General features: G+C 37.6%; 8 protein-coding genes across 10 annotated transcripts; 5 read left to right on the top strand and 3 right to left on the bottom strand.

Moving 5' to 3' along the window:
• Nucleotides 1–12,085: 12,085 nt before the first annotated feature.
• On the bottom strand, nt 12,086–18,726 carry adcyap1a (adenylate cyclase activating polypeptide 1a). Of its 3 annotated transcripts, none has more exons than XM_079599407.1 (8): nt 18,585–18,726; nt 18,196–18,291; nt 17,085–17,216; nt 16,744–16,848; nt 14,422–14,556; nt 13,855–13,966; nt 13,467–13,540; nt 12,126–12,532 (listed from the first exon to the last, which is right to left on the bottom strand). In XM_079599407.1, the coding sequence occupies exons 2-7, from the start codon at nt 18,288–18,290 to the stop codon at nt 13,502–13,504; spliced, it is 618 nt and encodes a 205-aa protein (XP_079455533.1). In that variant the 5' UTR covers nt 18,291; nt 18,585–18,726; the 3' UTR covers nt 12,126–12,532; nt 13,467–13,501. The 3 variants fall into 3 exon arrangements, with proteins under 3 accessions (XP_079455535.1, XP_079455533.1, XP_079455534.1); XM_079599408.1 differs by having other exon boundaries at nt 13,471–13,540; XM_079599409.1 differs by lacking the exon at nt 13,467–13,540 and having other exon boundaries at nt 12,086–12,532; nt 18,585–18,724.
• Nucleotides 18,727–25,414: 6,688 nt separating this feature from the next.
• On the bottom strand, nt 25,415–41,374 carry tyms (thymidylate synthetase). Its single transcript, XM_079595760.1, has 7 exons — nt 40,772–41,374; nt 37,671–37,744; nt 37,378–37,552; nt 31,876–31,977; nt 30,872–31,047; nt 28,472–28,543; nt 25,415–26,544 (listed from the first exon to the last, which is right to left on the bottom strand). Exons 1-7 carry the CDS (start codon nt 40,980–40,982, stop codon nt 26,407–26,409), a joined length of 948 nt encoding a protein of 315 aa, XP_079451886.1. The 5' UTR covers nt 40,983–41,374; the 3' UTR covers nt 25,415–26,406.
• A 1,126-nt stretch (nt 41,375–42,500) lies between these two features.
• Nucleotides 42,501–57,260, top strand: acer2 (alkaline ceramidase 2). The gene is made up of 6 exons (XM_079595735.1): nt 42,501–42,919; nt 43,082–43,196; nt 45,808–45,949; nt 46,079–46,216; nt 52,589–52,726; nt 53,749–57,260. Exons 1-6 carry the CDS (start codon nt 42,815–42,817, stop codon nt 53,933–53,935), a joined length of 825 nt encoding a protein of 274 aa, XP_079451861.1. The 5' UTR covers nt 42,501–42,814; the 3' UTR covers nt 53,936–57,260.
• A 1,429-nt stretch (nt 57,261–58,689) lies between these two features.
• ppp1r15a (protein phosphatase 1, regulatory subunit 15A) lies at nt 58,690–62,294 on the bottom strand. The gene is made up of 3 exons (XM_079595723.1): nt 62,008–62,294; nt 60,839–61,658; nt 58,690–59,873 (listed from the first exon to the last, which is right to left on the bottom strand). Exons 2-3 carry the CDS (start codon nt 61,637–61,639, stop codon nt 59,658–59,660), a joined length of 1,017 nt encoding a protein of 338 aa, XP_079451849.1. The 5' UTR covers nt 61,640–61,658; nt 62,008–62,294; the 3' UTR covers nt 58,690–59,657.
• Nucleotides 62,295–63,335: 1,041 nt separating this feature from the next.
• LOC306989768 (leucine-rich melanocyte differentiation-associated protein) lies at nt 63,336–77,775 on the top strand. The gene is made up of 5 exons (XM_079595748.1): nt 63,336–63,402; nt 69,425–69,672; nt 74,604–74,789; nt 74,902–74,979; nt 77,141–77,775. Exons 2-5 carry the CDS (start codon nt 69,458–69,460, stop codon nt 77,283–77,285), a joined length of 624 nt encoding a protein of 207 aa, XP_079451874.1. The 5' UTR covers nt 63,336–63,402; nt 69,425–69,457; the 3' UTR covers nt 77,286–77,775.
• Nucleotides 77,776–79,016: 1,241 nt separating this feature from the next.
• On the top strand, nt 79,017–104,210 carry aco1 (aconitase 1, soluble). The gene is made up of 21 exons (XM_079594661.1): nt 79,017–79,103; nt 87,878–88,012; nt 88,360–88,528; nt 89,444–89,581; nt 91,363–91,432; nt 91,522–91,705; nt 92,798–92,937; nt 93,091–93,262; nt 94,345–94,445; nt 94,558–94,674; nt 95,822–95,981; nt 96,462–96,597; nt 96,706–96,790; nt 96,869–97,025; nt 97,133–97,257; nt 97,364–97,468; nt 98,117–98,259; nt 98,425–98,572; nt 99,553–99,675; nt 100,062–100,247; nt 101,285–104,210. The coding sequence occupies exons 2-21, from the start codon at nt 87,916–87,918 to the stop codon at nt 101,399–101,401; spliced, it is 2,673 nt and encodes an 890-aa protein (XP_079450787.1). The 5' UTR covers nt 79,017–79,103; nt 87,878–87,915; the 3' UTR covers nt 101,402–104,210.
• Nucleotides 104,211–105,100: 890 nt separating this feature from the next.
• sepsecs (Sep (O-phosphoserine) tRNA:Sec (selenocysteine) tRNA synthase) lies at nt 105,101–125,171 on the top strand. Its single transcript, XM_079594651.1, has 11 exons — nt 105,101–105,523; nt 106,762–106,916; nt 108,493–108,611; nt 108,744–108,902; nt 109,741–109,894; nt 110,099–110,201; nt 110,286–110,415; nt 113,252–113,343; nt 118,135–118,228; nt 121,795–121,885; nt 124,399–125,171. Exons 1-11 carry the CDS (start codon nt 105,410–105,412, stop codon nt 124,631–124,633), a joined length of 1,446 nt encoding a protein of 481 aa, XP_079450777.1. The 5' UTR covers nt 105,101–105,409; the 3' UTR covers nt 124,634–125,171.
• A 7,024-nt stretch (nt 125,172–132,195) lies between these two features.
• On the top strand, nt 132,196–140,240 carry lgi2a (leucine-rich repeat LGI family, member 2a). The gene is made up of 8 exons (XM_079605318.1): nt 132,196–132,536; nt 132,722–132,793; nt 133,662–133,733; nt 134,122–134,193; nt 134,279–134,350; nt 134,721–134,890; nt 137,364–137,528; nt 137,610–140,240. The coding sequence occupies exons 1-8, from the start codon at nt 132,316–132,318 to the stop codon at nt 138,425–138,427; spliced, it is 1,662 nt and encodes a 553-aa protein (XP_079461444.1). The 5' UTR covers nt 132,196–132,315; the 3' UTR covers nt 138,428–140,240.
• Nucleotides 140,241–144,179: the final 3,939 nt, after the last annotated feature.

The raw sequence follows: 144,179 nt of genomic DNA, 5'->3' as shown, positions 1-144,179 counted from the left end.
CGCATGAATAAGAAAGGACAGGCATCTTATAAAGTTGAACTACATGTATTTTACTTCCACATACTTCCATGTGAAAAGCTCTTCCTTTTACAGCACGTCCTCCATGCAAGCCATCACAATTCACAACACCTCCAGGATCCTGTAAAAGAGGAAGTGTCTTTGTTTTAGTGCCAACCATGCCTTTTGAGTAAATTATGAATATGTTCTAGTTCTTCCTACAAGACGACCAGGAAAAGCATCAGCACACTAGATAACAAAACGATGTGACCTATGAGAGATTTTACCGTAACAGGATTTTCCATTGGCTTTTGGATTATTGCAGAAAACAAGCTATGTGATGAACAAAAAGTTTATGATTCTTACATGTTTTATTATGAAAATCTTCACATATGAAGCATATGTGCCTAAATACAAAGGCAGAGGTAAAAAGCTAACTGTAGGCTATAAACGAACTACACGGTCACATGATTTCAACGTCACCAACTCTATCAGTCTTTAAAAACATTTTCCCTGAAAGTATAAATCATAATAGTTTGCAAGAGCGTGATTATAAACACAACGAGACTGTAAAAGTTGATGAGTGAGATGAGTTTGAAGAGAACGCTGTGATGACGTTTAATCAACCTCTGACGTCCCATTTAGCCACTTGTTATTCAAATCAAGAAAAAGCTTTAAAAAATCACAAGGGGGTATTACTGATGTATTTTTTATGTTGTAGAATAAAACATGAACATATATTGAGCTTGTGGTCACCACAAACCTAATTTCAAGCATTTCAAATAAAAAATCCATTGACTTCAGGACGATGGAAGTGAAGTGCTAAAATGCTAACTCGTTTCTGGCTAATGGCTTACAGAAATGCATCATCCCTGCAGCACTAGTGGTAACTGCAGCAGTCATTCTGCAGAAAGTCTTTCTTATTTATACTTTATTCAAAATTTATAATAATAATGTTTTATAAAACATTTATATAGGCTACAGTAAGAACATCTCTCAAAAAATGAAAGTTACAAATAAACTATTGCCTGGTTAACTGGTATGCCATGGAGATGTCTTTCTTTGTTGATTGGTGGTAGTCTGGAGTGTAAATCAGACCGATGAGTGTTACTCCCAGCATGCAGCTGCTGATCCTATTTTTGTGTTTCAGTATCCCACAGTGAAATCATCTGCTCATTCTGAACAGTGTGTTAAATGCCATTAGCCAATTAGCCTCCTATAGGCTGAACTGTCACACAAACACAGTATGAGGGTTTAAAGGGTAACTAAACCCTAAAACAACATTTTTTTTAGTTAATTATCTGTAAGACTGGGGCTTTATTAATGCTGTTCATTGACTCAAGTAAATTTGTTGACATTTGGGTATAAAGTGTTTTAATTCTACAATATATGGTGTAAAAACGTCTGAGTGCTGCCCTCTTCAGGTTGAACGGTGGCTACTGCAGTTGAATTTTTCTATTGGATGTTGTGGTTCTGCGTGATGTAAGCAGGTACCAGCTGACCACGCCCTTTTGATTGAAACATTTTTTTTTTCTTTTTTTTTTACTTCATCAGAATGGTACGAAACTTAGTAAAGGTTTTGCCACTTGATATGTAAAGACGTACACAATTAAGAATGGACATGGTTAAATGGTCATGAAAAAAAAGTCACACCTGTGCTCCTCACGGTCAAAAATGACCGCATTGGAAATTAATGGGAGACGAATTTCATCTAGTGAAAACTTTTGGTACTGCAGCCAAACAAAATCTTACTGAAAGCTCATTTTTTGAGATATCAAGCTCAAATTTGGAACACAACTAGTTTAGAACAGCTTTGATTTTCTTGCCGTTTTAGAGTAAAACATGTTTTTGAAAATATATATTTAATATAAAAATGTAAAATAGCTTTTTTTTTAGCAATAAACGTAAAATTCTGCCACTTTTTTTAAATTCTCTTTTTTAAAACTTTTTTCAATAATTTGCCAAGTGTCGTCTTTGAAAAAGGATCTAACTTAAGTCTCTAGATTTAGCATTCAAGATTTACGACAGTTTAAGTTCCTATGCTCAAAAAGTGATTCAATGGATTATAACTATACTGCGTAAATATAATTTAATACCATGAAATCTAAAAAAAATACAAAATATTAAATAAAAAAAATTATCGAAGTAAAATATAGTACATTCATTTTTTTGAAATAATAATAAATAAATAAAAACTTTTTATTTATTTATAATTTTTGACCAACACGTTAAGAGCACCAGAGGGTTAATTAATGTCCCAATTTAATAAATGGTGCAATTGATAGACTAAGCTTTGATGTGGTTCTAAGAAACCTCTTATTTTCCTCATAAACTTTACCTCATAAAGTTTAATTTTATTATTCCATAAAAGAAAATAGTCGTTCTCAACACGGCTTTAACATTGGACATCAAGTGGCCAGCCCGTAACAGTTTTGAACGCTTTTCAAATACATCATGTAGTAAAATGGTTTGTAATTGCCATTTCATTTCATGTCAAAGACACTGACACTAGGAGATGAATAAATCAAAAAGAAATACCCTGAGATGTGACCGTATGTTAAAACAAAACCTCAGTGAGAAAGAGTAAATCATGGTGAAAAATGTGAAGGAAAGAAAGAAGTTAAGGGGCTGACAATTAGAGGGGGTGAAAGTGTAGCAGAAGAAAGAGTACTTCTCTTTGGGATAAGGTCTCGGTCATTAGGGCTTCTTTCTTTCCTGCAAATGTTATACCATTGACATTTCCAGCAAGATGAGTCTTTTATTCCTCTATAATGACCTCCTAAAGGTTAATTATCCTGTTTAATCTCAAACCCTCGCCCTTTACTGTCCTGAGTCAGCTATCTTTTATAACAAAGCTTTGTTGACAACTCTCTGCAAACCTTTTATTATATTTAAGTCTAAACGCAAGTTACTGTCTGATAAATTAAATCAATTGAGACGCATATTGCTTCTCATATCACCATGTAAACACTGATTCTGAAAACTACTAAACTTCTTAAAGAAGTATTTTTCTCTTCGTCTGCACACTGATATACGTTTGTTTGCTTTTCATTGGGAGTCGTTTTATTGCATCACTGCAGGGATTTTATTGAAGTGGACTTTCTGTGGCCATAAAAATATTGTCTCCTACCATAACAGGATATTACATTTAGAATATTCAAAAAAAGTTTTGTAGTTGTGTGTACACTAGATTTAATGTGACTTTGCTGAGTAAATATATATAGCCAATCACAGATGTTATAAAGTGCTTATTGTTGCAGTATTGTAATATTGTGTTGTAAATGTAAATACCAAACAAAGCTCTTTCAGTCCTTAACCACCAATTGATGTTTTATTGTTGAATGCTGTACATGTTAATCATAATAACCTTTGGTAAAGTAAAATTAAAATTTTGTGTCATTCACAACTTTCCAATAATAGAATTCTCTACGCATGAAGGTTCGCATGTACACCCACACACTGTATTTTTACACACACACGATCTGACTCAACTGATGTGGCGCAGAACTATGGCAGTTGATTAAAATGCTCTATTACTTTCAATTTGAGGAGATTCACTATAGTAGGGCACGTTAAAAGCACCTAACTGTTTTTAATATCTAAAATAAGGCACAGATTTTGTATAAGAGAAGTGGGTATGTAAGAGTACTTTTGATGAAATATAGACAAAGTGCAGCAGCTGTTTGTAAATATGCAGGGCTTAAATTCTGCCAATGGCCGGTGCCAAAATATATTCAAAAAATAAATATTTTATACCAGCCATGACACAAAAACAGGCAGTTATGACACCAAAATTCTAGATACCAGTGAAAATTTACATTCCTCTATTCCAATTTGACACCACAGCTAAACCTACTTAAATATAAATTTAACAGCCTTTACATAAGACAAGTAAACAGTCCGTAATAAAATAAGAACAAACAATCAAATTAAAAGCAAAAGCACAAATACATACAATACAATACATACAAATGAAGTGCTCTTCAGCCAGTTCTAATAGTTTTCAGGTACCCATATTTATAGGCTAATTAAAAAAATAACACTGCATAGTATTCATATCCTTTTTAAAGTTCAAGAGCAAAGAGTGATTTTTTTCTTAGTCCTTCTCTTGTTTGGTTAACATTTAAAACACAGACAGTAGCAGGATTATTAGGAAGCTGTCCCTTTAAGACCGATTTTGTTGTTGCCATTAGCCAATTAGCCTCCTATAGGCTGAACTGTCACACAAACACAGTATGAGGGTTTAAAGGGTAACTAAACCCTAAAACAACTTTTTTTTAGTTAATTATCTGTAAGACTGGGGCTTTATTAATGCTGTTCATTGACTCAAGTAAATTTGTTGGCATTTGGGTATAAAGTGTTTTAATTCTACAATATATGGTGTAAAAACATCTGAGTGCTGCCCTCTTCAGGTTGAACGGTGGCTACTGCAGTTTAATTTTCCTATTGGATGTTGTGGTACTGCGTGATGTAAGCAGGTACCAGCTCACCACGCCCTTGCCTACAGAGAGACGTGTCTCAGTTGATTGAAAAAAAGGTATGTTTTATTTTTATTTTTTATATATCATAAACAGATCCCACAAGGCAGCTGGGATCGCCAAGCAAAAAAACAGAACTCTGTGGAGAAATCTAATTTGGAGGAAGTCGTCATCGGACACGATAGACAGCAATTGATCTAGCCAATGAGAATCATTCAACCTGAAGCAAGGATTTGATTCACAAATAAGGAATATAGCGAGCGAGTCATCATGAAAAGGCAAACAATGCAAGAAGTTTTCAAAATACAAAGACAGAACATTGCTTAGAGTAGCATAAGCCAGACAAGGGAGGCAATCAAGGAAAATGATATAATTAAAAACATTTTTTAATGAGGTTAAGTGCTCGCGGAAGAGATGGGTTTTCAGTTGTCTTTTGAATGTTGTCAGGGATTCTGCCTTCCGGATATTGGAGGGGAGATCATTCCACCAGCAAGGAACCGTGAATGTAGGGATGTAGACTCGTAAGAGTGAGTGGAAGTAGGAGGGAGCTGAACCTGTGGTTGATCTGAAAGCAAGTGTCAATGCCTTGCACTTGATGCGAGCAGCGAGTGGTAGCCAGTGCAGAGATGAACAGAGGAGTGACGCGGGCCCTTTTGGGCTCGTTGAAGACTAGACGTGCTGCAGCGTTCTGGATCATTTGTAGAGGTTTAATTGCACATGATGGAAGGCCAGCCAGAAGAGCATTGCAGTAATCAAGCCTAAATGACCAGGGCCTGGACGAGAAGTTGTGTTGCATGCTCAGTTAGGAAAGGCCTGATCTTCTTGATGTTGTGTAGTGCACACCTGGATGATCGAGCAGTCTTTGCATTGCAGTCATTGCAATGGTAAAAGTGTATTGAGGTTGTAACATAGTATTATTGTGCGAGCTGTGAAAAGAAGAGTGTGGTGAGCTGAGTGAGGATGAGTGCCGTGAGGCCGGTGGCGTAATCGATGAGCATCACCTGTGTGCCACACCGGTCTCATATCTCATCTGCCCCTGTAATCAAATGTGTGTTTATTGCCACTATGTTCATTTCAGCTGGAAATAACTATAGCTAATTGGTCCTGCTGGACAAGCTCAGTGGAAAGTGAGATCACACTAGCATTGAAGAGCCACAGCTCTAAAGCTCAAGAGGTATTAAATGAGATTGTGCTCTCTGCACGATGAGTGCAGAGAGGATGCCGTCATATGAATATTTCATAAGGATGTGCCAACTCTTGTAAATAAAAATGGAAGAGTTTGACAGTGACACCTTATGCATTTACCTCATTGATCAATATTATAGCATAGAGCCCAACACAAATCCACCCACTTAGCAGCATTTGCACAGACCACAAACACACACTGGCCGTGGAAATAAATAATTAAAATACTCATTAAGCTGGTGATTAAAACGAGTAGATAATGGAAAACGAGAGCGGGAAAAGAAGAAGTGGAGGATAAGAAAGAGACGGAGGCAATTTATCATGTGCAAATAAATATTTCTCTTCTGGTAGGTGTGATATAGGCCTAGTGGATTTTATGTTGATTCATTTTTTCAAATGCATTATAGAATTGGTAAATGTTATTTTTCTAATATTGTTGATATTGTTTAAATGCTTATTTGTGATTTATGTTTGAAAAGAAGAGTGTTATGTGCATTTATTAAATTATTTATTTTCGCTTGCCATACCAGTGTGATGACGTAATCGCACGGTAGCCCGCGCGCCCGTGATGTGCTTCATCATCATTCAAGAGTGAAAACGGCGACAAGGAGGCCATCACTGAAGCGCTCGTTTTATTTTTCATCTGTTTATACTTCTTTTCAGGTAACTAAAAACACTTCGGTTTTGAGTATAAACATTGTTTAATGCAATACTGAATATGATGGTGTGTGTGTTCAAAGCAGTTTGTTTTACTATATTAACAGTGTGTCATGAGTTTAGCCTGAGCACATGGTTAGCATGGGTGTTTCGCGATTAGGTTGATATCCCACCATTCACTATAAATGGTCATTATGTCGACGTTATTTGAGTGTATAAGTTCATGATGATGTTTCTGCTTATGAGTTCTTATCTAGCTTGCACATTTGGGTAATGTATGTCTGTTAACTGAGTTATGCATTTCTTTAGTAATCAATCTGGTATGTGACTTTATGTTAGGAAATACATCAGACACGATGGAGTGAACATTGTTTAGACATGAGCATATGATTAATACCTCAGCTGCATTGTTATGTCATCAATTTAAAGGGGGGGGTAAAATACTTAGTTTCAGTCAATCTCATGTTAATCTTGAGTACCTATAGAGTAATAGTGCGTCCTTCATATCTCCAAAAAGTCTTTAGTTTCATCATATTTTTAAAATAAAAATACAACTTTCCGATTCTATCCGGAAAAAGCCGAGGTCCTTGATTCTGGGCGTGGGCGGAGCTATAGAGTCAAGCGGGGATTTCCAGCACAATAAATAAATCTGATACCGTTGTACTTACATGAATGGGGTGTTTTATCACTGTGACCGCGCCAGATTTTAATTGCAACCGGTTTGCAAATCCAGCGACGACCTTGGCCTTCTTAATAAAACATTCGTCGTCACTGAAATGACCAGAACACAAAACCGCACTTGCCACACTCCTTTGCTGTGTCGGAAATACAAACTGCATCCACTGTTCCAGTAACACTGGGTTCTTTGGGAAGCTGAACAAGGTAAACTTTCCCTCACATCCCAAAACACACTTTTTTGGAGACATTCTTGACATCAACCATTCCTATTTAGCGCTGCTGATGATGATTTCCGGTAGTAGCGTGTCGATGAGCGCGGCCTTTCTCTCCTCTGGTCGACGTGTGCGTGAACGCGCTTTTCCGAGAGCAATGCTCATATAAGGAGTTCCACTCTGGTCTACGTCATTAGATCTACGATAGAAAAAAAACAGCCGAAACGTGTTGCAACCCGGAAGTATGATTTTCAGCACAGAAATTCTCTGTTATTCGTTCAAAATAACTTTTCAAACTTTGGCCATTATTAGCATGCGAATCCATCTCTTTAACACTGTAAACAACTCTGAATACATGAAACACCATTGTACCCCCCCTTTAAATGCCACAGGTCTCTAGTGTGATGAGAAATGCATAATGTAATGTACTGAGCATTTGCTATGCCTTTTATTATATTCATTCAAGAATAAAAACGACGACAAGGAAGCCATCACTGAAGCGATCGTTTTATTTATTCTTTCATCTTTTTATACTTCTTTTCAGGGGTATTACATAGGCTGGTTTATTTACTTGAACAGCCAGTGTTTGAAGAGGGGGAGAAGGAAGGTAGAAAGAGGAGAAAGGAAGTAGAAAGAGCTTGTTTTCCCTTAAGGCACTTAAAGTCAATCACATGCACTTTCATTTTCAGAAAGACACACATTTTTGTGGCAACATCTTTATTTATTATTTAAGATTTGGAATGGGTGCCACTATTTATTTGCTGTTGTTGTTACCCCTGTAGTACTGTTAGCTTCATTTTATAAGCAACCACTTTTCAGGAAAGTAACATAATTCTAGAACAGTCTATGTGGCTACATTTTTGCAAAACTCAAAAAACCTATACACATATCACTGCAGTTTTCGGACATGGACACTAGTAGCAGTAAAATACCTAATTTTATTCTTTTTTACTCAAACTATGGCATTTTATTGATTAATAAAGACTTATTTTTGCACGGTTCCCTGTCACGGTGTGGTGCAGGCAGAAGAAGAGGGAGAATCAAAAGCTCCAATGCAAACTTTTACTATCAATATAATTCAAACAGGTACAGACAGGCAGAAGGTTCACACACTCTTAGTAGGACGGAGATCGGACAAGGACTGATTGAACAGAATGGAACTAAATAGAAACACAGATGAACACTGATAAATGGAACACGTGATACAAATGACAATAATGACTAAAAAGGTGGCAAAACTGAACTGATAACGAGAGTAACCGTAGATGCAAATGAGTGGCGGGAAAACAGAACAAAGGAAGACATGTGACTAAGCAAAACATGACTCAAACAGAACACAACAGTGACATAAGTTAACGCCTCGCGCCGTAACTAGACCAACTGCGGAGGGAGGGGGCACAGGAGGAGAACAAAGAGCAGGTGAAGGGCAGACAGAAGGCATGAGGGACCAGGGTGGAGCAGACTGTGCAGGCGACCAGGGCGGAGCAGGTGGCCAGGGTGGCACAGGCAGCCAAGGCGGAGCAGGAGCCGGGGGGACAAGGCGTAGCCAGAGGAGTGCAGTCCAGAAGTGAGGGTAGGTCGACGAGCGACCAAGGTGGATCCGGGGGGACGAGGGAGCCTGGCGAAACGGTGAACTGATGGGCACGGTGTAGCTGAGGGAGGAAGGAGCCAAGGTTGAGCTGATGGATTGACGGGCCGAGGTAGAGTCCTGGTCGCAGAGGTTGGAGGCGGAGACCGGGGATCCACCGACCTGGCTGGAGCTGCAGGCTGGCAGACCCATGGCGACTCCACCTCCCCGAAGGTGGTATGAGGAACTGACAGGCAGTGGCAGAAGAAGGGTTGAGAGGTGGTTAGATGGGAGAGGGAGGCTGGCTGGGAGTTCAGGAACCGGCTCAGGCTCGGGGACAGAAGATCCAGTCTCAGCGGGACGAGACTCTGGATGGGCGGTCTCGGCGGGGCGAGACTCTGGACGGGCGGTCTCGGCACGGCGAAACTCTGGACGGGCGGTCTCGACGGGGCGAGACTCTGGACGCGCGGTCTCGGTGGGGCAAGACTCTGGAACGGGGACAGGAACAGGTCTGGGAATTTGGATAGTCCTTGGGACAGGAACAGGTCTGGGAACATGGACAGTCCTTGGGGCAGGAACAGGTCTAGGAACAGAACGTGGAACAGGGACAGGCTTTTGGCTTGCTTAGTTGGGGACATTTGTTATTCAACAATATTAATGATCTGCCTTACTTCAGGTGAACGATGACACAATTTTCTTCTCGAAACAAACTTTGTTGTATTATTTTCATGTTATCACTGTTAAGCTGCTTTGATACAATCAGTGTTGTAAAAAGCGCTATATAAATAAAGGTGACTTGACTTGAGAGAGTCTAGTAGTTAATACAATGTATCCATTAGTTCTAATAGGGGCACATTGTTGTAACGCAGTGTTACAACATTCCCAACCTACACAACTGGGATTTAAACCCTGCTAGTGTCTTCTGCTGGTTAGTGAAGCATAAACCCTTTGATGCACAAGCTATGCAAACCCCTTCTAATGCACAACATGGGTCTAAAAATACCCTGTAACGCAGTTAGATGTTGTAGGAAGAAGGAGGCGGGAACCGGCGAACATTCAAATACTTTAATAAAAAATATAAACAAACAAATACTAAATGAAAGTAAAAGACAGCAGCCCCTCACGGACTAGCGGTCACAAAAAACAACATAAGTCCAGGCCTGGTCCTCTCTCGATCTTCACTGTCGTCGCTCCTCCTTTTATGCTTCCGCTCCTCCGTGAGAGATACGAGACCGGTGCGTCGCGCAGGTGTCGCACATTAGTAATCACGGCACCGGCCTCGCGCTCAGGAGCAAAGGGGATGCTCAGGAGCACCCTTCTGAAACCTAAAATGACAAATGGGACACCCGCAAGTGCACATGAAGTGCGCCATTGGGGACATGGCCTATGTTTGTTTTGGATGAAACTGAACTTACTTTTAGCGCCATCCAACAGACATTTCGCTTGGAAAGTGCAAGAAGCAATGCAAAATCATTTTGCAAAAATGTTGCCATAGTCTTGTGTTTCTAATGACCCTGGGTTGATGTAAACAATGAAGGCTTATAGGAGCACCACATTTTAGGTACTTATGTATATGCACTAAGAGAGAGAGAGAGAGAGAATGCATGAGAATTAATTTTAATCAAGTCACGTATTGAGCGTTCATCAGAGCCACACCCAGTTTGTGATATCACACTCTTCTCTTGGGCTCATTGGAAAAACAGCTATTGATTTTGGCCCATTTGTCTTCATGGCAAACCTTTGGTTTTCTTCGAAAGCTGACACTAAACTGAAGAACTGTCTGTTCTACTTTTTTATAAATTCCATTGGCCAGCCACTCAAACAACTGCTCAGTGATTATGAAATATGAACTTTTAAATAAAATGAATACTAATCATCCTGTTTAACCCAGATTACAAAATTCTGACATTGTGTACAATGCATGTTTTTTACATGCGATCAGTCAACTAGCTAAACGGACATGTAATAGAGATTGTAAAGGTCAGTGTTTTTGCCTGCTGTGCTACAACTTTGTAGGGGTCCTATGTGAGATTATTAGCTCTGATCTGTTCTGACGGGAACTAAAAGGTTCTCCTTATCCTGGTGTCTCTGTATAACACCAGTCACAGCCTGAGAATACACACAAATACATACACATTCGTAGACGTCTACTTTCTCTTTCGCCTTTCTTTGTCAGCCATACTTTTGGCTCCCACTATTAGAAAGGTTTCTATAATACAATATATATATATGTGTGTGTGTGTTTACTATAATTAAAGGGTTAGTTCACCTAAAACATCTGTCATTAATTATTCACCCTCATAATAATAATAATAAGTTTAATTTATAGGCTATAGCGCCTTTCCCAAGCTCAAGGACGCTTCACAATAACCGTAAATAACAAGCAGTTTACACATAAACGACTCATGTCGTTCCAAACTCATAAGACTTTTGTTCATCTTTGGAACAAAAATTATCTTTTGAAATCTGAGTGCTTTCTTGTCCGTCCATTTACAGTCTACACAACTACCACTTTCAAGCCCCGGAAAGGTACAGTAGTAAAGACATCATAAAAGTAATCCATATGAATCCAGTGGTCTAACCTCAATTTTATGAAGCGACTCAAGTGCTTTGTTTGCGCAAAAAAAAGCATAATTTACCACTTTATTAACAAAATATTAAACTCCAACACAGGTTAAACCATTGGAGTCACATGGATTACTTTAATGATCTTTTGACTACCTTTCTGGGGCTTGAAAATGGTAGTTACTTAGGCTGTCAATGGAGAGAGCTCTCAGATTTCATTATGATCTTTATTTGTGTCCCGAAGATGAATGAAGGTCTTACATGTTTGGAATGGAATGAAGGTGAGTAATTAATGAAATAATTTTCATTTTTGGGGGAACTAATACTTGATTAAAACTAAATCCATAATGATAAATGATAATGAAAAATGACACCATAAAACAAGGTTCTTTAGAGTTTCTTCTTAGTGTGGTAAACAATTAAATATGTCTTTGTATTATACAGAATTAGTATGAAACTCATTTTCATCACAAAATAAAGGGCGGCACTGTCACCACTTTATTTTTGCTAATCTAATATTTCTTGCTTATTTCTTTTTTTATTATCTGATGCATCATATAGTTTCTGGAATTTTTGTTGATGGCATGTTACATTTTGATTGTGAAGATATGGGATCTTGCATATTTACTGTACATGTATTTATGATCCACTCCCATGTTTGAAGGGTGTTTACTTGTGTTATTGAGTACATGTCATTCCCCATAACTTAGGAAGAGTTTCAAAGATTAGACGAAATTGTATTGTTTACAAAAATTTATTCATACAAATCTTACAACACAGTTTTTTTGTTTTTTGTTTTGTTTCTTACATATATAATGGTGACCTTGTGTGGCTCCCATGTGTTATATTGTACTAATGATCAACACAAGACAGAGATTTATCTTAACATTTAAGTAAGGCTTTGGGCACTATCAGTCTCTGCACACAAAATGCGTTTCAAGGTTGAAAATGTTTAATGAATGCTGTACAGATAGCTACAACACACTATATGCATAAAGAAGTTCAATCGGAAAAAAACGGAAAGGCAGGGCCAGGTGGCATTTTAACAAATTATGTTGTGTGAGAAATAGGAGGTGTGTGAGCAGGTGATTGCAGCATTTGGAGGGCCACTATATGCCATCTGAAATTGGTGGCCATTATAAAGATGAAGCAAAGGCACCCAAGCCGCTTAGCTGTCTCCTGTGTCACAACGCCTGCAGGAGAATGCAGAATTAAACACAGATTGGTTTCACATGTTTGCACATACTAACATGCATATGCAAACAAACATGTACATATCACTGACAAGCTTAAGCATAACGTTGTCCAAAACTTGCAGATTCTGAATAAGTTGGTTTTAACTCAAAACGTTGCACCTTTCATTTGACCTTTGGGAAAAAATTTTGTCTTGCATGCATAGAGGGATCATTACAGAATACCTCTATATGTCATACCCAACAAGCTCATACAGCTGTGAAATTACTGATATTTATAACCACATACAGTAGATGTGACAGAAAATGGTAACTCTGAACTTCAAGATGCAGAGACGCATATCTCCAACAGTTTTATGGACAAAAAACAGACATTTGACACTGATATGAGAAGAGTGCAATATGAGAAAGATAGAAAACTGAGAAAACAGAACAAAGAAAAGAGTGAAATTCTATGAAATATTTAAATACCATATATACACTACCTTTCAAAAGTTTGGGGTCAGTTTTTTTTTTTTTTTTTTATACAGCAAAAGTGATAGTAAAGGCATTTATAATGTCAAAAGGTTTATATTTCAAATAAATGCTATCTATCAAAGAATCCTGGGAAAAGGATTCCTCAAAAATATGAAGCAACACAACTGGTTTCAATATTGATAATAATAAATGTTTCTTGAGCAACAAATCGTTAAATTAGAATGATTTCTGAAGGATCATGTGACACTAAAGAATGGAGTAAGGATGCTGAAAATTCAGCTTTGCATCACAGGAATAAATTATATGTTAAAATATATTCAAATAGGAAAAAAGTTATATTAATTTGTAATAATATTTCACAATATTACTGTTTATTTTCTGTATTTTTCATCACATAAATGCAGCCTTTGTGAGCATAGACATTATGACTTCTTTCGAAAACATAAACAAATCTTACCGACCCAAGACTTTTGAAGGTCTGAACCACTGGAATCAATTCTTATGCACATTCATAGACGGGGACTTCAATTCCTTTTGTGAGATTTTCAAAAGGGAACAAACGCATGCTCAGTGAAAAGCAGGAAGGACTGGACAGTGTTTAAAAAAGAGTGTTTGAAGATGCAGATTTAATTTAAGTTTATAAGCACAGGAAAGAGCTCATTTTTTTCAGATACATATATAGAATTGAAGGTATTAATAATATTTGAAAGGTGTGTGCAAGAAAGGAAACCGTGTTGAACGGCTTGTGAGATTTTTAGCCATAGATGACAGTGGGAAGAACTTGACGTGAGTAAAAGAGCGTGGAAGGGACGAGAGGCATTCCTCACCGAGCCGTAGAAACTCACCGGGAATTCAGGAGGAAACTTTCTCAGCCAATCCAACAAAAATGCCTCAATCTCATCCCCATCCGGGAGCACATCAAAGTCTATGTCTTGTAGCAAATCTAAGTCGTCAGGGCTGTTGTAAATAAAAAAACTTCTTTCTTAATTTCAGGAGTGAAAGGAAGGAAGGTATCATTCAATGTAATGATTGTCTTTGAGACTATTTATTTACTCATATTCAGACTGATGTATTTAATAGACAAAGAATCGAAGCAAGCATGAATTAATAAACAAACAAATTGTTATTTTGCTCAAACTAAACGACTGGTCCACAAGGCATATCGTTGCATTATCAGGTGCTTCAGTACAAAAGAAAAACAATATTATTATCAAAATATTCGTTTTAATGTCTTTACTTCATACATAAATACATGTTTATAAAGGACACAGGTGCGATCAAATGATCATCATAGTAGTCTTAGTGATGACTAACTTGCTACAAGAGCTGTACATGTACATGATAGAGACGAATTTGAAAAAGGCTACAAATAGGCGAGCCGCCGTCCTTTGCTTCTATATCTCTGTCTATACCTTTTGCCCAGGACCGTGGCCAGATACTTCTTTACGGCCATTTGCTTCCGGTAGCGACTGTAGCTGTCCGTGAAAACCCCATCCGAGTGACGCTTTGAGAGCGGCTCATTGTCGTCATCTAATGTGGTCCTTCCTCTAAATTAGAGAAAAAGAACAAAGCTTTCTAGAACCCAGGATATTACAGAAACACTTGACACTGACTTAGGGAAACAAAGTCACATTTGTTTGGATTTAAAGGGATAGTTCACCCAAAACTGAAAATTCTGTTATCATTTACTCACCCTTATGTTGTTTCAAACCTGTATGAACTTCTTTCTTCTGCTGAACACAAAGGAAGGTATTTTGAAGAGTGACGTTAAGTAAACAGTTTGACTTCCATAGTATTTGTTCCATACTAAATGGTGCCCCACAAATGGTTTAGTTAAAAACATTCTTCAAAATATCTTCTTTTGTGTTCAGCATAAGAAAGAAATGTATACAGGTTTGGAACAACTTTAGGGTGAGTAAATGATGACACAATTTTCAGTTTTGGGTGAACTATCCCTTTAAGTGTGCAAATTTAAAAAAATAAAAAAATAAAAAAATCATAATCTATTTGTTGCAAAAAAATAATAATTTAGTAAATAAGTTGTATTGTATGCTTTTCTATATACAAACGTTTTATAATATATATATATATATATATATATATTTATATATATATATATATATATATATATATATATATATATATAAGAATAATAAAAAAAAATTTTTAAAAAGTGACAATTTTGGCCTGTTTACACAGGGTTCTCATCCTAGCTAACACAAAATATGTTCTAAGAACTTATTTTTCTGTGGAATCATTTAAGGAAACATTCCATTTTATCATTCTACAAACATTTTGGGACCGTAAGCTATAGGCCTACTTCTGAATGTTCTCTGAACATTCTGAAACATTAGTAGCCTAACATTTAAAAAAAAATGTTACACGAGGATCCAACTAAAATGTTTAATGGGAAAAAAGTTATATAAACAGTGTATAATTTTAGTTCTAATGTTTTGAGAACATTATTTAAGTCCATAAAACTTTAAGCAAACGTTCCATTAACATTACTAAAACCTTTTCCATAACGTTAGTTCCACGTTTAAAAACGCATCGCGAGAGTGCAGTCCGTTGCGTTTCATCGAGCGGATTTAACGTAAGAACGGAACGCGTCCTGTGTGAACGCCCTCTTACTGCACCCACACACCGGACGCGAATAGTGCGCCAGGCGCGAGTGATTTCAATGTTAAGTCAATGCAAAGACGCGTTACACGCGTTTTACGCGCGTAACGCGTCTTTGTATTGACTTAACATTAGGCTTGTTTGAGATGCGCCTTGCCTCGCCTGAAGTGTAGTCGAGAGTAGGCGGCTGCAGTGAGGGGAGGAGTGAAAAAAGTGCAGGCAAGACGGACAGTTCTCTCTTCTCACAGTGGATCTGACACCTGTGAGATCAAAGATGGATATCGCGGGATTCACGGGATTCACGCTCGTGCACAGTGTTGCTAATAAACTGGATGTAATTTAAGTTCTGTTGCTTAAATATGAAAATAAATATAATGAACAAGACACCCAAATCACTTGTTAGGCTATATAATCCCATTCCAAATACGTGTTTATCAATCTTTTTTTTTCTTTAATACATGTGTTTATATATATATATATATATATATATATATATATATATATATATATATTTTAATTACATAATCACATATTCCATATAGAGATCGCACTGTCAGAGAGTTTGGGAATATTCACAGATCATTTATACACATAAAACATGATATCAGAGTTTTAATATCAAACATTTTAAAAGAGAACATTACATCATGGTTGTTTAAACCAATGAGCATTAAGCTGTGTCGTCAGCAAGTCGTTTCCCATCATGCTTTTGATCCGCGCAGTCGGTGGAGAGCAACTGCGCGCAACTGCAGAATCCGACAGGTGTGCCTTGCGCTCGCGAGAGATTTTTGACATACGTCTGCATGACATCAGAGCCAGGCGGAACGCAGTCGGACACATTTCTAACCGGCATGCATCTCGCGGTGATCACCGGTGCTCGGTTCTGCGCAGATTTTGCTCATCTCAAACAAGCCTATTGAAATGACTCGCGCCTGACGCGCTATTCGCGTCCGGTGTGAACGCACCATTATTCTTCCACAGATCTAATGAATGATAGCTGGATACATAGCTAATAACTATAAATTAGGCATAGCAACTAACCCAAAACCAAATTAGCGATATTTATTTTTAGAGAGAGCATGATAGGTGGAGAGAATTAAAGGAACTGTTCTTACCCCACGCGTTTTTCCATCAGTGTATGCAGGTATTTCCGCGCTGATAAGTGACCAAGCGCTTTCCTGTAGGCTTTATTAAACATCCCGTCAGCATGCCTTTCCAATCTGCGTGACAAAATGCAATATTCCCAAATAATACAGGCCGGTCGTTCAAAAACACTTTCTATTGGGCTATTCTATTTCGCAATTCAACTCGACACAACTCAAACAAGCAAACGCCTCGAATGACTTTGTAACTACTAGAACAATCACAGTAATAAACAAACATAACTTATCCAATTTTTGGGAATGCCTAGAAAAAAGAATGGGAGTCCAGGTTAGGGAAAACTATAGTTCATCACCTTTTAGAGGGACTATAAAACGTGTATGCGTCTTCAGTGACTGAAGGAGAGCTTCGAATAGTGATCTGGTCACTGTCAAAGGTTAGATCCGTTAATTCCTTGCCCTCCTCGTCAAATCCTCCAGTCTCCATTCTGTAAGACATGAAGTCATTTCATTCTCAAGTAATTATTGTGAAGTATAAGGCCACTCTGCACTTTCAAGACTTATTCTTACAAGTGCTCTAAATAAGTAGGCTACCCTAGCTATTTAAATGCATACTAGCCTACACTGTAAAAAATGTGGCTGCGATTAGTTAAAATTTGTTGAGATAACTTAAATATCCAACTTAACCAAACTAAACTTAAGTTAACTAAACTTAATATTTTAAGTCAAGCTTGAACACATACTTTTTAAAGTTGAAACAATGTTGGATTTTAAGTTGTGCTAAATAATCGAGCAATTTTTTTTACAGTTAATAACAAAATATAGGAGATATTTAAAAAATTACTTAAGCTTAATAGGCTATATGCTATTTTTCTTGCTTTATTATGAAATCCGTCATAAGTAGGAATTTATCATAAGATTATAGTCGTGTCTTTTATAATTATTTATAATAATATACAGTAAAATAAAAAAATGAGTAGGCTATAGCCTATTCTATACATTCTAAGCACGTCACACTTTTTTTTAAACCGTCAGATTCTACGCGAAAAAAGAATGCACATGCAAGATAAAACTCGTTTAAAATGGTTCATAATAATTTCTTATTAGGTACACTCTTAAAAATAAAGGTTCTAAATCATGCCTGTTCCCCATGCAAAGAGCCTTTCATTTATTTTTGTGTAGAACATTTTAATAATTATATACTAGGCTAAAGGAACTGTTGTGCATTTAAAGGATTATGGACGTTAAAGGTTCTTCATGGAACACTGTCAATAAAGAACCTTTATTTTTAAGAGTAGGCTATCAAAACAAGATCTGTTGAAAATGTGTCCAACACTCAGGCTATCTACGTTTATTTTTTTATCCAACAGCCTAAATCCTGTTTCGCCGTCCAACACTACCCGAAATCCATAAGATCATCGGGATGATCTCCGCGCGTTCGCTGAGACAGATGTGCATGTTCCGTACCTGATGTTCGGATGGTTCAGAGGCGAGCACACGTTGCATTGTACGAGGAGCCCGTAGATAAGGAAGGCAAGAGTCGTTTTGCTGCTCGTCATCATTCTGTAGAATAAAGACATACATTATAGACTTAATCGTGTCTAACTGCACACAGACAGGTCTTTAAAACTTTCAGTCTTTGAAGCTCCAAACTGTTCTCTCTCCATTCTCTCCTTCTGGTACAGTATCAGGTGTCTCTGATAGCTTTTTTTTTTTTTTTTTTTAAATGATGCTTCAAATGTTCCAACAGATGCACGCTCAAAACAACCCACTTTTATCTAAAACTGAATTATTTCACACAGAATAGCCAATAGAATCCCACAAATTCACGTTCCTTTCAGAAGTGGTTCACATACCTACGGCTGCTGTCCAGTGGAGGCTGCAACCAAGAATGAGATGAAAATCTCAAGCTCGCTCTAAGACTCTCTCCTAGGCTGCTCTTTAAACTTTTCTACGCGTCACTCTGTTATCCTTATGAGCACAGCGTAGATCCCCCCCCCTCCCATCTCCGTATAATGTCAGTCGAACGGATCTGAAACGAGCTATAATTTGTCTTCATCTCTCATTATATTATCGCGAGTTTTATTCTCCCTGCCCTTTCTTCTGGACCCCTTTCACTCCCCACTTTAAAGAGCTTGTCGACGTCATCCTCCCTTACTTTGGAGAGATGGAAAGATCACTGTACTTTTCCTTTCTCCATATGGATGAGGGGAAAGTACAGTGATCTTCATTTATGGCCCATTTTATGAAATTATAATGAAAATATTTACACAAGTATTTGCTGCATGATTTCAGTTAGTAAATATTTTTGGTAGCCTAGTAGTTTTATCTTTCTTAATTAGCATATTCAATACGCCATACTGTAGGCTATGTAGTGCATAAAAATAATTTCTTCAAACAAAATAGCAATAATTGAATAATAATCAAACATTTATTGCTTCGTTCCATTTAATTTTGAATTCCATTTAGTTTAATTTCAATTAAATTTTTAATTTCAGTGCACATTAAACGCATGATTCAAAAGGTGTTAAAAATCAAATAGGCTTAAATATGATTTAAAGTCACCATGAAGTCAAAATGGACAATTATTGTTGTTGTTTTTATGGAAAACTGCTGTCATTTTTAAATGATTTATCCATCATTATTATTGTTTTTTAATACATGTGTCCTCATAGTCTTTAATTAAAATAAAACCTTAAAATAACCTCTTGCAGTGACATCTCTTCTCTCTACTGGCGTGAGGGCGGGGCAACCTGTCACTCACATGATATCGGCCAATAGCAAACCACAACCACCCAATCAATTCCCCATAGACAAAATCAAATCCCGTCCTACATTTGTTGTTGTTTGTGCAGCCGTTTTTTGATATACGTCACAATAGGGAAGAATGACAATAGGGAAGATTTCATGATGACTACAGGCTGTTTTGCAAAATAATCTTAACTTAAAGGGATAGTTCACCTGAAAATGAAAATTAGCCCATGATTTACTCACCCTGAAGCCATCCTAGGTGTATATGACATTCTTCTTTCAGACGAATACAATCGGAGTTATATAAAAAAAATGTCCTGGCTCTTTCAAGCCTGATAATGGAGTGAATGGCTGTTTGACTTTAGTCCATTAAAGCGCATCTATTCATTATAAAAGTGCTCGAAACGGCTCTGGGGGGGTTAATAAATGCTTTTGGGAAATGCGGTCTTGGGCAGTTGCGGGTTGTTATATTTTGGTTAGGTTTATTTCAAATAGCCTACAAAGCATTCGGATATAGTATGAACAAAATTATAAATGCAACGGTTTTCTTTTTGCCCCCAAACTCAAAGATTTAAGACTTATTCTATGTACACAAAAGGCATATTTCTCTCAAATATTGTTCACAAATCTGTCTAAATCAGCACTTCTCCTTTGCCGAGATAATCCATCCACCTCACAGGTGTGGCATATCAAGATGCTGATTAGACAGCATGATTATTGCACAGGTGTGCCTTAGGCTGGCCACAATAAAGGGCCACTCAATGTGCAGTTTTATCACACAGCTCAATGCCACAGATGACGCAAGTTTTGAGGGAGCGTGCAATTGGCATGCTGACTACAGCTGTTGCTCATGAAATTAATGTTCATTTCGCTACCATAAGCCATCTCCAAAAGCGTTTAAGAGAATTTGGCAGTACATTCAACCGGCCTCACAACCGCTAACCACGTGTAACCACACCAGCCCAGGACCTCCACATCCAGCATATTCACCTCCAAGATCGCCTGAGACCAGCCACCCGGACAGCTGCTGCAACAATCGGTTTGCATAAGCAAAGAATTTCTGCACAAACGGTCAGAAACCGTCTCAGGGAAGCTCATCTGCATGCGCGTCGTGCCCTGACTGCAGTTCGTCGTAACCGAATTGAGTGGGCAAATGCTCACATTCGATGGCGTCTGGCACTTTGGAGAGGTGTTCTCTTCACTGATGAATCCCGGTTTTCACTGTACAGGGCAGATGGTAGACAGCGTGTATGGCATTGTGTGGGTGAGCGGTTTGCTGATGTCAACGTTGTGGATCGAGTGGCCCATGGTGGAGGTGGGGTTATGGTATGGGCAGGTGTATGTTATGGACAACGAACACGGGTGCATTTTAAATGCACAGAGATACCGTGACAAGATCCTGAGGCCCATTGTTGTGCCATTCATCCACGAACATCACCTCATGTTGCAGCGTGATAATGCACGGCCCCAGGTTGCAAGGATCTGTACACAATTCCTGGAAGCTGAAAACATCCCAGTTCTTGCATGGCCAGCATACTCACCGAACATGTCACCCATTGAGCATGTTTGGGATGCTCTGGATCGGCGTATACGACAGCGTGTTCCAGATCCTGCCAATATCCTGCCAATATCCAGCAACTTCGCACAGCTATTGAAGAGGAGTGGACCAACATTCCACAGGCCACAATCAACAACCTGGTCAACACTATGCGAAGGAGATGTGTTGCACTGCTTGAGGCAAATGGTGGTGTCACCAGATACTGACTGGTTTTCGGACCCCCCCCCCCCCCCCCCCCCCCAATACAGTAAAACTGTACATTTTAGAGTGGCCTTTTATTGTGGCCAGCCTAAGGCACACCTGTGCAATAATCATGCTGTCTAATCAGCACCTTGATATGCCACACCTGTGAGGTGGATGGAATGTACCGAACACACAAATGATGCTCTACTGATGAAAATAGGCCGGGCCAAAGACGCAATGATGTAGAGCGGGGATCTGATTCTGCAAAGGCGGTCTTTGGTCACACTATCATGTCATAATGTCACAAAAAAACGAAATGCATTTTCAGAGCATGGTTTCAATAAAAAGCTGGTTTTGGACTAACAAGGAAGGTTTGAGTTCTGAAACTTGAAGGATATTTTAATAGTACAATGGCATTTCAAATGTCAAAAGATCAAATAAAAAAAAGATTTAAAAGTAATTTGAATTAAAACTTGGACATTTTAACGCAATTGGAAATATTGTCAGATGGTCCCCTCTTACGAATCATGCACTGTGATATCGTGTCAAAGCATTGTTGGCTATAAATATGCAGCTATAATAAGCATTGTCGGTTGTGAGTGAATGTTTCATGTTGATATGCAATTGTTACATATTGTTAAAACTAATTGTGGTTTTTATATTTGTAAGACTGTCGAGTCTATAGAAAAGGGGCGAGGGAAATCGAATGTCTGACGATGGTAAATTCTGGAAACTGCAGAGAAATCCCATAAAGGAATTATGCTTATGCACACACACTAATATATATTTAATTAGAGTTGATTGGTATATTGCGTCAAGTAGTGTCAGTCATAACCTATCCAGGTTTGTCCTGTGCAATAACCTGTTTGCTTTTATGGCTCATTTGAACATATGTCTCTGTTTGCCTTAATTAGTAAAATATGCTTGTGTCTGTTCTTTATGAGGTAAATATGACATTTATTTTATCCATGAGGAAGTGTGCATAACATACTCAACCTGAGTGCAACTTAACCAAATAGTGGGGTAATATCATTGTTCAAATTAAAAGGATATTTGGATTCTTCATGCTCGTTAGACCATTAATCTCTTTATTATATATATATATATATATATATATACTGTATGTTGTGACTAATTTACCAAAGAATCCACAATGAAATGTACCGAACAAACAAATAATTCTACTGGGACAATCACAGATGAAAATAAATAACCACTTTCCTAGCATTAGGATTCTCATCTCATCCTTCATTCTCGCTAAAATGAGACTTCAGATGACTCTGAAAGAATCACGAGACATAGTGCTGAGTAACAATGCACCAGTCTTGGAAGCAGGCCGTAAATGGAGGCCAGCCAGTGCAGTGGAGGAGGCGATAGCAGCAATACAACATGTGGACATTGTGGGGCATGTTCAGCAAGGGCGAGGGGGCCTTGGATCAACAACGCGACGTCCAGAGTGGAACAAAGCCATAGCACCAGAGCTGAGGAAGATGGTGGTAGAGGAAACACGTAGACAGGAGAAAGCAGCAAGGTGTGCTAAGGCAGTCTCCCGTGGTAAACAGAGACAGTGGACAGGGTGGGATAGGGTGGAGAAAACATCATTCCAACACCAACTAATCTCCATCAGTGGTTGGGTGAAGATGCAGGGTGTGCTCTCTGCTCCAGCCCAGCTTCCCTCAAGCACATACTGACAGGGTGTTAAGTCAGCCTCACCCGGGGCTGTTACACGTGACGTCATGACCAAGTCCTTAAACCAGATGGAACTGGATAATATTCCGATTGTTCCAATTCAATCTGACTTATAATGCTGCTTAAATCATAATCATACACTGTTTGTTCATTGGTCAGAGGAGAACTGGTGTTTAATAAAATATTGTAAAATATTTTAACAATAAAAATATTGTTTAATATTCAACAATATTATTGATATGCCTGCATTGACACCATTATATGAGCACTGAACTGAGCTGGACGATGACATCTCCAGAGCGGCTATATATATATATATATATATATATATATATACAAATATATATATATATATATATATATATATAAATAAACTAAATTAATAACTTTTTTACAACAAAAATGAAACCTCATTGAACTTACTGGACTGTGATGCTATTTTCTTCTGGAAACAAACTTTTTTGCATTATTTTCCTGTTATCTCTGTAAAGCTGCTTTGAAACAATCTGTATTGTAAAAAGCGCTATATAAATATATGTGACTTGACTTGACAGATGCCAATGTGTAAATTTGACCAGGATGCCAGGGTTAAACCCCTACTCTTTTTCTGAAGGACATTGGGATTTTTAATGACCAAAGTGAGTCAGGACCTTGGTTTAACGTCTCATCCGAAGGACGGTGCTTTTTAGGGTCCCCATAACTATACTGCGGTGTTAGGACCCACACAGATCACAGGGTGAGCACAGACCTGCTAGCCTCACTAACACCTCCACCAGCAGTAACCTAGGAGGTCTCCCATCCAGGTACTGACCAGGCTCAACTCTGCTTAGCTTCAGTGGGCAACCAGTCTTAGGCTACACGGTTATATGGCTGCTGGCTATATAAGAGCCTTGCCCCCACCCTTGAGGAAAAACGCATCACCATCAATTCTTTACCACCAGCGAGTGACTCCTGGTTGGTTCCTGGGACACCAGTTATCACTGTTGAGCCCTCTGGAGATGAGGTGTGCTCATCAACGAAACATCAGTGAAAGAGGGTGCCCACCTGATGACGTACCTATACCCTCCCATATTTGATGACATCCCTGTCTCCCATAATTCCAATCCTATCCTGCAACATCAAAGTACCTGCAAATGTCATTTAATGCAAGGATTTAATTGGTACGTGCTCGCACATGAAGGATGTTTACATCTCATCCTGTTTAAAAAACTGTGATTATTTGAGTGTGCTGTATGCAGATGAAACTGAATATACTAGTTGTGAATTGGGTTATTAATTTGTATATGCAGTAATATAGAGGATTATGAAATCTGTAAGGTTTTGTACAATTTATAACTTGGTGTAGCCAGATGACTACTTGGTGATGTGTATCACTACCGTTGTAAAATGATGCATATAAACAACAGGATTTCAGATTTTGGTCACTCACCTGTTTAACTAAAAAGTTCATTGAAAGTCATGCATGGCATGATGCTTAGTACATACTACAATATATATCTATTGTCCATATACTCTTAAATGTTAATTGGGGAATGTTACCTCTTTTTCGGGGGCAATCTATCAGCAAGTTAATCTAAATCCAATGTACATGAAGTCTTAAAAAAGTACTGAAGTACCAGTACTCGGTGTTGTAGATGAGCTTATAAAAGTGTTGAATGTTTAGCATTATGTTTATTTTTGTGTATACATCAGTTATGAAAGCTATTGCATTCAAATAATGCAGAACTCCATTTCTCTTTTAAATATATCGTTAAAAGCCAAAAGGGGGCAGCAAAGTAGAAGTAAATGATAATTTGCTAAGCATGTTTTGTCATGTGTAACTCTGCTCTGAAGCGCTTGCCCAAGGATGAACTAGATTTAAATGAAGGTTGAGGCAGATTTGCAAAATGTCATTCGTAGATGCAACAACTTGGTGCTTCCGAGTCAAATGGTGTTGACTAATAAGTCAAATGTAAATAAATGTAGACATTTCAACCACATATCACTTCAATTAAAACATTAATTTGGTCCTAAGAATATGGCTGCATTTGACAGAGGGTTTACAAGACCTCTGATCTGTTCAATGATTGATGCCAAGTGCCACCCAACAACGGGATGATAATGAAGCAAGCTGGCAGAGTTTCACCCACATCTCTGTCATGCTTTCATCTCTAAGGTAAGCTGGCTTATCATGTTCATCATTAGTCTCTTAGTGAGGTTTTTTGCTATTCATGTTTATCTTTTTTAGTTCTTTGTGTGTAAAGGTCATTGCAGGTGATTGGAGTTGCCAATAGAGAGCAGTTGAGTGTGATTTTCCCCCTCAATTGAATTATTGAACTCAATTGAACTAGAAATAGTTGAGCCATTTGAAATAGTTCACCCATAAATTAAAATTCTGACTTAATTTACCCTCATGTTGTTACAAAATCAGTATATATTTCTTTATTCTGCGAGGGACAAACCTACGTATTTCCAAAATTAACTAGTTGGTGGTTTGTCTGAACAACTAATCCACTAAATTTGACACTAATGTTTGGTCAAGAAAACTTGGGAAGGTTTGACATACATTTATTTATAGTTTCAGGATTCAAAACAGGAAAACCATTATGATTTCATTTGTAGGGAGAAAAGTTCTGCAACTTTCCCTAAAGAGACAACTACTGTAGGTAGGTAATTCCTATATAATTTGGCTGGCTTTGGGTTCACCTCATCCCAATCAAATTTTATGGGTTATTCTTCAATTGAAATTTGACAGAATAATCGGATTAGAGCAGGGCGATAATAGTTAACATTTTGCAATGATACAAGCAATATTTTTGTCCAAAATGCTATATTCAGTAAAATGTACGCTTCAGGACATTTTTATTTGAAATAATTTTAGGGAAATAGGCTTACTAATAAAGTGCTGCATGCACATGAAATGGTTAGAAATTTAGCAAAATGTATGAAAATTAATAAGAATGAATTAACTCAGCATGCGCCCCACAGATCAACCAATGTAATGACCTTTGCACACAGAAAATAGTCCAAATTGACATACATTGTTGTAACACCACAGCCACAGAAAAACATTTTGGGGGACAAAAAATTCTTAAAATATAGGCCTAATAAAGATGTATTTTTAAATGTAAAAATTAAAGCTATAATTACAATATAACCACTTTGTGTTCTCTCTGATGGGACATTATGTAAAAATGCCTATCTCTGCGAGTATTCAGGTAAACGCAAAAAAAGAAAATGCTGGTTTTGTAAAAGTATTGGATCCGTGCATAAGCTCTTAAAGTGACAGCTTTATTCCATACTTTTCCAAACTGCGTAGGAACCCAATGACCCTTCTCATGCATCAACTAGATCTGTAACACCTCCGGGTCTGCTATTTACATCAGATGTCAGCATAAATATAGAATGAAGACACATCTATGTAAATGTTGGTCAAAAACATGTTAAAACATTTCAAACCAGGAAAAAAAAGTAACACATTTTATTTCACAATTTTTTTAAAAAGATGATTATAAGTTCTAAACAGCCATTTGCATTTTGATTGAAGGATGGGGGTCGTAGTCATAGATCTCAAAATCCTCAGCAGAGAAGTCATTAATTTGTTCAACTTTGCGTTTGATCTTGAGTTTGGGGAACGGACGTGGCTCTCGCTGAATCTGTGGGTACAGGACATGTTAGAAACACACTTTTTACACTGTAGATAAGTACACACACCATTATGTCACGATTTCTTGTGTGTTCTAGGACTTTTATTTTAAGTCTATTTTAGGTTTTCAATGTTCCCTTTGTTCACTTCCTGTTGTTTGTTCCTGTTTGCCTTTGTTTCTATAGTTACCCTTGTTTGTTTCCATGGCAATTTATTACCCACACCTGATCCTTGTTAGGCTTTTGTTACCCGGTGTATATACCCCTGTGTTTCAGTTGTCTTTTGTTGGTCGTTGTCTTTACATGCATGTTTATAAAGCTGTTATGTTTTCGTTCCGTTATTATCATCATCTTCCCGGTTTGGATTCATGTTTCATTGTTAGGATTATTGTCATCGTCATGACTGTTTGGATTAACTGGCATATCTTTGTTTAATAAACTATTGTTGCAAACAGATCCTCACCTCTCCTCTTCCCTACACAACCATAACAAATATTTTCATAATGTATAGGAATATTGATATTGGAATTTTATTTTTACAGTTAAGGGCCGTACACACCGGGACGAATATCGGCGCGCATTATTCGTCAGCGTTTTTCAACGCGTTTTTTGTGTTCACACCCAAGCGATTTTCGCTGACGATGAGCCGAGTGAACATGCAAATTCATTCCCTGACATTAGATGGCGCTTAAAGGTAGGGTAGGTCAGAATTGTCTAAAAAAAACTTTTATTAAAATTTGTTTAAACTGTCTTTATATACCAATGCATAATTAAAATGCAAGTACTCTGAAATAGAGAGTAAAAAAAACGAGTGACTCTAGTGTATTTAATCTTCAATAAACACAGCTCATTAATTCCATTCACTCCCACCTAAAAACGGGTGCGCGACTGCGCGCACGTGGGCAGAGCCAGTAATAACGGCGGTAGTCATGGCGATGGAGAGTGACAGTCGCGCAAGCCAATCCTGTGATTCGTCCCGAATGGAAATAATGAGCTGTGTTTAATGAAGATTAAACGGTCTAGAGTCACTCGATTTTTATACTCTTTTTATCAGAGTACTTACATTTTAATTATGCATTGATCTATATAGAAAGTTTAATCAAATTTGGTAAAAAGTTTTTATATAAATCCTACCTACCCTACCTTTAATGTAAAACAGAAATACCCCGCGTAGTCGCTGGCACGTTTGTCATAATAGTTCTTTATGTTCCGACACCAGCAAGACCAACAGCTCAACATTCATCTTGTCTTGCATCTTCCTCGTCTTATTTCTTCCCGGCAGTGTAGACGCATATACTTGGCGTATATCTTCTTCGCGTTACGCTCGGCAAGACCGTTTTGTGTTTGAGCGCCCCCAAGTTGTGTTTTACTTTAACTTCAGAAGCTCCAGACACGTGAGCAAAAGCGGCAATCTCATCAGTCGGATAGTTTTTGACGCGGCGCGTCAAACCAAAAAAAAAAAACGAACCCGAGGCGTTTTTTTTTTTTAAATGACGCTTTTACGCGTGGCGCTTTACGCGTCGGTGTGCACACTCACATTGGCGCCCTTTGTTTAGTCACGAGGCGTTAAACGTCGGCGAATATCGCGCGCAAAATTCTTCCCGGTGTGAACAGGCCTTTATTGATGGGTGAAGGTGAAATAATTCAACAAAGAAAGTTTAATTCAAAAATACCAACAGAAACCCAAATGGCTATTAAATATACTAAAGATAAGTAGATCCCCAGAAGTAACTTCCTACAGTTCTTTCTTATTTATCATTTATCTCTTACATGGACTAGGAGAATGTTCCTCCCTTTTCAATATCTATATGCCCTAATATTTTGAGAAATGAGAGGAAAAAACAACACACAATACACTTTTTAAATGGGGTGTAGTTTGCCTTTTTCACACCACTGTAGATTAATGCATATAGATTAGTTTTATGTAATGAAACATACCTGCTCTTTCAAAGGCTCAATGTGGTTGGTATAGATGTGGGCATCACCTATTGTATGCACAAAATCTCCAGGCTAGGGGAAATAAAAATGAGTACAAAATATATTCAGCAAGCTCAAGTTTGGTTAGTCTGTCCATAAAATAGTATGAATGCAGATATCACAAGCTATGATCTTCATGAAATTGTAAAGCACACTTTAAAAAAACTAGATGGATTAATGGATTTTTATATATATACACACACACTTCCTTTGTGAGAAATTTGTGTTTAATTATATTTTATGTGCATTTGAAGTGTACTTTAAATAGTTATTAAAAAAAATATATATACATAAGATATAGCCTACCCATTTGCAGATAATATAATATTAATGAAATAAAAGGCAATCAATGTACTTAAAGTACACTAAATTAAACTAAATTGCCAATTCATCATTACAAATGTAGAATTACAAATAAATGCTTATTCTAAAGTTAAGCTAACTGCATCTAAATGTAAACTATAATTCTAGGCCTGTCACGATCCCTCAATTAAATTAGAGTACTCGATTAAAAAAAATTATCGATTGCAATTTACCCATTTTGTTTAATAACCGGCAAAATACCGGAAGTGGCGCATTCCATTATCCGACCATTAATAACCATTTAAAAATAGAATGCTATAGCATAGTGCTATTGTGCCCTGTGGGTTTGATATATATATGCGCTTTAATTATTTATATGCGTGTAGGTTACGTGCGTCTCGGAGTGGCTCTGTTCACAGTAAATGCTGTTCCACATGAACTGTTATAATTTACATGCGTGGAGCGTGTCTCAAAAAATCCATCTCTGAGTTTGAGTTTGGGTTGCTTATAACGTTTATCTGGGAACGCAATGTGGCCATTTCATCAGAGTTGCAAGGCAAAACATTTATAAACCTACGCTAACACAGGAGAATACATCAATATCTTTTTAAATATGCAAACTGTTCATCGTGATTTCAAAATAAAAGTCTAAACCCCTCACTCTGAGTTTGCATGTTTTTATGTCCACATATTCTTGTTCAAGAAATTGCAGGAGCTCAGTGGCTGTACAATTTCTATAATGGCCAATATTAAATGACCATTTGAGTTAAATGTCATTTTGCTCATATTGAAAAAGGATTTGATCTGCTGTAACATACGATGATTATGTATGTTAAATGAGTTGTTCTATAAAACCATGATTACTTGTTTTCGATACTTTATTTTAACCAAATATTGTTGCCTAATTTTTATTATTTATGTATTTTAAGGCATTTTAGAGTCTTTGCTTAGGTCGATTTTTACTACCACAAAAAATATCAGATTACTCGTTTTTCAGATTTTCATTTAATTGAAATTTGTCAGAAAACATTACATTCAGTTCCCACTTAAGAATATTCTTTTAGGGTGTGTTCACACCTGTAGTTTGGTACGCTTGATACCAAACCTAAAGGCATTGATGTATGTTTACAACCCGATTAGTCGGCTTTTATTACATATATTTCGCAACGGGACTTACCAAGCATTCGAAACAATGCTGTGTGCCGGGCTAAATGCGCTCGTTGTATGTGCGTAGCCTGATGGTATTTTAACCAGCTGAGAACTTGTGAAGACATTATAAAATGTGTAAAAGAGTCAAAACAGCATCACACACACAAACGAAGATCTGCTGCGAGGAGATGCGGTTCTGATGCCTGTACCTGTGCCCGTGATGGGCAGCATCGCGACTATAGCGAGAAAAAACAGATATGCTTCAGCGTTCTGTCCTTTCTAGGGTCGCATCTTTCGCATCTTCTCACAAACCGTTTTTGGTTCGCTTACATGTCTTTGGTCCGTGTTGCGTTCATATTTCATTCAAACTGCACTAGTTTGTTTGGGAGCGGACTGAGACCCATCTTTTCATCGGATGGCACACACCAGGGTTTGTTTTATCGAACCAAACATGCAAAGTGTAAACACAACCATGTATATTTTTTCCATAATAAGTGCTCTTTTTAAGTAAGCTTAGATGCACTTGTTGTGTTACAAGGGTTGGTACACAAACCAAAATGTCCATATTGAGGTCTTGAAGTTTCTAGTTCTCAAAACAATATCAAAGGGTTAGTTCCCCCAAAAATGAAAATTCTGTCATCAATTAAAATATCTTCCTTAGTAATCTGAAGATGAACTAAAGTCTTACGGGACTGGAACGACATGACGGTGAGTAAATGACACAATTTTCATTGACGGGTGAAATAACCTTTTAAATGTCCATATACTTAACTGACAAGAGTAGCTATTTAAATTATTGTACGTTGCATCAAATCATGCATAATCATGGATTTTGTGATGATTACCAGATGATTACAGTATGCAGGAAGATGCCCTTTTACAGGTCATCAGAATTTGAAAAATGTTCACCTTGAGTCCAGTGATGTGGGCAATCATGTAGGTGAGTAGTGCGTAGCTGGCAATGTTGAATGGCACACCCAGACCCATGTCACCCGAGCGCTGGTACAGCTGGCACGACAACTCCCCGTCTGACACATAAAACTGGCATAACGCATGGCAGGGGGGCAATGCCATCATAGGGAGATCTGTCAATAAAATGGATCCTTTTGTCATCATGCATACATGTCAAATAAAACAATATTAGATGAAAAACTGGTAACACTTTACAATAAGGTTTCATTAGTTAACTAAATTAGTTAAACTAATAATGATCAATACTTCTACAGCATTAATTTATCTTAGTTAATATTTCAGCATTTACTAATGCATTATAAAAGTTTGTTAACATTAGTTAATGCACTGTGAACTAACATGAACAACTGTATTTTTATATATGTAACAAGTGTATTGATGACTGTTAGTTCATGTTAATCAATAAATTAACTAATGTTAACAAATAAGACCTTATAGTAAAGTGTCACCAAAAGACTTATTTAAAAAAAAAAGTTACCTAAAAAAAAAAAAAAACTTGACAACTTAAACTCAAAAGTAACTTTTAAACTAACAAAAAAAACACCTTAAACCTTGGCAACTAACTGAACTATAGTTACTATAATTGCTAAACTTAAATTTATTGCCAACTAAATTTAAAACAAACTATTACAAATCATTTTGATAACTAAAACAGTGAAATAAAATATTAGATGAAAAACAAACGGAAATTAGAAACGTTGCCTCGGCAACTAACTGAAAATTTTAAAGGAAAATAAAACAAACTTAAAAATAAATGAAAGCTAAATTAAAATATATATATATATAAAAAAACAAAAAAATAATAAAAGCACTTAAAATTACCATCCTAAATTTTAAATGAAATGAAAACATAAATAAAAGCAAATTCAAAATATGATACCATAGAAGTACATACATTATATTAAAATAACATGCTGGAAGGTTATAAATTTGATTGAGACCTTTGGGGTTCCAAGCACACATGATGATCCTCCTGTCTTCTGGGTTTGACTTGATGGTGTCAATCACTTTCTGTAACTGGTCAACACCTTGCCCAGAGTAATCTTCATAGAGAGATGAAATCATAGCCTAGCTTAGACACAAATTCTTACCATACGTACATTAAAATAAAATTTTAAATGTCACGAGTCTCTCAGTTAATGAGGTCTTAAATACTGCATGATTAATAATCAGTGTCTACAGTCACCTACACTATGCAACCTAATGGCTTGACCTGCCGTGATAACAATTATACAACAATTTTAAAGTGCCCCATTACGCTTTTTCAGATATGACCAGATATCATGTAGTGTGCATTGCAATATAGTTGTTTGTGAATGTAAAAGGTCTGCAAAATTTTTAAAGATCAAAGTGCAGATATTGTCTCCCAAAAGAAAGAACCGATTCTGAACAGCTGCCTGAAACGAGTCATCAGTAATTCCAGTCTTACTTCCTGCATGAACCTATGTAAGTTTGTAACAATTTTGCATTTGCATAATGCCCATCTATGGTATTCCTTGGTTGCCCATGAACAATGTCTACTTTGAACCTGCCCTCAAAAACTGTATTGTCGAGAAGACGCTGTTTTGAGCGCTGTGAAAGCAAACCCAATTTGCATGCACTTCCAAAGGAAGAGAACTCTGAGACGAATTAATACAGTAAAACTGACGCCATCGTTACTGTTCATATCACTGTGTATCAAGTTGAGGAAGCCTCCAGAGCTGAAAGTCAGGAATGGTAATGAGCGGTTTGTTTCCAACCATTGATTGTATGCAGTGAAACAATGGACTTGGTGTCCGTGACGTCACCTGTAGCTTTCTGAAGAGGATGTTTGAAGCCCAAAGTGGGCGGAGCCGGCCGTCGCCATTCTGGCAGTGCGTCATTGTGCGTCACTTCCGGATAAACGAAAATGGGCAAAGAGGTGGGATTAGCTGAGGTGACGTGACGGCTAACAGAGCGCAGACAAACGGCTAGTAGTGACAGCCGCGGCAATCCACCTGTCACTCAAGTGGCCACACACTTAATTATGCAGGACTTTTCACCCCCCCTCACAGTTGTCATGAAGTGACAAACCACTTTTTGTACCAGGCTGTAGGGGTGTGCGATATATATCGTCCGCAATAATATCGTAAATTGTTGTTTTAACGATGTGCTATTTGACATTATCGAGTATAGCCTATCCCTTGCACCCATGCATACTCTGTGATGTAGTCTTGTACATTAGACTAGTGCGTGTGCGCATTTAGAGTGCACGCTTACACTGCGTGATTTAATCTTTATTTATATACCGGTAATTTAGTAATAAATATCACAAAAGTGCAGTGTGATATTGATTTTATGCAAATTTAATAAACAAGAAGTTAATACGAAGTGACTTACATTTTAGACACCATATTGCCTGTTTTTGCTTTATTAACAAAAATAGTTCAAAACAAAGCCAAACACGGCTGTGTTTCCTTACTGAGTGAATAAGCTTTTTGAACTAATCAATTGACTAGGATAGATTAAGATAATGCTTCTTTCCTTGAATGAATCAGCTGTTTGAATGAATCAGTTGAATGATTCGCTCATTTACAGTGACTTGCTGCCACCTACTGGCGGTTTCAATTTCACATTTAAAGTATCTTTTCTTGTTTTAAATCATTTTAAATATCAATACTCAATATTGCAGAGATTAATTTTGTTGATACTGATTTCATTTTATTGGTAACAGCCCTATTGTGTCTTATTTTTATAATTTAATTTGTTTAAAATTTATGAAGATGATGCATGCATATAATTAGGTTTAAAAAATGGCTTTATAAAGGTAAAAATGCCCATATTAGGTAAAAATCAATTGAAACATCGGAAAACATAATTTCTGTCACTGCTGTGAACTGACCAGTGATTTTTTTTTACACAGCACTAGAATATGGTTGTCAGTCCCATAATTTGGGTCTAATATGTCTGTGTTCACACAGCATTCAGTTTTAAACGAGTGGGTGGGTGGAGGCTATGAGGCTACGAAATGTAATCTCTGCAACATACTCAAGCAGCTTCTTTAATCTCCTGAATGAACAAAACATTTCAGGATTCACACTTGTAAGTAGAGCGTCAAGATTAATCCTTAAAAGATCAAGACCTCGATTCAAACAAACACCCACGCAATCTATTGCTAAATGACGATGATTCTGCTATGTCTTTTTACACCAGCGTATACAACAGTCACGTATTTTGTCGCTGCCCATGTTAATGAATGAGAGTGTCGGCCGTCACGCTGATTCCGATGATATCATATTTATAGATATTGTTTTTTCCTAGGGTACGTTGCAACACACTTATTGTGCTTCTATGTTTTTATTTGTTCAAAATAAAGAATAGATCTTTTAAAAAAGTGTTTGACACTTGTGTGTATTGTATTGCTTATCGTTACGCCAGGAGGTGGCGACAAGCGAGTGTTTAAAAAAAAAAGTTTGTCATTGAATCGTTCATTTTAAAGATTTATTCACAAACGCCGATTCATCCAATAACGAAACAAGTCTTTATAAATGAAACATTGACTCCATTAAAATTATGTTTTATTTAGTTCAAAGTAATATATTTATAAATGGACTAAAGCAATGAACATTGTCAGAAGATGGCATGATTTTTTTGTGTAGTTGTCAAATGTATTTTTGTTTTCAGAATCGTGATCTCTATTTTACACAAAAGAAATTGTGATTCTCAATTTATCCAGAATCATGCTGCTCTATTGATAGAAAAGTTCCAGCCCTAGAAAAATCCTTGATCAAACCAATTCAGACACTGTGAGAAAAGAGATGATGCTGCAATTTATATTATGAGAAAATGAAAGGGGACATATCATAAAAATCTGACTTTTTCCATGTTTAAGTGCTATAATTGGGTCCCCGGTGCATCTACCAACCCTGAAAACGTTTGTTTTGGTAAGCCTTTCTTCTTGACATAGGAACTTAGGAAGAGGATCTTATTATAATATTATCGCCCCTTAATCTGCAAGTTTGCACCCACGGCACCGCCATTTGATTTTCACAAGCGACAGTGTATCCAGTTCTAACGCAATGGCAAAAGTTCGAGCAAAGCATGCAAACTGTTCTGTCGTTGGTGCACAGACGACCACACAACACTATTTGACCAAAAAAATGTCACAGCTGTCTTATAAAGACCTCAGGGAACTGTGTCAACTTGTGTAAAAGTTAAACATGACAGTACATGCAAGTTGATGAGATTAATCAGTGTAACTCCACAACAACTACATCCATGTCTCCACTAACCATTGGCTGCACTGCACGTAAGGCTGCACTCCACTACTGGTTATTTCTGAGATTTGACTGAAATTTGCATTTGATATTGCTGGAGTATCAAAGCTCGTGTAAAGGATCGGCTCTCTTCTGAACGGGGGCGGGGAGCAGCAGGGGGGACGCACACAAAAACGGTGTGATTTTGGTCACACCCAAAGAGGGGCAACTTTGACAAGCTAAAATAAATGATATGGGAGGTATTTTGAGCTAAAATTTCACAGACACATTCTGGGGACACCATAGATTTATATTACATCTTGTGAAAAGAGGCATAATATGTCACCTTCAAAGTGTATTTTGACCTTAGAAGCATGTAAACATATTGTGGGAGACTACAAAGCAAAATTAGGAACCTATAAAATAGCATAATAGGGGCACTTTAAAATATAGTTTACAGTTAAAATATGTTAAGAATTTAGTATATATTGTTGCTATATGTAATATCTCTCTCTCTCTCTATATATATATATATATATATATATATATATATATATATATATATATATATATATATATATATATATATATATATATATATATATATATATATATATATATATATTAGGGCTGCAACAACGAATCGATAAAAATCGATTATCAAAATAGTTGGCAATGAATTTCATTATCGATTCGTTGTGTTGCGCGACGCGGAGATGTTTATAAAAAAAAAAATAAAAAAATAAAAAAGTTTAGTTGAGTGCAGAGCTATGAGGCGCCGGACTGGACAAAAGCGAAGCAAACTCCGCGAGCGACACTGCGCTTGAGACACGTGTGTTTGAGACCGAGTGCATCTGAGAGCGCGCGATAGAGACCGAGTCTATTTGCGCGCAAGAGAGACCGAGTGTGTCCGAGCAGCACTGAATTTTTCATTCTTTACTCTAAGTCTAAATGACTCAGAGAAACTTCACTATATGCTCGGAAAGGATGAGCTGCAAAATACACACCATACGAGGTGGTCAATCCATTGTATTTTTTTGTGAGTGTGTGCGTCTGTGAGTGTGAGAATTTGTGCGTCTGTGAGTGTGTGCGTCTGTGATTGTAGTGTGGAGAACAAGTTCTGATGTTTAAACAAATCCTGTTAAGTATTCTGATTTGTATTTTTCTTTATTTTTTAAAAATAATTTATTGTTCTGACAGCTCAGGTCCCTTAAACAAAAATATACATCTTTTTGTGCACTTTTTTTTTTTAAGTCCTATATATTTGGCAGATGTAAAGCACATGTGTATGTTTTTTGTGTTAGTCAATAAATTTTTTTTTTATTACTTTAACTGTGCGTTCACACCGCCGGCGGCGAGAGCGTCAAATTGGCCGGAAGCCATTCATTTTCAATGAGAGCCGGCGGCGAGCTCCGGCGAGAGCGGCGCGGCGCGTCTTGGACGGCGAGAAGAGTTGAAATCAAGTCAACTTTATGGTAATAACTTATAGCTATGACGCGGTTCGGCGGCAACCAATCGGAATGTAGAAGTCCTCCGCCTGAGAGGATACCAGAGAACACAATCCTGTAAACTTTGGTTCCGGCCACATTAGTTCCTAAGCAAAATGGAGGAAAAGTTAATTATTTCTGTTGCGGGTTTCCCGTTATTGTACGACGTGTCCCTGTTTACATACAGGGACATTAATAAAAAGAACGACGAATGGAAAAAGGTGTCTGAAATTGTTGGTGTTTTCTTTCACATTTAAAAGTTTTAAATAGGTTAACTTATACCCTACGTGTGACCAGTATGCACAAAATATGATACTGATTTATGTTCAGTTCTTATTTGCTTTGCGGCTCCTTTAAATAAAGTTTAAAAAAAATCACGCATTCTAAAATCTACGTCAGAGCGCCAGAGAGTCCCCGAATCTCACGGCGTCGATGGCAGGGCGGCAAGAGCGAATTTTGCCGCTCTCGCCGGCGGCGGTGTGAACGTACAGTAACAGCTCAGGGATGTTCAAGGAGCAACCTGTTTGTGCACTTTCTGAAGATTTTTTTGCACTGTGAATTTGCACTGTCAGTTCTGTTTTTGAATAAAGGGTTGGAAATTAATGCTTTTTTTATTTTTATCCGATTAATCGAAAAATAATCGACAGATTAATCGATTATTAAAATAATCGTTAGTTGCAGCCCTAATATATATATATATATATATATATATATATATATATATATCTAGATGGATAGTTACCAGTGTGCATGTCATTGTATTCAGCTCCAAAGTGCCTCCACTGAAAGCCATACACTGGGCCCAGGTCTCCTTCCTCACGATCAGTAAAGCCATTTTTATCCAGAAACTCCCTGGAGCCATTAGCATCCCAGATTTTCACACCCTTTTGTGACAGCTCTTTGGCATTTGTTGAACCCTAAGTTGGATGAACAAAAAGCAACAAAAAAAAGCAAAATGAACAACAAAAAAATAAACAAAAAAATACTGTATACAGAAATAAGATACAAAAAGTTTGGAATATTTTCCTACTGTACCTTGATAAACCACAGCAGCTCCTCCAATATGCCTTTCCAGAAAACCCTTTTGGTCGTCAGCAAAGGAAACTGATCTGCATGATGAAACCGATTTTTGAATTATGATAACATTTCAACAGTAGTTGATCCTTTAATCCTATAAAGCCTTCTTTCAAATGATACACGTCTTGTCTTATAGTTAATATTCCAAGATGAACATTTACCGGACTGAAGCAACTTAGGTTTACTTGATTAACAACATTTTTTGTAAAAATCCTGTTAAAATGTGAGTATCATATATGATACATTAGGTTTTTGAGGAACATTTATTTGTTCACCTCTCAATCATCATTGTATTGCATTGTTTTAAAACTACAGAGCTTTAATCACAAAACTAAGCATACATTAAGACATTTAGTCAATATAGTACTGTACATATATATGTATTTAGTGACAACTGATATTTATATGCATTTTATGCAAGTAGTGCTATACACTATAATGCTATACATTACATGCTATTAGAATTTCATCTTACTTTTTGATCATATAAATATCAGCAACTGCATCAAATCGCATGTTTTTGCTCAGTTTGGGTCTTTTGATTTTGAAATCGAGGGGTTTACCCTCCTTGAGTATAAGCTTCATATTCTCACAAGCCTATATCATATTATATGAGCCATAAAAGTCTGATGTATCAAATAATGATACTCAACAAAAACCACAAGCAAACTTTATATATATATATATTGTCTGTTTATATTTTATGTTCAAAAAAATTGTTCCATTTAAAAAAATATATATTTTTATTTTATATGTCAGAGTTAAAGGGTTATTATTATTCGGAAAATATGGAAACAGTAGAACATGTATTATTAAAATGTGAGGCTTATGCAAGAGAAAGATTTTAATTATTTCAAGCATTAAAGAGAAATGGAAATGGATTTTTTTTTTCTATCCAAGCATTATCAGGTAATGGCTCAAAGCAATTTAAAATATATGAAGAAGTATTTAATTTCTTAAAAGACACTCATTTAAGTAACAGGATTTAGGTCACTACTATCATAATGTTATCCACACTCCAATCCAGTATGTGGCGGGAATGCACCATTTAAGTTTGTTTTGCCAACCGCCATTAAACTTGAAAAGAAGAAGAAGAATGAGGTTCATTCATTCTCATGTGTCAAGCAGGTTCGGTTGAGCTTATGTTTGCTTATCAATGTTTAAAGGTGCCATGTGTAATTGTCTGGCAAAAAAAAATCAAGTCATACTCCACATTCCATACCAGATGGGGGCAGTATACCTCACATATCAAAATATGTGATGTAGGATATGGTATTTTATAAATCACACACTATAAATATGATAAAGAAGCAGAAACAGATAGTTGCCGTAAAGTAAGATATTTTAATAAGTTGAAGAAACAATAATGATTTGTGACACACACACACTCGATTTGAGCATCGCTATCATGTGTGTATTACAGGTAACGTTATTACATTGCTTCCTGATATCACGTGCGCAAACACAAATAACCTATATTTATATATATATACTACAGGGCCGTTGAATGCTTGTATCTGATAACCGTGAAGCTCTTGTAATTATTACTTTACCCAACCTCTCCATGTCGAGTGATGCAGTAAACATCAGACAGCGCACGTGAACCGATCATCTCTACTATAGTAAGAAAAACACGAACACTGTTGAAAGATACAGTAGGCTACAAATGACCTGTTCGCGCCACAAATTGTTCTCAGTCCTTAGCGACCAAGTCATTGAATGTGAAACAGCGGCTGCTGTCGTCAGCGAGCAGCACTCTTCAGACAACGAGGGCGCGCGCGCCGTGTTGATACCTCCGTTTCAGTTTCTCCAACCCGCGCAGTGCGGCGGTCAGAACACGGAGACCATTCTGCCCCTAGCTATGCGTGCGAAAGCATGGGGAGCGATCCCGGGCGTGTCAGAATGGGTGCTGAACGTTGTAAAACAGGGCTATGCGCTGCAGTTCGCTCGCCGTCCCCCGCGCTTTCGAGCCCGGACCGTGACGAGCGGTCCTTTTCTTATCTGATCTGATTTGTGCTTGATCAGAGCGCGGTGGTTGTAGGGGTCTCTTCTTGGCAAAGGCTTCAGCCATCCTTCCGCTCTCTTCCCTGAATTGAAATGAAGTAGTGGGCTGTACTTTCCTACTGTCTATGGTAGCTACTTTCCACACGATTGACATCAGGTTCAAGAACGCCCACAAGCCGTGCGAGTTATTCGTGTCGTGTATTGCAGGTTGGCTGGTGGTTATGTTGCCCGCATACCGCCTCCCATGGCCGAAACTGGTATTACGACACCTGTCGGGCCGTGGCTAGTAATGCTAATGCTAATTAAGGTTGATATCTCTGCAGCACTATAACTTGACATTTTTTTAATGACATCATTGCCCTTATTTCTTCTTATTCTTTTGATGCGTGTAGCTCATTTTTTGGATATTTTTACCTCATTTTTTACACATGGCACCTTTAACGTTACATCACATGTGAATAAAAGCCAACATTAAATCTGTTTGTCATATAAAGAGATCCACTCAATTTATGAATTATTTTCTCTTTAAATTAACTTTTTGAAGCGTCAACGTGTCAGTTGCGTAACTTAGCTGTCAATGGAGTGTCAGAAAGCTCAGATTTCATCAAAAAGATTTTCATTTGTGTTGCGAAGATGAATGAAAGACTTAAGGGTTTGGAATGGACAATATTGTTTTTGGGTAAACATTTCCTTTAAATCACTCTTTATGTATGAATGCCATTTTAACCGTTGAAAATGACATTTTACTTGAAATTAACGTTTTGTTAATTTTTTATGTTTAAGTTAGGCCCCGAAATGTTATACATTTTTGATTAACCTGTTGCTTTCCATTAGAGTAATACATGCCTCTGACATAAAGAAAAACAACAGGCATAACTTATATTATCTCTGTTGTATCATAAAGTAGGTTCGCACACAGAAGATCATAACATAAGAAAACACATTGCATTCGTTTTTATACCTGTGCTTATCTGTTTTCCTCGTAAACATGCATTTAAAATCTTTTGTCATGAAGTGAAATGCTATGAAGTGTTGATGAAACACGTTTGTCTCACCTCTGAGACTGTATCTGGCCTGTGTCCCGAACACCGAGACCACTCCGGTCCCTGTTCTGTCGCCTTTGCTGGTTCCCTGCTGCAGAATGTACTCGACCAGGTTCAAGTAACCGCGCTCGTCACAAAACAGAGAAAAGTCTTTTTTCCCTCCACCTTCTCTCTTGTTTTCTACGCCAGCACAATGCCCATTTGTCATTTGCACGTTCGGCATTTTATTCAGTTTAATATTAAACTCAAAGTTAAAACTATTGCAGCCAAATTCTGTAGCGCGAAGTCAAATTCTGTTGAGCACGCAAAACTCACATTTGTTTTTCCCGCAATATTCTTCTTCTTCTTCTTTTTCTTTTTCTTTTGGCGGGACCGTGACATGTGCATACTGCCACCTACGATACCGGAGTATGTAAAATCAAGGCGTCATTGATATTTGCATGTTATGTTGTTTTACTTGTAATTTCTCTAAATTTGATTTGGCTGCAGCTCCAAATAGGCTGTCATAATACATACGTCCATATAATCATAGATCCCTCATTCTTCCCTCCACTTTGAAACATGTTTCCCTCGCAGGTCAAAATGACCCGAAGCCCTAAAATTACTTTTTTGTTTGTTTGTTTAGAACGCTTATTTTATTTTATTTCATTTTAATAATATATATTTTCACATTTTTAATGCAAATGTTTTTTAGAGATTTTTTGTTATTTTTTATTTTATTTACCTTTAAATTAGGTACTACATTTGATCAATAAATAGGCCTTTAATAAATAAATAGTAGGCTATTTTTAAGCACAGAATTCCTCCTTTTAACTTAAAACAAAATAACTCACAATTTCATGCCTAACCCTTTTAATTCAGCTCAAAATAATTTACATTGGATGTCTTTGCCGAAAAATAATAATATAAAATGATATTTCATGATTATTGGCACTAGACGGGCGTATCTCTATTTGGAGCCAATGAGCTGTTCCGCTGGGTCCTAAAGACAGTTATCTTCACTATGCATTCATAGGCCTACACATGTATTACACATACTTTTTTGGTGAAAAATGTTGGTTATCATTTTTTGTTAGAATTTTGAGCATTTTTAGGTTTTTCTATGTGTACTGAAGCATTCCTCGCATTACTTTCACTCCTATGGGGATCAAATTGACCCGTGAGTAAAGAATTTGTTACTTTTTTTAATTTAACCCACAAAACTCCTCGAATCCATTCAATGTTTGTGTATTCGTGTTTCAAGTGCGACAAAAGTAATAGCCCTCTGATGAACACTCAGTAAAAATAAATAAATTCATAAAAAATGACCAGAGGGAAGGAATAAGGTTAAATTTGCGCCCTCGGGCCATCCGAGATGTGGGGTGTCTTTTTTTCTTCCGTAGAACAGTAAAGATTTTTTAGCTGAAACCATAGTCCTTGATGATTCATATAATGCAAGTCAAGGCACTTTGAGAGTAAGACAAAAAACAAAAAAACATATAGGCCTACAGGCAAAACAAAATTAAATAAATGTGGAAATAAAAAAAAATGGAAATAAATGTATAGCCTAAATAAATGAAAAAATAAATAAATGTGAAAAAATACAATAATTCATAAATAAGGAGATACCATTTCATATTTATGTTTATTATTTATTTATTATTTCGGCAGCTTTAGCATTCCATAGTAGCCACGCATTTACTTGAGCAGCTGGTTAAATGTGACTGAGAAATATTGTAAGTATTAACCACCAAACTAGAGTAGGCTACTACTTGGAAAAAAAGCGCAGAGTTTTCTCCGACCGCTCTGCGCATGCGCGAATCACATGTTGCTCTGTTGTTATTGCCATTGCTTGCTGTACAGTCAGTGAAGGACAGAAAGCGGCACACGCGCACACAGGCGAGCTGGATTAGACTCGGACTGGATCTGGCAGGATGACATGCTCAGATAAGAAGACTACACATGAGTCACTGATTAAAATAAACTGTCGCTGCATGCGTATGTTACAGCTGTCGACGGCGCTTTGTGTAAAGACATTCAGCCAGTGTCACGGTCGCATCTAGTGCACGCGCAGAGATGGACGCGCATCTGTGGGATCAGCTCCAGGCTGGCAGCTCGGAGGTGGATTGGTGTGAAGGGAATTATCTCATATATCCTGGAATAGCGGAATTTTATAACACGGTACGTCGGTCATCACTCTCTTTGTTTTGTTTCATGTGCCATATTGTGTCACTAACATATGAGCGGCTGGCAGTTCGAAGTCTTTAAACTTTAGGGCTGCTTTGCCTGTGCTCTGCTTGTACATCATATACGATGTTCAAACATGTTTTTGTCTCTTTTCAGATAAGCAACGTGCTGTTTTTCGTCTTGCCTCCAATCCTCATGTGTCTGTTTCGTCAGTACGCCACACATTTCAACAGTGGCATCTATCTCATATGGACTCTGCTGGTGGTTGTTGGTAAATTTTCATCCCTCATTATTTCCAGCTGTTAAGAGTGACCGTGACCGAAAGTAACTTCTTACACAAGTATGCCGGAGCTCAGGTTTTTCAGCACATAGGAGGTGGCAGTTAGTGAACTCGTTCTTCCTCCTTTTCTGGAATATTGCTAACTTAGTCTTCAGGAAATAGCTGAGCAGTTCAGGAAGGGCCACTGAGGAAATACGTTATCTCAGTAAAATATTCAGTATTACAGCACAGTTATATATCAGTGGCGCAGTGGTGTAACTGAAATGTCACACTCACAGTTAAAACAATTTTTTTTTAGAAAACAGATGTAAATGTAGGCTATGTCCCAGTTTAGTGCTGTTCCTAGACTTATGAGGGCCCTAAGCAAAACTTTTGTGACCCCTTAATCTGTTATTTCAGACAAGTTTCACTGTCAACAAACAACAGTGAGTTGAAACAGTCAATAATACAATAAAAAATAAGAAAATTACAACAATTGAAAAACTATGCAAATGTAAAAAACAATATAGCCTACCAAAATAATAGCCTACTACACAGAAATTAATTAAATAAAAAAAACATTGACTAGTCTTCACTGAATTAATTCAGTAACCATTTAAACTATATTTTATGTGTGAACTTATGTTCAGCTGTTCAATAGTAAACTTATTTTCAACTCTGTCATCAAGCTCAGTTAATACTGGTCACAGTGGTTGAAAAAGTAATTAATTTTTTTTAATGACTGGTGGTTTCGCTAAATAAGACCCTTATTTCTCGGCTGGGATCGTGTAGAGCCCTTTGAAACTGCAATTTGGACCTGCTAACCGTTGAAGTCCACTATATGGAGCAAAATCCTGGCATGTTTTCCTCAAAAACCTTTATTACTTTTCGACTAAAGAAAGAAAGACATGAATATCTTGGATGACGTGGGGCATGGGGGGTGAGTAAACTAAATTATCAGGAAATTTTAATTCCGAAGTGAACTAATCCTTTAATTTCACCACGCTGATTGCTCACTAAACCCCCCACTGCCTCCCTTGCCTCCTCAGAGGAAACTTGCTCTGCTCTGGATAAGTGTGAAACATTTTTGCCTAGTTTCACAGACAGGGTTTATATTAAGCCAGGATTAGGCCTTAGTTCAATTAGGACATTTAAGTAGCCTTAGATTAGAAGTGCCTTAGAAAAAACATTACTGGTGCATCTTGAGACAAAACAATGGCAGTGACATTTTAAGATATGTCAGTGCAAGCTACTTTCAGTTAAAACGGCTCAAACATGCATTTTATTCTGGGACTAGGCTTAAGCCTTGTCTGTGAAACCTGAGGTTCATTACCCAGGGTTAAAAATGACCATGGGTTACAAAGCACATTAATACTGGGTTAAGGACAGCATGAGTCGATCCCTTGTCATTGGAGCTTTTTGTTCAGTTTACAGAAAGCCTCAAAGACCACATTTCACTTGGTCGTCTGCAAGATGTGTTAATATTCACATGACCCGAGCGCTTCACAAGTCTGCATTTGTAAAGCGTATATATTTTAAACAATGAAGCTCTATGTCCCTGTCAGTTTTAGGTTTACAAAAGCTTCCCTTCTCACACTGGTGTCGCCCTCACTGCTTACTGACAACCAGAGCTGCAGTTTTATCAAGCTTCTTCCTTTTTACTTACTATTTGGGGCTGCTTTATATTCTGTCCTGTAACCACCGAGGTTAAGACAATCACTTGGGAAATTGGTCCGGGATTTGTGCTGGAGTGCGACTTGTTCCCAACAAACCGCTGGTGTATTTAAAGCTCGCTGGCAGTTCTGTCTGTGGAGCAGCATGGGAAAGAAGCCAACTCCGCACAAACACTGCTCTGTACAAATGTCTTCAGAGTTTTTCCGCTCTAAAAGAAGCTGCTGACTTAATTAATCCGGGTGGGATTTTGAGTCAAAGTCCTCCTTGCCGTCATATAATACAGTGAGTTTAGTCAAAGGATTAGACACCGACATAGCTGAATTCTTTCAGGACAGAGCTTTGGGGGATTCAGCGCTGTTCGCGGTGATGGAGGAGGCATGTTATAAGAACACTTTGAAGACTTTTTTAACTGGGATTTAATTGGCAAATTATTATGTGCTTTTGGATAAATAGTGGCTGAAATATGAACATCTTCTAAGAATATAATTAAAATCAAGTCACATTGATTTATAGAGCGCTATACTATATGCACTAAATTGCAACTTCATCATTAAATACAAATACATGACACAAGTTTCAATAGAATTGACATTAAGTTTGCCGTAAATGCTTGTCAAAATATTCAACTGTACACAAGACAACAGAAGTAATTCTGAAAATAATATAAAGATTTACTTAGTGGTTAAAAAAGCATTCTAAAGTTCAGCTAATTGCATTTAATATAAATGTAAGCTATAGTAACATGCAGTTAACTGTCCGAAAACATTATTATTATATATTTTAAATAAACGTATCAGTACTCTTATTAATAATATGCTATAGTGTAGTTCTTTTCAAGAGAAGTCAATGAAACGGCGCACTTTACTCCAAAATTTAACATTATTTAAAATGAAATTCAAAACATTTGTTTGTTCGTTTTTTAATGTACAATCATACGGCTGTCCTTTAGGTATAGGCTCCACTTATTTCCATGCTACGCTGAGCTTCCTGGGGCAGATGCTGGATGAACTGGCCATACTGTGGGTGCTCATGTGTGCCATCGGCATGTGGTTTCCCAAGAGATATCTTCCCAGGATATTCCGTAAAGACAGGTGTGCTCTCATATCCACAAGCATGCACATTTTGATCGAAATGTACTTGTAGATAGCGATTCTGCACAACGTTCTGCACTGCTTTTCTCTAGTTTCTCCATGTTTTTCCTTTTCCCTGTTTGTCACTAGATCGAGGTTTAAGATGGTCATCGGCATTCTCTCAGGGATCACCACCTGTCTGGCCTTCATCAAGCCAGCGATAAACTCCATCTCTCTCATGACGCTGGGAATCCCGTGCACTGCTCTTCTCATCACTGAGCTAAAGAGGTCAGTGCGCTTGTTGAAACTCAGCATCAGTCCTCTAGTGCTTTCCATATTATCGCATTACATATTTATTGCTGTGCATGTTCATTTCAAATCACAGTGACAGCTCCCTTTAAATAGCCTTTATATGTCTTTATTTATATTCAAAGTCCCTATACGTAAAGCATATTTTAAAGGCAGTCTTGTATTTGTAATATGAATTGGATTTAATGTATAGGAAAGCACATGCACTCAAAAATAATAATTTTGGCCTCTTGTTAAATTTAATTAATTAAAATAAGCAAAAGTAACACGATTGTTTAATATTTTGTCACAACTTAATTTAATTGTGTCCAATCAACCTAATATATTTAAAACAGAAGTTTACTTAATTAATTTGTGTGAAAACTACATGAATAATTTTTGTTGACATCTAACTGGGCAGTGGAGTTCCCAGCATGCTTTGCAAGGGACTGCATATATTTAGGGATTAAAGTGTTATTTTATGTGTTTTTCAGTGAATGGAAAGATGTTGTTAGTTAATGTTAGTGTTTACAGTTATGTTAGAAACTTAGAGGACTTTCTGTAATGTTTTGAATTTTGTGGTTACCATTATGCAGAAGAGTGGCGACTGCGTTGAGGTTGTGGGCACTCAGTATACTGTTTATGTTCATTAAACCTCACAGAACTGCACAAGTAATATTTAACATTACTCTATAAAAAGTGGTTTTAATTAAATAGAAAACTAGTAACATCTAGCATTGTAGAGTCAAATTAGCTACAATTATAATGTTGGTGATTTTAGGCAGGACAAAAACTTACCTGACTAAACTTTATCTAGCAGGATTGACTACCGGTAAATTAATTTAAGTTCATACAACAAGATTACAACAAATCATTTCAAACAAATTAGATTTTGTTGGAAAAATGTAATTCAATTTTGTGGAAAAGTTGTCCTTAATTAAATTTTTTGAGTGTGGTTTCCAGCTTCAAATGAGCTGTTTTTCCCTATTAGTATTACCCTGTGGGTCGCTTAACTTGTCCCTCATGTTTTGTGTGCTGCTCCTTGTGAAAAATACACTTTAGCATACTTTTAAAAAGAGTACTTATTATTATGAAAATAATATATTTTAAAAGAAAATACTTAAGTGCAAACTGAATGTAATGTTTTCGGACACCTAATTGAATGTTAGTGGGTATTAAATGAAAATGTATTATAGTTTATATTTACATTTATATGATATATTTATATACGACTCCAATTCAGAAGTTGACCTGTTGACATAAAGTAAAAAGGAATGCATTGTATTTCAGCCTTATTCATATGCGATTTCAGGACATGCAGTGTCTAATCTCATTGAATTATCTGCATATAGGGCTATACTTGCCACTTGTTGTTGGTTCAGAAGGAAAGGTTGTTGCTGTTTGCCTGCCATTCTCGCTCTGTCTGCACAGCTTACGTGAAACGCGTTGACGACGTATGATGTCTGCGTGAACAGGCAGCGCAGTGGGATGCAAACACACGTTGACTGATAGGAAACGCATGCTATCATTTCATTCGGACCGGATGCAAATATTAAACGAACATTTTATGGTCCTACGCCTTCCACAGATAAAATAAATCTATAAAAATACATTTAGGCCGCTTAACATAGTGATTGCTATCGGGATATGAGGAGACTTTCAACCAGCATAACAAAAATGTTTCTGTAGAGAATCACCTACTGCACATTTAAAGTAAAACTTTTAATTTGACATTATTAAGAAGTGCTCTTTTTAAAAGTGTACTTAAGTGTGTTAAGAGACATAGTTAATAAAGTGTACTCTCGTTAAGTAAACTTATGATTTGCACCTGGAAGACCATAAAACAGGTATAAAAATAAAATAAGATGTACATTAAACAAGGGACCCATCTTGAGGGTGGGCCACTCACATTTTCTTCAGAACATCCTAAATGTAGTTTATTAAAGGGATAGCTCACCCAAAAATGAAAATTCTGTCATCATTTACTCACCCTCAATTTGTTCCAAATCTGTTTAAATTTCTTTGTTCTGCTCAACATAAAAGAAGATATTTTGAAGACAGTTTGTGACCATGCTGCTTTGGGGCACCATTGACTACCATAGTAGGAGAAAAAAAGTTCTGCTCCAGAACTGTTCAGTTTCTCACATTCTTCTAAATATCTTCCTTTGTGTTTAACAGAACAAATACATTTATACAGGTTTGGAACAACTGAGGGTGAGTAAATGATGATTTTTGGGTGAACGATCTCTTTAAGTTAAGTTTCAAACTGTCTATTGACCTTTGAACATAAGTTCAACTAAACAGACAGTGTGGTTGTCCTAAAACACAACACCACACTGATACTTTTTGTTCTTAAAGAGATCCAATGTGAAATTAGTTTTTTAGCACACATGCTTGAAATCCTCTGGCCTCAGGAAACCCTGTCCAGATATGCATAGAGTTAATTTGCTCTGTAGATGAAGAAACAGGCTTATCAGCGGCTTCCTGAAAATGAGATGCACTGCTGTGGTTTCCTGATAGCGTTTCTCTCTGCGTTCGGACCGGTTAGATGTAGCTTTTATCTTACAGCAAACCATGTATGAGTTTGTAGTTTTAGTTAGGTACAACAGAAGATCACTGTGCGCTTATACATTAGGAACTAACGCATGACAACTCGTATTGTATATATATATATATATATATATATATATTAAGTGTATATATTAGGGTATTTTTAATTTCTACCGTTCCTGTCTCCTAAATAGCTTGGACTTTGTGTCTCAGTTCCATTGTATCGAATGCTTTTTGTTTTGGCCCTAGTCTTCATGTGTCCTCCTGCTTAATGGACAGTCATAAATTAAAAGGATGCAACATTCTTGCTAAGGTCAATATTGTGTTATTAATGTCCAGAAAATGTTGTTAAATAAATACAGGAAGTACAACAACAGGACGTTTCTCACACAGTAATGGTCTGGATGGAATACTTGATTATAATTTTAACTGTAGTGTGTTATTCAATTTTACATTTAAACCTAATATATTGCAACACTTTATTTTAAGGTGACGTCGTAGTTACACGTTACTACATGTACTTAATATAGTAGTAAGAGTAAATTATGCATAATTACAAATAACTACCAAACTCTAACCATAACTCTATAGTAAGTACATGTAATTAATGAGTATATTATGAGTAAGTACAATGTTACTACATCACCTTAAAATAAAGTGCAACTTCATTGTTACAAGTGTGTGATTACAAATATTTAAATGCATGGCATAAAAGTTCAATAGAAACGGTCCTTTTTAAATGTGTCAAAAAGCACTCTAAAGTTCAGCAAATTGCATTTAATATAAATTTAAACTATATTGCATTCAAATTGAATTGCAGTTAAAGTGTCCAATCACCATATTCAGTTCACACTTAAGTATTTTATTTCTATAATAAGTGCTCTTTTTTTTTAAGTATGCTGAAGTGTACTTCAAGGCTTTGTTTTTCAGTTTGTCTGAGTAACAGTTTGCACTTCCTCCCTCCCTCCCTCCCTCTCTCTCTCTCTCTCTCTCTCTCTCTCTCTCTCTCTCTCTCTCTCTCTCTCTCTCTCTCTCTCTCTCTCTCTCCCTCCCTCTCTCTCTCTCTCTCTCTCTCTCTCTCCTCACTATTTTTACACCACCCGCTAGCGCTCTTTTTTTTTTCATTCTCAACACAGCATGCCTTCAGAATTGGTTTCATCACTCAAATTTTTTTTTTATCATAGAGCTCTTTTCAAAATTATTTTTAATTGGCCACTGCACTGATCTTTTACAATTAAATAATTGATTAATATTTTTAAGTTTTAGTAATTTTATAGTAATAAAGCTTGTAAATTTGTTATATTTCTGTTTAACTTTATTTTTATTGCAGTAAGTTGCCATGGAACATTACTAATTTTCATTTAAGTTTTTTTAGTTTAAAGGTACTCTATGTAACTTTTTAGCCTGCATGCACTTTGTGAAAGTACATTGTTTTGGTTGTGCTTTGGCTCTGCGCGACTGTGCGGATGATTGTGGTTCTTTCTCATAACAAAAAAAAAAGAGAGAGATTATCCTACGGCTCACATCCAACATTCACCTCAAGGCTAAAGAGATATAACCAGTTTAGATGGAAAGGATCTCAAGCTGACTAGCTAAAGACGTTAATGTAGCTGCACCCATTAATAAACACGGTACTTCCTTGCATTATTAAACGACCCTTCAAAATAGATAATGCTTTACAATGAACTCTGTAATGCCGGGTTCAGACTACACAATATTTTGGTCTGTTATGTACTCAGTCAATTTATGCGATTTTGACTCCTAAATTCCTGTTGTGTCGTGGACAAGAAACATGTCAGACTAGTTTTTTTTTTTCTAAGGCATGTTTATAAAAGCTATTCACCCTGTCTGTGAAACCAGGTCATATTTTTTCACATTAAACCAACTCTTTGGCAATTGCTACTAATAAAACACTGGGAGAGGGAATAAGATAAGCGGGAAAGGCAGAGTGCTATGATCAACAAAATGTGGAAAGGATTAAAGAAAGTAATTATTTACAAAGGAAAATATCTATACACAAACAGAGGTTGGAGATTTAGCTGCTCCATGTCAACCTTTCTCGCTCGTTCTAAGCTGAACTAACCTACGCAACTTCAGCATACACACGTCAAAGTGACTAGGTTTCTCTTAGTGTTGTTTACAGATATGACTAGACTAGGGGTGGGAAACACCAGAGGCTCATGATACTATATTATCACGATATATACTTAATCCACGGTATAATATTATTGCAATTTCAAACATTTTGTGATATGCTGAGTATTGTGATCATATATAGCAATATATTACGATTTATAAAAAATAAATAAAACTGCAAATGTCACCAAACTGCAAACTTTGTCCACATATATTTTTTATCTAATACGCTAAAGTTCTCAGTGTGTTTATTTCACATCCTTTGTCCTTTCCTTTCAATATACGTCTTTTCCTCATATTTGAGACATATTTTTAATAGAAATTACATTGTTTGCACATTTTCAATGTTTTCACACTCAATTCAATGTATTTCTTTCTACAATACATATTATTTTAAGCAGTTTTACAAAGAACAACCTTACTAACACCTTAATAATAATTCTATTTAATTTAATTTCAGCTTTATTAAAAATCGCTTTCATCAATTCAAATAGTTTTAGTTTTAATAAACAATGACAACACTTCCACGGCTGTCTGTAATTACGGCTGTGCAAGAAACATTCATCTGTTAGCTGCCGTGTTTGTTTACCGTTATAACAAGAGAGATTTGGTTGGTTGTGTGTGGGCAGGACTGTGAAAATGATCAACAGCGTGATCCCATCTGGGAAAAATCATGACGAAGATCACTCTCGAATGAAACCACATCATTTACAGTTATTTCATGTCAAGCAAACAGGCTGTTGGCCATTTTATCCAATGCTATATCAGATGTGGATATAATCGTGAGTGCAATCACTTGTACTAAAAGTAATAGTACATCTTCCAAAAGCTGCACTATTTGACTGGTTGTGTGGCATGTTTTATTAGTATCATTGAGATACTATTTTCTATTTATATAGTTCTTTTAATATTTATTTACATTTTTTATATCCATTTATTTCAGTTCGTTGTGTTTAGTTATTTTAGTACATCAAGTTAAACTAAATGAAAATGAGAAGTGTTGCTTGTTATTTTATTTCAAGTTAAAACATGGTTTTAGTAATAAGACTTTACAATAAGAATCCATTTGTTAACATTAACTACGTAGTTAACTAATGAACTCCTAAAGCATGTATTAATCTTAGTTAATTTAAACATTTACTAATACATTGTTAAAATCAAAAGTTGTATCTGTTAATATTATTTAATGGACCTGAGCTAACACGAACTAACAATGAATAGTGGTATTTTTATTAGCTAACGTTAAGAAAGATGAATAGACACTGTAACAAATGTATTGCTCATACTGTAATAACCCTGTTGTTCAAGACAGTTTAAGTCTGAACAGTAGCACCTGTTAAAGTCGACATTAAATCAAAATTGACCCTATTTACCTTGTTAGCGCATATTACTAGTCTTGTGGTGAACAATTAATCTGTGCAAGTTAATACACAACGCAAGTTTGCCATGGTAATCTTTAATCAAAGACTGAAAATTACTTCCGGTCTGGAATGGCGTTCCATTTCTGGTGACGTCAGTTTGACGTCAGAGATGGAGAGCAGGAGCGCTAGAGTAAAACCCTGCCCTCTGTTCAATGTTCCCTTTCTCTTGGAAATACGTCACAACACTGGAGAAAAGTCGTTTGCAACTTCCGGTTCACACGGACTTTAATCAAACACATCCTGCTTGTGTTTATAATGTCTGTAGGTGCGACAACCTGCGCGTGTTCAAGCTGGGTCTGCTGTCTGGCCTGTGGTGGACTCTTGCACTCGTGTGCTGGATCAGTGATCGCATTTTCTGTGAGATGTGGTCATCTGTCAACTTCCCGTATCTACACTGTGCCTGGTAAGTGCACTTGTCAGATCATATAGCACCTTGTGTGCATGCTCAGTGTGCTGCACATATTGTACAAGTAAGCCAAAGTGAGCATTGTCAACACAACGCAACATTGCTTTACTCTATGTACCGTACTTTTCCTGTAGAGCAGGGTTTCCCAAACTGTTGTTCGTGAGTGAAGTGAGGGGGGTTTGGAAGTAGCTACTAATTAATGAAATCACAAAAGTGAAAAAATTTAAATGAAGAAATTAATTTAGAGCTATTACTAAGAACTAAAGCCATTAAAAACATTTTAACTGAAGTAAAAAAAAAACATATTTTATTTAAACTACCGTAGTTGCCAAGGCGACCGTATTCATTTAGTTGAACTTAATTCACTAAAACAACACATTAAAACTGAAATAAAAAATATTTTTGACATATTAAGAAAAATAATAAGAAATGAAAATGAAAACAGAAAATACAAAAATGAAAACATTAATATAATTACAGAATTATATAATTTTTTATATGATAATTAATATAAAATCAAATAGTGTCTAAATGATATTAAAATAACACTGATGTACTTTAATAAATGTAATACAGAAGAGAATACCTTATTCTTAACATTTTCCACCTACATTTAAACAGATACACTAATACACTGTAAAAAAAAATAAAAAAAATTGAAGTTGTAAATAAAAGATTGTAAGAATACATTTTACATTGTTTCTTCAAAATTTCACATTTAATTCAATGTTTTACTTACATTTTCTTTGTAATTATTACTGAAGTTTCTGAGTGAAAACTGTAATTTTTGAAAGTAAATTCTACACCACTTTTTTTTTTGTTCAGTGTAGTTCACCCAAAAGTGAAGATTCTGAAATGTTTGTAAACTGAAAACGTTATGTCTCATATAACTGTAAAGATTTGTGGGCTGATATCCATTGTAAAAAAATAAAAATAAAAAATCAATAAATTATTATTATTTGATTATTGTTATAATATATAATTTGCTGTTCATTTCTCCCCTTTATGCATCTGTTTAGGCATATCCTCATCTGCTTGGCGTCCTACCTGGGATGTGTTTGTTTTGCTTATTTTGACGCGGCGTCTGAGGCTCCAGAGCAGGGGCCCGTGGTCAAATTCTGGCCCAGCGAGAAATGGGCTTTTATCGGGGTGCCATACGTCACTCTTCTCTGTGTGCACAGGAAGCCCTCGATTAAGGTGACTTAACCTGTGCTTCCTAAGGTGTCTGACTACACTTCAATGCACTTTGTTATAGACATTCACACAAAGGAGAATCTTGTTTTTGCATGTGGATTTGTAAGGTTTTGTTTTTGGGGGAAGATTTAGAGTATTTAGTGTCTTAACTGCACAAATAGAGCTTTAAGTTTACTTTGGGATAAATTCTGAGTGATCCAGGATTTCATGTTATAACTATACATGGTGTTACTACCTGTCAAATGTTTGGAATAATTCAGATTTAATAATGTTTTTGAAAGAAGTCTCTTCTGCTCACCAAGGGTGCATTTACAGGTATGTGAAAACTGAAATAACTGTTTATGATCCTTCACAATAATATTTAGATTTTATGCTCAAGAAACATTTGTTATTATATTCAATGTTGAAACCAGTTTTTGCTGCTTAATAAAAAACAAAAAAAACTTTTATTCAGCAAGGATGCATTAAATTTATCAAAAGTGACAATAAAGTCATTTTTAGTGTTACAAAAGATTTCTATTTTAAATAAATGCTGTTCTTTTGAACTTTCTATTTATCGAAAAAATCATGAAAAAATATATAATTTTTTCCACAAAAATATTAACTGCCAAAAACTGTGTTCGAAACTGATGATAATAAGAACCATGGTTACATGGTTTTAAATTGTGCTAATATTTTTCAACTTATTTTTTTTACTGTATTTTTGGTTAAATAACAGCAGCCTTGGTGAGCAGAAGAGACTTCTTTCAAAAACATTTAAAAAAATATATTTCTTCCGAACTTTTAGCCTGTAGTTTATATAAGAAATAAGATGGGGATTTTAAAACAGATGTGATGTGCACACTAGCAATTGAGGCTGAAATTAAATATGATAATAGTAATGTTTTTTGTAAATTAACATTGTTAAAATCTTATTTTAAACTTCACCTATAATAAGGTAGCACAGCCATAGATTAATATGATATAACTATGTTAACACAAAGCATGTTTTTTCACAGTAGTTCTACTAGTTACTTTTTTTGACATAACAGTGTATACATTTAAAATGAAAAGGTGCACTAAGTGATTTTTCTTTGTTTTACTGGCTGATATGACAATGGTCTTGGACTTTATGAGTCTGACACCTATGGGTGTGGATGGAAAATGTGTCATTGTAGAAATTCTCTAATCACAAACATTTTTTCAATAACATCATTTATTAACAATTTATTTATTTCTATTCATGTTGTATTATTCAGCTGGTCATGTGATCCTGCAACCTGCCTTATTAACAGCCTTTATCTCATGGTACATAATTTTAAACATATTTGCCAAAATAGCTAATAATACATTTAGGTTTAAAACTTTTAAGTGTAAAAAAATGAGTTAGTGCACCTTTATTATGAATACCTGTAGGACACACAATCTTCTTCACCAACTGTCAGAGTTAATACAGGATAAGGCCTGATACTGTACCTCTATGCTGAGTTTATGATGTTAATGTTTAACGCAGCATAAACTGGATGTTTTTTTTATCTAGATATGTTAAGCCATGTTGCACTACTGTGAAAATGAATGGAAGGTATTGGACAGAAGACTTTAAAACTGCATGAAAATAGATGAACTAAATGTAAAGGAATGTTCTCTTGAGAATGAAAGTTTGTCCTTTACTGAATGTCTTCAGATAGAAGTGTATATATTTATATATAGCCTGTTAGTATTGCCTTCTCATAGACGAACATTAATTTTTTTACCTTTTATTTTTCCTCACTTAGTCTAACCTTACATTACTGTACAAACGCCTTTACAGTTTGTATCTTTATCTGTCAAAGAACAAATTGCCGTTGACCGATGGATTATGAATTTGGATTGCAAAATGGAGTGGTGCAGGTATGAAGTCACTTTGTAGGCCAACCGACAGTTAGCGTCACACTGGTTCCCTCGACAAAAACCCAATAGGATTTTTCCATAGGCTTTTGGATTATCACAAAAAAACAAGCTTTGTGATCAACAAAAGTTTATGATACTTACCGGTTTTGTCCATCAAGATAATTATCACAGATGAACACAACTTTTATGAATTTTGAAGCCTATAAATGTAGTCTCCAGAAGTTAAAAGCTAAAAGAAGGCTATAAAAGAACTACAACACTTATCTAAAAACATTTTTCCAGAACGTTTGCGTAACAATAGTTTAGGTAACAATAGGTTACAATAAGAGCACAATTATACACAATGAGGCTGTAAAGCGGACTGAGTTTACCGGGTTACCGTGATGATGTTCGATCTCCCCGACAGCCTCTATAGTCCCATTTAGACACTTGTTAGCAACCGCCTTTTTCAAGACACTTAACCGCTTGAAAGAATCGCGAGTAGGGTAGTACAGAATACAGATTTATTTTATGTCGTAGAATAAAACGTGAAAGTCTCTTGAGCTCGTGTTCACCACAGACCTTATTTCAGCCATTTAACCAAACCCCCATTCAAAAACCCATTGTCTTTGGAAAGATAAGTGGTAAAATGCTAACTCGCTTCCACGTTCTGGCCTACAAAGTGATGTCATACCTGCACCACTCTATATAATCTAATTAAATAAGGGGTGTCCAGTCCTCCTCACTGTCCTGCAGAGTCCAATCCTCCTCACTGTCCTGCAGAGTTCAGCTCACACACCAATTAAACACCTGAACCAGCTGATCTACTAGAAAACAGATACGGTTTTATTATTGGGATATACAAGGGTCTGTGGCTCTACCACTGGAGAAAGCGTAACGGCTAACTTGGATCACATGTGCCTTGATAACCAATCGCATTACAGCCTGGACGGCATTGAATTTCAGGCAACAGTCAATCACCATTTGAAGATACCATAGAAATGAATGAGAAGTGCCGTGAACTGAATCATACCTGTCGCGCAATTGTCCGTGACTTCTCTTATGAAACTGCATTTTTTTTTCAGTGTAAACTCTAAAACTAGATCAATCCAAAACAATGTTTAACAGCAAATATGTTAGATTAGCCGATGGGCTGTCGACTCATTAAATAAGCTATTTCCTCACAAAAGCATTTTATTCAGCGTAGTGATGCCTCTCCTCCATTGTCATCCATTAAAACAACAGGCTCTTGTTCTTCCCTGCCTACCGCAGCATTAGCAGGCGTCGCGCTTTTTTCGGCTAAGGTTGCAGGCTTGCCTTTAAGAGAAGTGTGTGTTGAGGCAAGTTGGAGCTAAACTCTGCAGGACAGCGGCCCTCCAGGAGCAGATTGGACCCCTTATCTAAATGATTTATTGAAGGATGAAATGCCAAAAACACAGTATGCAATAAAAACACAAATTCAGTTGTGGTTTATACACAAATGACACGTTCTATGACTTCTTGCTGCTTTCTTCCAATGCCACAAAATTGCATCAATATTAAGAGAAACTGAACATTACCTCAGTTTCTCAATGTTTTTGCCACTTATCCAGGGTTTTCTCAAAGAGCAGCAGAGAGATTTTGTATTTTTGTGTAACTTTCTGCTCAAGCAATGCACAATATGTACTGTAAGCCATTCAATGGCTATAACTTGTGTGAATATGTGTGTGTGTGTGTGTGTGTGTGTCACCCGGATCCAGATGCAACCCAGGGACCAATTATACAAAGACTATTTATTTTTGCGATAACCAATTAATAATTTTGTAACTACCACTGATTCATGATTTTGTAACCAAATGAGTTTGATTGTATTTTTACACTGATTTAATAAAAACATGCTGCAAATTAACACGTTTGAACAGTGCATGTCTTTCTTAAAATGTTCATGCTGAAAACAATCAACCTAACCTAATGCACATTCCCTTCTAAAAACACTTTCTAACATGGACATGTACTGACCCCTTGAGTAATGTACCAGCTTATTTCTGAGTAGAAGTATAAAAAGTAATGTTTTATAATATTGAGCTACTCCCTAAAAAAAGTAACTTTGCGTTACTAAATTACGGAAAGTAATGCATTGCATTACTTTTTCTCACCTGGGCTGGGCTTGTTTTGTTTTATAATAACAAAAAAAGTTCTGCTTATGGCTAATGTAAAGACCCTTTCACACCAAGGGTGCTTTTCAATACTCAAATATATGTTTCCTCGCTCCTCCGTCCTCCGTCCTCCAGCCCACGACCGTGACCCTGAAACCGAGCCATCTTGAAGGACATCTCAGGTATTTTGCACCGCGAGGAATGAGGAGCGAGGAAGCTTTCTGAGGAACATACTGTAGGTGGATCTGTCCCTCGCATAATAAGGGGGAGGAGCTAAGACACCAGGAAAGGATAGGAGGATGCACAAAGGCTCAGGCTGAAGGTAATGCAAACTCATGCCTGTACAGTAGAGGGAGCATCTCAAATAAACCTTTTTTTTAACTGCATTTTGCATTTTGAATCGCAGAAGAATAGGACGCAGGAGAAGAAACCTCAAGGCTGCGTCTGATGTTGCATACTTATTAATAATTACTTCACGACAGCTAAAAAGTATGTTCTGTATGAATGCAATCTGGGCCTACCAGCATCAGTTACCTCGCTTCACTAGCATTCACAAATCCTGTCCCGTGGCCTCATGGGACAGTGAAGTGTCGATTATGCACACTTCAGGATCTCGTCAGAAGTAGTAGGTCATCCGGGTACTTTTTGCCAACTCTTTTATGAATTCCATACTTGTTTTGTCACATACTGTTTTTCGCCTACTAGGGAAGTACCGGTATGTGATTTCTGATGCAGCCTCTTACTTCAGCAATAAAACCAAATAATGAACCAAAAATGTGATGCCATTTTTGTTTATTAGTAGGATTGAATTGGATTATTAAAGTTCAGCATCAAAGACATTGGTTAATCATTTATTTGTTATTTAAAATATTTATTTACAGGTTTGTGTAATATTCTAAGTTTGCATTTAATTTTTATTCATTTTGAGGATTACAAAATCCGTTTTTGTGCAAGTGAGATGAGTAAATGCATGCTCACATTAGTCTAGAACTACAATAACACGCTTACACAGCGCACACAACGCCTCTGCACTCACAATTTTCTCAACATGGGGACGGGAGAGGAGTCAGTCAATTAATGGGGAAAAGTAAATTGCGTTACTTGCTTGAAAAAGTAACTTGGTGTCTTTGTAAAAGTAACTTAAAGTAATCTGATTACATAACTCGCACTACTTGTAATGCATTACCCAAACACTGTTGATACTATGGTGGAAAGGTGACATTGTGAATGGCTGCATGACATGTTTCTGTTTCTATTTTCTAGCAGTTACATCAGTGTAACATGCTGCTTCTCAGAAAAAAAAGTGTATTATAGTTGTAGTATTTCAAGTTCAGGTACATTTTATTTGTCAAATACATACACAACACAAACATGTGCATTTGAAATATTTAAGTATTGAAAATGCATAGAATTTTTTGAACTCACAAACAACACAGGATAAATGTTGGTAAAGTTAACTATTTTTCAGCTGCTGCCACTCTATAAAATGTGCAATGTGTAAAGAATTAGTGTTTTGTAGAACAATAAAATGATACATGTGCAAATATAATATGAATATAAAATATTGTATAAAATGAAACCTCAATAAGACAAAGATCCATACAAACCACAATATTGAAAAAATATAAATAACAGTAAAAAAACAACAACATTCAGTGTTCGGAGATAAAGCACCAAAAATCACAGCATATTTCAAACATCTAGTTCGACTGCAACATTACATTATGTTAATAATACATCAAGCTGGAGTATTATGACAATGTTTTTCTCTGAAGTCTCTCCCACACGCTGGCTCTGTGTTCTGGTGTCAGGCAGGGTTTAATGACATTCTCAATGTTCTCCACTCTTCTTCTGAAACGCTCTCGGTCTCTGGCCATCTGCAGCCAACAAGAGCCGTCCCGTGCCTCCCTGCTAGCAAAACTCCAATCCACCAGGGGGTGTACAGTCACCCCATCACTGAAACACACCTGAAATAAGACAAAAGCATGTTATTGGATAGAAGTACACTTGACCGCTGTAACCTTAAGCCTGTTAGTCATACAGCACCAGTCACATGTCACATGACATCCTGACTTACAGGAACTGGTCTGACTACTAGCTACCGTCAGCTGTTGTCACGGAAGAGGGATGATTTAGTGTTTTCAGCCGCCTTATAGCAACCACAATATGAATCCATGTTTTTTTTAACTTTTTTCTTATGGGCATTTTATTTCCGGCATCTTCTTATCTTGCATAACTTCTGCTTTCTTTTAAAATTATCTATAACTTAGAATACCGTAAATACAGGTTAATTATTATCTTATTACTGCTCATTTATTTGTACCTTTTATTTTATTATTTAAATGAACACTTTATTATATCAATATTACTATATCCGCTTCCAGGTTGTCGAACCAACTTCCAGTCGAAATTCGGGAAGCACAGCCTCTTGGATTTAAAAAATATATATTTTTAAATCTTTTTTTTTTTTTTAAGTGGGCTTTTTGTTAATTGTGGTAATCATCACTGGTTTCCTGTTTTGTTCTACCTAGTATGTTCTTTTGTTGATTTATTCTGTATTTTATTTTATTTACTTTACTTGCATAATAAAGAAAATAAAGAAAAAAGTTATTATTTTATTCATTTAAAAGTTTGTTTCCATTGGTGTTATGGTTCATTAAAACTTAAAAAATGTGCTTGTTAGCTGAAATAAAATAAAATATTCAATGAAAAACTTAAACTAAAATAAAAAAAATTTGGCTTGACAACTAACTTAAATAAAATAAGTCTATTAACTATTACTATTAAACTAAAACCGAAATAAAAAATAAATCAAAGCTAAATATTAAAAAAACAAAAAGCACATACAATTATTAAAATAAAATGAAAACTAAAAATAATTCAACATGTGAATAAATACTATAAATAACACTGGTTTCCGTGAAATGTTTACCTTCTTCCCTCCCTCCTTTGAGTTTGGTTTTGGATGACACTCTTCTGGCCTTGTAGCTGGTGTAGGTTGAGCTTTGTTCTGTGAGCTCGGAGTTAGTTGGTTCTGCTTAGTGTTTGTTCTGGAGCCGGTGGACGAGCAGAAGCTCAGAGGGTTGTAGGGGTCATTGCTGTTGAAGAAGGATTCCCAAAGCTCAAGGCTCTCAGCTGATGCCTCAGAGTCATCATCATCATCATCATCTGACCATTCAGAATCCACATCACGTGGCTCACAGTCTTCCTCTTCATTATCCTCATCATCTTCTTCCTCATCAGTTTCTTCATCAGACTCCCATTCTGAGAGCCTGGCTTCATCGTCTCCCTCTTCATCCGAATCAATCACAGAGGATTCCCGCTCAACAGCAGGCTCGATCAACTCATCCTCATCATCTAACTCCATAACAACCTTCATCTCTGGATCCATCCCATCCCAGATTTCCCTTTCCAGGGCCTCCACACCTCTCTTGTTCAACTCGCCGGTCATGGTCATGTTTTTTCCCACACAAACGAAGAAAAACATCTTGGAGCAGAAAAGCTTTGCAACACTCATACAGCAGTCCACAACTCTTTGGATGACCTGCCACAGATGGAGTCTGATCTTCATGATGGATGTTTTGCGATAATAATTAAGATGTGGATCTTCATGCGTTCCAGGTTTACTGGACGAAAGCTCAGGACTCATCTTGGATTGCATGAATAGAGGTTCCTGAGGTAGACGGCACTGATATGGCAGTGGACGGTGTGGGGAAATGGTGAATGGTGCCATAATCACACTCAACTCAAATCTGTAAAAACAAAACAAAAAAAACATAAAACAACCAATATTTGTAATTATATAAAAGTTAAAACCAGTGGAAGATTTCTCAGTCCTCAAAAGGGTGTTGTTTGCATTGTTGCTACAACATAGACTATGAGCTATGACACACCAATGTGACACAGCCTGCCTTTCACTGCGTGCTGTCTAATACAGAACAACAATAAAAAAAATACCATGATACCAAAGTAATAGACAAATTATATATACCATTGTAAATATGTTTAACTAAATTGCTTCATTTATTGGTAGGCTACATCGAATAAAATATTTTAAATTTCTAACATCACGAGCGTTAATAGACATTACAAGGTTCTTACCTTTGTGAGTTTGTCAGCCTGTCGCTTGGCAGTCGCTCCAGCAGCGAATATTTGGTTCTCCAATGTTGAATGTACTAACGTACCCTAAAACACTGTTTGAGCAATACGACGACTTCAATTTAAACATAAACTCCATGTTCGCTTTGTTCATCAACATCTCGCGCTTGGTTCGTATTTCATGTATGTCATTATTCTTTGCCGTAAATAGAAATGCTGCTCTGAGTGACGGCGAGTGTTTATATAAACCGTGATGACGTTTGCATGCGGAGGCGGGACTTGCGCGTTCCTGGGAAATCACGTAACCCACGTTTCGTTACGTTTCGAGAAACTCCAGTGGTGGGCGGGGCTTGGCCAGTCTGGTTGAGACTGAATTGCATCATACCCTAATATGGAAATTGAAGTCCAGAACAAAACAGGCTGGAGGAGATTGAAACTGTAAACAAAAACATCTATATCAAGGGGACTTTCTTTAGGGGACGACATTATGATTATAAAGTAAAATGAAAATGAAAATGGAAAACACCAAAGAAGCCAGAATGCATGGGATTGGGTCCATAAACCAACCCTTAATTTTCTTTTATATCATAAAATATATTGATGAGCATATAGAGGTAGTAAAAAAGAATGCCACATGATGGGTCAAAGTAACTCATATGTGGCCTGCATGTGACTAATAGCCTAATGCTATATTGACACACACACACACACACACACACACACACACACACACACACACACACACACACACACACACACACACACACACACACACACACACACACACACACAAAAAATCTGTTTTCAAAAGACCCTATATATATATATATAGGCCTATAAGTTGTTTTTGTTGTTGTTGTTGTAAAAACACATTATCTTGTTGGGCATACTATATATTTCAAATTAAAATTATATAACAATTAATACTTTTTACTTCCAAAAAACAATTTTCAGTATTAAACATACATTTTTCATAGAGTAGATATATATATTATTATAGACTATTCTGCCAACTTTCTCTCCTAAAACCTGGCACTATCTGATATTTATGGTCTTTACATGTTTCAGATCCATTGAACTGTTTGTAAAAATAAAAAAGTTTAACCGTTTGTATTTGTAAACTGTTCAAGTATTAATTCTCAGGCCATGCTACACAAATCATTCATTGTGAAAAGAGTCAGCTAGAGTTGAAAACTGGCAATCTTTTTACCATCAGCTGCTTCATAAAAGCTGATGACCTATTTTAGACACTTTTGTGACGTTCATGTGAACCCCATAAGGAAAGGGTTAACAGGCAATGTGATTATCCCATCTTGTGATCCCATTTCCAGCCATGAAAGAAGGTATTTTATTTGTGCAGGACGTATCTCACCACTCACTGCAGAGCTGCTAACCCCGGTAAGTGTTAAGATTCTGACTGTAGGAATTCCAAAAGCGGGATTCTTGTGACTGTATGAAAAATGTTCTTACCAGTTATAGCACTCTTAAAGGTTTATTGGCATCTCTGGTTCCACATGCAGAACCTTTAACATCCATGGAATCTTTCCATTCCACAAAAGGTTGTTTATAGTGGGAAAAGGTTCTTTACATTTTTTAAATGTTCTTTACAAGAAAAATAATAATATATATTTTAAGAACTGTTCACTGAATGGTTCTTTTGGGAACCCAAATTAGTTTTTCTATGGCATCACTGCAAAAAAAAAAAAAAAAAAAAAACATTTTTTAAGAAAAATATCACAGGGGTGATTGAAATGACTGCACTTTTCTGTAATCTCTTCTTCACGATTGTGGTTGATGGTAACAGGATTTTTGCATCTGTGTTGTGGGGAAATTCTAATTAATGATGTTAGTTTCTGATAATTAAAAAAAACTTCAAATTAAAATATAAATACCATTTAATGCCCTTGGTGTTTTTAATGAACTTTATTTGGCCATCAGGTTGGCCGCTGAATCTTTCCATTTAATTATATGCATCTAATCATGGATTTGATAGGATTTTTTATATATATAGCCTATATACAGTATGTATTTGATGGTGACCTCACATTTGTAGATCACATTTATGGATCCAATTTATGCACTGTAAAAAATTATATGATCAGTATTTTTTTTTTCAACATATGTTTTTACATTGCTTTAATTTTCTGGATAATTTCTTTGTTAGAATGTGAATTCACATTTCATATACCCTTATAATAGATGAATATTAGCTAATAATAGACTATTTTGATTTTTTGGACTGTCACGCAGTTTAAGCAGAATAACTCAATTTGTTTGTAATTTGTATAGACCTATTCATTAGTATAGTATTCAGAAAATATTTGGAAATTTATGAGCAAATGAACAAAGCAAAAGAGATTTGAAGCGTAACACTGAGACATGATATGTCATCCAGTCTCTGTAACTTTCAGTAATAACAAAGAAATGGCAAGTCCACTCTTAAATAATTCCTAAAGGGGGGTTCATTTTTGGTTCCCAAAAGAACTTTAATGTTATCAGTTCTTTAAAAAGAAAATTTGTTAAAGAATGTCTTCGCTTCTTAAAACCCACCTTTTCTACTTGGCTTTTGACATCTGATATTGACATTTTGTTTATTTATTTTTACTTATGTTTATTTTTCCTATGTTTTATGTCTCTTGATTTGTTTTATATGTAGTATATGCTTTACATAAAGTATGCATTTTATGTATTTTAAAACAGTGGTTTTAAAGTGCTTTATAAATGAAGTTGAATTTTATTTGATTTTAATGATCTAAAGAACCTTTTTCCACTAGAACTTTCATGGAATGGAAGATTCCATAGATCTTTAAAGATCTTCATGGAATTCCCAGAGATGACAAATGTTTGCATGCCAAATAGACCTTTTCAAGGGTGTTTAATTTGGAAACAGAAAGACTGACACAGTATGTTCTTATAAAATGCACAGTATTTACTCCAATAATCTTCATTTACATTACTTTTTTTTTTACAGCGTAGTTACACCAAATGTGTTGAGACTTTTTTTGGGCAAAAACTATCAAATATCTAACTAAAAATAACTGAAACCTCAACTCTTTCCCCGCCAAACTGAATTTTCCGTGTTTCCACTGTTATACGGTAGGGAGCGCTATGACACATCTCCTGAAAGAGCACTTAATCTCCTGCTCAAAACATACGCGAAGAAGACGCAGAAACAAAACAAGCTATCTCAGGCTACGTTTACACGTGCCCGGCTATTTTCATAAATGAACATTTCACCCTCTCCGTTTTAAAAAATAACATAGTGCAGACCTGTCAGTTTTCAGAAAAGTGTTCGTTTACGAACCCGTGTATATATTTTCCTGTCAAGAGCATGCCAAACCTGTAGGTGGCAGTGTAACAAGAAGCTCAATCCCACGTTAGCCAATCAGAATCCCGAAAATAGAAACAACAGCTGACCTCCGACAACTCATTCGTCTCTGCTCCTCGACATAATAGAGCAGCTGTATTTGCAAATGCAAACAGACGAAAAGGGTTTGCACCCATGGACAATTGCACCAACATAAATGCGACTGCTACATAATGCATCCATGATCACCATAGCCAAATGAAAATGTAAACATAGGTCGCACTTTGACGCAGGTGCCAGTTCTGTCGCATAATTATGACGTCGGCCTAAAACTCAGTTTTTCTCATTTTACGTGCAAAAGAAGTTTTCCAAAATCTCCACTCTGGCCGGAGTTTTTAGAAAGAATCGTTTTCAGAGGCGAATTCTCCGCTTGCGTGTAAACGAAGGGAAATGTCTCCGTTCCCTTTCGAACGGTCACTTCGTATTGCGTAGCTATACGCAGTGGGGAAACTCCTTTTCCTCGATTTACTGAAGCTTATATGTAAAACGCATTTGTAGCTGCACAGCTAGCACTTTGAGCGTCTGAAGCCTTGTTTATACTCGACGCGTCCGCACGAGCGTGAAGTGCTCGCGGCAAAAATGACGTCATTGCGGTGTTTGGCGGTCGTGCGCGTTGGGTGCGCAAGGGCCCATTTCGCCTGGCGGTGTGCACGGCAGATTTTGTAACATCGCGCACGGCTCCGCATCCGAAGATGAACGACTTTGAGCCGAATCTGGCCGAGCACGAACTTCTCATCACACCAGCACCCCTGAATTAGTTGCTTACATTTAAAAAATGAGCTTACAATAGCATAAAAAGCCTTTTTAATGAACATAAAGGTCCATGGTTAGTACAAATGAACACGAAAGTTAAAGGTGCTCTAAGCGATCTCGGTTGGCGTAACCTCTTGTTGATGTTTGAATTATTATAAAACAAAACGGAGGCTAGCTAGACCCTCCCTCCTCCTCATCCACGCAATAACCCCCAAACCCCACCCCACATCATTCTTGTCGGTTATTGGCTGGAACAGTTTGTTATGTTTCGTGGTGCGGGTAGCTCTGTTTATTGCTCAGTTTGTTTTTGCTGCTGTTTGTGGAGCTTGGGCTCTCTGCAGAGACCGCGTTTTTTTTACAGTGTGCTCAGGGGACAGGCAGCTAGCGGATAGTGAGGAGATGTTTGCGGTATGTAAAAAAAAAAAAAAATTTGGCCTAAAAAACACGCGAGATCGCTTAGAAAATATTTAAGAGATCGTTAATTTATTTGTATACGTACATGTATTCCCATATAGGCTAGCCTACATATATTTTGTTCTAATAGTAATAATAATAAAAGTAATAATCTCAGGGTTTACTGGGTTTTACACGATTATTTTTGTATTGGTGGTGGTAACTAAAATAAACATTGTCACGTGTTTATATTTCTTCTTCTCACCTATTCCTGATGGTTTAGAGAGGACAATTACTCGAGTCGCCCCCTGTAGTTTCAAAGAATAGTACAACGGCGAGCGCGTCAAGTATAAACGCCTCAACCGTTTGGAGAGGTGCACGCGCAGTCAGCGGAGACTCGCGCTCGTGCGGACGCCTCGAGTATAAACAAGGCTTGACTCGCTCTGTGCTGCAGCAACTGCACATCCAATGGCGTGGGCGCCTCTAAGGGGGCGTGGCCTTAGCCTATAATAGTCCCCCGAATTTGCCATTATTTTACTCCTTCAGCGACAACTTCACGTCTCTGACTGTTTTACTGAGCTTCGCCGTTGAACAAGCCCTTCAGCCTGAGCGAGCATCATTTCAGCAGACTACGCCTTCTCAGCCGTCTTCTCCTGACACCGTCTCACCTGTGGCTATCCGGCGATGATGCTATATCCTTTCTATTACTGTGTTTGAGTGTGCGAGGCTTTGTTCCAAATGCCTCGTTCATCCTGTGCCACGTGCGGAGGCAAGCTGCACGAGGCCACGTCCCCACGTGCTTCACTTTCTCCAGAGCAAACACCTTCACCGATCCTGTTCGCGGGAGACCAGCATCCCGACGAATGCCATCGTGGACCTCAAGCTCGAATGGGCCTCGCCCGAGGAATCTCATCGAAGTCGGCTGGATGGCTGGTTTCTCTCGGGGCGCCAGCAGGCCCCTCGTCACAAGCCAGCGCCATTTTTTTTTAGGCAAAGGTGTTTTCGGTATGATTAAGGCCCGACGGTGTCTGGTCTTGTCTAAAAATGCTAAGGTGCACAATCACATGCATAAAACCAGCTTTGGCTGGTTATTTTCCCCATACTAATAGTCCCGACGGTGTCTGGGTTCATTAGTATATTATGTTGGTTTTATTACTGACACATATATATATATATTATTCCAGACCCGACGGTGTCCGGTCTGTTATATATAATATACTGGGTTTTCTGGCTTGTTCTGTGGGCTCAGGGGTCCTGAGTTACAGTGGCAACAAGTTACTTTTGGTGCGGCGTTTTGCATGGCGTCCCCACTGCGTATAGCTACGCAATATGAAGTGACCGTCCAACAGGGAACTACTGGGCTACTATCGTAACCTCAGTTCCCTGAGAGAGGGAACGAGTATTGCGTAGCCGGCCGCACTATAGTAACCTGGAGAGTTGTCGCTTCAGTCCTTAAACCTGCTGTAATGGTGAATTCGGGGGACTATTATAGGCTAAGGCCACGCCCCCTTGGAGGGCTCTGACGTGTAATGACGTAGGGCTAGCTCACTGGTCGCACGTCAGAGGCACCCACGCCATTGGATGTGCAGTTGCTGCAGCACAGAGCGAGTCAGACGCTCAAAGTGCAGCTACAAATGCGTTTTACAGAGGGGGGCAGTGTTTCGGAAGACATTGAAGCATCCCCGGGCGCCGCCATTGGCTAGCGGACCCCCACCTGCTGTTAGCATTCCATTGACTCCCATTCATTTTGGCGTCACTTTGACAGCAAATAACTTTACATCTGAGGCGTTTAAAGACACCGTTTGTCCATTGTTTATTTCTAAAGAAACACGAAAATGTATAAAAGGCTCCATTACCTTGTATCTTACGTTATGGCCCCGTAGAAGCAGTTTTTGTAAAAATAGGCTAACGATTGCGTCATAACCGCGCGACTCTGTCGCACAAGTCGAGAAATTACCGTATGGACAGGCAGAGAAGCTCGCAAGCAATCGGGAGGACGTGGAGGCATAAAGTCAAGGGAGAAGCTCATAGAGAGTGATAAAGTTGCTCCCGCTGCTAGCTCATGGACAGCTAATGCTCACGCTCTCCGTCTCTGAGAGATTCGGAAGGGAATGATTCAGATTTCTCTCGGCACAGCTACTAGAAGACCTACAGGTTGCTCACGTCACATCTACGTCGTCAAGCTCAGTTTGAGCCTGCGCAGTTCGCCTTGCGATCAGGAAGTGATGCTTCTAATTGACTTCACTTCTCTCCGTTGAAACCTATGGGGTCGCTGTGTCCAGTTTATATACTGTCTATGGTTTTACATAAGCTTCAGTAAATCGAGGAAAAGGAGTTTCCCCACTGCTTATAGCTACGCAATACTCGTTCCCTCTCTCAGGGAACTGAGGTTACGATAGTAACCGAGTAGTTTTTCAAAATAACCATGTACGTGTAAACGGGGCCTCATATGTCATATGCATAAAATAACGCGATCATCAACATTAAACCCCTTATAAATCAAATTTGCCTAATGTTGCGGAATAAAATGTCAAACCAGGACGAGCTATAGGACTGTGAAGCATTAGGGGTGTTGATGTAGGTCTACTCGTTTTACTCCATCATCTTTCTGTATCCGCTCCATTATTTGGAAAAAAAAACAACAACTTGATTTTCTCAGCTTTTTGCTCAAAATGTTGCTTTTTTATGAAACAGAGATATTCAAGTGTTGATAAGAAAAAATGCATGAAGCTAGAATCTATCTTTCTTTTGATATATTGCATGTTCAGATATTCATACAACAAAATATTGTGGGGGCCATGGAATTTTTTTGTGAAAATGGGGTTATTTAAATGGGGTTATTATTGGCACCTTATTTAAAAACGCTGGTGGCGAAAGAGTTAATATTCACAAAATATATTTTTACAGTTTAAGAGGTCGATCAGCTCATTATGTGTCCTGATGTCGTGGTGGGCTGCCGACCGTATTGAAGAGTGTGAGAGCAGTGACATGGAGAGCGGGCCCCGGCCCCCGACCCCTGCTGGTCCTCCTGTGGTGTTGGGTCCCCAGAGGCTCTCTTTTGCCTACCAGGACCTCTTGGAGATTCCCTATGACACCATTCTTCAGCATCAGGACACTCTGGAGGTTCTGGACCTCAGTTACAACTTGCTGGATGAGTATCCTTTTGGGAATCAGATGTCTTGGTCATATGTTCAAAATGTTACTAACATTATAAGGTTTTTTTGTGTAAATATGCAGGTTACAATGGAGCTATTTTTTTTTTTTTACACAGATTGCAAAAATTGGAATATTAACTCAAACGCATTTGTTAAAATGGAACATTTTGTTGCATTTCCGAACAAAATAAAAAAAAAAGTTAGCATTTTTGTTGAGTATCATATTTGATACATCAGGCTTTTACGGCTCGTCTGATATAGTGAGAATATGGAGCTCATACTCGAGGAGGAAACAGACAGCTTAATTTTATTCAGAGGTCCAAAATTTAAAAATGTATAATTTAGTGCAGTTACAGATATTTATATGGCCAAAAAGATACAATTCTGTTTGCTGTAAAAAAAAGTTTTGCAGCCTTAAATTTTTAAGTAGCCTACAGTCAACTTATGTTCATCATTTCAACTTAAATTACATTAAACAGAGTTTTTTAGTTTAATCTAATATAACATAAAAAAGTGAAAATTGCTTAATTTATTTTGATGAGTTAAAGCAATGTAAAAACATACGTTATCATAATTTATTGATCATATAATTTTTTTACAGTGTAATGTAAATAAATTAGATCTTTATAACAGTGTAGACTACTTACATAATATGCATATAAATATAAGTTGTCACTATATATCACCCAATAATAGGCCTATGTTTTAAGAAGATGCTATTTATGCTTAGTTTTATGATTAAGCTCTGTAGTTTTTCTATAGGCTATAATGCAACACAACACAACACAATGAAGATTGAGATTAACAAATAAACATTCCTCAAAGGCCTTATGTATTATATTTAGGCTAATACTCACATTTTAACATGATTTAAAAAAAAGAAAAATGCATTTATGATCAATAAGTAAACCTAAGCTGCCTCTGTCCATAAATGTTAATCTTAAAATATTTACTTTAAAATCAGTAAAGATTTCACAGCCTGAAATCACGACCTGAAGGAGGATGTTTTTACAATTAGGCCAAAAGGCCTTTTATTTGCTTAAAAAAGTATAAACTATCAATCAGACGACAGAAGGCATGACATAGATTGTAAACAACAGGTGCTTCAGCAAAGCTTTGATCACATTGATAAATTAGAGGCCTTAGAAATTTGTGTTTCAAAAATGATACAGTAGACTTTACAGGGTTAAAAACAGAAGTATTGGCATCTCCATAGAACCTCTTCATTGCACAAAAGGTTTGAATAACATTTTTTTTACTTCAGATTTTTAAAGGGGTGGTATAATGCCCTTTTCACAAGATGTAAAATAAGTCTTTGATGTCCCCAGAGTGTGTATGTGAAGTTTAGCCCAAAATACCCCACAGATATTTTTATATAGCATGTTAAAGTTGTCACTTTTTGTGGGTGAGCAAAAACGTTCCATTTTTGTGTCTGTCCCTTTAAATGCAAATGAGCTGCTGCTCCCAGCATAGGGGGGCGGAGCTACAACAGCTCTTGTCCTTTTACCTCACACAGACATGCACTGAAAATTTCAAAAACTTTTAGCCTTTTATGTTCAAACCGGAGTCAGAAAGATGGAGAGACTCAAGAGGAAGTGACAACATGTAGACAACATTTCTGAATGGTTAGTTGGTGAATTTATGTAGCTTATGTGTAGTTATCGTCTAGTCATTGATTAGCATATTCTGTCTTATCTATAAATCTTATGATGTCTCTAACCCGGGAGGAATGTCGTGTAGTCCTTACCAGCCGTTTGTTGTAGTCCTTAAAAAGCAATTTCTTTAAAATAAAATATCCTTCCTTTGCTTTGAGCGTTGTAACTTTGCAGTTGTTGTTCATGCTCAAACAGCAACATTACACACTAACTAGAGTTAGAAAAGTGAAATCATATTCAACCACCCCTTTAAAACGTTTTTCACATCAGAAAAAATTGTTCACTGAAAGGTTCCAAAAATGGTTCTTATATCTGGCATTGCTGCAAAACCCCCCTTTTGGAACCTTTATTTATTCTTCTTCTTTTAAGATTCCGGCAGTGTAGACGCTGCAAAGCGTATTACTGCCCTCCACAGGTCAAAGTTTGTACTAAATTCTCACATACAATCCTGTGTCATGCAAGAATTGAAGAACTGCCTTGGAGATCAGTCTATGCTCGTCACTGTGTCCAAACAAAGATAAAACAGAAAAAGCCTTTACTCCAAGTCCTGACAGTTTAATAAATAATATCTTTCTTTCTGCCCTATACCCTCTGCATTCCAAGAAAACATGCTCTACTGTCTCAGGACTCCCACATTCACACAAGCCAGAAACATGCTTTCCTACAATGCACAGATAATAATTTAACCCACAGTGCCCCATCCTCAATCTACACATTTTAACTGAGTCCCTGCGAAATAAAATGTTACATGAACATCTTTTCCTAACTTCAGGTTGAATAGAAAAGTAGTGTCTACCCCTAATTTCCTTTTCCCACGCTCTCTGCCATTCTTTTATTAAACCCTCTTTAATTCTTTCTCTCAGTTCCACTCTCCCTAATAATACATGGACATCTACTTCTCTTCCTAAGCTCTCCTTTGCAATGCTATCCACCCGCTCATTCCCCCTCACCCCAGCGTGTCCAGGGACCCAGCAAAAACTGATGTTACATATCAAAATACAGGTGATGGTTTTCCTGCTGGACATCACTGCCTGACGCACCTCCTCCAGTGCCTTTTGAACTGGTGTGCCGTGACACCTCACTGAACACTTCCGTGGGCCTGAACGGGTCATCAGCTGGGGACCACCACTCATCGACGTTTCGCTCCTTTAACCCCAGTACGCCTCGTGGTGGCGGAGCGATGGCAGGGATCTCTCCCTGCCACCCCCTGCTGATGCCCTAGGTGTTTGCCCCCCAACTCGTCTCCTTCCTCCTTAGCCACAGCCAGAAGCTGCCTTTCTCTGCCTCCTCTGCCAACTCTTTCATGGCTTTCCGATGCCTCGCTCCTGTGCATCCCATGTCGCGGAGTAGGCGAGCGGATGAGGAACCTGCAAAGCCCCTACACCCCACTTCCACAGGGCAGATAACGGCTTTCCAGCCCGCCTCCCTGCTCTCTGCCGCCAGATCTGAGTACTTGGCTCGCTTCCGCTCATACGCAGCCTCCACACCTCCCTCCCATGGTACAGTGAGTTCCACAAGGAGGACGGTCTTGCACGCCTCTGACCACATGACGAGGTCTGGCCGCAGGGATGTTTCCACTATCTCCCTGGGGAACTGGAGCTGCTTTCCCAAGTCGACCCTCATGGTCCACTGATTTCCCGGTGAAAGGAGCCTTGCTATATCTCTCTGGCGGGAGGGTCTGACACTCTCTCCAGCCCTTGCGAATTGGATGGAATGTCGTCCTCGAGCGGAAGGTCTGCTGTTCGCCTCCTTTCTGCATGACTCTTAACACCTCTGCCAGCTTCTTCAATACTTGGTCATGTCGCCACCTGTAGCGGCCTTGGGACAATGCTGTCGTGCAGCCCGACAGGATGTGCTGGAGGCTTGTGTTGCTGGTATTACAAAGGGAACAGGTCTCTTCGGGCACCAAACCATTGGTGGAGGTTTCGGGGACAAGGCAAGGTGTCATAGGTTGCTCTGATCAGGAAGCTGAGCCTAGCTTGGGGGATCTTCCATAGGTCGGACTATGACATGGACCTGTCAGTGAGACCTTCCCATGCCGTCCAACGTCCTTGCCGGCCCTGGGACACCGCTTTGATGTTAAGGCGTTCATACTCAGCTCTTGCCACTTCCGCCACCACCAAGGCTTTTCGGTCTTCTTTGGAAGCCTTTGACCAGAACAAGGGATTATCGCCCCTCCCAAGGCCTGCCCGACCCTCCTGAACTCTGCCGACCACCTCGAGGTGCTTCAGCCTGCCGATTGCCATGTCGACCTCTTCTTGGGCTTTCCACTTTCTTTCCGTTTTTATCTGGGTGCCCGCTGCTTTCACCAGCTGGTCAGTGGATTCCCTCAGCTCCAGCACCAACCGAGCCTTCTCTTGCTTGTATCCCACACTGATGGATCGCAGTGGTAATTGTAGCGTGTTCCTCCCGAAGAGGCCTACCTCTGAGAAGCATCTTGGTAGTCCCAGCCACTTCCTGATGAACGAGTTTGCCAGCCCGTCCATCTTGTTTACCACTGATGAGGGGATTTCGCTCATCTTCAGTGGCCACAAATACAAGTAAAACTAATTCTAAAAAGCACAATCAAAATGTCATTGACAATGTCAGGGCGAGCTTTAGATTTTCCTACTTTTAAAATGTCTAAAGCAGCTGCAGAATCAGAGCAGATAATTACTTCTCTAGGTTTTACTTCCTCAATCCACCATAGAGCCCACAAAATTGCCATTAATTCAGCAGTTAGAACCGAGCTTCCATTAGAGATACGCCGGCCAATTTCCAACCCTAGCTGCTCCACATACACCCCAAATCCAGCTCTCCCACTAACTGGATCTCTAGATCCATCTGTAAAAACAATCATTGTGCTCTCACTAATTGAATTAAGATATTCCTCTATTTTTGGTCCCACCTCCCACTTATTTTTTTCCCGAAGAAAAGCAAGCTCAATATTCAGTTCAGGCAGCACCCAATAGGGCATAGGTAACCAACTTGTGTGCTCTACAATACATCCCTGATCCATGCTCATCTTCCCTGCCCACTGATTTATTATGACAAAAAAAAGTATTGTATCTATTAGCTCCAGCAACCTCTTGCAACAGACACCTTGCTGGGAAGGTATGATTACACCCACTAAGTTTTACCCAGTACTGTAACCCTAACTTAATACGTCTTAACCATAAGGGCATTTCTCCCATTTCAATGAGCAGGGCAGGGACTGGGGAAACCTTTATTTCTTTAGAAGAAAGGCTTTTAAACAAGAACACACGGATCATGTGATTGCCCTTAACCGAGCTGCTGACGGAACCCTGCTCTTTTGGGGGGTTTGGAGAAGCTCAGCACACTCATCCTGGACTGCAACAACTACAACGCACATGTCAAGTTCCCCTACATGCCCAGCCTCACCACCTTGTGGATCAACAAGAACAAAATCAGCAACCTGCCCATCATCGTGGAAGAGATCTCCTGCAAGTTCCCAAATATCAAGTGAGTTCACCCATTCACCCAAGAACATCCATTTATGCATTAGCTCAGTAGACACGATCATGTTTTCTTTACACGTGACTTCCAGTAATTGACCTGTTCGGTTTCATTGTAGAATTCTTAGTATGATGAACAATGAAGCGGCACCCAGTTACTTTAATGGTGGCAGTCGGACGCAGTATATCGATTACAGGTAAGCGTGAGAAGAACCGTATGAAATCTGATAGTACAGTAAACATTCAGCCTGTACTTTTTGGTCTGTTTTAAGAACTTCAAAAAAAGCGCACCTTAGCATACTTTTAAAAAGCATAGTTATTACAGAAATAATAATAAGATATTTAAGTGCGAATGTTTTCAGACAATTAATTGCAATTAAACTAAAATATTCTAGTTTAAATTTAAATTAAATGCAATTAGCTGAACTTGAGAGTGCTTTTTGACACATTTAAGTAGGACTTAAGTACATCTTTATATGTAATAATTTCATAATTCTATTGTATTTTAAATATGGTAATAGTGTACTACTGAATGTACTGACAAGCATCTACAGTCATGGCCAAAATTGTTGGCACCCCTGGTAAATATGATCAAAACTGGCTGTAAAAAATAAATCTGCATTGTTTATCCTTTTGATCTTTCATTCAAAAAATTGCCAAAATTCTAACCTTTCATTGAAGCAAGAGAATTGAAAGTGGGGCTAAATCACATTATGAAATAAATGTTTTTCTCCAAAACACGTTGGCCACAATTATTGGCACCCTTTTATTAAATACTTTTTGCAACCTCCTTTTGCCAAGATAACAGCTCTGAGTTTTCTCCTATAATGCCTGATGAGTTTGGAGAACACCTGACAAGAGATCAGAGACCATTCCTCCATACAGAATCTCTCCAGATCCTGCAGATTCCCAGATCCATGTTGGTGCTTCTTCTCTTCAGTTCAGCCAAGTGTTTGCTGCCAAAAAAGCTATTTTTTTGTTTCATCTGACCACTATACCCGTCCCGTTTGAAGTGCCAGTCGTGTCAGGTACTTTTCAAACGTTCTATGGACAGAGGAACCAAAAAAATAGCTTTTTTGGCAGCAAACACTTAAGATGGGTTTGGTGCACACAGGGATAAAAAAGTACCCCATGTGTAAAATGAAATACTCTGCTGTATCTTTACTGCTGTGGGCCTAATTTTCTGCCAGAGGTCCTGGACATCTTGTTCAGATACATGGCATCATGGATTGGATCAAATACCAACAGATAAAAAATCGAAACCTAACAGCTGGGGCTAGAAATCTTATAACGGGCCATGTTTGGATCTTCCAACAGGACAGTGATCCAAAAACAAATATCAAAATCAAAACAAAAAGGGGTCACTGAGCACAAAACCAAGATCTGCAATGGCCATCCCAGTCCCTGGCCTGAACCCTATAGAAAATGAGTGGACTGAACTGAAGAGAAGAAGCAGCAACATGGATCTGGGAATCTGCAGGATCTGGAGAGATTCTGTATGGAGGAATGGTCTCTGATCTCTTGTCAGGTGTTCTCCAAACTCATCAGGCATTATAGGAGAAAACTCAGAGCTGTTATCTTGGCAAAAGGAGGTTGCAAAAAGTATTTAATAAAAGGGTGCCAATAATTGTGGCCAACGTGTTTTGGAGAAAAACATTTATTTCATAATGTGATTTAGCCCCACTTTCAATTCTCTTGCTTCAATGAAAGGTTAGAATTTTGGCAATTTTTTGAATGAAAGATCAAAAGGATAAACAATGCAGATTTATTTTTTACAGCCAGTTTTGATCATATTTACCAGGGGTGCCAACAATTTTGGCCATGACTGTATAAACTAAAATGTACTTTAATGTCATTTTATTGAAACTTGTATGGCATGTATTGAAGTATGTTAATGAAGTTTCAATTATTAGATTTAAAATATTAAAACTTTAAATGTAACATGTATAACACACAAAATTATAATCAAGTACTTTACATGTGCTTTAGTATTTTAGTTAGTACATCAAAATAAGTGAACTTCTTTACAGCAAGACAAAAGATTATTATTTCTTTTTAAAAAACAGTCATGGAAGTGTACTATCTTTAAGCATACTTCAAGTTTTTGATCATATACATTTATAAGATTTGAAGTACACTACAAGTGAACATTCTAGACAATTAAGCACACTTATTTTTCACAAGGGTATACTATACCATCTAGTGGTCATGTTTTGCTTAAGCAGATTTCAGTGCAATAACAAACCACACTGTGCTGTAGTATTTGTGCCAGCAAGTTCAGCATTCATTTACAATTCTGATACAATCTAATACATAGAGTCCATACTAACTATACTAATACGTATCTCTCTATGACAGGCAGTATGTGATCAGTCAGATATCCAGTCTGGAGGTGCTGGATGACACAGAGGTGCAGATAAAAGAGCGTGAACTGGCCCGAAAGACCTACAGGATGCAGAGAATCAAAGAAGGCCGCAGCAGGAGGAAGGAGCTTCATCGCTAACAGAGAATTGTTCATCATTTCACACGCTTTTCCCGAGATGTATGCATGCCAAGACACTAGTACTATCCCACAACAATCCAAGCGGTCATTCCAGACTTCATGAGCTTCAAAGCTTGTTGACAGGAAGTGAATTTACTCATGCACCAGATCATATTTTAACTTGGATTTGGAAAGCCGCAACAAATAAATATGAAATGGCATTGGAAATATTTTTACTGCTTTTTTTATTTTATTTTTTATAATGATTTGAACAACAATAATGATCTGCATAACAATGAGTTTTAAAATCAATACTGCATAAAACATAAACAAATCTAGCTTATTTAAATAAAGTAACTGCCACACACATTTTATCTAGTCAAATCTTTTAATAGTATAGCCAACTAAAACAAAAATCTGATTGAATGAGCCACATTCAAAGCCACTGTAAATACTGCACACAAGTTGAATTCTATATTAATGTGACAAGCTTACGGTTATATTACATGGAAGAATAGCATGTAACTATTAAACTATTAAAGTCAAATTTGGCTTTTTTTTTTTTTTTGTGAGGGAAGAATATTCCGTTTCATACCGACTTTGATGTGACATGTTGCAAAGCAACCGCAAACAGTTTATGGTTAGGATTATTGAACTAGGCTTTGCATAGAGGAATATAATGTAGGCCTATTAATGATCAATTGTATCTTCATATTGCTGTTGACACTATTTTATAATAGCAATAGGCGCAATCTAATTTATTGCTTTGATATCATTGCTAAAGCAGATTATTGATAGCAAATAAAAATCGCTCGTAGCAGGGCAGGCTCTTGTGATAAGTCAAGGATGGTAAAATAAATTGCAGCCAACAATTTTCTCTAACAGCCATATTCCTATATCTGATAACCGCTTCGTAGAAACATGTGCTATATTTATCTCTGTTGTGATGTTTTAGCATCTTCATGTACAGTATGTTCTTAAAAACAATCAGATTACTGTTCCCTCCCCTCATATATGCCTAATGCACTGCAGGAAGATTTGTTACTTGTCATGTTAACAGACCTTAAAATTATTTTTGTAGCCACCGAATTCAAGCACATCGCCCAGACACTAAAATATGTAAGTGTGAAAAACTCATTTTAAACACGTGCTTTGTGGTGTTTATTGCAGTAGCAATGAATGAACTAAGTATGACCTTTAGCACACATTCATAACAGAGCAAAGAAACAGGGCAGAATCGCTGAATCATTACCGTAATACATAGCATAAATAAATTGAATGTCTTTTGACAAAAATTGTAGTGTAGAAATGTAAACGTAGTTTGTTTAAATGTAATTTATGTTTAGAATTAAATGCGATCTTTTTTAATTTTTTAATTATTAGTAAGAAATCAGTTTTCCACTTTCCACAGAATTTAGAGAATAAAGTAATACAATTTTAAAATTAAGTAAAAATGATGAGAATAAAGCAACACGAGAATAAAAATTTAGCAACACGTGAATAAAGTCGTAATATTTTGAGAATAAAATAGCATTGTGAGATTAAAATCTTAAAATTAACAACATTTATAAATTATGTAAAAATTACAACAACAAAGTCGTAGAAATGAGAGAATAAAGTCGAGAATAATGAAGTCATAATATTTTAAGAATTAAGTAATAATTATGAGAAAGTCGTAGCATTGTGAGAATAAAGTCAAAATAATTGTGTGGATGCAGTATTAGGTGATGCTGCTCATTTAGAGTAATTACGGTAAAAGCATCAACGCGGGCGGCTCTAGAGTTAAAGAGGCCGAACATCCACTGACAGCAGGACTCAAATCTACTGTAACTCTACGAGGTAAGCTGATTGATCAAGCTGTTATTATACAGAGAAATCGTTCTCTATGAACATAACTGCATGCAACGTCTACTTCTCGGTGACCAATCATGTCTCATGTCATTACTTTCGGAGTTTGAGTGCATAGTGGTTGTAAGTTACTGTTGTCTGTCGTAATAAATAACACCGCTGTTGAATATTAAAAGGATGCAATTGGAGTTATTAGCACGAGGATCACGGCATCTTGACTTGTGTGTATGTTAGACCGAGATCGAGTGGGGAGTATTTTGCTGTTTTGGCTCTTACTTGGATGAGGTAACTTAACATTAGCTAACCGGCTATCTTCACGTTGACAATGAAATAATTGATATTGCACATGCTAGAGTAACGTCAGTTGCAAAATTGGTGCAAATGTAGGTTACACTTGTACGTTATTTTATTTTATTTTACGTGTTATGTCAGTCAAAGACAGAAAACGTGGACTAGCTTCAGTAAATCATTCTCTAAACAAGTTCCTGGAAGACAGGGAAACACACGAGCCTCCTTTCATAGTCCAGAGTCTAATACACACAACCATAGAAAATGGCATTTGGGTCACAAGACTGGGTGGGAATGTACAGATATGACCTCAGATTATGTTTCGTTGAACCTGTTATGCTTGGCACAAGTCTCACACTTTGAGATGTCAGATAATGATTCATTGATTGAAGTAACGTTAACTAAATTAAAGCGGGTTTCTGGTGATTTTTCCATTCAGATAGCCTATGTTTTATTATTGTTATCCTAACGTTACCTTTCTAAATCACAGAAACATATAATACTACAGAGGAATTACATTTCTTATGATGTGAACTTGGCCAAGTCTAACTGTTTAAATCAGGCGTTTCCAAAACAGGGGCCACAAGGAAGTAACAGGGGCCTGTGGATAAAATAATGAAAAATAAATAAAAATCATATATATTAGACTATTTATAATATACATTTTTCACTGTATAAATTGGGTCTTTAAACAAGCAACTATATAGGTGCCTTTTAAATTTTAGGATGGGTGTTCCTCACATGAGAATGATCATTTTCAGTGGTGTGTGCCATCTAAAAGATTGAAAACCCTCGTATTTTAATCATGATAATCGCTTCTATCATTTGGTGTAAATCTACCTCCCCCTGGGTTTCCTGGAGAGTTTAGTGGCTCACCCTGTTTGGTTGGTTGTGTCTCTTTGTCTTTTGTTTGATATGTTGCACAATTCTGCTGCCATTATATTAGGAAAAACTCACTTTGCTTGCTGCACAGTTTGGCCTCATTGCTCACTCATATCCCAGGAGGACTGAGTTAAACTTGTTAACACGATAAATTGAAGCAGCATGCTAGGATAAAGCATGTTGCCCCCCTATGGGCTCTTTTGGTCTCATTTTTCCTCTAAGGTTTAAATGTCTTTGAAATCTTTGGATTGTGAACTGTGGCTTTCCGCTATATTATGAATTACTGCAAAATCATAAATATATTTAAGTAAGGGAAGTGAATATTCAATGGTTTTCTTTTTTCATTGAATCCAAATGATATTGCCTCATAAAAAAATTACTATCTTGAGAATTTTTTTAATTGAGCATGGACGTATGCACTGATTAGTCAAAACATTATGACCAGTCACAGGTGGTAAAGCGAATATTGTTTATCATCTCTTAAAAATGCCACATATTCTGGTCTGGGTAGATTAGATCAGTGGTTCCAAACCTTTTTTTGTCTGAGACCCCCTTTTTCCCAAGAAAATATTTTAGGACCCCCTTCACAATTAATTATATTATCGCTCTTGTAAGCTTGCAGCAAGGATGACAAAATATGTTGTTTTCAAACAAAAGGTATGTTTACTATAACCAGATATGTTTATGCACAAATAATAGCCTATAATATTGAAAATACAATAACAAAAACATCAGTAGGATCTTTGTAATTTAAAAACGTAAGCCTGGGAGTAGCCTAGTCTATAAATTCGCCCTATTTGAAATGCAATAACAAAAATATTCACACTGGTGCGTAGGTAAAAAAAAAAGATAGAATAGCTATAGGCTATTACTAAATGACCGCTGTCTGGGACCTCAATACTGGCATGTTATTTGTGAGGCTTTATTTTTGGTGCTATAGCGAGCGATAATAAACTTGCGTTTATTAACAGAATAATGCGTCTTCCGGAAGAACATTGTAGCCGGAACTACTTCTCTCTGTGTACGTCTATGACGAGTCACGCAGGTACTGGGCTACTCCGCAGCGGCAGCGATCCGAACCAGTGTAAAATATTCCCAATGTAAACCCTTATTATAGGAGTACCATAGTGGTTCAGGATAAGACAAAAACACGGTTTGGAAAATGGATTCATGATGAACTCGCTCGTCATATAAATTTAGCCAATTTTGAACGGAAAAAAGTTAAGGACTTTTATTTAATGCTCATTACTCAAAACTTTTCAAAATATGACGCGACCCCCCCACAGAGCTCGCTGAGGCCCCCTTGTGGGCCGCGACCCCCCTGTTGGGAACCAATGGATTAGATGGCAAGCGAGCAAGCAATCAGTTCTTGTAATCAATGTGTCGGCTGCAGGAGAAATGGGCAGGAATAAAGATCTGAGCGGCTTTGACAAGGGCCAAATTGTTGACAAGACTGGGTCAGAATATCTCTTAAACGGCAGGGCTTGTGGGCTGCTCCCTGTCAGCAGTGGTGAAAATTTACCATCAGTGGTCCGAGGAGGGACAAACCACAAACCGGCAACATGGTGTTGGGCAACGAAGACTACCCCGTCAGGTCCGAGCAAAAAGAAGGTCTACTGTGGCACAAGTCAATCAAAATGAATGATGATTATTGGAGGAATGTGTCCCAACACACAGTACATCAAACTCTTCTGCATGTGGGGCTGCATAGAGGAGACCAATCAGAGTGTCTGATCATGACCCCAGTCCATCGCTGAAAGCACCAACAATCGGCACGCGAGCATCGGAACTGGACCTTTGCAGCAGTGGATCGAGTGGAGTTTTCTTTTACATCACGATTCACATGGACAACCGCGTGTGTGTAAGCCGTTTACCTGGGGAAGTGATGGCACCAGGATGCACTGTGGGACGACAACAAACCGGTTCGAGGGACTGTGATGCTCTGGGCAATGGGAAACCCTGGCTCCGGCCATTCACATGGACCTAAATTTGACACGTGCCGCCTACCTAAAAATTGTTGCAGACCAGGTACACCCCTAAATGACAATGGTGTTCCCTGGTGGAAGTGGTCTCTTTCAGCAGGACAATGCACCCTGCCACACTGCTGTCATTGTTCAGGAATGGTTTGAGGAACATGATGAAGTTAAAGGTGTTGACCTGGCCTCCAAATTCCCCAGATCTCAGTCCAGTTGAGCATCTGTGGGATGTGCTGGACAAACAAGCTCGATCCACGGCGGCTCTACAAGGATCTGCTGCTAACATCTTGGTACCAGATACCACAGGACACCTTCAGGGGTCTGATAGAGTCCATACCTCTGCGGGACAGTGCCTAACATATTAGGCAAGTGGTCATAATGTTTTGGCTCATCTGTGTATCAGCTGTGCCAACTAATCAGTGTATTGTGGGATCGCTGGATTTTGCTATTTACATTGCATTCAAGGTAACTTGATGTTAAATGATTGTTTAAATATAATATTTTGAAATGTTATTTTATTCTATGGTCTGTCTGAATTCTTGGTTTTGATTGGTTGGAAGGTGTGCATTAAATCTGTTTAACCGTTTAAACCTGTGCAGGTTTTTCAGAAAGATGCTGCACGGATGCAGGTCATTTACACACGCATCTCTCTCTCAATAATTCATTCAAGTATAATTCATTCATTCATATAAATGTGATCTACCGCACTACTTCATCTGTGTGTCTTATTTAAAGTGGTTAGAATGCCTATACCTTGGCTTCTGGTGAGTTATTGTGCTGCAAAAGTCAGACGGCTTTAACTTGTGAATGTTGGCAAATGAATTGACTATGCGATAAGCAAGATAATCCAAGGCTAGCTGTGCATTAAATGATTTGAATTCACTCTGCTTCACATCGGCAGGTTCTTTGCTTCCACGTCATGCATTAAAATCATTGAAACTGTGACAATCAGCGGCTGGAGTGCCCGCATGAGCCACTGGGGGGCACTCCTTCTCTATGTTTCACTCATTATTATGTTTTACTCTGGACTGATTAATGTTGATTTTATGCACCTGTGTTTTATTATCTTGTTTAGCGCACCTGTCTTAAGCCTGAGTGGCCCGTTGCACCAGTGCTCAGTATTGTTTGTGTCTTACTGCATTACCCAGCGTTTTCCGAGTTCCTTTGTATTTTCTAGTTTCACGGTTCCTGGATTCTTTGCCTGTATCTGGTTTTCCCGTTTGCCTTCTCCCTGCATTGTACTTCTGATATTGGACTGCTTACCTGGTTTTGACCCCTGCCTGTTTCCTTGTACCTGTCTCTGGATTCTCCTCTCATTAAAGCCTGCATTTGGATCACCACTGTCTGCGTCCTCGAGCAGTTTATGACAGAATACTGAGCCACTACTGATCCAGCGGCTGAGAGAGACACGGACCTCGTCATGGATCCCACAGCGCAGATCGTATGCCTCCGTCAAGGGGAACGTCCTCTTAAGGTTTTTGTGACCGATTTTTTTGAAGCTCTCTCGTCAGTCCTATTTAGATGATTTCTGTTTAATGATGTTCTTTCGGGGAGGACTGTCTGAACCGCTCGGCTCTGCTATACCGTTTCCAAGTTCAAGCTGGACTCTAACCCAATATATTGACCTGGCCCTTTCCATGGGCGGTTCGCTTTTTACTGTGGATTTTTTGAAACTTTTGCTTCACAGAAAGCCAGACGATTCGCCATTGTACACTGAATCCACGCGTCAATTGTCTCCCGGTGAAGCAGCGATTCGTAAGGGGTCCGCCGTAACCACGCAACATGTGAATCCCGACGTTCGGACACTTCACGTGAGCTCAGTTGTATTCCTGCCTCAAGGGTTTTCTACTGAGTCTGAGCGCGTGCCAACCGAACCCACGCTTCACGTCAGCCCAGCCGAGACCGCGCTCGATGAACCAGAGCTTCACGTCAGCCTCGACGAACCGAGTGAGTCGAGTGAGCCGAGTGAGTCAAGTGCATCCTGTGAGTCAACTGAGTCAAGTGCATCCTGTGAGTCAACTGAGTCAAGTGCATCCTGTGAGTCAACTGAGTCAAGTGCATCCTGTGAGTCAACTGAGTCAAGTGCATCCTGTGAGTCAACTGAGTCAAGTGCATCCTGTAATGAATCAAGCCCAGTGAAGCGCCGTCGCAGAAGAAGGACTCGTTGGGCTCGCCAGGCTCCGGAGGGCCTACCCAGACTCCTCGCCCTGCGGCCCCGCCAGGCTCCGGAGGGCCTTCCCAGACTCCTCGCCCTGCCGGCCCCGCCTCTGCGCCTCGCCCTGCCGGCCCCGCCTCTGCGCCTCGCCCTGCCGGCCCCGCCTCTTCGCCTCGTTTTACCTGCGCCTCTTCCTGTGGCGGTTTCCAGCCTGGAGGCTTTAGCCTTAGACTTCCCCAAGTATTTTTTTGGGGGGGGCCGTAGGTACCCTGTGAGGGCCATGGAGGCGGCGCCTACATGGACCTTTGCACGTCCACCTTCGTCTGAGCTCTTGTCACTGGTCCTGTCCAGCCCTGTGCTCCCTACGTCTTGGTCCTGTGTTAAGTGTGCTCCGCCCTGGTCCCCTGTTAACTGTACTCTGCCCTGGTCCTGTGTTAAGTGGGATCCGCCCTGGTCGCCCACGCTCCACGGCCCAGGCCCGGTCTGCCTGTGTCCTGGTTCCGTTCCCCTGCACGGGCCTGGCCCTCCATCCCATCCCCCGTTGACCTCCCCCCGGAGCTCTTAGGAGCATCTGGAAGCCGCTCCTTAGAGGGGGGGTTATGTGACAATCAGCGGCTGGAGTGCCCGCATGAGCCACTGGGGGGCACTCCTTCTCTATGTTTCACTCATTATTATGTTTTACTCTGGACTGATTAATGTTGATTTTATGCACCTGTGTTTTATTATCTTGTTTAGCGCACCTGTCTTAAGCCTGAGTGGCCCGTTGCACCAGTGCTCAGTATTGTTTGTGTCTTACTGCATTACCCAGCGTTTTCCGAGTTCCTTTGTATTTTCTAGTTTCACGGTTCCTGGATTCTTTGCCTGTATCTGGTTTTCCCGTTTGCCTTCTCCCTGCATTGTACTTCTGATATTGGACTGCTTACCTGGTTTTGACCCCTGCCTGTTTCCTTGTACCTGTCTCTGGATTCTCCTCTCATTAAAGCCTGCATTTGGATCACCACTGTCTGTGTCCTCGAGCAGTTTATGACAGAAACACTGCTAACCATGGATTATCCCTTACATTTTTTGGTTTGCCTCGTTTTCTATTACGGTAATTTGTATTTTAATCAGCATAGCATCAGCCACTAATATGAACAAGTGCTGTTCACTGAAGAGAGCTCATGATGAATGTTATTTTAGTATTATTTGGTACTAAAATAACAGTAAATACTTTTATATTATTTATTACGATTGAATTGCATTTTATTCATATATATAGGCTACAGTTATTATTTTAATATTCATTTCATTTAATATTTTATTTTCTTTCAGCTTCATTTCAATGAATGAAAATGATTTTTATCAGTTTTAGTTAAGAAGGAATACTGCTCATAATTTGTATAACACTGGTGCATTTCATTGTTTGTATCAGTCCGCTCAATCTCTAATATGAGTCTGAGGACAGTAGAATCTCAAAGTTGTTATATTAGAATTTAATTCATTCCAACAAGACATATCTCCATATTCTGTCTGAAATATCAGCTATGCAATGTAAAAAAAATTTATGCCATAGCATAGTTCACCCAATAATGAAAATCCATGTCATGAAATACTCCGCCTCATGCTGTTCTAAACCCATAGTTTTGTTCATCTTCGAAGAAACATGAAGATCATTTTAATAAAACTTGATAGATTTCGCCTTTGAAAGTCCACACAACCAAAACTTTTATGCTTCAAAATGTTCATAAAGGGATTATAAACGTATTCCTCATGATTCAAGTGGTTTAATCCAAGTCTTCTGAAGGGACATGATCACGTGTCTGTATATGATGAACTCATTTAATTTAGACTTTTATTCACATCAAATAATTTAACTATCCAGTTCAGAGGTTAAATATAGTCATTTTATGCAGAAACACAGTTAGGTTAGACTGCCACAGTAATCGTAATTCATGACCTATCATGATGACTTGGATAGAAATGGATGGGTAGAAACATTAGGAAATCGCTATGAGGAAAGAGAGTTGGCTTTACTTTGGACTATTGTGAAGGCTGGCTTAATGTCATGGCCTGATCAGTCACCTGATGCATCACTCCACAACCAGCCCAAAACATTTCCAAATCTCCAGACACATGTATGAGTTTCTTTTGACGGTTGTGTGGAATCCAAGACAAATACCATACAGTTCATTATCTGTGACAGTTTTGGAGAGGGCCATGTTTATCTCATTGCATAAAATGATCTCGCTTATCTCTGTAAGATCAAGGCTGTGATGTAAACTGTAGATTTGTCAACACGCAGCTTCTGTATAAACTAGTCTGTGTGAAGGCAGTGATAAAGTTCTGCCTCCTTGATCTCTTATGCTGTGTGCTGGCAGCTGGTGTCGTACCAACCTCCTAATTCTGGGAAGCTCTCAAGCCTTTGGTGTTGAATAGAGGCGGGAAAAGTGCCAGATCTTCCATTTGCAAAGCTCGAACTGAACCGGAGATTTACTGTTTTGGAGATTTGACTGGATTTTCTGTTTTGGAGATTTGACTGGAATTATATTTCCTTTCCCGCACAGGACTAAAGGTGTAGTTAAAATGGGGGTTTTATTTAATAGTGAACTGCAAGTGCTGGTCAACCTTGTTAAAATTCTTAAAACCTTGCGACAAAGAAGTACACTTTAGCATACTTTAAAAAGAGTACAACGGAAAAAATACTTTAAAATAATGTTCGCAAGTGTGAGCTGAATGTAATGTTTTCAAACACTTAATCTGATATTAATCGCAATTAAATGATAATGTGTTATAGTTTAAATGTATATTTAATGCAATTAACTGATCCTTAGAGTGCTTTTTTGACACGCTTAAGTAGGCTACATCTTTATATGTCATTTTATAATTACTTCTATTGTCTTTAAAAAACACTTAAAGTGACTGCCGATTGTAGTGACAAGCATTTGTGGTAAACTAAAATATACTTTTTTGATTAACTTTTGTCATATATTTGTATAAGTACACATGGTAATGATGTTATAATTTAGTACATTTGAAATATATTAACTTGAAATATTGAAAAACGGTACAATTAAATTTATAAGCAAGTATATTATATGTGCTATAGTATGTTAGTCAACACATCCAAATAAGTGTACTTCTTTAAAACACAACAAAAGATTATTAAAGCAGAATTATTTGAAATTTACATTAAAACTTTTCACATTATGACCGTGCACTTTAAGTGTGTTAAGAAACCGTAATGAATGTGTGCTCCCCTTAAGTACACTTAAGTGGCCTTTTATTTCATCAATCTATTATCTGGGTGTACAGTTTAAAACAAATACTTTTAAGATTTAAAGTTCTCTACAAATTTACATACAGTTAAGTGCACTTCTTTTTCAAAAGGGAATGTATGCATAATACAATACTTGTCTATATCATGTCTAAAAATTTTTTAATTAGTACATGAGTTACTTACATTGCTTTCTTCCTCTAAATATTAGGGTTCGAGAGTGTGCAGTAAGGAAGAGTGTTTTTAGTTATGACGAACCCTTATGCACACACTATTGAGCCTCTGGACCCCCAGAAGCCTGACCACAAGTTTTTCAACCTTAAAAAACTTAAAGACCCCAGATATGGTAAGACGTTTTACACATTTTATGTTTGCCTTGTTGAATTGTCTAACCCAGGGTTGTCCAGTCTTGCTCCTGGAGTGTCAACGTCCTGCAGACTCCAACCAGCTCCAACACACTTGCCTGGAAGTTTCTAGTGAGTCTGAAGAGCTTGATCATCTGGTTCAGGTGTGTTTAATGAGAGATGGAGCTAAACTCTGCAGGACAGTGGCCCTCCAGGAGCTGGGTTGGACACCCCTGGTCTAACCATTCAAGTAATGAAAGTTACATCAGCTGTCCTGCATTCAGGGTTATTGTGAATTTTGTGATGACTGGAGACATGACTGTGTCCTTCTCTGTACCTTTCTTTGAAGACCAACTTCCCTTCTCCATCCGTGTGCTGTTGGAGTCAGCAGTGAGGAACTGCGATGGGTTCCTGGTGAAGGAGGAGGATGTGGAGAAAATCCTCAACTGGAAGGTGACGCAGAGTCAGACTGTGGAGGTGCCTTTCAGACCGGCCCGCGTCATCTTGCAAGACTTCACGTACGTTTTAACCCTAATAGCCTACTGTATCATATTTGTAAGACATCTGCGGGACACTCTTATGTTAGCCAGGGTACAAAGCGCCAAATGCAAGTAAAACTTGAAAATGGTGTTACTCGCCAGTTGCCCGGTAACTTTTTTATAAGAATGTGATTTGGCTTAGTGCGATCATCAAATCTTGGTTGTGATGTATTAAATAAATATATTGTCTGACGCGCAGCATGTTTCAGAGTAAAGCACTGTGTTCATTTTCAGTTTCGATTCACAGTCAAAATGTGTTTGAGTCGCTTATAATTTGAATTTGGGATTGCAATGTGCACCAACCATCTTCCCACACTCGAAATGAGATTTCTTTTAAAATACTTTATTTTACTGGCTATTTCAAAATAGAAATGTAAAAGACATGGGGAGAAGCAACCCACGCGTTTTGCACCGCTAAAAAAGGCTTTTTAAATAATTTTGAAGAAGAGTGCCTTGGATTTTCTCTTTTCTACTTTTATTTGAATTTATTTGTCTTTCGAAATGAGAATTGTTTATAAATCTGTTGTCAACAAATAGAAGTGTTAAGGTATCCATGCGGTTTTCCGCCAAAATAAAAGCTCGATGGTTTATTGTTTGAAATGGGTTTTCCTTGTCTTTTGTATTTAGCTGATCACATGCATGCCTGGAATTTCTTTGTAAAATTTGGCCATGTAAATATCAGCAACAGCACCAAATTGCATATTACGCAATCATACACAGTAAAGTGAGCTTCATATTCTCACTATATCAGTAATAAACACCTGTTGTAACAAATATGCTCAACAAAAAACACATATGCAAATGGCTTATGTGGTTCCATAAACTGTTTCATATTTCCGCAGCTTTCTATCTGTCTGTTACATATTTGTCTCATTGTTTATTCACTGTGCACAGGGGGGTTCCTGCAGTGGTCGACTTTGCAGCCATGCGTGACGCAGTGAAGAAATTACACGGCGACCCTGAGAAGATTAATCCAGTTTGTCCGGCAGACCTTGTCATAGATCATTCCATTCAGGTTGACTTCAACAGGAAGTAGGTTCATTTGACAGAAATGTAAAATTGCTTCTTATGTCTCGGTCTATCTGATGATACCTCAGAACAGCCTCTGTTTAATGTCTGTTTTCATGTACGGAGTTCTCATGATGAAATGTTTTAAATAGGTTCAAGTTGTATTACAGGGTTTATTTAAAAGTATCTACCTTCGCCAACTGAGTATTTATTTAATCTAGAGTACAGAGAGTGTGTATGCTTTGTGTTTAAGTGCTTGATTATAGACCGTGTGCATGAGAAAATGCCACTGTAAACCCTTGTGAAAAAAACATACACTTTGGCATACTTTTAAAAAGGGTATTAATGGGTACTTTAAAATAAGTTTGTTTTGTGTTTTCGGACACTTAATTGCATGTTAAAGTATATTAAATTATAGGTTAGATTTATATTTAATGGACCTAGCTGATCTTATTTTAACCCACTTAAGTAGGACTTAAATACATCTTTATATGTAATTTCATAATTACTTCTATTGTCTTTGAAATATGGTTGAAGTGTGCTTCTAAATGTACTTACCAGCATTGTAATTTATTTGAATCTATTTGTAATTACACATTTGTAATGATAAAGTTGCAATTTAGTACATTTTAAATATATTAACTTAAATGTAATATTGAATTTTGCTCTACAGTTAAATTATAATCAAGTATGTTACTGTACATGTGCTTTAGTATGTTAGTCAACACAACAAAATAAGTGTACTCCTTTAAAACAAAACAGAAGACTATTTAAACAAATCTATATGTCTGTCTGTCATTTATTTATTTATTTATTTTTGAGCTCCGTCCTTGTGAGCTCTTAAATGTCTCTGTCACAAATAAAAATGAAAACTTAAACTTAATTGTCATTTGGAGCTCTTGTCTTGGGATTTGCAGTCTGTGATAAGTGAATGATAAATTAAAAGGATTATTCACCCCAAAATGAAAATTCTGTCATCGTTTAATCACCCTCGTGTTGTTCTCAAAAAGAAGATATTTTTGAGAAATGTCTGTTTGGTTACCAGCATTCTTCAAAATATCTTCTTTTTGTGTTCTGCAGATAAAAATAAAGTCATACAGGTTTGGAACGACACGAGGGTGAGTAAATTATGACAGAATTTTCATTTTTAATAATAATAATAATTCGTTACATTTATATAGCGCTTCTGAGACCTCAAAGCGCTTTACATAGAAGGGGGGAATCTCCTCAACCACCACCAATGTGCAGCATCCACTTGAATGTTGCGACAGCAGCCATATTGCGCCAGAACGCCCACCACACACCAGCTTACTGGTGGAGAGGAGACAGTGATGAAGCCAATCAGTATATGGGGATGATTAGGAGGCCATGATAGACAGAGGCCAAGGGGCAAATTTGGCCAGGATGCCGGGGTTACACCCCTACTCTTTTTCGAAGGACATCCTGGGATTTTTAATGACCACAGAGAGTCAGGACCTCGGTTTAACGTCTCATCCGAAGGACGGCGCTCTTTTGACAGTATAGTGTCCCCGTCACTACACTGGGGCATTAGGACCACACAGACCACAGGGTGAGCGCCCCCTGCTGGCCTCACTAACACCTCTACCAGCAGCAACCTGGTTTTCCCAGGAGGTCTCCCATCCAGGTACTAACCAGGCTCAGCCCCGCTTAGCTTCAGTGGGAAACCAGTCTTGGGCTACAGGGTGATATGGCTGCTGATATGGCTGCTTTTTGGGTGAACTATCACCATATCTACTCAGTTCAACTGTTCATTATGTCTAAGTATACATTTTCCATATTTTAAGGTCTGACAGCGTTCAGAAAAACCAAGACCTTGAATTTGAAAGGAACAAGGAACGATTTGAGTTTTTAAAGGTAATTTTCCCCCTCTGTATTTGATATTGTTTGTCTCTTCAAGATATGAAGATAATGAATGCCTGCAAACTAATTGTATTGGTTCACAGTGGGGTTCTAAAGCATTCCGGAACATGCGGATCATTCCTCCGGGTTCAGGAATAGTCCATCAGGTCAATCTGGAGTACCTGGCCAGGGTTGTGTTTGACCAGGATGGTTTCTTCTACCCGGACAGTCTGGTGGGAACGGACTCGCACACAACCATGATCGATGGGTTGGGAGTGCTGGGCTGGGGTGAGTGAAACTCATCGAGAATCACCAGTAGTTTTATTATTTTAAGTCATTTACAGTTATCGTTCTTGTTATGAATGGGCCTTAATTCATAATTATGAGATTAAAAAGTCATAATTATTAGATAAAAAGTTTTCATAATTATGACGTATGAATAATTTTTTTTTGTCATAATTGACTGATGCATAAAATGACAAAATTGCCATAATTAACTTGTGTATTATTACATGATTTACTAATAATGTTAGAAATTAACAGATACTAAGTCCTAATTATAATAATCATTACGTTTTATTTCATAATTATGACTTGTGTAATTATTTATTTAATAATTTTGACATTATATGTCATAATACAAAAGTAATAATTATGACAATTTCAACTTTTATGTAATAAAATGTAAAAATTCTAAGATACTAAGATACTCATAATTATGAGATAAAAAGCTGAAATTGTGTCATAATTATAATTAGAATATTATGACATTCATAAAATGTCAAAATTATGAGATACTATTTCAACATTCTATCTTATAATTCTGACTTAGTAACTCATAATTATCATGGTATGTATGTCATAATATACAATAATTGTCACAATTTCGACCTCTTATCTCACAATTATGATTTAGTATCTTATAATTTTGACATTATATGTCAGTACAGACGTAATAATTATGACAATTTCAACTTTCATGTCATTTGACTTTTAATGTATGTCAATACACAGTCATAATTATGACGCATAATTCTCATAATCCTCTTATCTCATAATTATGACTTAGTATCTCAATTTTTACATTTTATGTAGAAGTGTATGTACATTAAATGCATTTAATGCATTTAAGTCATTATTATGCCATCTTTTTTTACTTTCATGTCATAATTAATAATAATTTCTGCATCATTTTTACTTGTCATAATTATGACTTTGTATCTCATAATTCCGACTTTTGTTTCATTTTTGTTATTTTAGGCAAAAAGAAAGTAAAATTTGTGTATTAGTGTTGGGCTGGTAATTAAAGAGCAAGAAATGATAAATTCAGTAATAAACGCAATGTTCTGCTGAGATGTAACCTCAGATCTTTCGGAGCAGGTGTGGGAGGGATTGAAGCAGAAGCGGTCATGTTGGGTCAACCCATCAGCATGGTGCTGCCAGAGGTCATTGGCTACAAACTACAGGGGACACCCAACAAATTTATCACCTCCACTGACATAGTGCTGACTGTCACCAAGGTATGGAAGACTTGCCATATCTGATTTTATGGTGGCTTTGGTTTTAAAATATTGGAAACGTTAAAAATATTCTCCCTACTAGAAGAACTTAATGAGTAAGTGGATGTTTACAAACTAAGTTGCTTTGTTTTATTATATTCTTTATCTTCCCAGCATTTGCGGCAAGTCGGTGTGGTTGGAAAATTTGTGGAGTTCTTTGGCCCTGGCGTTGCCCAGCTGTCTATCGCTGACCGCGCCACCATCGCCAACATGTGCCCGGAGTATGGAGCCACCGCTGCCTTCTTCCCTGTAGACCACATCAGCATTCAATATCTGACGCAGACGGGTACGCTAACCAGTCCCTGACCAGTTTTCAAGTACACTAAAGCATACTTAAAAAAACAAAACAAAAAACAGTTAACACCTAGTTTAGGGTCCAATTCTCACTATTAACTAGTTGCTTATTAGCATGCATAATTACTAGGATATTGCCTTTTATTACTTATAAAGCACATATTAATGCCTTATTCTGCATGACCATATTCTACATCTAGTAATCCTACCCAGTTCCTAAATTTAACAACTACCTTACTAACTATTAATAAGCAGTGATCAGGAGTTTATTGAGGCAAAAGTCATAGGTAATAGTTTGTTAATAGTGAGAATTGGAACCTAAACTAAAATGTTACCAAATAGCTTCGCGCAAACTGCTTTCGGACACTTAATTGCATGTTAACTTCAAATAAATGAAAATATATTATAGTTTACATTTATATTAAATGCAATTGGCTGCCATTTTGACCCACTTAAGTACATATTTATCTGTAATTTTATAATTCTATTGTCTTTTAAATATGGTGAAAGTGTACTGCTGAACATACTGACAAGCATATATGGTCATTTCTATTGAAACTTGTATCTTGTGTTTAAATATATTTGCAATTATACATTTGTGGTGATGAAATTGCAATTAAGTACATTTAAAATATGTTTAAATGTACTATCGAATAACACTGCCATTACTTTACATGTGCTTTAGTATGTTAGTCAACACATCAAAATAGGTGTAGGTTAAAGCATGACAAGATTATTAAAATATGATTAAAAAAGTACTTAACAGTAAAACTTTTAATTTGACTATTAAAAAGTGCACTTTCTTAAAACAGTGTGTTAAGATACATAGTTATGAAAGTGTACTCTCTTTAAGTACACTTAAGTGGCCTTTTTTTAAAAATATATTAAATACAGTAGTTTATAAAAAATTTTTTAGAAATACTTTTAAAAATTTGAGGTGAATATTCAGTACAATTAAGCACACTTATTTTTCATAAAGGGAACTACATATTTCCTGTGGTCAGGAAGGTGGAATTGCCAGGTTTGCAGGTGGACTCTCATTGTTTGTGTGTTTTCTACATATTTGTTTTTAAGGGAGGGACATGGAGAATTTAAGTTACATAGAAAAGTATCTGAGAGCGGTGGGCATGTTCAGAGACTACAGCAACACTTCTCAAGATCCAGAGTTCACTCAGGTACAGTATCTAAACCCAACACAAACGTGCGGTTCGCTGATATGTTTGCACTAGTCACTGCTGTCTGCACCACTTTCTGCTAAATGTATGTCTCTCATTGTTCCTCATCCAGGTTGTTGAGTTGGACCTCAATACGGTCGTCCCCTGCTGCAGTGGTCCTAAACGGCCACATGACAAAGTGGCTGTATCTGACATGAAGCAGGACTTTGAAACGTGTTTAGCGGCCAAGGTACATGTCACAGTAATACCTGGAAAACACACAGGACACACGTTCCCTTTGATTATTAAGATAATACAGTATTCTGTTTCCTCATGGATACCCCAAAAGTAATCTCTCTACACACTTTTTGAAGTCTTTCCCAGTTTTGTGCTTTTGTTGTGAAAAAGCAACAGATAGTTCAACTCCACAGCCAAAATTGACAATGAAATAGACTGAGGCTTGTTCAGTCATAATAATAATTGTGTATGAAAAACTAATCATTTTAAAGAGTCAATGACCAGATGCTAAACTAAAAGCTTAGTAATCCCACGAAATTACATGGTAAATAGAAATCTAATTCCTGTGAAAGCCTATTTCCTCTGGTAAGTCATTTATGACATTAGGCATAACTGAGTGACATTAAACGAAATTGACATAAAAAAGCCATAACTATCATAAGAAGAATTATTACATAAATTGAGAATTGACATAAAAGACAATGATATCATAATATCAACTTCATAATTGTTTTTTTTGCTAGTTTTTCGACTAAAGTTAAAACTGACATAAAAAACTATTTTGACACGAGTCGAAATGGACATAAATAGTTGAAATTATCACTCATAATTATTGCACAAATAGTTGAATAGTTGAAACTTTATTGCAAAAAGTTGAAAAATTATTACACCAGTCAAATTTGACAAACAACACTTGACATCAATTTTTTGTCAATTTCAACTTAAATTATGAGATAAAGTCACAATTGACAAAGTTGAAATTGTGATTATTACATAACTACATAATATACTTGCATAATTTTGACTTTTTATCTTATAATTAAGACTTAGTATGTCGTCATTTTTATCATAATTGTGAGTATATCATTTCAACATTTTAATTATTTTAATTCATTTAATTTAATTTTTCCTTTATTTATTTTAATAATCAATTTAGATTACATTAAAAAAAAGAAGTTTTTCCTCATGTGGTGGAAGTGGGCTTCATACATTCCTGTATTGACATATTCCCTTAGCCTAAAGATGATCTCAAAGCTAATAGTCATAAAATCCATAAACATCAGATTTTGATTTCCTTAAAGCAGTGCTGAAGCAACCATTCATGTCTAGAGAAATCTTGCTGCACACCTTTATCATCCATTATTGTCTGTTGTCTACAGCAAGGCTTTAAAGGATTCCAGGTGACTCCCGAGCGCCATGACGTTCGAGTACCATTCCAGTTTAACGGTGCAGAGTATTCACTCTCTCACGGATCTGTGGTCATCGCAGCCATTACCAGCTGTACCAACACCAGTAACCCCTCAGTCATGCTGGGAGCAGGTACATGTCTGCACACAGGGATCATTTACCCCAAAGTATAATTCATCCATTCCACTCATCCTCAAGTCACTTCAAGCTAGTTTTTCCCCACAATACAACAAGACGAAGGCACTAGCTAATACGCCATTAAAAAGTTACCATAGTAAAATTAAATAAATAAAAAAGAACCATTGTAAAAACTTGATTGAGTTAATAGATATAAAAACACAAACCAAAGGTTATCCCATTTCTTTGGGAATTTAAATGCTGGCAGATTCACAACCAGAAGCTGCACAATGTTGTGGCATCATTGATTCTTACTGTGAGTGACGACACTCTGACCCTTCCAAGATGGCGGGTGCGCTGACGTGTCAGGAGTGGTTGAATGTGGGATCGATCTGCGTATACATATCTATGTTGAGAACCCCTGTATTTTTGTCACTTTATAGTTAGATAGTACTTTTGTCTATGTTAATGTAATGCTTCTCTTTATTTCTTCAGGTCTCTTGGCTCAGAAGGCCGTACAGTGTGGTCTCAGCGTCAAGCCGTACATCAAGACCAGTCTGTCTCCAGGGAGTGGAGTGGTCACCTACTACCTCAAAGAGAGTGGAGTCATGGACTTCCTCACTCAGTTAGGGTGAGAAACTCAAAGTTAAAACCATCAAAATATGAGGAAAGCATAACTACTCAATATGCTTACAAAATCTTTAGCAAATGTTTTATAATATTGATCTGTCTTGTTTAGTTTTGAGGTTGTTGGTTATGGCTGTATGACCTGCATTGGAAACAGTGGACCCCTTCCAGATCAGGTTGTAGAGGCCATTACTCAGGTAAACAAGAGTATATTCATTTTTGGACAATGTTAACATATATATAACATTGTTTTAATGATTTTTCTTATGTCACAGGGTGATTTGGTTGCTGCTGGTGTCCTGTCTGGAAACAGAAACTTTGAGGGTCGTGTCCATCCCAACACACGTGCCAATTACTTGGCCTCTCCTCCGCTGGTCATTGCCTATGCTATCGCAGGCACAGTGAGGATAGATTTTGAAAAAGAGCCTTTAGGTAAGTAATATTTACCAGGTATTAATCTCATTATTTTACGTTACAATGCTCGGTTCTCCCTAAAAAGCATCAAAAGCAACTATGTTTCTTGGCCTGTCTTAATCCAGCTGTGAACTCTAAGGGGAAAGAGATTTTCCTAAGGGACATCTGGCCCACACGAGAGGAAATCCAGGTGGTGGAGAGACAGTTTGTCATTCCGGCCATGTTTAAGGAGGTCTATGAGAAAATTGAGGTACTTTTAAATTAGTAACTCGTCTGTCATAAATCAAAACAATGTCCAGATACAAAAAGTAAATGTAATAAATTAAACTGTAGTGTTTGTCTATTTTCATATTCAGAAAGTGAATGAACGCTGGAACTCCCTGGAAGCCTCCTCTGACAAACTGTATAACTGGGATTCCAGTTCCACTTACATCAAATCCCCACCTTTCTTTGATGGACTGGTACAGTATATACTGTTTATTTTTATGTGTTCAGTGTCATAACTGCACCATTATGAAAAAAGTGCACTGTAGCCTACTTTTAAAAAGAGTTCTTATTTACATAATATACTTAAGTGCAAACTGAATGTAATGTTTTCAGACATTTAATGTTAATGTCAGCATGTTAATTGCAATTTAATGAAAATGTATTATAGTTATATTAAATACAATTAGCTTAATTTTTAAATATCAAATCCCAGCGGACAAAAAAAAAAGGACATATTTGTACATCTTGTGAAAATTAATGTGTACCAATTTTTGTGAAAATCAGCCACAAGGTGGCACACATGAACTTTGAAGTAAAGGAATGGTTTTGCCATTATTGAAATATAGTTATGAAGGTGTACTCTATTTAAGTACACTTAAGTAACCATTTATTTTATTAATATTTTATATATATATATATATATATATATATATATATATATATATATATATATATATATATATATATATATATATATATATGATATATATAATTTATATTTTATTAAATTAAATTTATATATATAAAAATTAATACCACTAGTGCACATTCAATACAATGAAACTTTCACAAGGGTAGACGAGAACTGTAAACGTATTGCTTTGCTGCTATTACATTTTTAGACCCGGGATCTCCAGACACCGAAGCCCATAACGGATGCATATGTACTGCTGAATTTGGGAGATTCTGTGACCACAGACCACATCTCGCCTGCTGGTAACATTGCACGCAACAGCCCTGCTGCACGCTACCTAACTAGCCATGGGTAAGACTTTTAGCATACTCGAGAATTCAAGCTGTTACATGACTATCTCTCTGTAGTCTGGTATACATTGTTTTAGCAAAAAAAAGTTTTAGGCCTACATTGTCTTTAAAATTGAGATATGACTCGAAACACTGTGGGTAATGAAATATTCCTTTCCTTTACTAGACTCACTGCAAGAGAGTTTAACTCGTACGGTTCCCGTCGAGGCAACGATGCAGTCATGGCTCGAGGCACATTCGCCAACATCCGTCTTTTTAACAAGTTTATAAACAAGCAAGCTCCAAGCACCACTTATCTTCCTACAGGAGAGACGGTAGGAGACTGTATTTTTTTTCATACACACACACACAGACACAGGCACACACACACACACACACACACACACACACACACACACACACACACACACACACACACACACACACACACACACACACACACACACACAAAGGGCTTGACATTAACACCAAGCCAAATTTGGGTGGATTTCAGCAGTGGTGTGTATCGCAATCACTACTATTAGCCACTTTGGCGAGTTGAATTTGATATAATATCTATTTTTTTTTAATTGTAGTATTTTAAAAAGGCATCTGAAATAAATAATTGCCAAGTGTTGTAATTTTTTTTTAATATTTTGTTTTATACATATGATACTGAAATATCTGAAACGCTTCAAATACTCTTTTTCTGCCAAATAGATAAAGGATACCAGCTGCACTTTCTTGTTTTCTTATCTCTCCGAAAGAGAGTTGACACACAAACCCACCTCCCCTCACTCACTCGTTTCATTTGATCCGAATGAATATTGTTGGTTTTACAGGGCTTGAATTTCGCTGTGGGATTGCGTGTATTGTGCATAATTTCTTTCATTCCCGCAGATTTTGTGCTCACATCCAAAGTGTGCGCACATAAATCCAAGTGTATTGGCTATATGAACCTATATAAACCAGTATAAGGGGTCTGTGCGTCTGGTCTTAAAGTGACAGCAGCCTAATATACCGGCTGCCAAATTATTAGATAATATTAAAAATATCTATATGGAAGTTTTTCCCCATGGTATCGATGTCAAAATTGTGGTCAGTGAAAATGCTGAGTGACGAGTAACTTTGGAAAACCACTAGCCACAGTGGATGGTGAGCAAAAAGTTAATGTCAAGCTAATTATTATACTAATAATCCATTAGATTATTATACTATAAATCCATGTTATTTTTAACATGTTTTTCCATACCAGAGCAATGTTCACATTTGACAATTGTTATAAAATGTTTTTTTTTTTGTTTTTTTTTTACAGATGGATGTGTTTGATGCTTCAGAAAAATATCAGCAGGCTGGTCATCCTCTCTTGATTCTGGCAGGCAAAGAGTACGGATCAGGAAGCTCTAGAGATTGGGCTGCTAAAGGGCCCTTCCTCCTGGTAAGGTTTATAGTTCATCTAGTGTTTCATCAAAATCACAAACAGACATTTAACTTGGATGACTTACTTGCATATCTTGAAGAATCCACATTAAGGTTTGTACAAAAATAGATTGATTGTGACTTGGACACGATGATCAATGTCTGTCTGGACATCGCAGAAATCAGGACAGAAGTGGTTGAAAGTGGACAAAAGAGATGGATTAAAATACCAGGTGTAAACAGGAATGTGTCTCACTTGTCTACTTGTGATCCGATCGACTAAAACGCATCTTAATACCAGGTGTAAACAGGGCCTTTGATAGTCAAACAGCCAGTTTCTGGATAAAAAAAAAGGGTGTAGTGTGCAGCCCTCTCAGTGAAACTGCTATTGATTTTCTCCCTTAGGGCATCAAAGCTGTACTAGCAGAGAGTTACGAGCGGATTCATCGCAGTAATCTGGTGGGCATGGGCATCATTCCTCTCGAGTACCTGCCAGGTGACAGCGCTGAAAGCCTTGGGCTCACTGGCCGCGAGCGATACACTGTGATGATTCCCCCACAGCTCACTCCCAGAATGACTGTGGACATCAAGGTAGAGCTTATGATTCCACCACAAACCCTGCCTTAAGTCAGCAGCTCTCAACTGCTTTCTCTTCAGGAGCTCACATTTTACATCACGTGGCCACACAACACAGTAGTATACAGCAGTAAACAAAAATGTCCTTAAAACCAAGTGCCCCTATTAGGCTTTTTTGGATATTATATTTAATGTAGATGGTAATGTAAAAGGTCTGCAAAGTATCACAGATCAAAGCCAACTTTGACCAATTTTTTAACTGCCTGAAATGAGTAGTCAGTAATTCGTCCTACTTTCTGCACAAACTTTGCATAATGCCCATCTATGGTCTGCATTGGCTGTCTGTGAACCACGTCTACTTTTACCCGTCCTCAAACACTGTAGTTGTAGCTGAGACTGGAAAAGTTTTCGTGTTGTCGACATGTTGAGAAGATGCTGTTTTCAGTGCTGCAAAAGCATATCCACTTATCCAAAGGATGAGATTGATACTGTAAAACCGACACCATCATTACTGTTCGTATCACGGTGTATCGAGTGTTGTGGAAGCCTCCGGAGCTGAAATTTAGATATGGTAATGAGCGGTTTGTTTTCGGCACACACTGTAATTGGTAGACCAATCACAACAGATTGGACCTTCTTGACCAATCAGAGCAGAGTAGACCAATCACAACAGACTGGGCCACCTGACCAATCAGAACAGAGTAGATTCCTGGAAAGGAGGGGTTTAGAGACCAGAAAAACGATTACAAATGTTATTATTGAAATTAATTTTCTTTCTTGAAATAAAATATAAATATTAGTTGAAAAAATTAAATGTTGCCTTGTCAAATAACTGACATTACTAAAACTAAAACTGAAAAAATAAATCTATTGAAATATAAAAAAAGAATGAAAAGGACAAAAGTACTAAAACTTAAACTAATACGAAAAACTAAAAATATACGCTATATACTACAATTATATGTAAACAATGCTAAAATAACACTGCCTTAAATATGTTTTTCTCCCTGTTCCATATGATCAAATGTGGTGTGTTTCATTCATCTTTGCAGCTGGACACAGGGAAAACATTTCAGGCTAAGATGAGGTTTGACACGGATGTGGAGCTCACTTACTTCCATAACGGTGGCATCCTCAACTACATGATTCGCAAGATGTCTGAAAATTAAGACGGAAAGGACGCCCTCTTCAGGACATTCCACTCTAAACGCACATATCCACCATCTACATGTTTTGTCCTGACAGTGTTTCTGTTTTTTCTTTAAGAACCAATTAATTTGTTGTTTACTTTTAAGTGTTCTGTAATGTTTGCTGTCAACATCAAAATAGTTTGCATAATGTTGTGTGATACACGTTTACTTCTCTTCAGTATCTCTGAAAGGTGCAGTTTTTGATCCTGATGTTGTGCAGATGATGATTATATTGGTTTGGTGGAGGCTCAGTGGGATTGAAGGGGAAGTATGAAAGCATTAGATGTTGCCAAGTGACAAGTTGAACTTCCTCCATTCTAACCCTATCTCGGCACTGCCAAACTGAAGTCGCATTCTCGCCTTCCTTGTTTAGATGACATCAAATGATAAATTAATATCTTATAATCGTATTAATTACTGTACTTAAACTAAACTTTGACACAATTTCTTTACAGGTTATCTGCTTATATAATAATGCTTTTTGTTAATTATAATACCGGTAGTTAAAAATTGTGCACAATGATTGTTTACCAATGATTCCGTTTCATATTTTTTTCTTTCAGAAGTCACATAATGGCATTACTTTTAGATTGACATACTGAAGAAAATTTGGACTTAAAGCCTTTATGTATAATACTTTATAAAAGTATTCTAAATGTACATTATAATGCATTATATATTTTCAGAAATCATTGTTACCAAAGTTAAAATGCATTACAATATTTACAGATTCCTTGTTGCATCTGAAATTGGTTTATTGTCATGTGTTTTAATGCATTATGCTTTCTGAAGGTGTAACATTGAATAGATAAGTATTATAACTGATTACAATTGCTCGTGATAAGGTGCATCACAAGGCATAATTAATGCATTAAAATACTTTTATAATGCGTAATATGAAGGCTTTAAATTTGTTGCTCTCTGCAAACAAATATTGCATTGGATAAATTAATTTAACAACTGTTGAATATGAACTCGCCTATCATACTCTACATTTGAAAGTGCCTATTTGTTCCCAGATTGTGTGTTGAATCACTTGTGCGCCTATTATTCCGGTCTTTATTTCTTGTGTCTTGCATTCCGGTGCAAAGTGACTAAAAACAAAATCCATCCGAAGTTGAGTTCACAACTTTCTTGCTGCTCGTCTGTAAAATGTAATGACGCAGTGCTTGGAATCAGATGCGGGTTTGCTAAACGGACCTTATTCAGATCAGCGTCATGACAGGTAGTATGAAAGCGAGGCACTTGTTGTGTTTTCAAATCTGTATATAAAGCTCACTACACTTATAATTTCCCACAGTTCATATTGTCTTGAGTTTTTTGTCTACTGAAATTTCTTGGAAAGATTTTTTATAGTGTTTCATCAGCAGAACAATCCAAAAACATAACAGTAGCCTACTTAACCAACTGAAGAGTAGGCTACGTATGCCTCGCTTTCATAACCTTTAAAAATCAAAGATGGCGCTGCTGTGAATAAGGCTATGGAATAAGGTCTTGTCTAGGCCAGGGGTTCCCAAACTTTTCCATGACAAGGCCCCCCAAATATCACTAGGTTCTGGCCAAGGCCCAACTTTTTGCCGGATGTGTTATTGAACCTATCGACAATACTACGGCAAATGTAGAAAAAAATAAAATAAATAGATGAACATCAGATTATGTGATGGTGTTTGATACCAGGCCAGCCAATCAGAAAGATTATAGAGATGCACCGATTACAATTTTCTAGGCCAATTACGATTTTTCATTGAGTTTGACCTGCCGATAGATTTTAGCCGATTATTTTTTCTAACCACTTTACAGCACACACAAAATATTTAATTTCTCTATATATATATTTACCCAAACTGAATAATAAAAACTAGTTTAAATGGGTAAATTTTCTATAGGCCTATAAATCTTCATTTTCTTTTTTGACATACCGTTCTTGTTAAAACAGTAGACATGCAAATTATGTGCATTTTAGGAATTTTTTGTGTGAAATCATATTTATTTTGTCCATCAAAAGTGTGCTTTCACTTTAATTGAGCGTGAGCAGCGCAGCAAAGATCGGTGCCGAAACCCTTTCACTGCTGCTCATGCGCTGCTCCTGCTCGCGGTGTGAAACGGTCGTAATTAACAGGTTTTCTACATCTGCGGAACGTGTGCACGTGTGAAGCTGATGTTGTGCGATGTTAATCATGCAGCGCCCATTTGACAGCCATATGTCAGACTGATCGGCCAATCGCTGGTCATGGCGGATCACGTGAAAATCGGCCAATTCCGTCACCAGCCAGTCAATCGGTGCATCTCTAAAAGATTAGCATTAAAAGTACAATGTTCAGATAGGCTATGCGACAAATTATTATAATGCATAACAATACTCATAATAATATAAATGTTTTATAGCTTTTTTTTCCCCTTTTTTCTTCTTTTTATTTTCTTCCAACTTGCTGCGGCTCCCCTAGTGCCGCGGCCCCCACTTTGAAAACCCCTGGTCTAGGCTACTCTATAATTCTCTCTGTTGAATTGTGAAAACCTTACTAAACTGTTTGGTGAAGCGCAGAGAGGGTACAACCCGGCAAAACCCGAACCCTGCTTTAGGGCAAAATACTATTCGAATATTTAGCTACGTCAGAAAAACAGACTTTTAGGTGCTCTATTGAGGTTTTGTAGTTTCAAGCCCAGACTGCCACCGTTTTGCTCTAATACTTCAGCAGTCAAATTGATTGACCTTTATTTTAATAACAGAACATTTACATGTAGTTTTTTGTGGAAACTGGCTTTATGAAAATAAACCATTAATGGAATACTTCAAATTCATCTGTGTTCCTTTGCTATGAGTCTCATGATTTTGGTTTGGGCCAAAACCTTTACCAATTACCTCAAATTTATCGAAAATCGCCTAACGCCTTTCATTTTGCTGCATCATCCGGAGGTTGCATTTGTCGGCCAACATACTGCTTAAAACTGGCCACTACATTCCAAAGTCATTAAGAAATTACAATAATTTACGCTTCACTAAATAAAAGTCAATTTTATAATGGTTACTGTTCTGAAATGACATGCACCCTCTGGAGAACGCATCATTCGAAATGAGAGATAAGATAGCTTTAGCTTTAATAAGGATTAATCTATATTTAAGTTATAATGTATGCAGTGAAGACTGTGAAGTGTTTGATAACTTATTTAATTTCTGTATATATCCTACCTGTAAGAATCTGAATATCTAAAAGCACTGCTTACAAGATTGTGTCGGTCAACAACAATTATATATTATAATGGGTCTATGTGAAGATTTATTTTAAGTTCACTTAAATTAAAAGTTCTATTTTTTAAAGCCTAATAAATGTTAAAATGTATAGCTTTCAATTATACTGTAATGCTGAATGCCTATAATTAATGGCAAAAATTGAGAAAAAAAATCCCTTTCATAGAGACATCAGTAGCAGTACTTGTTGATACTGGACTTCTTTCATAAAAAGATGCTATTAAAAATATAAAAAATATAGGCTACTGACTTTGTTGTTTTTACATTAATTTGGAGATTCAATTACAAATTATTACAATAAAATACATTTAATGTTAGATGTGATTAATAATGAATAATTATAGAAAAATTTGCGAGTAATTAGTAAATTTTGTATCGATTGCCAGCACATAAGTTGTTCCTATGTAATGACTGCAGCGGTGCATGAATTCGCTGATGTCGAGGGCTTTTACTTTGAAATACGACGTCATTTAATGGGTGGGGTTTCGACCTGGAAGTAAACAGTAAACTTCAAGCTGATCGATTTGAAACTCATGCTGACTCAGATATATTAGAAAATGTTTAACCTTACATCTGCTTATCCGTAGTGTAACAGTCACGCAAGCACAAACCACTGTTTAGACATACAGCGACAAACTTCAGTGTCACGCAGCAGCTGGTCGTGTCTGCACGTCACTCAGCACGCGCTTGTCACTGTCATAAGTTACTCACCTGCCGCGCTTTGTTAAGACTGAAAGGACATGAACGAAGAAAATTTCATCCTGAGCGAAAAATTGGTCTCGTCCTCATATGTGCGACAAGGTCTGCAGGCTCGTCGCGGTCATGAACAGCTCATCCGAGTCCTTTTACAGCAGGTAATCACTATATGATTGACAACTGCTGACTGTACATGTCCATGTGCTGGTTTGACAGAAAGAAAGAGACATGGGTCAATGTGCCATGACGCTCTTTTTTTGTCTGGACCAAATTATATATTATATAACATACATTTGATAACATTTCAAATGCATTCTATGTTGAGCACGTTTTTTTTTATTTCTGTATTTAAATGAATCTTAATTTGATTCGCTGTGCTGTGCAAAAAGTCAAACATTCTAACAAAACTTCTCTGCTTATTATTATTATTATTTATTTTTTTACTTTTGCGAAATCAGTCATGTGATGCAGAAAAAAAACATGAGCGTTGCTGACCCATGCATGGACCCATGCTGTATGCCTCTGACTCTAGCATATAAAGAGTACAGATACGGTCGGCTATATATAAGTGCAAACTGAATGTAATGTTTTAGGACACTTAATTGCATGTTAAATGCATTTAGCTGAATTTAATAGTGTTTTATTGACCCACTTAATTGGGTCAATTAGTCAATTAGTGTTTTATTGACCCACTTATTGACCTACAGAAGTTCTACTTAAGTAGAACTTAAGTACATCTTTATTTTCGTAATGATATTGTCTTTGAAATATAATGTGTTGCTGAATGTACTGACAAGCGTTTATGGCAATCAAAACTATACTTTAATGTCATTCTGTTGAAACTTGTTTGTATTAAGTACATTGTAATTAAACATTTGTAATGATTAAGTAAGTTGCAAGTTAGTACATACGCCTGGTTTCACAGACAGGGTTTAGATTAAGCCAGGATTAGGCCTTTGTTCTATTAGGACATTTACCGTAAGTAGCTTTTATAAACGTGCTTTAAAAAAAACATTACTGGTATGCATCTTGAGACAAAACAATGGCATTGTATATATTTTAAGATCTGTCAGTGCAAGTTGCTTTCAGTTAAAACAGCTCATATCTTTTAAGTGATATATTGTATGTTATCTTTTTTTTTTTTTTACAGATACAGATCTCCCTCCATTTAGTTAACAACACCCAACTTTTTAGTCCCAATTAACAATTAAGTCCCGCTCTGCGTTTTTTACTTGTTCCTGAAGCCGTATCACTTGAATACGTCACAATAGGGAAGAAAAGACTATCGCAACTTCTGTTTCATGCCCACTTTAAACTAGATTTCCAAAATATTTTTTTTATCATGGTGGACACATAAATGGGTGCTTGTGACTATCAGGTTTCTCTTTCCTTGTAGGGCAAATGTCCAGAGGAGGGATGGAGTGAAAGCACCATAGAGCTCTTTCTAAATGAGCTGGCTGTCATGGACAGCAACAACTTCTTAGGGAACTGTGGTGTGGGGGAGAGAGAGGGCAGAGTCGCCTCCAGCCTGGTGGCCAGGAGACATTACAGGTTGGACACATTTAAGAAATTATTGTGAATTGTGTAAGTAACAATATATCATGTCACAAGATATCACAATACAAAAATGCAACGACAGTTAGTCTATAGTTATCACAGGTTTAATTAAGCATCAAATATGGTAAACCCAGAGGGTCACACATTTGCACTTGCTATTTCTATTCTGGTGTCGCCATTTCAGTGTACATGGGGAAGAAGTACCGAGTCCAAACCTACTGATTTCATACCAAATTTAGGATTTTTATGAACAGTCCTTATTGTCATTTGTTTATCATATGTCTTAGAAGTAATAATTTAAAAACGTACAATTTTAAATTTGGATTTGTTTAAAGTATCGCATTGTGAAATTAGTATTGTGTATCGAACCAAATCGTGACATGAGTGTATTGTTACTAATAATTATTGTGCCCCCCTATTATGCTTTTTCAGATATTACTTTTCATGTAGTGTGTATTGTATTATAGTAGTTGTTTGCGAATGTAAAAGGTCTGCAAAGTTTCAAAGATCAAAGTGCAGATAAATGGAGTTAATGTCTACTTCCTGCAAAAACCATAGGTTTGTAGCACATTTGCATAATGCCAGCGTATGGTCTTCATTGGCTGCCTGCAAACAGCATCTATTTTGCCCCGCCCTCAAACACTGTAGTTGTAGCTGAGACTGGAAGAGTTTGGTTCGTGTTGTTCAACATGTTGAGAAGATGCTGTTTTCTGTCCTGCTAAAGCAAATCCACTTTGCATACACTTTGCATGATGAGGACTCGGGCTTGAATAGATACAGTAAAACCAACACCATTGTTACTGTTTGTACCACTGCATCAAGTGCTGTTTGTGTAGCCGTGACAACGAAACACGTGCATGCGCGCCTGCGTTAAGAGCGCTTGTTGCTCCGTGTGCGCTGATGCGCTCATCCTGTTGACATTTCCAAATGCCTTCCTACAGTTGCTTAATAAAAGCGGGCTTTCCACACAAACAAACGTACATGTGTCATTAGTATGAGACATTTTTTTTATTTTAACTGTCGGTCTCAGGTCGGGCTCGGACATAAATATCTTAATGCCTGTCGGGCTCGGGTCGGGTTCGGTTACTGCTCTGTCGGACGTGGGCTGGGCTCCCGATCCGCATCCTGCATCATTAGCCAACTAATGGTCGGAAGTTCCATTGAATTCTATTGGTAACGATGGAACTCGCGACCATAGGTGGCTGTGGGAAACGAAACCTACAGCAGAGTAGACCAATCATAACAGACTGATCTGTCTGACCAATCAGAGCAAAGTAGGCTCTCGGAAAAGAGGGGTTTAGAGAGACCGGATCCTTGATCAAACCGTTTCAGACACTGTGAGAAAAGAAATGGTGCTGCAATGTTTCTTATGAGAAAATTAAAGTGTTTTTTGAACTTGGATGCATGTAAACCTATTGTAGGAGGCCTCCAAAACAAAACTAGGAACCTTTAAAATAGCACAATATGGCCAATTTATTAATAGTATATATTTTATGTTTTTTTTTTTTTTTTTTTTTTTTTAAACAATAATCTGCCTTTTACTATAAGGCTTTGGTGTTTTTCCCCTCAGACTGATCCATGGAATCGGCCGATCGGGTGACATTGCTGCTGTTCAGCCTAAGGCGGCTGGTTCCAGCCTCTTGAATAAAATCACTAATTCAGTAGTTCTGGATGTGCTGAAGTTTACAGGTACTTTCTGCGATGTTTTATTTAACAACATGCTTGGTAATGGGACACATCACTAAGCAGAACAAACAAGCAAACAGCAAGCCTTCACTTATTATCCAGTGTTTTTGTGCTTTTTTGCAACTGTTTTCACAGGTGTTAGGAGTGTGTCCTCGTGCTTTGTGGTCCCCATGGCGACAGGAATGAGTCTCACGTTGTGTTTCCTCACCCTGAGACACAGGAGGCCAGGAGCGCGATACATCCTCTGGCCTCGCATTGACCAGAAGTCCTGTTTCAAATCCATGGTGACTGCTGGTAAGATTCCCTGAGGGCCAGTATCCAATACAGCCCACCACAGAGAACACATGTTTATCTATATACTATTGTAGGTTATATTGAATTAGCTTTTATATTTATTTTTTTATATTTCGTTTTAATTTTAGTTTCAGTTATTTTGTTATATGCTTTTGTAATTTTTGTTATTTAAAAAATATATATTTCTTGGTAACACTTTATTTTACAGTGTCCTTGTTACATAATTAGTAGTTACTATAGTTACTATAATATGTTACTATAGTTACTATAATAATAATTCTGCATAATTGCATGCAACTAACCCTAAACCAAACCCAAATCCTAACCATAACCCTATAGTAAGTACATGTATTTAATTAATATTACTCGGTACTTAAATGTATAATTGCACTGTAACAAGGACACCTTAAAATAAAGTGTAACTCTTTAGGACCCACTTAATATTAAGGGTCTTTACCTACTGTGTACTAAGATTTAAATTAAGCCTTTGATACAATGCACTTATTGTGAACATACATGTTTTTACTTTGCACATATAAAAAAAAAAATACCTACATGTAATTACGGCTGTAATTAATTTCTGTAATTGCATCTTCAATTACACTTTTGACCCTTCCCTGAGTCCCTAATCTTATCCCGTATCCCCCTCAGTAGCATCAAAAGTGTTTTGCAATACAACATGATCAGAATAAGTACATTGTAGTTAAAGACACCTAATATAAAGTGGGACCCGAATATGTCACAGTTGACCCTCATGGTGCTTTTCCTTTATATTAGTGTAGAAAATAATGTTAAAATTGACTCTTTTCACAATCAAATGTTTTCCAACTTTTGAAAGGGTTTGAACCTGTGGTGATAGAGAATGTTTTGGAAGGAGATGAGCTGAGAACAAACATGGAGGAAGTGGAGAGGAAGATTGAGGAGTTGGGTGCTAAAAACATCCTCTGTGTCCATTCCACAACGTCCTGTTTTGCGCCACGTGTCCCTGACAGGTCAGTTTCTTTACTAAAACAAATCTTGAGCCTGCGAAGTTTCCGTAAGCATGTAGACAGAAAGTTTAAAGGAACAGTTCACCAAAAAAAGAAAATTCTGTCATCATTTACTCACTAACAATCCGATCCCATATTATTTTAGAGGTATATACATATATTGTATAATCAATTAGCATAGTCACTTTATTTTGTTTCTTTTTACAGGCTAGAGGATCTTGCTGTTCTGTGTGCCAAGCACGATATTCCTCACATAGTCAATAATGCCTATGGAATGCAATCATCCAAATGTATGCACCTTATTCAGCAGGTAACATACTTTTTTGTGTAAATTTACTGCAATAATTTACTTTATTTCAATGAAACCAAATTGGCTTATGATGTGTTTTTAAAGGGGGCTCGCGTTGGGAGAATCGATGCCTTTGTCCAAAGTCTTGATAAAAACTTCATGGTCCCAGTTGGCGGTGCCATCATCGCAGGGTTTGATGAGAGCTTCATTATGGAGATCAGTAGGATGTACCCTGGTATGCATATTTTCTTTCAACATTAAATATGTTGTAGATGTGTGATCTGTTACAAACTTAATGTCTGAAGTCAGACATTTGCAGTTGCAATTGAAGTGTCTGAAATACAAGACTAAAAGACTGCTATCCCTTTAAACATACTGAATATTTACTGTAAAAAGTGGTCTGCCTGAATGTGTATTTTTCATACTCCATTTATTTCCTCTTGCACGTACACTATCTCTAGAAATCTAGGAAGAGTTTTTGTTTGTGCAGTGTGCCTCTTCAGAACTGCTCTCTGCTGGCTCCCACATATCCCTCCCACTTTTTCTGCACTGCAGAGGAAATCCCAAACACTCCTAATACTATTGATTCACTGAGTGTGCTAGAGTGAGTTAGACAGTGGAAAACGCTTGTAATTTGGTCCATTGTCAAACAAGTGAATGCTGATTATGAATTTTACTGCAGAGGTTATCAAATCCAAAGGATATGCACCACTATAAGGGAATGAACCAGTATTTAAATTCAGGCTGATACGACAAGCAGATAATAATTTTCATGTTATTGCCAATAACTAACTATCATTCTATAATGTTGTCTAAACAACTAAAAAATAAATGCTTAAAACTACAATCGGTTGTTTCAAATGCTGCAAGCGAATTTAGGCATCACAACATTATATTGTACAGGACATAATTTTTTTTATTAATTTAGAGATTTTATTAAAGGACCTATATTATGTTTTTTTTGTTTTTGTTTACATTTTCAACTTTCTTTAGTTTGTAATGTTACTGTTTGCACATGAAACCGGTCTGCAAAGTTACAAATCACAAAGTCAGTCTGAAGGCAGTTATTCTCTATATCAGTAAGCTCCTGAACTCTCGGAAACGCCTCCCGATTGTAGTCTTGAGTTTTCTTCCGGAAACGAACGTCATAATTGTCAGGCGTTGCTTGTATTGAAGCACACAAAAAAAAAAAAAGTTGAGAAAAAAAAAAAAGTCTTTATTATAATCCACTAACTAAAACTCAGAAGATCGCTGCAGAATAATGTAACACAACCATATAACATGGACGAGACCGGACAATGGAAGACAGGAAATTAAATACACAGAGGATGACTGAAACAGAACAGGTGTTTACTAATTAGGAAACAAGGAGATTAACAAGGAACTAAGGAAAACGGGAACACAGACACTAAACAAAAAAGAGCATACATGTGACAGAAATGTTCCTCATTTAAATAATTTCCGCCCAAGGCGTATGCAAAATAAAGGGAATGAGGCCCGGTTGAGTTGCGGTTGTAGTGTGTTAAAATGCGCGGTTATGGTAAAGGGCGTGGCTTTTCAGAAGGAGGGGCTTCATAGAGACCGGAACAAAGCGTTACTGACAGACTGGGAAAGGAGGTGCTGCAACAATGTAAAAATATGTGAAGAATAATGTGTTTTTGAACATTCAAGCATGAAAACCTATTCTAGTAGAAACCAAAACCAAGACTAGAGGTCGACCGATTCATCGGTTTTGCCGATTAATCGGCACCGATTGTTGACTGGTGGAACTATCGTTATCGGCAAAAATATATACCGATAGTTTTTCCTGGTTGCGTCCATTGCTGGAGCGGCTGAGAAGCGCACGCTGTCATTCATTACACAGTGTCAGAGCTGAGAAGGGTCTGCTGGCACGATGCAGTACAAGAGCGGCCTCTAGAGGTGTAATAAAGACTCGTGCCCCGTGTTGTTTATTTCGACACGTGATGCTGCGTGCTGCACTGAGAGCACATGCTGCGTGGAGAGCGCTGACATCAGACGCGCGTTTAAAGCACCGACAGCTCAAATGTATGTATACAGTACATTTTGTCATATTATAAAGTGATTAATTTGTTGACTAAATGCTGCATTAGTAGAGAAAGAACAGCACAACATATGTTTGTTTGCCTTCGAGGCTAAGAGGACGCTAACATTAGTAGTACCTCAAGCGGTTAAAACACTGACAAACATAAACGTAAGTCCGACCCGAATGTTTAATGTCACAATTGTTACCTCTATTTGCATTAGTTCATATCCAGCTGATCACTTTTATGCATTAAATATGTAGAGAAGTTGCATATTTAAATCTAGAGACGTAAGCAAACTGATGTTCATACAGCCGACAGAAACATTACGAATCAGAAAAGCATTCGATTTCGTTTTTTTTTTTTTCATCTTCACATTTTAATACAAATTTTATTACTTTTTTATTAATTAAGTTGGCTTGAAAAGAACAGTTAAATAGTTACATTTTGAATGTAACTGGTTTTATTTGTTATTTAGAGTATTACTTTTTGTTTCAGTTTGAATGAATGTCTTTTATTGACTTAAATATTTATTCACATTTATATATTTATTTCATTTAGCATGTTTTCATGGTTCAATACAGTTTTTTTTTTATATATATATATAATAAAGTTCAGCACTGTTTTACTTGGAGTGTTATGTTTGTTTTTATCCAGTATCAATTTTAAAAACTATCGGTTCATTAATCGGTTATCGGCAAGTATGGCCCAACCTAGCTATCGTTATCGGTAAAATCCACTATCGGTCGACCTCTAACCAAGACTTTGTAAAAGTCCACAATAGATACCGTTTAAATTATTTTTGTTTTTAAAGATCACCATTAGATCCCAGTCTAAATGCAGAAATAGGGAAAATGTTATGGTACTGGTATATCATGCATCATTATTATGTTTGTACTTGACGTTCTCTATGAACTGCAATAAAGTGTTGCAATGAGAAGCATTTCTTTAACGCATTACAATTTACTTAAGCAGTACTATTGCAAGCTGTTGATGTTTAAATCATTGAGATTACCTGCTCTTGTCCAGGTCGAGCTTCTGCTTCCCCGTCTTTAGACGTCCTCATTACGATGCTCACACTGGGGGCCAGCGGCTACAAGAAACTTCTGTCTGAGAGAAAGGTAAAAAAGCCGCTGGGCTCATAACTTCAAATTATAGCTGGGCAGTATGACTGTTAATTTAGTATTATTTATATGCTGACATAATTGAAATACTATATATTTTCAGTTTTCATTTGAATGTTTTTTTTTTTATGTAAATTTTTCCCCCCTTTTTTATTTGTTCTTTTTATATTTATAAATGGTTTTCATTTATTTTTATTTACTTTTATTTCTTAATTTAGTATTATGTATATATTCGTTTTTTTATTAATATTAAATACATATTTTTATATTTTCGGTTTTGTCATTTTTATTAGTTTTAGTTTTTTTTACATACATTTCTAAATAGTTTTCATATATTTTCTTTTTATTTCAATTTTAGTTTTATTTCAGTTTGTAATTTTAGTACTTTTTAACTTTTACTTTAGTTGGAAGCATTTAGTTTAAAGGTACAGTAAGTGATTTATTTTTTGGGGGATGGGGGATTCATTTTTATTGCTTTTTCATAGATAGGATCGCATACAGTACAATTACCCAACGGTTTCTTCACAATAAACAGAACAAAAATGTACCCTCTGAACCCCCCAGCGGTCCCCCAAATCCAAGCCACTGATCCTTGTAATAAAATTGCAATCAAAACAAATGACCTAAAAAAAAAAAAAAAAAAAAAAAAATTAATAAAAAAAAAATAGATACATAAATACAAAACGCAGATACAGACCGCAATATGAGAAACTTAGGATAAGTATAATAACACACAGATCATCAGAGGTTTACAAGTTCAAATTGTACCCCAAATTAAATTCTTCCATCTTGAAGCTTTCTTGTCAGTTCATCTGCAGCAGCTTGCAGTAACCGATTTCTGAGAAACACTGTTGAAAGTGGATCGGACCAAGTGCCACAACACATTTGTAGCCAATTAGCAGTAGGGGGCTATCAGCACTCATGATGGGGGAGGAGAGAGAGTGAGCAAGAGGAAGATTTGAAGAAAGACTGTGGAAAGAAAGATAGCTGAGAGACATTACAAAAGAGAAAAGATCAGAGGAATATATCACTGGAAAAAGAAGGATGATCAGGCAAGAGTTTTAGGATTCACATTAATATTAGAAAAGCTTTCCAGCGCTGGAGAGACAGAAGCAGGAAATGGAAAACGGTTGCAGAGGTTGCGTTGTTTCTGCTCCAAAAACTTTGGTTTTTGCTGTGTTTCACAGAACCAAGATATGCTGGTGTTGTAATGTTAGCTACAGTAACAGGACAGTTTTGAGTGTCATAGTTCACCTGGAGCTCGTGTGCTGCTGGTGTCTAACAAAATACTCTTGCTTGTATATACTCCGGTGTAATGTTTCTTCATTTTTTTTCTTCCTTGTTGTTCGTTCATCATCTTCGCTTTATTTTGCAAAACATTATTTTGCTTTACTTCAGCTATGATAAAGAGACATCCACTCTTGGATTGCGTGTTTGTGCAATGAAGGGATGGGTGTGTTTGTTTGCGTTGATTTCAAATATCTGCAGTGTTTTTCAGAAATCGCTTTACGCACCTTTAACCAATATAAAGTCATTCTGTGGCCCCCTTGGAAGTTTACTGAGGCCCCCTGGTTGAGAACCACTGGCAGGTGGGAATATTATCCCAATGAGACTTGAGTACATGGAGGAAAATACCATTAGCCATTATGTGAGAAAGAACTTAATGGGATATTGATTTACTGCTAATGCATCCGGATTATTAATAATTTACCACCTTTGTTGATCATATAAGATGTTCTCTGTGTTTTAGCCAAAAGAGAAAGAATATTTGGACTGTCCCTATGAGAAAAAGGAAATGCACTTTAGCATACTTTTCAAAAAGAGTACTTGTTACAAACTGAATGTAATTTTCCAACACTTATTTACATGTTAATTCCAATTAAATCAAAATGTATTCTAGTTTAAATTTATATTAAATGCACTCATTCAAGCCCACAATGCACCGCAATAACGAGTGTACAACCAATGTATGCTGAACGGCTACACTCTAAAAAAAAAGTGGTTCTTTAGCGGTTCTTCAGGTGTTCTTTGCAGTGCTTATGGTGCTATATAGCACCACTGCCATTTTAAGAACCTGTTAAGCCCAGTTTGGTTCTTCAGCGGTTCTTCAGTGGTTCTTTGGGGTGGTTAAGGTGCTCTTATGGTTCTACATAGCACCATTTGAACAAGGTGAGGTGCTATTTGGCACTTAAAGGGATAGTTCACCCAAAAATGAAAATTCTGTCATCATTTACTCACCCTCAAGTTGTTTCAAACCTGTAAGAGTTTCTTTCTTCTGCTGAACACAAAAGAAGATATTTTGAAGAATGTTGGAGACCAGACAGTTGCTGGACCCCATTGACTTCCATAGTATCTTTTTTTCCTACTATGGAAGTCAATGGGGTCCAGCAACTGTCTGGTCACCAACATTCTTCAAAATATCTTCTTTTGTGTTCAGCAGAAGAAAGAAACTCATACAGGTTTGAAACAACTTGAGGGTGAGTAAATGATGACAGAATTTTCATTTTTGGGTGAACTATCCCTTTAAAGTGGTTCCCCTATGATTACAAGCCAATTAACCACTTTTATTGCTATATAGCACCATTTTTGTTTAGAGTGTAGAGAATACCCATAATGCACAATGAGAGTCGCGCGTTGAAATAATTCCTGCGTTTGACCGGAAGATGCTGTCCGCAGCTGAATCATCCATTTTCCAAACCGCTGGTCCAATTTGGCTATAGCGTAATATACAGGTAAATTGTTCAATTAAGGTTTAAACATAGTTTTCATGACAGAGTTCTAAATCTTTTCATCTTACAACTGGAGCTGCCAGTTTGCTATGCAAAAGCGGCAGCCCTTCCTGTGCACTCAGTGTCCGAATTCTCTCACTTGCTTTCATTCACTCCTTCAAGTGGACTATATTAGTGGAGTAATGTAGGGAATAGTGAATGAGTGTATAGGGGACGATTTCGAACACAGCTCTCAGGTCCACGGAAGTGCTCAGGTCTGCGACCGAGGACCAAGGTGGAGCTGAAGGGAAGGAGGAGCCTGATGAAGTCAAAGGGGTGGAGGGATGAAGTGCAGCTGATGCCCTGGAAGTCCATGGCGCTGGCAGTGCAACGACTGACCAAGGCAGAGCCGGAGGGATGAGGGAGCCCGGTGGAGTCGAATGGGCGAGGAGCCAGAGTCGAATGGGCGAGGAGCCAGGGTCGACAGGCCGAGATGGAGTGATGGGCAAGGAAGTTCTAGGTGGAGCTAGTGGGTTGACTCTCCTGAGCTGGATTGTCAAACTCGAGGACCATAGCGCATCCTGGAGGGGAGGCGGAGCCAGCGTGGAAGGAGCCCAAGGGCTTAGAGAAGACAGTGCAGACAGGGCAGGAGGACTTGGTAGCGCAAACATGATTTTCAAAGACAACTCTCTTGAATAACACTCTTGGTTGACACAGAACATGTAGACATCTCTTAAACGATCCGCTTGGCTGACAGGGAACAGGCATACAGTTTTTACTAGGCAGACTTAAAACTTTCAGAAGAGATGGGAGAAGTAGGCTTGGTGGGAACACTATCAATCGTAATCAGATCGTAAATGGGGAACCATTGTGGAAAAGGACCCATTCCACTTAGTCTTTAAAGCTCCCTGGAGGCTCATCTTCGGGCAGGCGCATCCTGGTCTTTTCATTGATGCCTGCCTGGAAAAACACACGCAGGCTTGTGTCGTCATATTGAACCAGATGTTGTAGCTCAGAGAACGCTTGTGTGTGCACCTCCAGGGATTGGTTCCCCTGTGAGAGCAGGAGGATTATGACCGCTGCTAAATCCATAGTCGGTCCGATCTTCTGTCACGTATGGTTGAGCCAAAGATACCAAAATAAACAGGATTCTAGTGCAGCAGTCCGGTGTTTAATAACGGATAACAAAGACGTGATCGGACAAAGAACTGAACAGAACAGGGCATAAATAACAGAGTGAACTAATCAAGCAAAACAACACCAGTTGTACGCTAATCAATCAGTAACCAAGGAGACAAATGACGAAAAACCAACTCATAGTAACATGTATCAGAACCCTGACAATTACAAAGTACCAATTTTAAGTGTACTTAAGTCTGTTAAGACAGTCATGAAAGTGTACTCTCCTTAAGTACACTTAAGTGGCCTTTTATTTAATTGATCTGCAAGTACAGTTTTTTTCAATATCTACTTTTTTAAAGTGTATTTAAAGTGTACATTTCATATTTACCTTTATTTAAAGTGCACATTCAAAGCATTTTCACAGGGTTGATTGTCTGTATTTTTACTTTTTTAACATTTCAACATTTTATTCTGTTCAAAAATTCTATAGTCTTGAGGGTGATTGCTGGGGCATTGGTGCTTGGTTGCTAGGGTTTTCCATCTGGTTGCTAGGATGAATTTCATTTGCATAATGTGGGCTGCTGCATAATATGAACAGTCAAAGACAGCAGGTTATTGTCTCTGTGTTTTCATACTGTCTTACTAACAGCATCATAATAGGGGGCCGTAACCTCTTACAGTTCATTTATAATTGATCCCAGTGGTGGACCCATAACTCTGCCAGCACAGCTGATTCTGTTGACGCAATTACATTACAGCTTCAGATGGGAAAGCAGGCTGCGTGTTTGCCTGGAAAGGAGAGAGCTAGGGGGGCTGGAGAATGATGCAGGTGGTGGGTGTACTGAAGGCCAACAGACAGAAATGCTACATTAGCAGAAAACAGAATGTGCGACAGAAAAAGGTGTGTAAAGTGGAGTGTGGAAAGCTATTTATAACTGGAGTTTTGTATGGCCCACAGGAGCTGTACAGCCACCTGGCACAGGAGCTGAAAGCTCTAGCTGAGAGGCATGGGGAGAGACTGCTGCATACGCCACACAATCCAATATCACTGGGTGAGAAATAATACATAATGTATAGTGCCGTGTCATATGAGCAAGAAGGCTGCTGCTGCTTTTATAAAACAGTTTAATGAACAAGTATTGTTTGATTTTAAATGAAAATAGTTTCAAAAGTATTTGCATGTCGCACAAAGGGTCAAGGTTTGGTTGGTTAGTATAAACCTGTTAGCCCCTGCTGGTTGATACTGTAACAACACCATCTGACTGCAAAGAGCATCTCTGCATTTTTATCTATTTACAACTTCAAATGTGATCATGTATTTTGACAGAATTTTTTCTTTTTCTTTTGCATGCAACATTTAACACACACGTTGGGTTTCCTTTGGGATTTTCCATAGACATAAAGGTTATATGGCTCCTTAAGAGTTCTTGTGGTGCTATCAGTCAATTAGCCTTTTGTGAAACCTAGTTGTATTAATATAAATATAATATGATTAATAAAAAAAATAAAAAAAACACTTCAGTTCACTTTTAAAAAGTGCACTTTAAAATCATCAAGTTAATAGGTTTACTTTAAGTAGATTTTAAATCAGTATTTTTTAATAATATTTTACCATGCTTTAATGTACACTTACTTTGATGTGACTAACATACTAAAATCAAAATGTACTTGATTATAAATTTAACTGTAGTGTGTTATTCAATATTACATTTAAAGTTTATATATATTAAATGTACTAAATTGGAACTTAATTTCAAATGTGTAATTAAAAATATATATTTAAATACATGACATATACTTTAATGTAATTTCTATTGAAACTTGTAATTTAGTTATATACTGTAAATGCTCGTCAGTATATTCAGCAGTACACTTTAACCACATTTCAAAGACAATAGAAGTAATTGTAAAATGACATATAAAGATGTACTTAAGTCCTACTTAAAAATAAATTCTGTCGTCATTTTCTCACCCTCAAATTGTTTCAAACCTGTATGAATTTCTTTCTTCTGCTGAACACAAAAGAAGATATTTTGAAGAATGTCGGTAACCAAACAGTTGATGTACATCATTGACTTCCATAGTATTTTTTTTCCTACATCAACTGTCTGGTTACCAACATTCTTCATAATATCTTTCTTTGTGTTCAGCAGAGCTGTTGTTCAGCCTTCAACTTGAGGGTGAGAAAATGACGACAGAATTTATTTTTAAGTGAACTATTCCTTTAAGTTGGTTAGAAAAGCACTGCAAAGTTCAGCTAATTGTATTTAATTTAAATTGAAAAAAATAATTTTTAGTTAGATTTCAGTTAAGCAATTAATCTTTTTCAAACTATTTTCAAACTAAAACAAATCTACAAAAGTGCAAATGTATATGAAAAGTTGTCTGATGTTGTTCCTATATGGAGACAGATTAGAATCATTAATAATTCACGCAGAAAACCTGATTTACACATGCGTAGACAATTTCACATGCATAAAACCTAATTCACGTACACACAAAAAAAATTCACGTGCGTGGAAATTTTTTCACCCCACAAAAACCAATTCACATGCGCAAAATAAATTTATATATTCATAAAATACATTTCACAAATGCAAAACACAATTCGTAGATATACAACTGTGTGCAAAAACCTTTGAGTGTTTAAAATGTACGAGTTTATCCCTGAATGTGGACGTGCAATCGTCATTCACGTGTGAATCGCCTCGGATGTGTGTGTGTGTGTTTTTGAGACTTTCCTGGCAGAGCTTTTGACCCACGCGGATCAGTCGTACTCTTTATCCAATCAGATGCGAGCTTACCATTCAACCAATCATATATGGAATCCCCTGAGAGTGCATTCTAGGAGCACGGTTCTGCGCACCATTTGCGCAATACAGATTAATTAGAACGGAAATGAAGCCTCAATGAAGCTTTCAATCCAGCATGGCGAACGAAGAACGGGTACGAGTTTAGTTTATTTAATAAAAGTCTGAGTATACACGGTTTATCGTTTACTCCAGGGGTGCCCAATCCTACTCCTGGCGATCGACTGCCCTGCACAGTTCATCTCCAACCCTAATCAAACACACCTGAAGCAACCAATTAAGGTCTTCAGAGCACGTCAGGATCACTTGAAAATTAAAGGCAGGTGTGTTTGATTAGGGTTGGAGATTAACTGTGCAGGACAGTAGTGGTGGGCAGATCGAGGCTTCGTTAAGCAATGAAACAGTTGAACCAAATGTGCCATATTGTTTCGAGGCTTCGAATCAATCCGACACCCGTCTCCACGGTGACACCTAGTGGTCACTTGCAGGTGTTGATCCTGAAACAACCTTGACGAGCCATTAAAAAAATGTGTTGTTTTTTTATTATTGTATTTTTCTAATATGTGACACTTGTAACCTATAGGCTCATCATCACTGTGCATAATGTTATTTTGGTCCTGCAAAATGAATATTAATAAAGGAAATCAAGCCACAATGTCTCACTTTTTTAGAGATTTTTATTCAAAAATATTAATTTCTCTGCTGTGGAAGGACTTGGGAAAAAATCCTCTCACAAGGGACACTTGTTGCTGGCATGCAACGAAATGTTTTAGCTAGGACATACAAATGAGGAAAGATTACTGCTCTCTCTTTCCAGTAAGTTAGTGGATCATGAGTTCTGGGCATCTATCTATCCAAATCTATCTATCTATGTATCTATCTATATGAATCTATCTATGTATCTAGATATGCATCTATAATCTATCTATGTACCTAGATATGCATCTATAATCTATCTATGTATTTATATATGTAGACTATCTATAGCCTATTTGTATCTATCTATTAATCTAGCTGTCTATATTTATATCTATCTATTGATGTGTCACTATGTAGGCTATACTCTGTCTGTCTCTAGCCTATCAGTCAATGTGTTGTGTAAATTTAAATGTAAGCCTAGCCTATAGCTAACTAATCAAATCGCACTATGTCACTATATCACCAAAAATCCGCTATCTCAAAATCAAACTGTAAACGATAAACCGTGTACACTCAGACTTTTATTAAATAAACTAAACTCGTACTCGTTCTTCGTTCGCCATGCTGGATTGAAAGCTTCATTGAGGCTTCATTTCCGTTCGAATTAATCGGTATTGCGCAAATGGTGCGCAGAACCGTGCTCCTCGAATGCACTCTCAGGGGATTCCATATATGATTGGTTGAATGGTAAGCTCGCATCTGATTGGCTAAAGAGTACGACTGATCCGCGTGGGTCAAAAGCTCTGCCAGGAAAGTCTCAAAAACACACACACACACACATCCGAGGCGATTCACACGTGAATGACGATTGCACGTCCACATTCAGGGATAAACTCGTACATTTTAAACACTCAAAGGTTTTTGCACACAGTTGTATATCTACGAATTGTGTTTTGCATTTGTGAAATGTATTTTATGAATATATTAATTTATTTTGCGCATGTGAATTGGTTTTTGTGGGGAAACATTTTTTCCACGCACGTGAATTTTTTTTGTGTGTACGGGAATTAGGTTTCATGCATGTGAAATTGTCTACGCATGTGTAAATCAGGTTTTCTGCGTGAATTATTAATGATTCTAATCTGTCTCCATATTCCTATGCACTCCAGCTATGTCACTGAACCGTCTCCAGACAGACAGTAACGCAGCAGTCACTCAGCTGGGCTCCATGCTCTTCACCAGACAGGTGTCTGGGGCCAGGTGAGCATATATACATATATGTTGTCCTCTAATTTCACTTCAAAGCAAACATTTGAAAAAGTATAGTGGATGTCTCCTCAAGTTCACGCAGATGAGAACTAAATGTGATGAACTGCAATGCCCCACGGTTTGACAAACAGAAAGTGTCTAAATACTGTTATATAATCTATAACCTAACAGTTTAACTAACTAACTAACTTTGCTTTTTTCATGAAATGTTGTGATTCAGAAGTGTGCTTGTTATCCTTATGCCACTTGAAGTATGTCTCAAAATACTTTCTGGGGTCACTGTAGCTTACAATTAACTTTGTATACTGTATACAAGCTGACTAATGGGATATTTTCACATCCCAAAGCTACATTATTTTATATTATATTATATTTTTGGTTACTATTTATTGTAAGGTGTCCTTGTTACAGTGTGATTAGACATTTAATATAGAGTTATAATATTTAACTACATGTACTTGCTATAGGGTTAGCATTAGGGTTTGGTTTAGGGTTACAGTACATGTAATCATTCATAATTTATAGTTATTACTATAATAACTACATGCAACGTGTAACAGGGACACTGTAAAATAAAGTGTTACCATATTTTCTACTGGACACTAGATGATCTGCTGAAATATTGATGAAACTTTCTTTCAGCTGTCCACTTTCATTATTTAAATGGGAGTCATTCTCATTCTTAAGGGTTTATCTTGTTGCATTATCCTCTCCACCTCCTTTTAGTCTGTCACAGACTGTGCACTTTATCTGCAGTGATAGATGTGCAATGAATAAATATGACACCATAATTTAAGATTGAACTAAATGTCAGTGAATTTGGAAAGAGCCGTGTAAAACTTTCCGAATTGGCTCATGTTTTGTTTTAGAAACTCTTTCGCCTTGAAAGAGTCTCTTTGTCCTCATTAATCTTTTAGAAGACCAGTTTAATTTATAATTTTAGTAAGAAATGAATCATTGTAGTGGTAGGATGACATGGTCCAAATTGCATAACATTAGATAAGGTACATCTTGGGTCGGTTTGTGCGTTCATCAATAGCTTACTGTAAAGTATGTTTGATACTTAGGAAATCTTTGAGAAGAGACAGTAGACAGAATAATGTTTAATGTTTCAGTAGAAATCAATGATGGTGTCACTACCATATCGATACTACTGGAAATTTTAATGTCATTCGTCCTTGTTCGTTTACATAAAGTTCATAAATAAAGAATTCTATTCTTATTCTACTTGCTCGGGTGACATATTTTTTTTAGATATACATGTTGTGGAACTTTTTTGGTGTAGTCATGCATGCAGAACACCATAGCACAAGGACATACAAATGTTGAATGTCATGTATTTAAATATATTTATAATTACACATTTGTTGTAAAGTTGCAATTTAGTATGTTAAATATATGAACTATATATTTTATTATTTTGAATAAAACAAAAGTTTATTTATTTAGCTTTATTTTACCAGGAAATAATCCCAGATTCAGAATCTCTTTTTCAAGGGAGTCCTGGCCAAGACAGCAGAGTAATAGTTCCATATTAAAAATACATTTTAGCAATTTAACATCATCTCAACATAATCACCAGCAGCACTCAGTAACAGCACATGTGCATTTAGTTCTCAAATAGTCCTTTATCCTAATTTTAAATTGTGTCATTGTCGGTAAATAGTTAAAATGTTTCGCTGATTCTGCAATTTATACCAGGAAAAAGGTGCAAACACTTTAAAGGCACTTTCACCGAAGACAGTTCGCGTTCGTGGGATATCATACATGATTTGCCCATATTGTCTAAGATAACATTTGCTGGTAGTGACTTAAGAGTCAGAAGAGAACATAAATAGGGAGGCAGTTTACAAAGTATGGCCTTAAAAATTAAAATATACCTATAGTTTATTATAATCAAGTACTTTACATGTGCTTTAGTATGTTAGTCAACACATGAAAACAAGTGTACTTCTTTAAAACATGACAGAAAATGATTAAAACAATGAGTTAACATGTTGAAACTGTTCATTTGACATTATTACAAACTTAAGTGTGGTAAGAACTTCCACTTTATTTTAAGGTGTCTTTGTTACAGTGTAATTATACATTTAAGTACTGTAATAATAATTAAATACATCATGTACTTACTAAGGTTTGGTTTAGGGTTGGTTGCATATAATTATGCATAATTTATTACAACAGTAACAACATGTAACAAGGATGCTAAAATAAGTGTTACCAATAAAATTGTACTCTCTTTAAATACATTCACATGGCCTTTTAATTAATATTATATTTTCTGCCAGTACACAGATACTATAAACAAAATCTGAGAGTGGATAATTTCAGTCAACTTCAGTCACTTGTACAGATGTAAAGCATAGTAATATTTGTCTCTTGCAGTGTTGTTTGCTTTCTCTTGCACAGAAGAAGCTACTGAACAAAACAGTGATGTTTCTGTAGGAGAAGCAATGCGGAAATTAATCGGATGGCTTGTTCATTCATGCAAAATGTTGTTGCAGGGTGGTCCCACTGGGTGTGGAACAGACCGTGAGCGGACACGCGTTCAACGGCTTCATGTCACACACAGATTCCTATCCGTGCCCGTACCTTAATGCAGCCTCCGCTATTGGAATAACCAAAGAAGATATTACATTGTGCATCAAGAGACTCGAAAAATGCCTGAAGAGCCTTAGGAAAGAAGCCTCTGCAGAGAAGAGCGAGTCAGTATCTCCTGCTGAAGATTTGAAAGACTAAACAGTCCCCTAATGCTCTGGTTGTATACAATGGTTTCATGATATTGCGGCAAGTTGATATATCAACGTATGGCCACAAATGCATCCGTTTGTTTGCTCTGTGCGTTTAGACTGTGTGTTTGAAAGCTGTGTATCCTGACTGACAATAAATACAGATTATTTCATAATTTTAAATCCTCTGGTGATTTTTTTTTTTTTAGAACATCATTGTGGTTGAATTTACAAAGAGGGAATTCTCTGTTCCAATATTAAATATCATAACTGAAATCATAACACACTAAAAGAAAGATTAAAAGAAAATTGACTGAAATGTAATGTAAATTTCACAAAGATGTAGTCTATTTATGTACCAACCCCTATTAATATCAATTAGTATCTGCAGTGTACTCTTTTGTACTGATATAATAGACAGTGCTGGTAATGACTGCAATTAAAGGGATGATTCACCCTAAAATGATTATCCCATAATTTACTCACCCTCAAGCCATCCTAGGTGTATATTACTTTCTTCTTTCAGCCAAACATAATCAGAATTATATAAAAAAAAAAAAATCCTGACTCTTCCAAGCTTTTTAATGGTAGTGAATGGGAGCTTGTTTTTGAAGTCCAAAAAAGTGCATCCATCCATCATAAAAGTAATCCATACGGCTCCAGGGGGTTAATAAAGGCCTTCTGACGCAAAGCGATGCATTTTTGTAAGAAAAATATCCATAATTATAACTTTATAAACTATAATCACTGGCTTTCGTTAATGGCCGTAAGCAGCGTTTCTAGTTCCGGCGGAAGAGAGACCTCTGACCTGACGTTACCGGAAGCCAGTGATTTATGGCATAACATCTAAAACCAGGTACGATCCTCTCCCATATGTGCCAGGCATGGTTTAATACAGTGTAAAATAATATTCAGAGCCCACTTGACCAATGCCCAACTGACTCTTCGCAGGGAGCTTGATTGACAGGTGATCTGACCAATCATACTTCGCCATCCACCATTTTGTCCAACAAAGCAGTCAGGAGAGTTACAGTAGTAGATTAACATGGGAGGATTTTAACAAAAAGTGTATTGACTCCTTTCCGCGGTTAAAACAACATTCCTTCGTATGTTCATTTATGTTTATTTGATGCTATAAATTAACTAGAAGGAAGAGATGATCAGTTCACGAGCAGCTTTAACTGAGGCTCTACACTACAGCGATCTGTCAAAGAGACACGATTCCCGACACGTTCGTACGCTAAGTATATCTTCTGTAAGTCACACTTTCGTAAGGTTGGTCTGGACCATTCGTAAGCTCTCTCTTAGCAATGTTTGAGCTCAAGACGCTAGTCGCCTCCACTGTGCAGAAGTTTAGAAATCAGCGCAGCGCAATACAAGTCAAACTATGGTATGTTGACAATGTTGTGGCTCAACAATGATTTTATGTTATGGACATTTTAAGACTAATAATAAAATATGTTCGCAATGGATACAGGCCTATTTATGAAGTTGACTTTATTTAGTATCAGAACCAATATGGTGGTAATTAGCCTAGGCTATTTCGTGACGTCATTAAAGCATTTAAGTTGGCAATCACTTTTGATAATTAAAATCTGGCAAACAATTTTGCTCTAAATGGTTAAGATCTATAAATGGGTAAGCATGGTGGTGTCCAGTAAGCGACCAACCATGGCAGCGATCCAACGTGTCCTTGTATTGAATCAAAGACGGCGCCGGCCGCGGAGCCGTTTAGTCCATGAACATTTTTTTCTAAAATTCTGCAAAAATGAAGCCCTTTTGACATTTTGCCTGACATCCTGCCAGGACCTTGGTGTGCCTGATCCGGAGGCAGCCATCTTCCTTGCTATGTCGCTCCATAGCTCTTTTTTGTTGCTGTTGCACAAGTTATTCCGAAAGCTGGAAAACAGTGTCACCTTGTGCAAGCTCACCTCGTCCAGCAAAACTTCAAGTTCCTCTGACGAGAAGCTTGGTGCCCTTTTTTTACGTTGCTTGCCCACCATATTCTGTATCTAACTCTCTCTCTCTGTTCATTGTAGATAGGTTGCTTTTTATTGAAAACATTAACCAATGGCAATCAATACCGCATTAAACAGAAGTAACTGCATGCTTGCCAATCTTACCATTAATATAAAAGTGTATTATATCATTTTTAGAAGTCGTTAAACCCATGTCAAGAAGCGGCACAAGTGGCACAACGGGATAAGGAGGGTGGATGATTAGCGAGGGATACCCGGTTCGTCTACCCGTCACAACATATCGTGTGAACATATTACTGAAAATTTGATAATTTAATTAATAGTCTATATTTTACTGCTAAATTAAACTGTTAAAATGAATGTTACTGGAATAATTTGAGGAATGTTTCATTTGCATAGAACGTGTTGTCTTTTAACGCCGTAATGCACCTTCGCGTGAAGTGGAAAATCGATTCCTGAGCAATGGATGCCAACTAATTCAGCATCTTCACTTGGGACAGCGCCTTGTAACGTCGAACGTAAGAGGCAGCGTGTTAAGAAGCTTCCTAAGGGACACTTCGGGGAACACACTTAGGAACATAAACTACTTTGGTAAGATATATCTTTCGAGTAGGGATGGCCCGATACCGATACCAGTATCGGGTATCGGCCCCATACTGAGCTCATGTACTCGTACTCGTAAAAACGCCCCGATACCAACAACTGATACCAGGCAGCGTGTGTACAGTGTTTGTGTCCAGACAAAGAAGCACTGACAACAAAGTATAATGGGGATAAAAAAGAAGGCTGTCTATGAAGTAAATGTATCATATTAGTGAAATATTAAACAAAATATAGTAACGCCTATATAGCTGTGGTGCGCGAGCTGATAAGAGAAAAACGCGCAGTGGATTGAGCGCGCCGCGGCACCGAAGCGCGAGCTGGTCGAGCGCATCAGACGTTAGTGGAAAGTTTGTAGTTCAGTCGGATATCAATGGCAAAGAAAGTAAAACGGCATGTAGCTTATTATTAACATTAACTGACCAGAGAGAGAGAGAGAGAGAGAGAGAGAGAGAGAGAGAGAGAGAGAGAGAGAGAGAGAGAGAGAGAGCACGCACTTCTGTTGAATGCTCTGGATTGCTGATCGTTCACTCGGCACGTATATTTGGATTAAAACTAAATCGTATATGTAAGTAAAACATGAACTGTTACCTTATTTATGTTTAACGACATTATTACAGGACATTTGCAGGTCAAGAAGTTACATGAACTTCAAACATCCAAAGCGCGCGCCCCGAAAACCATCGCCTCAGACGGCGCGCGAACACTGAGTGGAATTATTTCACGGATGAATTCACACAAAACTATGTAAAAACGCCCGTCTTGGCGAGTATCCTAGTAAACAAAGTATATTATATGTCAAGTGAACGTAGACAGTATAATTCAAATGGGTTCCGTGCGTTCGGTCTTAAAGGGGCAGCAGTTTAATTAATCTGCTGCTGTGTTTTAATGTTAACCAGACAAAGGATTAACTCTTGACTAAATAGGCTACCTTTTTTTGTAACTTCACAAAAAGATCCATCTATATTTAATTTATACAGTAATGAATATGCAGTGCATTAAATATATTTGATGAACAAATTAAGTTTACATTTAATAAACAAATATGATTTGACATTCTTTTGGTTTCTCTACCAATACATTTAAAAATGACAAATGCATGAATTAAATTAATTGAAAATAAAAATACAGGTATCGGTTACGGTATCGGTATCGGCGAGTACCAAAAATGAAAGTATCGGACTCGGCCTGGAAAAAGTGGTATCGGGCCATCCCTACTTTCGAGTCTTCTTAGCGCTATCGCTAAGTGTGAGCGTTATCGGGGAACCGGGCCCTTGTCTGTCCTGTCTGTCAGTGTCAGCGTGTTGTCAGTGTGCTCTCTGCTTTGCGATGTATTTTTCACTGCGTGAGAACATGGTGTGGCGTGAGAGCGGCGTAGCTTGTCGGACATAGCGACAGTAACTAAGGCGGGCGGGTCTTTGCGAACGGTCAATTGGACTCATTTTTCCAAGACAGGAATGCAGTCTGCAACTATTCACCTGCCAAACACCTGCAGATGTTTTGGAGGTGTCCACTGTTGGAAACTTTTTGGCCCAGTGAATTTGACACTCTTAAAAAAAGCTCTCAGATCTAATATAGACCCTGATCCCTTGCAAGCCCTCTTTGGGGTTTCATTTAGGCCTGCTTTGACATCGCAAGGTTGTTGCTTTTACTTTGATCTCGGCCTGATGGGCTATCCTTAAGTGGAAGAATTATTCTCCCCTGACACATGACAGGTGGATAAAGGACATTTTTGATTGTATAAGACTTAAAGTTAATAAGCTCATTCTCTGGCTCACTTAAATCCTTTTATAAGACTTGGGATCATCTTGGGATTTAGAATCAAATTAAAGGCCTATCTTGCTCACCAGTAACTGACAACGAATAATATTTGCCAGCAATTAGAATGACCTTTTTTTCTTCTTTTCTTTTTAATTTTCTTTTACCTTTTTGATTTGTTTGCTTGTTTCTTGTCCATTTGAAGGTTTAACACAAAACGTTAAATTAACAGAGTGGTTGCACAATGCAGTGTTTAAAGTCTTAACTCCACACAATAGTCCAGCGTGTTTAATAACATCTGTTCAGTGACGTGCCAGAGGAAGGTGCACAGTATCTGTTTTCACGTCAGAGGTGTTGAATCAGCTTCTCATGCTACGCTGTGATGCATTTTATGTGCAGTCCAGCAGCATTTCTGTTAATGATTTATGTCAGATCAGCCTCTGCTGTTCTCTCACTCTGTCATCTTCATCCACCGATCCCTCTGCTACTCTCCATATCCATATTCCATCTGTTCAACAGGCTAGGTCTCTTAGTAAAAAAACTCTCCTCTTACTGTTATCTTACTGTTTTGCTGACACAGATTTTTCCTTCCACTTAGGCTACACTTATCCTTTTCCTCCCATCATCAATCACTCCGTGTTTATGACTGCTCTTTAAAGGTATGGTAGGCTTTTTTTTTTTCATAAACACTTTTTGTTATACTGGTTGAAAATCCTGCTGACAATCAATAATAGAAGTGGTCTAAATATTTTAAAATGTGCATATATCTTCTGTAGAAGTCTCTGGACCAAATTTTTTTCATCCAATCATTGCATTCGGTCCGAGTCCAATGATAGGATGTCCTGCCTGCCTGTCAGCATATGTATACTTACATTTACATTTATGCATTTGGCAGACGCTTTTATCCAAAGCGACTTACATTGCAATCAAGGTACACATTTTACATTTTGTCAGTTCTTGCTTTCCCTGGGAAACGAACCCATGACCTTGGCGTTGCTAGCGCCAACACTCTACTGTTTGAGCTACAGGAAAGCCCATTCCACATATACTTCCGCGCACCAGCTCGCGCAGACATCAAACGTCATCAGGGCGTTCCATAAGGCTATGCAGAGTTGTAGACAGACAGTCACCAAGCACCACAAAGAAACAGCGTTCTCCTTTTTACAGTCACGTCATGTCGTAACCGTAATTACGAGATGACAACCTGTTCAGGTCCTCAGAATCAGATTTATGCATTTCTCTGGCTGCACGATCAATGCCGAAATGAATCTGCAGCAGTCAGGTGGTATAAGTAGGAGGCCTGTTTCGTTATTATTGTAATGTTATGTGTTTTGAGACATGAGGTAATATAACGGCATCTCTTGTGACGCTTTGCAGTATCTGCTCTGACACTGTGTGTGGCTGTGTGTTGTGTGTTTTGAAGGAGGCGAGGCTTTGGAAACGCTCTGAAGGGAGGGTGGGATCTCATGCTTTAAAAGCTAGCTTGCTAATGCTAGCCTCTCTGAAATTGCCTACCCTACCTTTAAAGCATTAGCCAAATAGGCCTCCCTGATTTACATATAAATCATACAAATATTATTTTGAATAAAATTTCAAATAATGGTATTTTATACATTGTTGCATTTCTTTTTTCAGATTTTTTTCTTTGATTCACTGAGACTAAATGAACATATTGTGTTCATCATAGTAGGTTTGGTTCCTATGAAGATTACATCCCACAATTCTGAGAAAAAAAGTCAGAATTTTAAGTTATAAACTCTATAAAGTTATAAATTTCTAAATAGTTAGAACTGCGATAACTTGCATTGCGAGTTATAAAGTCAGAATTGAGAGATAAAAAAATGCGAATAACCTTTTTTTACATTTTTTATTCCACAGCGGATACAATCTTCCATAGTTTCCAGCTTTTTTGAGTAAATTAATGAAAAATATAGGCAGCTATGAGGTGTGCAGTCACTGTAGAACTCTAAATCTATATTGTTTATCCCCAAAATTACAGATGATTTTAAAAGAAGACCACTCCAGATGTTTTACTCGTATTGTTTACTCTCAGTCATCAATATATGAGGGACGTGTCTCATTGACTTATCACATACTTTAACTTCAAGTGCTTTAAAAGCGGTAATAGAACAGGCTGCTGACAATATGTTTTTTGCATTTAGGTAATGCATTGTTTGGACAGTTAAATAGATGTTAGAATGCTGACGATTTTAAAACAGCGAGACTGCCAAACTGTCCATTAGAGTGTCAGTTTTTGGCTTTGTGTGAGTTAACAAAAGTAACTTTTAACTCATTCTAAAGCCCCGCATTTTTTAGTAATAGAAACTAATGCTGATAGCCTATTTACAATAATGTCAAGATTTTTGTACTGTCCCCCTTTTTAAAAGAAAGGAAACAATAAAAATAGGCCTAAATGGCAAAGCAGTTTTCTTGATGCCACAGAAGTTCTCTTAATGCAGAATCTGTTACTTACTCATAATCATTAAAGAAATCGCTTAAAGGGATAGTTCACCCAAAATTCTGTCATTAATTACTCACCCTCATGTCATTCCAAACCCATAAGGCTTTCGTTCATCTTCGGAATACAAATGAAGATCTTTTTAATTAAATCTGAGAGATTTCTGTCTCTCCATTGACAGCTACGCAACTACCACTTTCAAACCTCAGAAAGGTAAGACATCATTAAAATAATCCACGTGACTCCAGTGGTTTAGTGATGCGAGGCTTTGTTTGCGCAAAACCAAACAAACAACAACATAATTTACCACTTTAGGCTAAATATAATTCACACTAAAAAAAATTATGGTTTCCATTAAGAACTGTTCACTGAATGATTTTTTGGGTGAAATAAAAATTCTGCTAATATGTTATCGCAAGTTGCAAGTAGCTTTTTTTTTTACAGTCTATGGTTGCAATATTCTGAAAATGACTGGCCTACAGCAAATCATGGTTCATGTATAACGGATCCTTAGCCTATTCCGTCCAAACATCCTGTTTTATGAGGAAATACATCATGAAAAAAATACATCACCACAGAAAAAGAAAACTGAACTGTGAGTGATTTCATGGGGGCTTTGATGGTTTTTGAAATTAGCCTACAAGAGGAAAAGTCTTTCGGTTCTCTAAAATGGAAGAGAAAATGTCTTTATTTTTCTAGAAGGATTGCATTTCAGAATTCCTGAATGAATATTGGCCAAGACCGATCTGCAGCTATAAAAGTAATCATCATCGAGACTGTTTAACCATCATCCACCGTTATTGGGCGCCCTAATAAATAAATAATTCGCGAGAGGAGCTCTGCAGCCGAACTGCTGATGTCAGGCGCTTCAGTGCTGCATTTCATACTGCAGGGTGGATGGCGACCGCGATTTTCTCCGGATTCACACATGCGAGCCTGACAAACAACATGCGGACTGTCGTGATTATATCGGCGCTAGTATTATACCTGGCCCCGTTAGGGAACACGGCGAAAAAGGTTTTTAAATGTCCGCCCTCATGTAGCTGCTCCAAGGAGTCTATCATTTGCGTCGGGTCCTCGTATGTCCCGCGATTCATTCCCAACGATGTCAGTTCACTGTAAGTCCCATCATTTTTATGTATTAGATCATTAGTGGGCTCATGTATTAATGTGCTTGAATTCAGAGCTTAGTTGGAAAATAGCATTCGCTATATTCAGTCATATTGCCTTTATAGTGTAGACTATGTAACATTATTTTGTACCAGAATTGCACTGAATGTCTCATATGGCCGATGTTTTACAGGAGTATTGTGAATGGGACATTCTCTGAGGTCAGGGAGGCGATGTTCTCACACATGCCGTCCTTACAGTTACTGTAAGTAAAGCCCATCTGACTAACCAAATGTCTATAGCATTAATGATCTTGTTAAGTGTGCTTCTCATTAACTTACATTTGTAGAAGAATTTCTAGATTTTTTATAGTAGCCTAGCCTACAAAATTGCTCAGATTTTTGTACAGAAATCCACTGTCTCCTTTTGCTGATTATAATTTCCACTTCTGAAATACAGTTTAATTTGTATTTGATATTTACAGCATGGTTGTAGTAGCGCAAAAATAAAAATTAAAGATTTAGCCAGTGCTTCACCAAATTATGCAAAACCAAAAATATTCAGTTGACCCTACTTGGGTTGGATAAACTGGAAATGGACTGCTTTCTGAATTAAAAATAGCTGTCTTAATTTAATGATGGACAATATTTTGACCTGTAAAAATACATTCAGCCCTTAGAGTAAGTATCTAGTTGCTTTAGATGCATATTGAACAATTTGTTAAACACGTTTTGCCTTCAGCTATTTAGCACTGGAATCCAATGCTCCTCAACTAAACACATGAAGGTGACATTTGGGAGGTCTATTTCCCCTCTATAGCTATTTAAAAAGTCAAAGGGACATTTGCTCTCAGAAAGTGACAGTTTTCCTCCTGTTACTTTTTGGACACTGAGAACATAGTGTCTTTTCCATTCTGTCATTGGCGTAATGTAGGATGTCAGCGATTTGAAACACTGACTTAGGGATATAGAGAGATATGTGCCTGCCCTGGCTGGCACTCATTGAGTGAGAGGGCAAGTTTTATCTGTGTATCGAAAAACTCTGTAGCAACACTCAATTTAAATAGAACTGCAATGTAAACCCTCAGAATGATAATGATCATTGGTAACGGTTGTGACTGTAAACTCTGACAGGTTGCTGAACTCCAATGCCCTCACTACAGTAAGGGATGATGCATTTTCCGGCCTTCCGCACCTGGAGTACCTGTAAGTTTTCTTTTAAGGATTATTTATGGATATAGATATCTATTGCAATACTGTTGCTATAGGAATGGAAAGTCTAAAGTATTTAAAGTAAACCATGTATGTGAGAGCAATATATTGGGAAGCTGCAAGTGATTTCTGAAGTTCTGAATATGTGTGTTCGTTTACATATTGAAGATATGCACACATTCTTTGAACATCTGAATGTATAACAGTCCTCAATGTGTTCTATATATATTTAATTAAAATGCATTTATTTTATTTTTGTACTTATTTGTATAGCCTGTTTCTCACGGAGTTTACTTTCTTAATGGTTCAGTTGATCATCCTGGTTCCATTTCATGTCCACTGACCATTATCTTTTACTCTTATTTCTCTCTCCATTCTTTAGGTTTATAGAAAACAACAAGATTGAGACAACATCAAAATACTCTTTCAGGGGACTTAGGGATTTGACGCATCTGTATGTTTTATTATAATCAATTAATGTACCGCTGCCACTCATTTGTATTGTACTTTACTCTAAAGTGTTGCTGTCTCCCTCACAGATCTTTGGCAAACAACAACATTAAAGCTTTGCCCAGAGAGCTATTCATTGATCTGGAATCATTGATAGAGTTGTGAGTCTGAACTTCTGCAAATGCTTACTTAGCATTGTAGTAGACCTTACTGAATATGATATGTTCCTTGTTTCACAGACTGGGCTTCGATTAAGCCAGGATTAGGCTTTAGTACAATTAGGATATTCTTTTAGAAAATACATTACTGGTGTGCATCTTGAGACAAAACAATGGCACTGACTTTTTTTCAGATCTGTCAGTGCAAGTTGCTTTCAGTTAAAAAAGCTCAGGCATTTTAGTCTGTGACTAGCTTAAGCCTTGTCTGTGAAACTGGGGGAAAGTCTCTATATTTAAACCTACTGAAAGGGGCACAATATATGAATCTATTCATGCTTGTTGATTGATTTTGTTCCTATGCATTTCCTTGCAGAGACCTGAGGGGCAATGTTTTTGAGTGCGACTGCCGAGCGAAATGGTTGATGATGTGGCTAAAGAGCACGAATGCCACTGTATCAGACGTCCTCTGCGCCGGCCCTGAGGAGATGAAGGGCAAACGGCTCAATGACATGGCGAGCTTGCATAACGAGTGTATCTCTACAGGTATGTGAATGAGCGTGTGTGTGTGTAAGCCTTTTCAGACTATAAATCCAATCCAGTGCTTTTTGTTTGTTGTTTACAGCTATTCACCAGTAGAAACAATTCGGTTACATTCCTAAATGCTTGTTATAGATATATGGATTTTCTGGTATTGTTTAGTCAAAATGTCAGAACTGGACTTCTGGTGAAACGACAGACTTCTCTCAGCTTATGTTATGTATGCAGGACTTCTGCAACACATTTTTGCTTTTTCGATAATCCATTACACTCAGATGCACATCACAATACAGAAGAAAAGATCTGTTGCTACTTCCATCGACTTTAAAAGCCAATGGATTGGAAACCGTTGACATTTATTCAATAAGAAGTTACTTTTATCCGAACCTCACAAGCATTTACAGCATGGGAATACAACCCCATTTCCAGAAAAGTTTTGACTTTTTGTAAAATGCAATAAAATCAAGAATATGTGATTTGTTAATTTTCTTCTGCAGACAGGCAGTCAAGCACATGCACTCTATGGTGTAGAGTTTCTAAGAAACCACTCTGTTTTAGCACATGCACAAAGAGAACTGGCATTGTCTTGTGTCCCAGGACAGATGTCATCTTGATGGCAGTATGTCTCTGTACAATCCCAATATATGCCTCCACATCAATGGTACCTTCACACATGCAAGTCACCCATACTGTTTTGCACCTGTCTGGATAGTCCCTTTCGTCTTTGAGAACGGGTTTCGGGTTGAGAACTCAATGTCCATTTTTTTCCAAAAACAAACTGAAACATGGACTCATTTGACCACAGCACATATTTCCACTGTCTTTTGGGGCATCTGAGATGAGCTCGGGCCCAGAGAACTCGGCGGTATCTCCGCATAGAATCGATGTATAGCTTTCTCTGTATGCATAACAGAGTTTCAAGTAGATTTTTTTCTTGATGCAGCGACAGACTGTTAAGTGACAATGATTTTTGAAAGTACTCCTGAGTACATGTGGCTGTACCGGTATTTAACAGAGTAGCATGATGGTTTCTTATGCAGTGACATCTGAGGGCTCAAAGGTCACGCACATACAACGGAGGTCTCATCCCTTGCCCTACACAGACAGATTTCCCTAGATTCCCTGAATATTTTCGCATTATTATGTATGGTAGATGGTGAAAGACCTAAATTCTTTGCCATCTTGCATTGAGAAAAAATATTTTTGAATTGTTTGAAAATTCTCTGATGATATTTGGCACAAAGTGGTGAGCCATGACCCATCTTTGCTTTATACCCAATAATGATACCCTCACCAATTCACCTGCTAAATTGTGGACTGTTTCAAAACACGTTCACTTGGATATTCTTTCATTTTTTCACTTTTATTTAGCCCCTGTCCCAACTTTTTGGGAAATCTTGTCTTTATACTTTTGTCAGTTAAATTAAGGTTTAAGAGAATGAACATTTAGGAAATGGGGTCGTATTTTATGGACACGTTTCATGTCTTACAAAGAATACTTTCCTTGGGTGTGTCTTAAGGGATTTCATGCAGCTAATCATGAGATACAAAACTACTACTAAGTAGTAAAGTTACTAAGGCTACGTTCACATTAATCCGGACAAAACATTTTTTTTTTAAATGCTTTTCCTCCATGTTTTGGCCTTTCATCCACACATACTGTTTTTGTCCAATATAAACTGAGCTTTTTGAAGATGCTCTCCCAAGTGGATACATTTGAAAATGCCGTTTTTGCATTGTAGTGTGGACTGAAAACGATGATGCATGTTTAGTCATGTGACACATATTGCACCATATAATGTATATATATATATATATATATATATATATATATATATATATATGGTTGTAACTGCATTGTTCTGTCTGCTATTCACTTTCATAGTGTTGCTAAAGATAAATGTTACTTCATATTACATGATTCCTGCAAAGATAACATAAAATGTACTCACAATTGCTGTCCTGCTGCAAAACACGAGGGCAAATGCCCTTTTAGACCATACATGAAATGGCGATCCAGTGGGACCTGGAAGCATCAGTAAGTAGATGGATATTTTAGTAGAATACCGTGAGAACTATATTATGTCTGGTCTCTTGGTATCACCTCAGGGAGCTTTTATGATATTTAACACATGCACAGCATGGTGATTTAAGCCACTTTTGGAAAACACTTAAAGGGATAGTTCACTTTAAAATGAAAATTCTGTCATCATATACTCACCCTCAAGTTGTTTCAAACCTGTATGAATTTCTTTCTTCTGCTGAACACAAAGGAAGATATTTTGAAAAATGTCAGTAACAAAACAGTTACCAGGTCCCATTGACTTCCATAGTAGGAAAAAAATATACTATGGAAGTCAATAGAACCTGGTAACTGTTTTGTGGACGAAGAGTGTTTTGAAATGAAAATGGCAGTTTCAAATATATGCGGATTAATATGGACATAGTCTAAGATGTCATTTTACCATATGTTGGCCAGATTTCGTTCCTCTCCACTCTGTGCCTACGGAGTCTTTGTCTGTGGACACGTTCTCCCACAAGAACGACGTGTACGTGGCCATCGCTGCTCCTAACGCAGAGAGCTGCATGGTGCTCCAATGGGACCACATCGAGATGAACTTCAGGACTTATGACAACATCACAGGTGCATTCATGGTAAAGTCACGATATTAAGGATTGTGTATGATGCAACAAATCTCATGCAGTGTGTTTTCTTTCATCTCAGGTCAATCCATTGTTGGCTGCAAGTCTGTGATTATCCAGAACCAGGTCTTTGTCATTGTTGCTCAACTCTTTGGTGGTTCCCACATCTATAAGTTTGATGAAGACCAAAGCAAGTTTACAAAGTTTCAGGACATTGAGGTATCCAAGATTTCCAAACCGAATGACATTGAGGCCTTTCAGATTGGTAACGACTGGTTCTTCATCATCGCTGACAGTTCTAAGGCTGGTCTGTCCACTCTCTACAAATGGAACGACAAGGGCTTCTACTCCTACCAGTCCCTTCATGAATGGTTTCGTGATACAGATGCAGAGTTTGTCAATCTAGATGGTAAGGCCCATCTTATCCTTGCAAGTCGTTCCCAAGTTCCGGTCATCTATCAGTGGAGCAGGAGCACTCAGAAATTTGCTTTGCAGGGTGAGATCCCTAACATGGAAGATGTAGTTGCTGTCAAGGCCTTTTGGATCAAGGAGGAGCTTTATCTGGCCATGACCCGGTACATCGGTGACTCCAAAGTCTTGCGTTGGACTGCTAAGGAGTTTTCTGAGGTTCAGGCCCTTCCTTCAAGAGGCTCCATGATCCTGCAGCCTTTTTCCTTCAAAGAGAGGAACTACCTGGCTCTGGGAAGCGACTACACCTTCTCGCAGATCTACCTGTGGGATGCTGAGAAGAAGGTTTTTGAGCGTTTCAAGGAAGTCTACATCCAGGCTCCACGTTCCTTCACCGTGGTCTCCACTGACCGGAGGGACTTCGTATTTGCCTCCAGTTTTAAGGGCAACACGCAGATCTATGAGCATATCATCATTGATCTGAGCCTTTGAGTGCTATTGTGGACACCGTTATTGAGGCACGTCTGCTCAGCAGCAACCCCTCCTTTGGCAGTTTGACTTTTTCTGGGCAATACAATTAGTGAGTTTTGTAACGAGAGAGGTCTGAGAAGCAAACGTAATATGGAATTATCAGGTTCATAGTAAAATAAGTATTACATCATGCATCTGTGTTGTTTTACATAGATTCTGGGAAGGCCCTGACATTTTTTTTGTTGTACTATATTATAATTGTTATTCCTCAATTCCTCAGCCCTGCTGAATCAGAGAACATTTCTGCCGAAAGTATGGTGCATGGACTGCGTAAAAGAGTTGCACTTGTCACCTGTAACAACCTAAATCACTCTACATAACGATATATACTGTACCTTTGAGAGCCTTTCAAATTTCTGTATGCAACAGCTGATTGCATGCATGATGTGGCTGCAACAACATTAAAAAAATACAATCTTCAGAGCTGGCATGCAGATCGACTAGTGATACAGGTGACAAATTCAGTCCTATTATCTTTCGAAATATTAAGTAATATTTTACCTCATTGTTCACCATTTATTGAAATCATCTCTTTTGACTATTTAAGTTGTAATGTCAAGGAATTAGTCGGTTAATAAGATTCACCTTTATCACATTTGGCCTATTAGGATCTGTTCAGAGTGAAGGAAATCAAAACTTGCAGAAATGTTGGTTTATGTGGTTGGGTGTATTGAATTCAAGAATGAAGCCTTTTGTGAATGGAAAAAAATGATCTATGCTTAAATATAGCGAAATTGTCAAAAGAACAAACCTTTAAAACCATCAAACATCTAATTAATACAGAAAGTGACTTAATCTTACTCATTAACTTCAACAATTTAACTGACTTTTGGAGTCAATGATTTGTTTGCTCTGTGCAATGAATGTAAACAGCTTTGTATTTTTAAGGTGCAGTGAGCGATTTCTGAGAAACTCAAGATGAAACTTCTGTTGAAAGTGGATCAGACCAAGCGCCACAACACACTTGTAGCCAATCAGCAGTAGGGGGCGTGTCCACTCATGATGGGGAGGAGAGAGAGTGAGCAAGAGGGAGATTTGAATTAGGCTCATTTTACAGACTCTGATCTTTTAATCTCGTTCATAAAATTAGACTAAACATTTTTCAAGTTATTTAGTTCATTTCAGCAGAGTATAGGGCTGGGACGGTATCGATTTTTTCTTACCGCGGTTGAAAAGCAAGAAATTCCTGTGGTATAGCAGTAAACCACTTCAATCACCTTTAAATAAACACCTTTTCCAACATGTCTTAATTACAAAAATCATATTCCATATTTATGTTTACATAATATAATGCTATTTTTTTATTTAATCTATGTTGATTATATGAAAAGTGATCAGCATGAGTAAGATAGGATCATAAGATGGGTCAGACATGATTTTGACCACTTTATTAAGTTTTATTTTGTAAAAAGCCTTTCTTTAAATTGAATTTCGTTTTGTATAAATTGTATCTTAATTTTAATCACTGTTTCATCAACTAATTGCCTGGATGTAATAAATAAGAAGCAAATGCAGCAGACATATAATCAGGACGTGGAGGCGCCGGTGCGATCTCTTGCATTGCACGTGAACTGGAGCTCGTCTCATAAATGAACCGAAACTCAGTGTATACTTGCCTCACAGACATGAGAAATAAATAGAAAGCTTGAAATGTCTACTTTTAAACAAAATTCAAAACGAAAAAGAAACAGACTACTCTCTGCTTATGTAATCCGTATGAAATGTGCATTTCGTAGAGAAGACTTTACTCTGTTTTGTCCCACAATAAATCTTTAAAAAAATCAGCTGTTGTATTGAGGATTTTATAGCGGTTGCTGTTCAGTTAATTATTTCAATGCTGTTTTACAAGCATCACCTGAGGATTTAAGAGACCTGGGCCCGTATTTATCAAGCCTCTGAGAATTACTCACAAGAACACTGCTAAGAATTGACTTAAAGGATTAGTTCACTTTTAAAAAAACTTTTGCTGATAATTTACTCACCCCCATGTCATCCAAGATGTCCATGTCTTGCTGTCTTCAGTCGAAAAGAAATTAAGGTTTTTGATGAAAACATTTCTCCATATAATGGACGTCAATGGGCACGAAACGGTTCAAGGTTCAAATGACAGTGTCAGTGCAGCTTCAAAGGGCTTTAAACGATACCAGACGATGAATAAGGGTCTTATCTAGCGAAACGTTCCGTCATTTCAAAAATAAATAAATCAGTTTTATAAGCACAAACGCTCGCCTTGCTCTGTTCTGTGATGCGCGTTTGTGACGTCATGTAATACGCAATTACATTGAAAAGGTCACGCTTCTATGAAAAGTAAAAAATGTCTGTCCTGACGAAAATGTTCTTTTAGGCTTTTTAATATTACAACACCCAGGATACGCACACGAAATGGGCATTTTAAACGATAAACTGAAATATGTAACGTCTGTGGTCCTCCTTCTGCACATTTGTAAACACTGACTCGGTACGTCAAGCGTGACCTTTTCAACGTAATCGCGTATTACGTGACGTCACGAACGCGCATCACAGAACAGAGCAAGGAGAGCATTTGTGCTTATAAAACTTAAACTTTTTTATTTATTTTTGAAATGACGGAACGTTTCGCTAGGTAAGACCCTTATTCATCGTCTGGTATCATTTAAAGCCCTTTGAAGCTGCACTGACACTGTCATTTGGACCTTGAACCGTTTGGTCCCCAGTGAAGTACATTATATGGAGAAATGTTTCCATCAAAAACCTTAATTTCTTTTCGACTGAAGAAAGAAAGACATGGACATCTTGGATGACATGGGGGGGGAGTAAATTATCAGCAACAGTTTTTTTTAAAAGTTAACTAATCCTTTAAGAGTAAAAACAAAAAAACTGCTCTAAAAAGTTAGTTATTAAGCATCTCAGTTGTAATTTAAGTGAAGTGTGCGACTAAATCTTAAGGGTCAAGATTTAGAGATAATTAACGGGAGTCTTCAGAACAGGCTCGTCCTAGTCGTCACCCTGACATGAAAGTGCGTAGAGTTAATCAGCCTATAATGAGAATGACTTATTTTATTCAGGCTTTCTTTCTTTTTGCAAAAAAATAAAGTGCAATAGGCACTCATTAGTAGGCTCAATAACGGCATGTTGAAATGATGTGCCAAATTGCATTTTTTTATTACAATGATAAAATTGTACAGTAATAATAATAATAATAATAATTCATTACATTTATATAGCGCTTTTCTCGGCACTCAAAACGCTTTACATAGAAGGGTAAATCTCCTCAATCACCACCAATGTGCAGCATCCACCTGGATGATGCGACGGCAGCCATATTGCGCCAGAACGCCCACCACACACCAGATTACTGGTGGAGAGGAGACAGTGATGAATCCAATTAGTATATATATATGAGGATGATTAGGAGGCCATGATGGACAGAGGCCACTGGGCAAATTTGGTTTGCCCAGTGGCCCAACACCCCTACTCTTTTCGAAAGACATCCTGGGATTTTTTGTGACCACAGAGAGTCAGGACCTCGGTTTAACGTCTCATCCGAAGGACGGTGCTCTTTTGACAGTATAGTGTCCCCGTCACTATACTGGGGTGTTAGGACCCACACAGACCACAGGATGAGCACCTCCTGCTGGCCACACTAACACCTCTACCAGCAGCAACCTGGTTTTCTCAGAAGGTCTCCCATCCAAGTACTATCCAGGCTCAGCCCCGCTTAGCTTCAGTGGGGGACCAGTCTTGGGCTACAGGGTGATATGGCTGCTGGGGGCCAAAGTACAGTAGCCTAGTAAAGTCAGGTTTGCAGATGTGTGTTTTATTTAGGCTATTTATTTATTTTTGTCCCTGTGCGCCGATCGGAATTCTGGGGATACAACATAGCCAATAGGCTATACTAGGGACTTTGGCCTTTAAATATCTTTGCCTCATTGGATCAGTCTCCTTTCTAGAACAGCCAAGAGCTTTCTAGCCTCGCGTCAGCAGCGCCTTGAATCGCCCATTGACCTTAAAACAATCAGCGGATGGCGGGCGGGTGCGGTTTTGAATATTGGTCAAAAAGCGTTTGTGTGGATGGATGGCGGACGGATGATGAGTTTTGTGATGTGGTTGCAGATGTTATGTTGCATCTCTAGAATGGAATGTTATTTTGTGTCATGGAACATTGCGCTCCCCAACTCGCGAAAGGTCGGATTTGCTCCAACTTTTGATGATAAGTTTAGTTTAGAAAACCTTATATCCATGTGAAACAAACACAATGTCATTAGACATATTCCATGTCATTAGACACAATCCATGTCATTAGACACAACATGCACACATGTGCAAGCCAATGTTTTTTTTTTTTTTGCGGTGATGACGGTGACGAGCTTAGATCCGCGGTAGGCGCCCCTTGACCGCGGCATTGCGGTAACCGTCCCAGCCCTAGCAGAGTATAATTAAAATGTTACATTTTAATAGCCAAATTCCCCAACACATCTACTTACTCAATGTTAATCACATTTCGATTAAGAAAACACAGCCAAGGCCAAATTATGACAAACAGAAATGATTAGTACATTTCTTAGCTGGGTCTTCAGGCCATGCAGTAGCTGTTAATTCACTGCACCTTCCGATCCGAGTCGTTTGTTCTTTTGTTTTGTCCCGTCACATCCCCAGTCTGGAGCTATGCTATGCAGTCTGCACGGTGGCCGAGAAGTGCAAAACAAATGTCTCGGTTACTAACGTAACCTCGGTTCTCCTTGAAACCACACCCAAACTCATGCCAGACTGATACCAGTCGGCCGTTTTCCAGGGAGCCAGGGCTTTGATGCAGCCGTGGCTCGCTCTGATTTGTAGTTGGCCAGATTGCCACACGTGAGCTGGTACACAGGGTTTTAGCCAGCGCTGAAGAGAACGCATGTTCAGTAGTCCTAGCTGGAGTACTGATGATGCTGAGGCCATAAGACCCAATATCCTCTGAAATCTTTTGAGGGGTGCGCAAGCACCCGCTCTGAAAGATGTCGCTAGTCGCTGAATGGTGAGCATGCACTCTGATGCAAGGCGCGCTTTCATTTGCATAGATTTTATCACTATACCCAGGAAAGAAATACTCTGGCTGGGATACAGTGTGTTCTTGGAGGTGTTGATCCTGAGACCCAAGCATTCTAGATGGCTGAGGAGCCAGGATCTGTGAGTTATCAAGTGAGCCTCCGATTGAGCTATAATCAGCCAATCGTCGAGTTAGTTTAACGCGCACTCCCCGCTTTCTCAGGGGGGTAAGTGCTGCGTCCATACACTTCGTACATGTACGAGGTACCAGCGATAGGCCGAATGGTAGTACTGTGTACTGGTAAGCTTGCCCCTCGAAAGAGAATCTCAGGAATGGCCTGTGATGTGGCGATATTTGGATGTGAAAATAAGCATCTTTCAGATCCACTGAGAAAAACCAATCCCCCGGCTGAATTTGCACAAGGATCTGCTTGGTTGTCAGCATCCTGAACGGACGCATCATAAGCGCTTTGTTTAGATGTGTGAGGTCTAGGATGGGTCTGAGACCGCCATCCTTCTTTGGAACGAGGAAGTAGCAACTGTAAAAGCCCGACTCGCTTTGTGAAAAGGGAACTTGTTCGAAAGCTCCCTTTTCTAACAGTTTTGATACTTTGGTGCGAAGAACGTGAGCCATGCCTCTTCTCACTGTCATCTCGACCACGGCTAAAAAGCACGGGGGTCTGCGAGCAAACTGTAGCGAGTAGCC

The sequence above is a fragment of the Phoxinus phoxinus genome (assembly GCF_949152265.1).
Source record: "Phoxinus phoxinus genome assembly, chromosome: 2".
Lineage (NCBI taxonomy): Eukaryota > Metazoa > Chordata > Actinopteri > Cypriniformes > Leuciscidae > Phoxinus > Phoxinus phoxinus.
The sequence above is the reverse complement of the archived record's forward strand: the minus strand, read 5'-3'. Positions and strand labels throughout refer to the sequence as shown.

Bases quoted from the DNA above. Each gene is read 5' to 3' on its own strand.
- LOC306989768 (XM_079595748.1), top strand. From the start codon at position 69,458: ATGTCGTGGTGGGCTGCCGACCGTATTGAAGAGTGTGAGAGCAGTGAC. The intron at 69,673-74,603 runs GTATCCTTTTGG...ACCGAGCTGCTG, and splicing joins AGTTACAACTTGCTGGATGA to ACGGAACCCTGCTCTTTTGG. The intron at 74,980-77,140 runs GTAAGCGTGAGA...TCTCTATGACAG, and splicing joins ACGCAGTATATCGATTACAG to GCAGTATGTGATCAGTCAGA.
- adcyap1a (XM_079599407.1), bottom strand. From the start codon at position 18,290: ATGATGACGAGCAGCAAAACGACTCTTGCCTTCCTTATCTACGGGCTC. The intron at 17,217-18,195 runs GTACGGAACATG...CATGTCTTACAG, and splicing joins CTGAACCATCCGAACATCAG to AATGGAGACTGGAGGATTTG. The intron at 16,849-17,084 runs GTGATGAACTAT...TTTGTCACGCAG, and splicing joins TTTTATAGTCCCTCTAAAAG to ATTGGAAAGGCATGCTGACG.
- acer2 (XM_079595735.1), top strand. From the start codon at position 42,815: ATGGACGCGCATCTGTGGGATCAGCTCCAGGCTGGCAGCTCGGAGGTG. The intron at 43,197-45,807 runs GTAAATTTTCAT...GCTGTCCTTTAG, and splicing joins GACTCTGCTGGTGGTTGTTG to GTATAGGCTCCACTTATTTC. The intron at 45,950-46,078 runs GTGTGCTCTCAT...GTTTGTCACTAG, and splicing joins AGGATATTCCGTAAAGACAG to ATCGAGGTTTAAGATGGTCA.
- sepsecs (XM_079594651.1), top strand. From the start codon at position 105,410: ATGAACGAAGAAAATTTCATCCTGAGCGAAAAATTGGTCTCGTCCTCA. The intron at 108,903-109,740 runs GTAAGATTCCCT...AACTTTTGAAAG, and splicing joins CAAATCCATGGTGACTGCTG to GGTTTGAACCTGTGGTGATA. The intron at 110,202-110,285 runs GTAACATACTTT...GTGTTTTTAAAG, and splicing joins GTATGCACCTTATTCAGCAG to GGGGCTCGCGTTGGGAGAAT.
- tyms (XM_079595760.1), bottom strand. From the start codon at position 40,982: ATGCCGAACGTGCAAATGACAAATGGGCATTGTGCTGGCGTAGAAAAC. The intron at 31,978-37,377 runs GTAACTATCCAT...CTCTCTATGAAG, and splicing joins ATACAATGACATGCACACTG to ATTACTCTGGGCAAGGTGTT. The intron at 28,544-30,871 runs GTGAACATTTTT...TATTTCCCCTAG, and splicing joins CCCACATCACTGGACTCAAG to CCTGGAGATTTTGTGCATAC.
- aco1 (XM_079594661.1), top strand. From the start codon at position 87,916: ATGACGAACCCTTATGCACACACTATTGAGCCTCTGGACCCCCAGAAG. The intron at 96,791-96,868 runs GTAAACAAGAGT...CTTATGTCACAG, and splicing joins TTGTAGAGGCCATTACTCAG to GGTGATTTGGTTGCTGCTGG. The intron at 97,258-97,363 runs GTACTTTTAAAT...TTTCATATTCAG, and splicing joins AGGTCTATGAGAAAATTGAG to AAAGTGAATGAACGCTGGAA.
- lgi2a (XM_079605318.1), top strand. From the start codon at position 132,316: ATGGCGACCGCGATTTTCTCCGGATTCACACATGCGAGCCTGACAAAC. The intron at 132,537-132,721 runs GTAAGTCCCATC...GATGTTTTACAG, and splicing joins CCCAACGATGTCAGTTCACT to GAGTATTGTGAATGGGACAT. The intron at 134,891-137,363 runs GTATGTGAATGA...TATGTTGGCCAG, and splicing joins TAACGAGTGTATCTCTACAG to ATTTCGTTCCTCTCCACTCT.
- ppp1r15a (XM_079595723.1), bottom strand. From the start codon at position 61,639: ATGGCACCATTCACCATTTCCCCACACCGTCCACTGCCATATCAGTGC. The intron at 59,874-60,838 runs GTAAACATTTCA...GTCTTATTTCAG, and splicing joins CAAAGGAGGGAGGGAAGAAG to GTGTGTTTCAGTGATGGGGT.